The sequence below is a fragment of a genome, unplaced genomic scaffold, assembly GCF_019419815.1.
Source record: "Pyrus x bretschneideri cultivar Hongxiangsu unplaced genomic scaffold, Pyrus_bretschneideri_v1 Contig61, whole genome shotgun sequence".
NCBI lineage: Eukaryota > Viridiplantae > Streptophyta > Magnoliopsida > Rosales > Rosaceae > Pyrus > Pyrus x bretschneideri.
In genome coordinates this window covers 1,145,886-1,290,064 of record NW_025999800.1, presented here as the reverse complement: position 1 = coordinate 1,290,064, position 144,179 = coordinate 1,145,886, and the positions used below count along the sequence as shown (strand labels likewise).

General features: G+C 37.0%; 8 protein-coding genes and 1 long non-coding RNA gene across 12 annotated transcripts; 3 read left to right on the top strand and 6 right to left on the bottom strand.

Moving 5' to 3' along the window:
* The first annotated feature begins 18,435 nt into the window (after positions 1-18,435).
* Positions 18,436-21,739, top strand: LOC103936853. Its single transcript, XM_009346730.2, is given in 4 exon segments — positions 18,436-18,698; positions 19,230-20,309; positions 20,312-20,987; positions 21,151-21,739. Coding segments are annotated over 3 exon segments (2,094 nt in total). The 5' UTR covers positions 18,436-18,698; positions 19,230-19,283; the 3' UTR covers positions 21,543-21,739.
* Positions 21,740-32,882: 11,143 nt separating this feature from the next.
* On the top strand, positions 32,883-38,324 carry LOC103936840. The gene is given in 13 exon segments (XM_009346716.3): positions 32,883-33,291; positions 33,393-33,495; positions 34,094-34,183; positions 34,668-34,781; positions 35,136-35,321; positions 35,686-35,820; positions 35,968-36,325; positions 36,328-36,472; positions 36,786-36,885; positions 36,987-37,046; positions 37,184-37,276; positions 37,374-37,493; positions 37,596-38,324. Coding segments are annotated over 13 exon segments (1,902 nt in total). The 5' UTR covers positions 32,883-33,211; the 3' UTR covers positions 37,914-38,324.
* Positions 38,325-42,848: 4,524 nt separating this feature from the next.
* On the bottom strand, positions 42,849-46,402 carry LOC103936844 (coniferyl alcohol acyltransferase). Its single transcript, XM_018644908.2, has 2 exons — positions 45,941-46,402; positions 42,849-44,551 (listed from the first exon to the last, which is right to left on the bottom strand). The coding sequence occupies exons 1-2, from the start codon at positions 46,346-46,348 to the stop codon at positions 43,583-43,585; spliced, it is 1,377 nt and encodes a 458-aa protein (XP_018500424.2). The 5' UTR covers positions 46,349-46,402; the 3' UTR covers positions 42,849-43,582.
* Positions 46,403-63,848: 17,446 nt separating this feature from the next.
* Positions 63,849-67,845, top strand: LOC103936845. The gene is given in 5 exon segments (XM_009346721.3): positions 63,849-64,070; positions 65,245-65,355; positions 66,666-66,974; positions 66,976-67,158; positions 67,687-67,845. Coding segments are annotated over 5 exon segments (984 nt in total).
* A 45-nt stretch (positions 67,846-67,890) lies between these two features.
* Positions 67,891-69,195, bottom strand: LOC103936846. Of its 2 annotated transcripts, XM_009346722.3 has the most exons (3): positions 68,587-69,183; positions 68,244-68,288; positions 67,891-68,023 (listed from the first exon to the last, which is right to left on the bottom strand). In XM_009346722.3, exons 1-3 carry the CDS (start codon positions 69,060-69,062, stop codon positions 67,966-67,968), a joined length of 579 nt encoding a protein of 192 aa, XP_009344997.2. In that variant the 5' UTR covers positions 69,063-69,183; the 3' UTR covers positions 67,891-67,965. The 2 variants fall into 2 exon arrangements, with proteins under 2 accessions (XP_009344997.2, XP_048428510.1); XM_048572553.1 differs by lacking the exon at positions 67,891-68,023 and having other exon boundaries at positions 68,287-68,426; positions 68,587-69,195.
* Positions 69,196-69,732: 537 nt separating this feature from the next.
* Positions 69,733-74,205, bottom strand: LOC103936847 (protein HIGH CHLOROPHYLL FLUORESCENCE PHENOTYPE 173, chloroplastic). Its single transcript, XM_009346724.3, has 13 exons — positions 73,373-74,205; positions 72,935-73,147; positions 72,569-72,773; positions 72,406-72,481; positions 72,142-72,277; positions 71,950-72,054; positions 71,708-71,791; positions 70,775-70,864; positions 70,613-70,678; positions 70,470-70,526; positions 70,237-70,314; positions 70,112-70,159; positions 69,733-70,005 (listed from the first exon to the last, which is right to left on the bottom strand). Exons 1-13 carry the CDS (start codon positions 73,994-73,996, stop codon positions 69,934-69,936), a joined length of 1,854 nt encoding a protein of 617 aa, XP_009344999.2. The 5' UTR covers positions 73,997-74,205; the 3' UTR covers positions 69,733-69,933.
* A 559-nt stretch (positions 74,206-74,764) lies between these two features.
* Positions 74,765-85,413, bottom strand: LOC103936848 (histone acetyltransferase HAC1). Of its 2 annotated transcripts, none has more exons than XM_009346725.3 (17): positions 85,170-85,413; positions 84,177-84,488; positions 83,679-83,787; positions 83,070-83,364; positions 82,505-82,987; positions 80,495-82,350; positions 80,111-80,407; positions 79,741-80,019; positions 78,315-78,443; positions 78,008-78,208; positions 77,757-77,899; positions 77,350-77,662; positions 76,925-77,064; positions 76,450-76,528; positions 75,949-76,341; positions 75,617-75,834; positions 74,765-75,490 (listed from the first exon to the last, which is right to left on the bottom strand). In XM_009346725.3, exons 2-17 carry the CDS (start codon positions 84,371-84,373, stop codon positions 75,376-75,378), a joined length of 5,247 nt encoding a protein of 1,748 aa, XP_009345000.2. In that variant the 5' UTR covers positions 84,374-84,488; positions 85,170-85,413; the 3' UTR covers positions 74,765-75,375. The 2 variants fall into 2 exon arrangements, with proteins under 2 accessions (XP_009345000.2, XP_009345001.2); XM_009346726.3 differs by having other exon boundaries at positions 84,177-84,397.
* A 10,586-nt stretch (positions 85,414-95,999) lies between these two features.
* LOC125471790 lies at positions 96,000-100,035 on the bottom strand. 2 transcript variants are annotated; one of them, XM_048572551.1, is made up of 12 exons: positions 99,637-100,035; positions 99,451-99,553; positions 99,024-99,147; positions 98,865-98,885; positions 98,595-98,660; positions 98,305-98,343; positions 98,106-98,186; positions 97,935-97,982; positions 97,779-97,829; positions 97,604-97,672; positions 96,811-97,056; positions 96,000-96,603 (listed from the first exon to the last, which is right to left on the bottom strand). In XM_048572551.1, exons 1-12 carry the CDS (start codon positions 99,926-99,928, stop codon positions 96,370-96,372), a joined length of 1,374 nt encoding a protein of 457 aa, XP_048428508.1. In that variant the 5' UTR covers positions 99,929-100,035; the 3' UTR covers positions 96,000-96,369. The 2 variants fall into 2 exon arrangements, with proteins under 2 accessions (XP_048428508.1, XP_048428509.1); XM_048572552.1 differs by lacking the exon at positions 98,865-98,885.
* Positions 100,036-103,960: 3,925 nt separating this feature from the next.
* LOC103936850 lies at positions 103,961-104,504 on the bottom strand. The gene is made up of 3 exons (XR_007253840.1): positions 104,423-104,504; positions 104,196-104,298; positions 103,961-104,110 (listed from the first exon to the last, which is right to left on the bottom strand). It is a non-coding gene; the product is annotated as an uncharacterized LOC103936850 (long non-coding RNA).
* Between the last annotated feature and the right edge of the window lie 39,675 nt (positions 104,505-144,179).

Genomic DNA, 144,179 nt, shown 5'->3' with positions numbered 1-144,179 from the left:
CCTAGAAAATGAACAAGCTTTGCGCGACGAAGACTTTGTCGCGCAAAGATACAGCGGGAAAATCTTCGTCGCGCGTCAGTTTTCCCGCCTTCTTGTTGGCTTTGCACGACGAACATGTTTTTTCCGTCGCGCAAAAGGTTTTTTCCGCGACCAAGTTCCCCGTCGCGCAACATTCACTACCCTTGAACGACGAAGGTATGTTCATCGTTGCGTGAGGAGTCATTGTGCAACGGAATTTGCTTTGTCGCGCAATTGTCATGCAAGTAGTTTTTCTACTAGTGTTAGTTTGGAGATAAAACTGCATCAATCTGACAATCATTAGCATACAAGAGCATCGTCACAGCAGTACATGTGCTAATACTTGAACTATGATTTATGTTTTCTAAAATGCTGTCTAGCAATAACTCATGAAGCCTTTGCATTGGTCTACCGCCTCTTCCTCACGATTGTCCCTAACATGCCAATAATATAATACTGAGAAAATGGAAATAAAATCATTTTTCCCACAAATCATAGAAATGTTACAGAATAAAATCTTTTCATTTCGATGAATTAAAATACATTTTATATCTTATTAGAGCAGTTGCACTTGAAAATATGTATCTCCTTCTTAAAAACGCATCACTTACCAATACTATCATTGGCCTCATTACTTCTCTAACGGTTAGAATTACAAATAAATCACATTGAAATCCTCAAATAAATATGTAAATAAATGTTCATCACAATGATTCCGATCTGATTCAATGTACAATAGGCTTGCATTGTATATAAATAGACATTCTCCAAGTATCATTCGATCATTCGTTACACAAGACTAGAGCAAACGAAGGACAAAATCTTTAAAAGAATGGCTTCCATCAACGTTGTAGGTCTAGCAAGACTCCTTGTCGTGGGACTTTTCTGCACTGCTTTGATTCTTCTGATGAGTTCAGGTATTTTATCCTTTGTTTGAATTGTGTACCTGCCATAATAAATATGTTCTAGTGATGGCATATAAATAAACTTTGCAATACAAATTCTACATGTACCCCATTTACTTATCACATAAGAGTAATGTTGTGAAAATAATATATATTTCGTATTTGCAGGATATGAGTCTGCACAATCATATCCCCACTATTCTATATGGGGACCATGCGCAACCTATAAAGATTGCAATGCGATGTGCATCAATACTGTAGGCCGAAAACAGGGTGGATTTTGTGGCATTGATCCTTCAGATAAGAACTGCGATTGTATATGCAGAGATGACGGACCGCCGACAGAGATCCCACTACCCGCACCTTGTAAACCCTAATGTCTAAATAAAACTCACAACTTTTTGTTGAGTTATTCTAAATAAAACTCACAACTTTTTGTTGAGTTAGCTTCAATAAAATATTCGCAATTAATTGTCATTGCATCTTTTATTTATGAAAGTTATATAAAATGGGTATATTGTTTTTTTTTTTTTTCGCATCATTATTGTCTGGAATGGTAGGAATAAAATTTCTTTTGGAATAAAACACAGAAATCTATCAACGGGACGTTGATGCACAAGGGCGTTTCGCTACGTTGACTCACAGCCACAATACTGACTATGAGCAACGGACCAAAATGTCCCGTCTTGAAGAAAATTTACTGATTATAGTGATTCTTAGTTTGACTTGTCATTTCCTCTCCATTTCACTGAAACATAAAGCTATTGACTGTAGTGACTCTCAGCCGCCAGCGTGCACCAAAAATCCTTGTCTCAGAGAGAAACCGGATGACGGTACAGCCTCAAGTCCATTGTTTGTATCAAGTATAGAACTTCCCAGTTTTTTGTAGCTGAACTAGCAATTGAATTAATATTTGTTATTTTGTGTTTCTTGACAGAAAAGTTGTTCTTATATGGAGGGTCAACTTTTTAGTTCTATCATTTTGTCAATCAACTATTTGGTTAATAATCCATACGTTGCATAAAATGTTTAATTAGACCGTGCTAATGAATTTGCTTTAAATTGTTGGAGAAATAATACGTGGTGGATGCTCCTTAAGTGTAGGATTTGTCAATCGGAGATGACATCTTGTGTAGCAGTTTATGCTAAAATTCAACCCTTGCAAGTCTACCTTCGCAATACTCAATTGCGTCTGATGAAATACGAAACAATTCCTGCAACATAAAATAATGAAATGGCATCTGATCACATTCAGTGTTCAACACTGTCGTCATACTATTTGTGCTAAGAACTACAACGATTGTTTTCCTACTTTCAGTTATACAACAAATTTATCAATTAATCCAATGTAATCAATTTATTTCTAAATTCACATAGTTTCCCATTATTACTAATGAGACAGATGCATAATGAACTAACGAACAAACAGATTACGAATTAGAAATATTATTGAAAGTGAAGAAACATTACAAATTCATTGAGATGAATACATAACCTAAAAAGACTACGTTGTGACTGATTTATTTTTCATACTAACTTACAACCTATATTTATAGCAGCATAAACCTAAAAACCCTACAAAAAACAGTCTAATACAAAATCAAATCCAATCAAATCTCTAATTAATTCCCTAAATAAACTAATAAATCCCCCTCCCCTCGGATCAAACTCATCGTGGTACATGATATGAGATTGCCAAGCAGATGTAGGCCCTGTTCAGCAAACAAGCATGCAGGCAGGCTCCGACAAGCGAACAGACATGTATACAAATGGCAAATGAATATAACAGAACATCAAATATCTTCGACAACAATCACTTGAGTGGTCACTAGCCCAAGCACCCGAACAATCATTGCGGGCCTAAAACAAAACCATCTTTTCTTTTTCTTTTTTCTTCTTTTTGTGTTTTTTTTTCCCATTGCTGGGCTGGGGTTTTGTACTTTCAATGGAGGTGTCTAGATAGTGGAGAAATTGAGGATTCACTATAAAATCAATTAGTAATATAAGGAGTAGCCAACTATTTATAAGCTTATGCAAGATCCCTTCTCTATCAATGTGAGATTTATTCTTAACACATCTCCTCGCGTATGACGAATTTTCAAACAAAAATGTGGACAACACAAATCGAGTGACGTGAAGCACATGTGGCTGTTGAACTTCACACGCGAGACAACTTGTTCTGATACCATGAAGAAAGTTGAGGCATGATTGCTATTGATGTTTATTTAAAACTGACAAAGGCCAGCCTAATTTCAAAACTTAGCCAGCGTAAAATAACATCATCTAGGTACCGTACTAGAGGTGTCAAACGGACGGGCCGACACGAGCGCGAGAATTGAACTAGCCAGATCCGAATATGAATAGTAGTATTGTTTTGAAACCTTCGTTCTTGAAGGGCACAGTTTTAGGTTTACCTTGGCTTAAGCGAGTTAGAAGTGATCTTGGTTGATAGTTTTAGTTTGGGATGTCAATTGACTATTCATGTATATAAAATGTCAACAGGTAGTTCGACATGATGGGTTTTCAGCTAAACAGAAGATTGGATATGTTTTTCGATTATATACGTAGTTGAATGTTCTGACAAATTGTTTTCCTGCACTTTTCTCTCACTCTTTAGATAAGAAGGTCTCTAACTCTGAAGAAAAGAAAGCAGCTTCGACCATTAACTAAAGGGGTGGACTAGAAGAAATGGGTCAGTATTGCTTCTTTTGTATCTTTTGTTTGTCAACATATGTTGTTTGAATACTGTTTTGTTATCTGAAAAACTCTATTTCTCGTCTTACTAGCATTAACATCAACGAGGCTCTGCGCATGCAATTGTAAGTCCAGAAGCAACTGCTATGATCAGCTTGAGGTTAAATTGTGATTAATAGCTCCACATGAACTAGACTCATGGTTCCTATTTAAATTGTGATTAATTGTGATTATAAGCACATATGCAAGGTCCTCCTCTCATCAATGTGGGATTTACTCTCAACACGATTTCTCATGTGACGAATTTTCAAGCCTAACATGTGGGCAAGTCGAGCGACATGGAGCACGTGTGGCCCTTGAGCTGCTCTGATACCATGAAAAAGGTTGAAGATCCACCGTAAAACCAATTGAGAATATGACGAGTAACCCAACTACTTCTAAGCACATGTTTTTACATTAAAGAATAAAATGTTGTCTAGCTATAACTCATGAGGCCCTATATATGCATTGGTCCGTCCCATACGCTTCTCCCTCAAATTGTCCCTAACATGCCAATAATATAATAATGACAAAATGGGAATAAAATCAATTTTCATTTCTATTTCAAGAATTAATATTTTTAATTCCTATTGTTCGTACGGAAAGAGATGCTCTCCAGATCTCTTTCTTCAAAATCTAAGAATCAAGTGATTCGGTCCTTTAAAATTTGATTCAACGGCTAAAAACAGAGAAGTTAGTAAAAACTTTTAAAAGCTATAAGAATTTTTTGCCATTGAATCATCACTTAATCTCTGGACTTTAAAGGGAAAGATCCAAAGATGATCTCTTTCCTTTCCACACTTCATAGAAATGATGGAGAATAATGACTCTTTTCCTATTTTCTATAACTATTATCACAACAAAGTTATCAATTAGTAGAGTTTCCTTATATTCCCTAACCCTGTAAAAAATGCCACATTGAAAGTACGTATTGGTCCGTCCCATACGCCTCTCCCTCAAATTGTCCCTAACATGCCAATAATATAATACTGAGAAAATGGAAATAAAATCATTTTTCCTTTCTATTTCTAGAATTAATCTCTTAATTCCTATTTTCCACAAATCATAGAAATGTTACTTCTCTAACGGTTAAATACAAAATTACAAATAAATCACATTGAAATCCTCAAATAAATAATATCTTTATTTAGTGGAAACCACCAAATAATTGGTCCGATATGATTCAATGTACAATAAGCTTGCAATGTATATAAATATATATTCTCCAATTATCATTCAATCATTCGTCTCACAAAACTAGATCAAACGAAGAACAACATCCTTGAAAGAATGGCTTCCATCAACTTTGTAGGTCTAGCAAGACTTCCTTTCGTTGGGCTTTTCTGCATTGCTTTGATTCTTCTGATGAGCTCAGGTATTTAATCCTTTGTTTGAATTGTGCTTGCCATGATATGATAAGTATGTTCTATGATGGTATATAAACGATGCAACATTAATTCTTTATGTATTACATAACGGCGTAAGTTCGAACCCCGTCAATAGCTAATCTAACATTTAACTTACTAAAGCTAGTAATGCTGCATAAATAATATATATTTCGTATTTGCAGGCTATGAATCTGCACAATATCCACGTTATTCTAAATGGGGGCCATGCGCAACCTATAAAGATTGCAATGCGATGTGCATCAATACTGTAGGTCGCAAACAGGGTGGATTTTGTGGAATTGATCCTGCAGACAAACGGTGCGATTGTATCTGTATAGATGACGGACCACCAACAGAGGTCCCACTACCAACATCTTGTAAACCCTAATGTCTAAATAAAACTCACAACTTTTTGTTGAGTTAGCTTCAATAAAATATTCGCAACTGATTGTCGTTGCAGCTATATAAAAATGGGTATATTGCTCAGTTTGCATGATTATTTTGTTGAATGATAGGACTAAGATTATTGTGTCGTCCGGTGACTTACATTCACAATACTGATTATGAGCAACGGATCAAAAATCCCCTTCTTGACGAAATTTAATTTGCTGAGGTGCGATTGAAAATCTTTCTCAGCTATAAATACCAACATGTACTCCTAGTTAATCCAATTCCTTAAATTTGGTTATTCCATTACGGCTTTTAGGTAATCCATTACACATTTTAATTTCTTGAATGCAAGTAAACGCGAGAAATTTCACAAAGTGAGCTCATTTCCCTTCTGTTCATTCTATAAATAAACGCCCTAAAGTCTGCAGTCCATTATATATATATATATATATATATATATATTCTTCACACACTCGTCATGCTTTCATTGTAATCGAATTGAGAGAATCCTAGAAAGACTCATTGAGAGAAGTCTTCGATTTGCTTGCTTCTTTCTTCCCCATTCTACTCTCTTCAACGTAGAGATCAAATTCTCTTCGATTTCCAGCAGCTAATTACTATCCAAATGCAAACTATAAAGCTATAAAACACCAACATGGCCTTAGAGCTTAGTTCGAATTGAATCAAGGGGCGTGAATCTGAGTTGTTCCTTGAGTTTCCAATGAAGAACTCAGGTGAATCAAGAATCAAGATGGTTTAATCGGGAGCTAACCTTCGTGTTCCGGTCTCCAATGGTCTCAGCAACGAGTTTTGATGCATTAGAATGAAAACTATCTTCAGATCTCACAATCTGTGGAGTTTTGTTGAAAATGGCTATGAACTTCCTTCAGCTGAGAAGCAAACAGACGAGAAGCAACAGATCGTTGCTCAGGATCTCATTGCTCGAGAAGCTAGAGCTCTGGGTTTGATTCAGAGTGTTGTGAGTTATAAGATTTGTCCCAAAACTACAAATTAGAAGACGGCTAAGGATGCTTAATTGTGATGTACTGAAGCAGGAATACAAGGGCGATTCTCAAGTTATGGTGGTGAAACTTCAAGGTATTTTCGTCGTGATTTTGAGTATGCTAGAATGAGAAATGGTGAATCTCTATCTAATTACTAGACTAGATTGTTTGACTTCGTGAATCAAAATGAAAATGTATGGTGAAGAATTGTCGAATAAGAGGATTGTAGCAACTTTCAAAGGTTTTGAGCAAAGATTGATGAGTCATGCTGAAGAAGCAAATAGAGGGTATTTAGTAGTCAGCATTCAATTGAAGGGTAGCTCACAGGCTGGTGGTTTCAAAGGCAAGAAGCCTTGGAAGAATATGGAGAAGAAGTCATTTGTGAGATCCAATGCGAAGCCAAACGTAGCTGTGAAGAACACTGACAGTAAACAAGACTGTAAAACTTGTGGAAATTTACATTTTGGTGAATGCTGGTTTAAGGGAAAACAAAAAAATGCCACAAATGTGACAAATTTGGTCACATAGCCAAACATTGCAGAAGTAAAATGGTGCAGCAAATTCATTATGCCAAGGAGGTTGGGGAAAATTCGGCTGAACGGGTGTGGGACCGGTCTGAAGGCTAGAGCGGTTCGAGCTCCTGGGCATGAATTTGGGTTCGAACGTGAGTCGACTTGTGCGGGTTTCTGTAGCGCGCGCTGGGCTGGGGTGATCTTGGCCTTATTCGGCTTAGGCCAGCTCGCCTTGGGCTCGTGTTGGCTGTGGGTTCGAGAGTCGAGGACGTGGGCTTGCTTTCTAGGTTGCTAAAATTTCAGGTGATGTTGTTGTTTGGACATGGTAGTGGCAGATGGAGGACTCTAGAGGAGATTGTTCGTCCCGTAGTCGTTGACACAAGAAATTCCCCAACCCTTCCTTGTGTCGAATTAATAATGATGGTGGCAGGCGCCCTGCTTCATGGTCCGCCATGGATTCCATCCTTCGGTCCAAATCAGGCACGTGTGTCGTTGATTGTGATTTCAGAATTTCCAATCATGTTTTCTTTTCTCGAGGCACATGAATCAAGGAATTAGAAACTTTGGAGTTTAGATATGTTAGAAAGATTCAAAGAGGGTAGAAGTTCATAAAAGATTCTCAAGAGCTTCTTTGAGAAATGAATCAAGCTCTCAACGAAAACACCAAGTTGTGGTAGCAAAAATTCGCCGTCTTCAGAACGTTCAAGCTTGCACGTCATATATTTATGAAAAATTATATGTCATTCACTCTTGATTAAATGTGTTGTATGAATAATATATATTTTTCTTTCTTATCTAATATGTATCTGGAGGCTAAAGTCAAACCAACTATGTTAACAGAACAAGTTGCTACACCAAGAACACTAAACATACTGCAAAAAATTATATGTTGATGAATATATTACGCAAGAAGTTTGTTTGAAACGAAAATTATATGTTGGAAGTTTTCTTTGAAGCATTAATGCTTGACAATCTTTTGTTTCATATTTTTAAGACGTTATGTCCAACCGTCTTCTTTTGCTTCTAAAGAAACTATAAACGTGATGGTCTGGCCTTTCACATGCTTTTGATCATAAAGAAAAGAAACGTTTACGTTTCTTATGCGTTTTTTATGCTTATGTATTCTATTATTGACATGCACTGCCAAGTTCACGCAACTTTTTAGACAATCAAACCAACTATTACAACAAATAGTTCGAAACAGCTTGAACTCAGTATCAGGCTTGAACTTTTTAAGCTTGCTCAATCTTAGCTCATATAAGAAGCAAACCAAGCCTAACTCGAGCTCAAAAAATATTAAACAAACCAAAGTTAAATACAATAATATTATGTTTGGCTCAACTTGTTTATAGCCCTAGTTGTAAGTCATCACAAAAAGTTTTCGGCAAAAAAAAAAAAAAAAAAACAATTCATACTACAGATTGGTTACGGTTGCCCAACAACTTTGATCAAAATTTCCTTCCCCGCGACACTAAGCAGTTTGCCCTTCTTTCCCTTAAGTTCTTTCCAAAGCATGTCCTTTATATAAGCAAATGTAGCGGATTTATTTCAGATTAAGTTAATAGGGAGACCCAAATAACGGCGTTGCACATCCACGCGGGATACACCAAGGAAGGCAGCAAACTGCAGATCCATACAATACACCCTTTGTTTTATCGGAATGTGAAATAGAATACTTTTCATTTCTATTTTATTTTATTTTAGGGAAAATTAGAATGTCCTACATCTTTTCTATAGTTGTTAGATTAAACATTTATCTCTTTTAAAGATTTGATTAAGGTGCTTTGATCAATTGCCACATCAATATTTTTCTATTTATTTAATTTCCATGTCATTAATTTAAATGCATTCATATAGAGGCATAAGGTAGCTTAACAACCAATTGTGACACACCCCAATCCGGAATGTCCACAAGGACTCCGAATCGAGCCATGCTGGCCGACACCTGGAAGGTGACGAGACCATAAAGTGTGATAATGTGTAAAATGTGAATACTAGGAATTTAATTTCATCAATCCCCTTCTACACATTAAATGACATTTTTTTAATAAAAGAAAATAAAAAAGTAATTAACTAATTCCTCATTACCTCATTATCAGTATTTAAAAAAAAAAAATTCTCTTTCTATTAAAAATGTCTCAATAAAAAGTCTTCAATACATATTTTTTTTCATGTATAGATATATAAAAAAATATACTTAAAACTTATGGTACATTTGAGAACAAAAGTATCGACTTTTGGTACATTTAAATTTCAAATGTACCGAGAAACCAAATGTACCAAAAATTCAAATTTATCATAAAACCAAATGTGCCCATTGTTATGTAACCCTATTGGTACGTTTAGATTTCAAATGTACAGAGAAACCAAATGTACCATAAAACCAAATGTCCCCATTGTGCATTCAGGTAGCCCTTTTGGCACATTTAGATTTCAAATGTACCAAAAGACCAAATGAACAAAAAATCACAAATGTACCACAAAACCAAATGTCTCTATCAGATAATCCTTTTGGTACATTTACATTCTAAATGTACTGAGAAATACAAAAAATCAAATCCATTATAAAACTAAACGTGTCCATATTAGAGGTAACTAGACGTAGCTATATAATCAAATAAATCTTTATTATGTGTTGGGTCTTCTAAATAATAAAATCTGACAATTTTTTTTTTATAAATATTCTACTATATTCAAAAAAAAAAAATTACAACAAACAATAAAAAAATGCATAAAGATGGATAATAAATGCATAAATATAGGGATAAGAGGAAAAGGAAAAAAAAAAAAACAAATGTCCAAGAAAAGTCATCAAAAACTAAAATTCTAAACAAAATTGAACTTATGTGCAAAACTGAAATTAATAACCAAAATTTTAGGAAAATGTTTGATCAAATTTTCAAAATGAGTGTATGTTTAGTCTAAAAAATTAAAAAACGAGACGCCTATATCAAAATGCCCCTTTATTTTATTAACTATGTGAAATAGAATACTTCTCATTTCTATTTTATTTTATTTTATTAACTATGCTTTAATTTACAATAGCTAAATTTGTTGGCAAATATAAATGGAAGGTAATAGAAAACATTCTCTTGCTTGCTAAATTTGTTGCCAAAAATAAGCAAGTGGTGGATATAAAGGCATTCCTTTTCAACTTAGTGTTTTCCAATTTTTATTATGACAACAAATTTATAGATTAATTGAATGTAATCTATTTATTTGAATTTTACATAGTTTTCCTTTATTACTAATATAAATGTAAGGAAACAATGTTAAAAGACCACATTTTTGTACCTCGTTCGTATACTATTTGGGGACACATTTATGTCAATTGATGGGATATGCTATCCTTTTAAATATTGTGCTGACATGTTTTATAAAATGAATGTTCATATCCACCTGTGTTATTAATACGAGGATATTGATTTTCTCACTAATAGCTGTTTCATTTATTTATTTTTTTTAAAAGAAAAGAAAAGAAAGAAAGTTCGACATATATGGGGGCAAATACATTAACAAAGAGAGAAGGTAAGAAAATTAATTTTAATTCCTATTGTTCACTTTCTAGAATTGAATATGAAAAAATGATTGTATTCCTATATGTTTTCTGTTGAGGAATTTTCTAAATTGATCTAATTCAATTCTTTTCCCTTTAAAATTTCTTTTCTTACTAATGGCAGCTTCTTCTATATATATATATATATATATATTTTTTTTGAAGTTTAGTGCAAGTAACAAACGCAATTTAATTCCTACTTTTCCACACTTTTATCACTTTCGAAAAGTGGAATGAAAAATAATTGAATTCCTGTTGTAGCCTATTTTATCTGACAAAAGGAATAGGGTCGGTGGCAAGGGTAGAGAAATAGAGAGAGATGTGTTTGTAGAATTGTAGAGGAATGTGTGTGTTATCTCTTCTACATTGTGCCTTTATTTATAGTAGTAAAAGGAGAGAAGATATTCCTTCATCCCCAAGGAATACAAGTTGTAATAGGAAAGGATAACTAGAATCAAATCTAATCTAGGATTTACACAATCATACTCAAACTAGGAATATTTTCAACAATTCCTATATTTTTTTTTATATTTGTTACTATAGGCAAAAAATATATGAATTAATACAATATTTTTTTTTATTTGTTTTCCTTTTTCATGTAGTTTTTATATTTTTTAAATGTTTTTTTTTATTAATGACATAAATACAGATGAAGGATAATATAAATAGACAAGGCTAGCAAGGCTAGCAAAAGGGAAGAACCAATATCAAACAAATATCCTTGGCATGGCTTCCATCAACTTTGGTGGTCTGGCAAGGGTCTATTTCGTGAGCCTTTTTTTCACTGCTTTGCTTCTTTTGATGATCTCAGGTATTGTAGTCATTTTTTCAAATATATATTATGCAGTACCATATAATTTATTAATTACGTCGATAAAATCTATTTCTGTATACGGGTAATATTTTTGTAAAACACGTGAACTGTACAATATAGTCAATAACCATGGTAGAAATAATGTTAGTGATAGTGTGTATAATTCACACCTTATTTGCACTTGAAAAGAAGGAATTAATGAAGAATTATTTTTAAATTTTATTATCTTAAATATATATATATATATATATATTTTTTTTTTTTTGTGTTGAATTTGCAGGGCATGCATCTGCAGAAACTTTGAAAGATTTGGGGATATGCTCCTCGTACCCGGACTGCAATGTTTTCTGCATCGAACATGTGGGTCCACTTGGTGGATTTTGTAAAGTGATTCCTCCAACTGAAGGCAACCATTGTTGGTGCAGAACCAATGGCTAGAGCTGTGAGCCTGATCGAGCTGGGACAATCCAAATTTCAACGATCCACAGCCGCATTAATTGAGTTTTAGCCAGATGTATGAATAAAAATCCAACTTCAGCTGAGTTTAAATTTAATAAAATTTCCACATCTGATAGTGGTTGCATCTTTCTTTCTTGTTACCATCACTGTTTTAAAAATCTTCGTCTAGCGCCGTTTAGGTCTTGCCTACGCGTTAGACGGCTGGTCACCATCCTGATTAATACCTAGACATTTGAAAATTAAGAAATGACGTCTAGACCAGCTGAGGCACCTGCCTAAACCGTCTAGGAACCCGCCTAGCCGCCCAAACCCTCCTAGGCACCCGTTTAGGTTGCAACTCACTTAGTACTGATTTGGTATCAAGATGCTTTTATAAAAAGTGGATATCAAAAAAAGTTGAGCTCAAAAAGGTGTTTGGTAAACACTTAAAAACAGCTTATTTTCACAGTTTTTGGTGAAAAAAAGCTGAAAAAGTGAAACAGCAAAAATGAAGTTATTCTTAAAGCACGTCATTAGCAGTTTTTTTTCAAAGCCCAGTAAACCAAACCAACCTTAGAAGAAAATAGATAATTTTCATTTGCATTTTTTTTTAATAAATTGTAAGAGACTTATTGAATACTTACATAAACACACATTATATGCTTGTTTCCCATGTTTTCATTATATTCCAATATTTCATAATATATATGTCATTCTATTTTATAGTTTTTTATGAAATTACATATATTTTAAGTATAAACAGACACTATTTACATGAAATATAGTAGATTTACTTAAGTCCACCTAGACTCTGCCTAAGCGCTAAGCCACAGCTCACCGCTCGACTAATGTCTTTTAGAACCTTGGTTACCATTATGAAATGGGAATTACGTACGGTATTTCAGTCTCATATATATGATCTTTTAAAATGTTGTGACTTGTGAGGAAGGAATAAGTCTAAAACAAAGTAGAATAATTCATATTCTACAAAATAAATAAATATACTCCCATATTACGCACAAAAGCACACATTATTTCCTGAGACTGTTGTTATACTCGTCCACTCACCATCAAATTTTATACACCAAAAATATTATTTTCCCACCACAACCACCCCTACTAATTAAAAAATAAATAAAGATGTTGGCAATAATTTATTTTAAGAAAACTTTTATTTGCACTTTAAAAATCTCATTTTGCACTTTTCACAAATGTATTTTTATTTTTAAATCTTAAAATTTAAAATGCAAAATAAAAATTTTAGAATGCCAATAATCTTATTTTAATAACATATTTTTCTCAACTTCTCTCTCAACGCAAGATGCGCATTAAAAGAAAGTCACTTATATGATACAGTGATTCAAAATATTTCACTCTTTCACTACTTTACAGTAGCGTGCTAGTCACGAGAAATTTTTCAATGTGATCGAAATACGAGGTGGTATATTACATATTATTATACAAATAGTAGGATATGTGAGCTAAAAAGTTAATAACTTAAAAAAAATAAAATTTTTTATTACTTATATAAAAACACATGGTGTACCACTTGTGTTCCAATCACAATAAAAATTTCTCGCTAGTCACCCGGTCTCATAAAAGCCAAACAAGCGGTTAAGTACTTTCTGATTGAAAAAAAATTTGGTTCTATTATGATGTATGAAATGAGATAAGAAAATGAAACTGACTTTTCTCTTGAGCATATTTTTGCAAGAATTAGATGTGTCCCTCACACTTCATTAGTTCTTATTTTTTTTTAACAAACAATATTATCTAAATTAAGGGGATGGAGGAGTGGGCTAAGCCTCACAATAAGCTAACAATAATGTAGTTCAAATTCGCCTTTGGCAAAAATTGAATCTAAAACCTCACTTACAAATAAAAAGAAGGGTAAATTACACTTTCATACCTCAGGTTTGAGTTTTATTTCAATTCCTTACAACATCTTTAAAACATTTCAATTTCATAACTTAAGTACTATTTTATTTCAAAACAATACCTCCGTTACATTTTCCATTCATTGATCCGTTAAATGCTGACGTAGCTGCCACATATATGCCATGTGGCTGCCAAATGTCTGCCATGTGGCAAAAATAATAATTTTTAAATTAAAAAAAAAAACCTGAATTTTTACCAAAAAAAATTGAACGACCCACATCTGCAAGAAGAAGAAGAAGAAGAAGAAGAAGAGGGAGGAAGAAAGAAAAAAAAAATTGAAACTATGTGACCTACATCTGCAAGAAGAAGAAGAAGAGGGAGGAAGGAAGGAAAAAAAAAAAAGAAAATTGAAACTATCCCTCCCCCCCCCCCAGCGACCACATCTGAAAGAAGAAGAAGAAGAGGGAGGAAGAAGGGGAAAAAAATTGAGCAACCTGCACCTGCAGCAGGAAGAAGAAAAGGAAGAGGAAGGAGGAAGAAAAGGAACTCCGATGCCCTCCTCGCGCGACCCTTCCCCCGTCTCCCCCCCCCACCCCCCCTCGGGCGTCCCCTCCTGCGTCACCCCCCCCAACCCTCCGCAACCCTCCTCCAGCCCTCTTCCCGCGTGACCTTCCTCCCTCCGCAATCTGGTGATTTTCAGTGGGATTTTGGGGTTTATTTCTTTCTTTCTTCCTCCCTCCTCTTCTTCTTCTTCTTGCAGATGTGGGTCATTGGGTTTTTTTGGGTAAAAATTTAGGTTTTTTTAAAAAAAATTAAAAATTATTATTTTTGCCACATGGCAGACATTTGGCAGCGACGTCAGCATTTAACGGATCAATGGATGGAAAATGTAACGGAGGTATTATTTTGAAATAAAATAGTACTTAAGGTATAAACGTGAAATGTTTTAAAAATGGTGTAAGGAATTGAAATAGAGCCCAAACCTGAAGTATGAAATTGTAATTTACTCTAAAAAGAAATACCACTAAACCGTAGTACTTCTTTTAAATTAATAGAATTAACCTTCTAATTTAATGACAACACAAATTTGATGCCACCTGCCTAAAAATATTACACGCAGCTTACATGCATCATTTATAACCTCAAGTCACGCCCTACTCCCTCATTATTTTTCCTAATGAAATCACCCATTTTGATTTTCTTTCAACCCAAATATGATCACCCCTGGAAAATGAAAAGGTATGCCCAACTGTCTCACTTCCGGAATACGTTGTCGTTGTAATGGACAATTCTCTATGACAAGTTTATTTGGAGTAAGTGTATACCATTTCATTCATATACAAGTGATACCATACTTCTTCAAGGGTCCTCCAAACAATGTTGTCACATTTCACGCAAGGATGCCTCATATGATTATGACCATTGATATGGTTGCTTGCAAATTAAATATAATTGTCAATCCCATCCAAATATTAGTCACAACTTCTATCTTGCAACTTGGTCCACCTTTTGTCCATTGTGCCCCTTTTTAGAGAATTTTGTCATCATAATGATTTGGTATACGCTTCATCGCGCCCTTATGCCTCCGATATAATCCTATTCCATTCGAAAGTGCACTTGCGGTTTGTGATTCACACGATTATTGTCGATCGTAAAAAATTCGACAACATCTCCCTAGGATCCCCAAGTACACAACATAGATATTACAAACAAATATCTAATATGCACTCAAAGAACATTAGGGCAATACAACTGAATCTTCCACGACCGAAACTTAGCCACGTTCACCGTAAATCCTAAACACATACTAGTGCACACCCAACTATCCAAACTAGACAATTCAAGATTTAGTTTGATCGCATGGCCGCATACTGCGTCTACTTGCGAATCCAACAGAATCTCAAACAGGTGTAAGGGTTTTTTGAATTTATTATACGAAGTTAATCAACATAGTTAACTTCATATAAATAGTTATGAATTTTTAACAAATTTCACACCACAATTTCTTAGACAATGCTGCACAGATTAAATTCTTCTAGTTTACATAAATTTCAATAGCACACAAACTCAAAATTTCATATATTACACAATTTCAACATATATATATATATATCACAATTAAATAAATTCAAGCTTATTATTTATGTTGAAGAGATAAAGTACATACATTTCTTTTGATTTACTTCCAATCCAATCACAAACATACATGAATAAAAAAATAACTAATCACACATTCAAATAAAAAATTGTCCAACAAATAAAAACAAAGGAAAATAGTTAGGAGAGGAAGAGATGAAGGAGAGGGTGCATGAGAGAGAGTGTGTGTGTGTTACACAAGTAGGGGGAAGAAGAGAAGGAAGAAATGGGGGAGAAAGAAGAAGGTACGGACCTAATTCATGACTTACGATTTGGCCAACAGAAAAGTTCGTCGGGCAACCACGAGGATGCCGACGAGTAAAGGCTCTACCGCTAATTTTTTAACACTATCATTGACGTCCTTTGCCAACAAATAGTAACTATAAGCTGACAAAAGTGAGCGTCGGGCAAAGGTTACTTAGCCAACGAGAAGCAAGTGTTCGTCCCGCAAACCTCAATGCACTGCGTCATTTTTATTTTCTCTTGGCGCCAAAATCTTGCCCAACAAATATTTTCTTGAATGTTGTCTGTCTTAAAGGTTTTTAGTAAACCTTACTTGTTGACCAGATTTGTCACATTGATCCAGGCTCCATCATATTTCGGGTTTAACTCTACCGTAATACGATATTGTCCGTTTTGGACCTTGACCACGTCCTCACGGTTTTGTTTCTGGAAACTCAAATGAGGACTTCCCAATGGGTCACCCATCTTGAGATTGCTCTTGCGCAAACTTGCTTAACTTCAGAGTTCTGATAAACTCCGAAGCCAGTAAACATCCAAAATGCCTCGTGCTATTTAGAGGTGGGAATGTACATATAAGGCATAGAGGATCGTCTCTCCTGGGCGATATGGGATCTAACAATCCACCACCCTTAAGGGCCCGACCTCCTCATCGGCACACTTCCGGCCAAGGATTGGATCTGAAACCAAATTGTCACATCACGACCCAGGCCACACCACATCCCTGGCTTAACTCCGTCGTAGCACGATATTGTTCGTTTTAGGCCCAGACCACGTCCTCACGGTTTTGTTTTTGGGAACTCATACGAGAACTTCCCAGTGGGTCACCCATCTTGAGATTGCTTTCGCGCGAACTCGATTAACTTCGGAGTTCCAATGAACTCCGAAGCTAGTGAGCACCCAAAAGATCTCGTGCCATTTGAAGATGAGAATGTACATATAAAACATAGAGGATCATCGCTCCTGAACGATGTAGGATCTAACATATTAGCCCTTATGCAATGAATATTTCATCGAGTAAAATTGTTTTAGCCAACGAAAACATGTTCGTCGGCCAAATTTTTATAGGGCAAGCACTATTTTCTGGCAGTGTGATACCACTAGCTTGACAAAATCACACACACAGCTATCATGATGTAGACATGTCAATTGATCAAATTTAATGCGGATGTGATTCGAATCCAGTGTAATTCTAGTATAAACAGATCTGATCTAGATAATTATACGATCTATATAACATATTATTTGATTTTTATACTATTTCATATTAATTATATGTGAGTGCAATAATAATTTTAGTTTTATGTGCATTCCAGGTACACTTATACCCTTTTTTTTAATTATTATATACAACATATATTTCTAATAATTAAAAACATACATATAAATAGAGAATAAAGTAATCAATAGTATTTTAATATTTTTAGGTCTTAAATTAAATTCGATAAGAATTTGATCCGATTTAAATTCGATGCTAAGGATTACAAGTCAGATTTTGAAGATTCAAATATAATCAGGACTTGATAATATGATTATAAACGAATATGAATATGGTTCAAGATTGTTCCAAACCGACCCGTTTATATATCTACTAATATGTGTTAGTTGCGAGCCCTAGACTTTACAAGCTTAATCTTCTTTTGAACTGTGGACTCAAAATTAAAATTTTAGTTTCAACACAGATCTGACGTCACTCGCCTGACAAAGCCGCACACGTGACCTCCATGCATTAACGACAGCCCCACACTCGACGACATTTTCTTTTCCCTTGATTAATAGATTCAACAACCCTTGTCTACTTTCAACAAAAATGTGACGACAATCACTTGACAAAACCATGCACGCGGCTTGCATGCGTTGCGGGCCCCGCACTCCACTCGCTTCTGTTTTATAACGTATGAACTCAACAATTTGACTTGACTTCAACGCTAAACTGACAGCATTAATTTGTTTCAACACATTTTTTTTTTTTTTCCAGAAATTCATTTCTCTTCCAGTCGTATTACCTGCACCTAATGTGCCAAATAACTTGGGTATACTTGGCATGAAAATTTAATTAAAAATGTAGAATAAATGGAAATAATTATATCTACCAAAAGTAAAGGAAGAAAATTTATGATTTTTTACTCTGAATGATATTATACTTTATAAGACACACTTATAAGAGAATGAATAGTTCAAAACTAAGACATAATGAGTTGAAAAGAAAAACGGAACGATCAGGATAATTTACCACTTGCTAGGAACAAAACACCACGCCAACATCAGTGTGGGATGTTGTTGTTTGCTTGATAAATTATCTCCTTGGTAATTAAATAATTCATTGTTCATAAAAGAAAAGGAAAAAGAAAACAAGTAGAAAGCAATGTTTAAAAGTCAAGTTCTCTTTTGAAAAAAAGCCTAAGTTGTAAACATTTCCCAATCCTAGGTGGCGCGCGGTGCAGAACACATGCACAAAGCGACTGCTAGTCTGAGACAGAAGAAACCCAAAGGAAAGTTTAAGCTTTTCACCGAATGAGCTACTGCTGCAGAGCTCTCGTACACTGTTTGTGTTGTGTACCACCCGTTATCCAAGTTTCCTTTGATTTTGTCCCATTTCGTTCTCCCTAACCCACCCCCGATCAACTCTCTCTCTCTCTCTCTCATCAGAGCTCATCCACCTTCAATCTTGCTTGATCAGCTCAAGGTATGTCTACCATGGTGTTTTTTTTATTAATTTAATTAATATCTTCCTCTGTGTTTCTGCATTTTTATTTAAATTTTTTCCTTTAAAACTACATATATGTGTTGCATGTATGTATTTGTGAATGCTATTTTCGGTCCTGCTTAGTTATGGCTTTACCATGATATATACCATTTTACTGGCATTTTAGCTAAAGATATTTAACTTTTTGTTCCTAATCTTTGAGTTTTGGTATGAGAGAATAATTTACAGAAGGGTTCTTTTTTTCCCCTCTTTTTGTAGTGCCTAGCAAGATTTAAAATATCTTTTTTCTCTCTACCTTGGTGGCTAAGAGGTGTACATAAAGGAGTTATTTTTCTGTTTTGATCCTTTTATTTTTGTTAGTTTGGTTATTTAAATCGATTGCATGTATATTGGGTTATATGCATTTTCACTATAGTTTATGATTCATTGATGTTTGAGGAACATTAGGGCCTAATTCTTTTAAGTCCAACAAATAGGTCATAAATTAAAGATCTTGAGGTGATTTTGCAGGCCTAGATTTCCGAAATCCTAGGTGTGGGCATTGGACAATTTTTTTTGAATAAAATGGATGCTGGGGGTAGTGGAACCATCAATGTTCATGATCATGGAACAGTTTTTTATAGTAAAAATAAATTCCAATGCAACTATTGTGGTAAGGTGGTGAGCGGTTCCACCCGTTTGAAGTACCATATCGGAGGAATCCGTGGCGACGTGTTACCATGTAATAGTGCTCCGGCTGATGTGAGGGAGCTGGTGAAAAACAATGTGATTGAAAGAAAAAGAGAAACTTTTGGAAAGGAATTCGGGGAGCTGAATAGCTCAGATCTTTCACGGAAGAGGAATTGTAAGCGTGGAGCTTCTCAAAATGCCGGTTTTCAGAATCGAAGCCAAGAGGTATTGGAGTTGGAGTGTGAAGATAGTGCAGCAGTACATGTCTCTGTTACTAAACGAGGCAGAGGCGCACAACGAGGTGACAATGGGGAAACAAAAAGGGATATCATTTCGAGGCAAGTGCAAAAATGCATTGGTCGATTCTTCTATGAAACGGGGTTAGAATTTGTTGGTGTGAATTCGTCTTCCTTTGAGAGAATGATACGTTCCGCTCTTGGGACTGGTCAGCTGGGGTACAAGATACCGACCTGTGATGAGCTCAGAGGTTGGATACTTGACGAAGAAGTGAAAGAGATGGAAGAGTATGTGACAAAGATTAGAGATTCATGGGCTACCACTGGATGTAGCATTTTGTTGGACGGATGGACTGATGAGAAGGGTCGAAGCCTTGTTAACTTTTTGGTCAATTGCCCTCAAGGCCCGATTTATCTTTGCACCCATGATATTTCCTCTATCGTTGGTGACATCGATGCCATATATATGGTACTTGAGGGAGTTATTAAGGATGTCGGGATTGAAAACGTGATTCAGGTTGTGGCGGATACTACAACTGGCTGGGCGGGTACAATGCAGAAGGAGTTCAGTAGTAGGTGCAAAGATGTGTTTTGGACCGTCAGTGCATCTCATTGCATTGCATTGATATTGGAGAACATTGGGATGATTGGCTCTACTAGGATATATTTGACAAGGCCAAGGTTATGACAAAGTTCATTCATGGACACGAAGCAGTTTTGAAGCTTTTGAAGAAACATACGCTTGGCCACGACCTCATTAAGCCCTCGAAGATAAGGTCAGCAATGCCTTTTATGACTTTGGAGAACATTGTATCAAAAAAGCAAAACTTGAAAGACATGTTTTCCTCAGCTGAGTGGAATATGTCAACCTGGGCTTCGCGAGTGGAGGGAAAAAGGGTAGCGGATTTAGTTGAGAGTCGCTCTTTCTGGACTGGAGCTGAGATGGTCCTGAACGCAGCTATGCCTCTTATTGGCATTCTAAACTGGATCTTTGAGGCTGACGAGCCGCTTATTGGGTACATATATGAAACAATGGATCAAGTAAAGGAGACAATTAAGGAAGAGTTCAACAAAAAGAAACCAGATTACATGCCAATCTGGGAAGTTGTTGATGAGATCTGGAACAATGTTCTCCACAGTCCTCTCCACGCGGCTGGCTATTATCTCAACCCAAGTCTCTTCTATTCAAGTGACTTTTATCCTGACTTCGAGGTTTCTTCTGGTCTTCTGAGCTGTCTTGGACAACTGGTCCAGAGTCAGCCAATCAAAGACTTAATTATCCGTCAATTGGAGGAGTATGCACACGGCAAAGGTAGTTATCAGGAGGGGAGTTCCAGAACTCGAAGAAGAAACGTTCCACCAGGTAAAATAAGATATCGTTATAAAGTTGTAAACAAATGAATCAAGATTCAAGAAACTATCGAATGTTTTCTTAAATAGTCTATTAATTTTAGGCATTACGTTAGTAGTTTTGAGGTCCGTAAAAAACCAATATTTGAAACTAGTTTATGTTAAATTGACTGCAGCTATGTGGTGGTCTAGTTATGGAGAAAATCATCCTGAACTGCAGAGGTTTGCGGTTCGAATTTTGAGTCAGAACTGCGATGGCGCCTTAAGGTATGGGCTCAAACGGACTATGGCGGAGAAACTGCTAACAAATGGAAGGAATCCTGTTGAGCAACAGCGGCTTAAATATCTTACATCTGTTCATTATAACTTGCAGTTACAGCAGTTTCATGCAGGTATGAAGAGTGGAGTTGAGGCTGAGGAGATTGATCCAATGGATGATTGGATCGTTGATGAAGCACCAGATGTTGTGTCCCAAAATCTTGAATCGTCGTGGATGAACTTGGACTGTGCTAGAGCTCTCAGCGAGGAAGGTTATTCCAGGTTTGCTGCAAAGACGGAAGCCATGTGAGTTGCTGAAAGAAGAGTAAGATTCAGACAGGATCCGTTCTGTTTGTCAGAAAAATCAGAACATCTTGTAGGCGACATTTTGTCTTCTGAAGTTTAAATGTTAGAAGTTTGTTTTGAGTTATAACTAGAACAAGATGGTGTTGGTGAATATTTGCTTCATGGTTGTTTAAATTAGGAAATGAACTGTTTGAACTTGGATATCGTTTATGTGTTTCTCAGTACTTAAATTTGCAATACCCAACTTTTGTTTTTTGTTTTATACAAGCGATGGTAAGAGAATCAAACATAAGTAATAAGAAAATTACTCTTTCATTTCATCAACTCAATAAAGTTACACATTGACGTATATATATACTAGTGACTCACCAGTATTAGCTAACTACCTAATTACATCTATATCCAATTAATCACTCACTAATTACAAACTACCATAACCTCCTTATAACAACCTCTAACAAACTTAATTGTTTACAGTTTTACCCTTATTATCCCCCCTCAAACCTAACTGAGGTAACCGAAGGGACAATTTGTCCCTAAGAAGATGAAATATGTGCTTGGACAGTGCCTTGGTGCAGATATCTACAACCTGATCTTGAGTGCACATAAACAGAACTTAAACTTGATTAGCAAGCACCTTTTCCCTAATGTAATGATAATCAATCTCCACATGCTTAGTTCTAGCATGGAAGATTGGATTTCTAGCCAATGAAATGGCAGAAATGTTGTCACACCAAATCTGAGGGGAAGAAGGAAGAACAAGACCAACATCAACTAAGAGCTTGCATATCAATATCAGTTCAGCTGCAGTGTTAGCCAATGATCGATATTCAGCTTATCGATGACCGAGCCACAGTAGGTTGTTTCTTAGCACTCTAGCTTATAAGTGAGTCTCCCAAATAGACACAAAACCCCCTAGTAGAGTGTCGATCAAGACTAAAACCTGCCCAATCAGCATCAGAGAAAGCAGCGAGAGTAAGAGATTTAGTACATTTTGGAAACCACAATCCAAGAGATAAAGTGCCCTTTAGATATCTAAGAATGCGTTTGATTGCCTGAAAGTGAGCTTCTCTCGGGCTTTGCATAAATTGACAAACCAAATTTACGGCATAAGACAAATTTGGGCATGTCCATGTTAAGTATTGCAAACCACTAACCTAAGATCTATATTCCTCAGGTTTATCAAGCAGAGAAGATTCATGATCCAATTTAGTTGTACTAAGTGGAGTGACACAAGGTTTTGAACCTTCCATATGCGCCTTGGAGAGGAGATCGAGAATATACTTGGTCTGAGAGAGGAGTATACCAGATGATGACCTTTTAACTTCAATACCAAGGAAGTAATGAAGAGGACCAAGATCTTTGACAGGGAATAAAGAACTGAGCCGAGAAATAATTGCTTCACAAAGTTAAGCATTTGGTCCAGTAACAATAATATCATCAACATAGACTAAAACGAAAACCAATGCAGGATCTTTCTTGACAAATAAGAAATGATCATTTGATGAACTTGAGAAACCCAGAGACTTCAATGCAGTGGTTAACTTGTCATACCAGGCCCTAGGGGCTTGCTTTAGCCCATACAAAGACTTATGGAGATGACAAATATGATTTAACTTGGTAGGGCCTTCAAATCCTGGTGGTTGGATCATGAACACATATTCTGTCAAGGTACCATGCAGAAAGGCATTGCTAACATCAAGTTGATTGAGAAACCAATCAAACTTAAGAGCCAAAGTGAGAAGAAGCCTAATGGTGACAGGCTTGGCAACTGGACTAAATGTCTCAGTATAATCAATGCCTAGTTGTTGATGGTAGCCTTTGGCAACAAGCCTAGCTTTGTACCTATCAATGTACCATCTGGTTTTCTTTTGATTCTAAACACCCATTTTGCACTAACTAAGTTCTGAGTGAGATTAGGAGGAACTAGAGACCAAGTGCCAGTTTGAATGAGAGCATTGAACTCTTCCTGCATTGCTTGCCTCCAATGAGAGTGGTTTGAGGCTTGAAGATAGGTAGATGGTGTATAATCTGGAGATAAATCAGAAGAGATAGGATGCTTGCTTGTATGAGTGCTTTGGGTTTAACAATACCAGATTTGGATCTGGTTTGCATGTGATGAGTATTAAGAGGTATTGAGGGTTCAAAAAGTGTATAAGGGACAAAAGGAAGATGAAATGTAGGTAAGGTAGTAGAACATGGTACATGAGGAGATGATGATGTAGAGGGTGAAGATAGAGTTGTAGGTAAGGTAGGAGATGGAGATTGAAAGGGCTGAGATATAAGAGGAAAAGTCAATGTAGTTGGAATAAGATTGGATTTCTGCAATTGAGAAGAACTAGAGCTGGAACTTGATTACTGAAGATGATCATTTTGAGCAAAGGGAAATGTATCTTCATAAAAAATCACATGCCTCGAAAGATACACTCTGCCTAGTGTAATGATCAAGACATTTATAGCATTTGTGATTCAAACTGTACCCTAAAAAGACACATTCTTTCTTTTGGGATCAAGCTTGGAAGTTGCATAAGGTTTCAACCATGGGAAACATCTACATCCAGAGATTTTTAGAGATATGTAATCTGGAGTTCTATGAAACAATAATTCCTAAGGTGATAATCTGGTGGTTGTTGGCATCCTATTGATGAGATAGATAGTTGTGGCAAACGCTTCAACCCAATATGAATGAGGAACCTTAGATGCAGCTAGGAGAGTTCTAGCAAGTTTCAACTAAATGCCTGTGTTTGCGCTCAACACAACCATTTTGCTCAGGTGTGTGAGGGTAGTTTAACTAATGGGAAATGTCATGTTCTTGAAGAAACTGGATAAACTTGAGACTAAGAAATTCTCCACTAGAATCAGATCTCAAGATAACAATTTTAACACTGAGTAAATTTTCCACCAACACTTTGAATTGCATAAATGTATCAAAGACATCAGATTTGGATTTAAGAGGAAAGAACCAAGTATACTTGGTGTAGTCATCAACAAAAATGAGATAATATCGATATCCATTAACAGAAATGAGTGGTGCAGGACCCTATACATCAGTGTGCAGAAGCTCTAGAGGCTTACTTGATGTACAAGAAACAGAAGCAAAAGACACTTTGGAATTCTTGCCTAGAGCACAACTAGTGCACACAAATTTATTTACAGCACTTGAAACTGAAATACAAGACTTAGAAGCTAGTTGATTTAGTATTTTGAGTGCAGGGTGACCCAATCTTTGATGCCAAGTTTGCTGTGAGGCTTTAGCATAAGTTGCAAATGCCTTTTGATTACTAGCAATAGAGGATGCATGAGAGGGATAGAAATCAACTCTCATAGGACCTTTAAAAAGCGTTTTCTCTCGAAGAAAGATACTTCACAATGAAGTGAAAATGATACAAATGAATATAACACCAATTATCAAGTATAAAGTGATTAGACATAAATCAAATCTTGCTTAAGATAAGGAACATGCAAGACATTTTTCAGATCAAAGCAATGAGAACCAATATTAAGTGTAGAAGAACCAGAATTGAGTATGGGCAAACCTTTGCCATCACCAATATACACTTGCACAGGTCCTAGTGTATGCCTCAGGGTTCTGCAAATTCGTATAGGAATGAGTCATGTGAAGCTAGCACCAGAATTAAGAAGCCAAGTAGGAGTTGTGAAGGCATGATAGGTAGCTGGAGAATTCTTGGTACCAAAATTAGGATTCATGCACTAAGGGCACTCAACAGCTTCATGATTCAATTGACAACAAATTTGACAAGAGATCTTTCTGTTAAAATTGTTGTACTGAGAACAAGAACCATGGTTGTAATGATGATTACCCTGACTACCATGATTGAATCTTTGATTGCCCTGAAAACCTTGATTATTCCTTTGTGGTCCACGATTGTTGTAATTGCAAGATTGAGAGAAGTTGGCACTGATTTGGAGTACCATAGGATTGCGATGGAGATCCATTCTGAGTAATGAATGCTTGAGCACCAAATTGCCATGTGGTGTTGGAAGAAGACCAACATAAGAATTAAAAGCTTGAATTGGGGCAGATGGTGAGGTTTTCGTGTGAGCAGTCAATTGAAGCTCCTTGCTAAAAAACAACCCATGAAGTTTATCAATGGTGGTTAAACCGAGGCGAAATTGGATTGTGTCAATGAAAGACTCATACTCAGAAGGCAAACCATGTAAAATTACAGAAATCAACTCAGAATCTTCGATTGGGGCTCCAGCATTTGCAAGAGCATCTGCGATTTCTTCAATTTGTTGAAGATAGAGTGTAGCCGTATAATCACCCATCGTGATGCTACGAAGATGAGAACGAAGCTCGTAAATGTGCGATTGCGATGCAGTTGCAAGTCGCGATTCCAATTTGGACCAGAGTTCACGAGCGGAATTGACTCTAACAGTGTACAGAATTAAGGCATTTGATAATGTAGAATTGATCCAAATGAAGATATTCTGATCATTTTCAAACCAAGTAACAGACTGAGGATTGAGAATAGAGGTTCAATTACCAAAAGAGTCAAGAAGGTATTTGGCGAAGCAGACATCGTGCCGTCAATGATTTCGGTGAGATTGTACCGGCGAAAGATTGGAGCGAACAGAGCATTCCAGGTGAGATAGTTCGTCGGTGTGAGCTTCATTGGCACCATAGATCCAATATTCTAGATTGTAATTGACGATGTTGCCGAGGAGAGAGAGGAATTAGGGCAAGAATTCGTCGGAATTGGATGAACAAGGGAAGCGGATTCAAAAGAAGGAGAGCCAGCCGTGGCGATTTCTAGGGTTTGAAGAATCAAAGAGGAAGAAAGGGGAAGTAGAATGAGAGGATCAAATGTCGTAGGACTGAGGCGAGTGATACCATAATAAGAAAATAACTCTTTCATTTCATCAACTCAATAAAGTCACACATTGATGTATATATATATATACTAGTGACTCACTAGTATTAGCTAACTATCTAATTACATCTTTATCCAACTAATCACTCACTAATTACAAACTACCATAACCTCCTTATAACAACCTTTAACAAACTTAATTGTTTATAGTTTTACCCTTATTAATAAGATATCGGGTTTAAGAGTAAATGTTCTTAACTAACTAAGAAATGCTCTTTACACCTAGCTTGTGTTTCTTACCAAAACTGCCAAGTTTCTTGTATGGTATTAAGTGAAAAACTTTAACAATGAGGGAATTTTCATGAAAGGGTTTGGGTTAAATTTATTTTAACAAAAAATCATGCTATAACTTTATTTAATGAAAAAAACGTAAAAAAAAAAAAATGATGCTCGAGACCCGCACGTCATCACACATGCTGTTTGTGAAACTTGCTACACTGTTTATGAAACTTACTACATTTTTTATGAAAGTTAACAATACTACACTATTTATGAAACTTAACGGTACTACATTGTTTATGAAATTTATTACATTGTTTATGAAACTTACTACATTATTTATGAAACTTAACGGTACTACATTGTTTATGAAACTTAACGGTACTATACTGTTTATGAAACTTAATGCGCGTTGGGCACACATATTTATATATTTATTTATTTATTCTTTTTGTCTTTATCCTGGAGAAGAAGCAATGACAGTATCTAGGGAATAAGCATCGGCTAACTTTGTGTCAGCAACCGCTGTAATACAGAGGATGCAAGCTCTGTTTATACACCTTATTTTGCTTATTCGGATGGACCAACTAGACTAGTTACGACATCGCATTGATAGCCTCTACTTGTGTCCTACTAAATTTATTAGATAGTTTTTTGTTAAAATATAAAGTTTGAAGCCTTTTTCATTTATAATTACAATGTCAATCGTAGTAAATATGTTCGAACGTCAAACATGAACACTTCTATAACAACTTAACATAATTGCATGCACAACTACTCAAGTGTTCGGCTAGACACTAGTGTGTTATAATGCATGGCCCTTGTTGGAGTAACTATTATGCCATTTTTAGTAGTAGTGAAACATACGAAATATAAGCCCGGATAGGTAAGTGGTGGATTGCCAAATTTATGGTTTTTTATTTTAATCATTGTGTTTTGAGTTTAAATTCATTTTTCTATAGTATTGAGTATAGTAACAATATCACTTGTAAAGAAAACACGCATACATAATTGATAAAAATTATATGATGAAGTTGAGATTCCACCGTAAAATCAATTGCAATATGAAGAGTAACTCAACTACTTATAAGCACATGCAATGTCCATCCTCTCATCAATATGAGATTCAACACGCTTCGTCATGTGTGACAATTTTCAAACCTAATACGTGGACAACACAACTCGAGTGAAATGGAGCATGTGCGGCCGTTGAGCTACACACATTGGACAACCTGCTCTGATATCATGAAGAAGTTGATGTTCTACTATAAGACCAATTAGTAATATGGAGATTAGCCCAACTACTTATAAGCACATGCATAAAACCAATTAACAATATGAGAAATAGTTCAACTACAAGCCTACAAGACCACAACATACAAGAAAAATGAAAATTCTATTTTATTGAAATTAAAATTCGTTATATCTTAAAAAAAAATTTAATGGTAGTATATCCCAAAATATAGAATATTTAGAATATTCTAAAAAATCCGGCCAGAGTGTTCATCATTGTTTGCATTTGAAGACTAGTTAGTCATTATCTCAAGGCTGCAGGTATGTGAAAAGCATTTGAAAGAGAAAGGAGGCAGAACGCAGCAGGTGTAGCTGGAGTTAACAAGTTCTCAAAGTAACCTGGATTGGTCAAGGTTCAGCAAATTGATCTTATTGTAAGTTGTCCTTTCTTAAAGATGAGGTTAAAAAGTACAGAACGGACCTGGTTTCTTTGGGCTTTGACCTATTTTCCTATCACTGGTCTTGATCCAAGTGATTTTCAGAACAAGAAGAAAGAAAAAGGCTCAATGGAGGAAGGGACATGTAATATGTTAGGTCCTTTACTAGTCCAAGATTTAAGGGGTGATTGTCACGCTTTGGATTCGGGATCGGTGTTCCGACGGTGAAGTTAGTAAGCAATATTATGAGATTTAAGTAGTAGGCAAAAGAATAAGTATGCGATAATTGTGTTACCAAAATTAATCATGTAGGGGTATTTATACTCTTTTTAGGATATAGAATCCGTATTAAACGGTGATAATTCTAGAGAATATCTAGGAGTAGATACCGCATCATCTCAGAAGTGTGATTACTTGCAACTCATGCTAATTTCTAGATTGTAGGAACTCTAGGAAACCTAGTTGATTCCATACTGGATCAGGTCTCCGTATTTTACGAAACAAGTATGGTCAATCTCAACGAAGTCGGTAGACTTGGCCCACTGAGTTGGAACATGGTGAAGGTGGTATTACTTGATTTGTCTCTGCAGCCCGTGATGGAAGTTGTTGAGTCCATGATATGACTTCTGAAGTATTCGTATTTAGATCTGCCTAACTCCAACATTGAAAAATCATGGTCCACAAGTCATAATAGATTGACTTAAAATAGACTAAGCTGGACTAACTTAGTGAAGCGTTTAGTGTAGTCTCAGACTTAAAGTAATAATAAAAATTAAATTTCTGTTTCTTTTTTATTTTTCCCAAAAACATGGCAGCTCTCTCTCTCTTTCCCTTTTCTTGGTCAAACTATCTCTCATCCTTTTTCTCCATCTCCTCCATTTTCCTTTCCCGTCCAATTTTTTCTCCCCTACTCTCTCACCCTCTTCACTTCCTCTCACAACTTCATAATCAACTGCACATCTTCAAAATTAAATCCACAAAGCAAAAATAGAGTGAAAATTAAGGAGTTGGGGTGGGGTGCATGTGTAATTAGCTCGAAGGTGAAAGATAGGGAAGGTCTGAGATTAGGAATTTTATGTTCTTTGGGTTTGGTTTGCGCTCAACATCAATCCCATCAGTTGATTCAAGCTCATCCCACAATTTTTTTGGGTTTTCTGAGTTTTTTTTTGTTCAATGTTTTTTTTTTTGGGTTTTTTGGTTGGGGGAAGTGGGGAAGAAGGAGATGGGAGCGGCAAAGCAGAGCAGAGGTTGCAAAAGATCCCAAATCACCAACCCAGATGCCAAAAGGGCACTGGGTTTGCAGGATAATGGAGATCGACGACAACTGTTTCTGGTTTGATCACATGAAGAAGGGGGGCTGATGCTGCTCATGTGGGTTGCACGGATGCTGCTGGCAGATGATGGAGACGGGACTAGCAATCCCGTTGTTTTTTGGGGGCCTTAAGACCTCCTAGTGAGGGATTTAGTCGAGGCGAGTCCTCCTTTGTCCCATTAAACTTAGTCGCGCCAGTGAACAAACACGGATTGCACTAACTTTTAATCTAAGCCAGTCCAGTGAGAGCTAAAGAAGGCAAACAAACACCCCTAATAGGTTTTTACTTTTCAGAATTCACAACAACTTGAATCAAAGATGACAATAGTTAAACTAACTTCAGTATTTGTCCACTACATCACTTAAAACTCGTGACATCATCACGTAACATTGATAACATCATCACTTAACATCAAGGTTCTAAAAAACGCTAGGTGCTAGTCGGGAGGCGAGTTGGGGCCTAGCACCTAGCGCCTAGGCGGAGCCTAGATATATTTAAGTAAATCTATTGTATTTCGTGTATATAAGTGTTTGTTTGTACTTAAAAGTATATATAATTTCATCATAAACTAGAAAAAAGAATGACATATATATTATGAAGTATTGAAACATAATGAAACATGGGAGCAAACATATAATGTATGTTTATTCAAGTGTTTAATAAGTCTCTTACAATTTATTGGAAACAATAAAATGCAAAAGGAAAATGATCTATTTTCTATTTAATTGAGTTGCAACCTAGGCAGGTGTCTAGACGGGCGCCTCAATAGGTCTCGGCGTCTTTTCTTAATTTTCAAACGCTTAGGTATTAATCGGGACGATGACTAGCTGCTTAGCTCCTAGGGGGTTAGACGGCGCTAGACGGGAATTTTTAGAACAGTGCTTAACATTAGTAATTTAATAGATGTTGTAATTTTAAAAACGTTAGGAAGTTTAAAATATATTTAAAAAGTTGAGGTCAATTTGAAATCATCACTCCCAAAAAGTTAAATATTTATATATACTAAACCCTAGAAGGGAACAATGAAAGCTTTACCCTCTTTGAATTACAAAGAGTGGAACTGAAAGTTAGTATTTTGGTTCTGATACCAAACCGAATGCCCTAAACAAACACAAATGCCAAATTGTGGCCAACACAGATTTGAAGCCAGTTTTTTGACTTTTCGTTAACTGATTTATCGGTTTCTCAAATGTGGGCCAATTCAGTCAGATTAACAGTTTCAAGAAATTGTAAATTAATCCGACAAACAATTAGACCGATTCGATTAAAAACCTAGTTGATTTTAGTAATGGTAAAGATCAAAGGAAATGATAAACGTACATTTTATTTTTAAATAAACGATATGTTTACAAGGCTTGAAAGAGTGAGCTAAAACTTTACAATAGACTAACAATAATATAATTCAAATTCGTCTGATAAAAATTAAACATAAAACTTTTTACTTTACAAATAAATAAAAAATATTACTAAATTGTCGTACTAAGTGACAATGCACATACATTTTTTTCTAAATTTTATTAACCGGGCGGTGAAGTCATAATTAATAATTTTTTGGGGCTATTAGTTAAAAGTCAGAATAACCCCAAGTCGAATAAATGCTTATTATGAATTACCCATAATGCCCATGCCTTTCCTTTATTATATTCTTGGTGCCGTGGAAACTGTGACTCTCTGAGTCTGTTACTGCAATTAAGTATCAAATAAATGCTTTTACTTCACACATCTCCAGATACATGGAGGATGCGATTTCACTCAACACAAACAGCCCACGTACCCATATAACATAATCAGCATGGTTTTCTGGCAACTGGGTTTCTCCTCGTAATTTCAAATTTCAAAAGCACTTATGAGAAAAGCAATTTTTCGCAAGATGAAATTTAAACACAGTATCAATCTTTGGCCTCACTAAGCTCTGTGCATAAGCAGACAGAAGAACAATAACAAACAAGAGACAAGAAGCCCATTTCCCCATTTATTTAATTGAAGTATTGTCACCGTTTAGTCAAAGGGCAGGTACTATTTTAGTGTTTTGCTGTTTGGAAGTATTGTTCTGTGTTCTCCAAACATTTTGTATTTATACTTGCACAAAATCCTTGTTACTTATCAAGTCTTAATCTGCCCAGCCGCATCTTTGTCACTTTTGAGGTGGACAAAGATTTGAATTCAGGAGGGAGAATTGATTAAAGTTCGAGAGAGAGAGAGAGAGAACAAGGAGAAGAATTTTGAGTTGAAAGTTGGGGTCTTTTCAGCAGCAGGAAATTTGGGTCAACTGTTGACATCTTGCTCTAGCTAATATGTATGCATCTTTCTGCTTTTCTACTTATTTGTTGAGCTAACAAGTAACAACCAACAACCCCCTTTAATTTCTGGTTCTATTTTTTGGTTTTTGATTTCAATTTTGTACCTGCATGTTCTTATTTTGTTGTGCTTATAATCTTTCTGAGCACTCAGAAAAGTAGGGATCTTTTAATTTTTTATGGGTCGGATTGTGATCAGTGTGAAAAATTGAAAGGAAGGGTCTTTTGGGCAAATGGGGGACCACTGAGATCCGTCCTCTGGAATTGTATCTTCCGCTACCTGTTTCTTTGAGTAATTTAGTTCATCATGTCGCTTAGATTGGAAGCTTTTTCAGTGCAAAGCAAACCCCTTTGCCTTCTTTTGACCTGCACTTTTGAATCTCAGTCGGATTATTGTTTAAGTGGAGTCTCATTGAGGCTCTCGCGTTATTGGTTTGAGATATCACAGTGAAATTTATTCTCCCATTAGGGGCATCTATCAAAAATAAGTTTTTTTGTTTAATTTTATGGAAAGGAATGTAATATGGGGTAAAAAGCAACCATTTTCTCTCTCCAAAAGACCTTTGGAAGACTTTCAGAGGGTAGGTTTGATGATTGCTGTCCTATTAACTCACAATGTAACTACTTTTGACTCCCACTACCACGAGGGTTTAGGAAGTGCCCCCACTTTTGTTCTTTAGCATTTTAGTGTCCTACCTCCTTGTGTGCAAAAAACCCTTTACTCTAATGATCGAACCGAATCATTCTGCCTTTTGCTTTTTGTAGAATATCATATCCTCATGATTTTCCAAATTTACTGCTTTTTTTGGAAGCCCTGAATTTCGTGGGATGTGAACTGTAAATTTGTAATTGATTGCTGTAATGGAAGTGCACAAGGTGGTTTGCCAGATTTCCCTTTTTATTATTACAATGATTTGAGGTTGTCGTGTCTTAATTCGAAACCGAATTTCGGGTTAACGATTCTGGTCATGATAATGTTTGTATGGTTGTGTTGAAAATGACTGGTAGCTGTAGCATTCATGAGTTTATTTGTCCCCATATGGCTCACAGGTGCACAGTACCATGTGTTTCTAGTTATACATCTCACTTAGGCTTGGTTCTGAGATATACTAAGATTGTCTTCTCGAAAACATCCAACAACTGTTCATTGAAAATTGGAAAAAAAGACAGGTGTTTTACATTTTAAGTGGGATTTGCAGGATGTTGTGATGCTTGTTTGTAGGTGTGGGAAGGCGTAGCTTCTAGTACCGGAAGCTGAGCTGTTTTGGGTGATCGCTGGATGTGTGTTTATGCGGTGAAAGCCAAACTCCATGATCGCAAGATGTGTGACTCACCGTTTCTGCAAACTGCCTTGAGCCAGTGAGTGTGCATTCATGTTCTTTGATATTTCATTGTGGAGTGGATATTATAAGATATTTCATTGATAATGATTTCTTGTTTTGTTCGATTGCAAATTACAGAAACGTTTCACCTTGTAAGTATTCGCATTCTGGCATCACTAGTCATTCGGAAATTCAGTCGTATGCTGCAAAACAACTTCAGAGTGAGAGCTCATTTTCACAGGTAAGAGCTTGTGGGCATAAACTTGATTTGTGTTTCAGCAAATTCAGGCCTTCTCGAAAACGAATTTGTTCTGTTAGATTAGATTCCCCCTCCTTCTTCCATTCTCTCCTTCTGCTCCATGGTCGATGTCAGTTGCTTCATAATCATGGTCGAAATCTGTGAATTGAAAGTTAAAAATTATGTTAGTAACGAAAGGACATGGGAACCATTTCGAAGCGAGTTTAATTACAAATTCCTTCAGATCTTTTGCATTTTGGAACCACATGGATTATGATGTTAGGTACAAAGTTCATTATTTCCTACATGACAGTTCCCATTCTTTAAGATTGATAACGGTCCCGGGTTAGCTTTGTAATATTTCAAATCCTGACTTTTAGGATTTTGGTATAATCGCAATCTTTACAATTTAGGAATTCATTCGGGTCAAAGATCAGTCTAGGTGTTCGTTGTTTGGAATTCTGGTTAATGTGGTTCAAATTAATAACTACATAGCATTTTATTGGACATTATTTGTTATAGAGATTACTGTCTGTTGCTTATGTGGTTTTAAGTCACACTTCCTACTGATGCTAATTTTGATAATTTGTTTAACGTTTAGGTGACCAATCTCGATGAAGGTATTGGAAGATTTGGGTCGTGCACTAAAAGCAGTGATACTTACCCTTACAGATTCCAGCTTGAACAGGATGTAAGTTTCCTTCCTACCTGAAAGCAACAAGCAACTATAAAAGTTCTGGGCTGATTTTGGAGTGGTGGGGATTCGCCACTTAAAGTTATATATTGTACTAATAAATTTGCTTTTCACTTTCAATATGATTTGTGACTTGGCAGCCAATTGTATAACATTATCAACCAGACAGCGTGCTGTAAATTTGCTCGTCATTTCATGGATGCTACGTCATCCCTTCTCAATGTGTGTTTTGGTCTCGAGGGATTTTTAATTTTACTGCAGTAGATAGCATCTGTTCAAATCTTGCTAAATTCCTAGTTTGGGTTAAGCTAGATAACATGTTATAGTTCCAGTAAATTTCTGAACGCATTACACCCGGGACATGCTAGGCGGCATCTCATTGTTCGATTCTCTTCCAACAGTGTCATATGTATGCTTATTTAACGATATCTTTGTTATAGTCACAAATTATAATTAACCTATGGAAGTGCTTCTACTATAGGTACAACAGTTGCAACTGCAGCTGCGAGAAGAACTAGAGCTACATGCTATTCTGCAAAATGCGATTGAGAAAAACACTGTTAAATTTTCCAGTGCGTTGTGCCTCCCTAACTATGTATGTTTCCTTTATCCTACATACTATAGATTTGTCTGCTGCCTAGACATGGCTCTGAAACGTTATATAAGGTCCCCAAGCTTGTCCCAAAAGTACAGTGTATTGGAAAGAGGCAACATCAAACTCATATTCCATACAATGGCACAGATTTTGAGCATGTATGATTTTACACCAAATCTTTGAAAGATTTTAATCCATTAAGTTGAACCTTGTGTTTGTTTTACCTTGAGTTTGAACACTTTCCTTAACTATTCTTTTCCATATTCCATCCCTGCTACCATATTGACGGATCATCCGGGTTTCAGATTGGGATTTTAGGTAGTGAACTAGTCTTCTTCTGTCCCATTTGAACAGGCTCAAGAGCTGCTAAGCAATATTTCTGCACTGGAGGTTACAGTGTCAAAACTCGAACAGGAGTTGGTTGCTTTGCAATTCCAACTTAGTCAAGAAAGAAATGAACGAAGGCTTGCAGAATATCGTCTGAGACATCCATCTCCTCAGTCAATGTCTCCTAACTCCTCTGACATTGTGAAACTACCGGTATGTTGTCTATTATCATTCTTCCATGCCTTCGTTTTCTTTTGATGTCTTCTAAATTGTTCTAGTATTTTTTTAGTGTCTTGAAAGAAGTAGAGTGAAAACTGAAAATGTTGCTGATGTCAATGCATTGAAAGAGTTTTTATTTTATAGATTTTGTTCTAAATGATATCAAATAGTAAAAGGTAGAGTTATTTTAAGCATCAGAAATTTTTTTTCATCTATAAAATATTTCTGGGTGATCGAAGACCCGTTAGCAGCTCTTTGTTTCAGGCAGCTGATAACCAGCAGTAAGAAGTGATGTCATAACATATCGTCTTTACCAAATTCCTTGTAGTGTATTTTAACTTATTTTAACTTCAACCAGATTTCATCTTCTTTGAGGACTTCAGAGCAGTCCAATTGTAAAATACATCATTCCTCTGAAGACGACTCATGTGAGGAGCCGAAGGATCAACAATCAGAACCTAGTGGCAAAACATCTTTACAGTCGGTAACTGAGGTATCTGTTAGTTTTTCATGCTTGGATATTGCTCTCTTTCTCTCTCTCTCTCTCTCTCTCTCTCGATTGATTATGTGTTGAGTAATGTTCAGCAAGTTTAAGTGGTAACCCATGGGATAACATTCTTTTTGTGATTCTTATTATCAGAATGCAGTGGACTCCATTGCAAATTGCCATGATATGAAAATGTTGAGGAAGATGGATTCTGAATCTTTTCAACCTGCTGAGCTCAGGAGGCTTCCTAAGGGGATGCGCCCCAAGGGCCTCTGGGATCATCCAAATCAACTGTCAGAGGAGATGGTGAGATGCATGAAAAATATATTCATATCTTTGGCTGATTCAGCTACAACGTCAAAATCTTCAGTGCAAGAGAGCCAATGCTCATCTATGTCACCACGCGGACATCTTTCCAATTCCTCTTGGTGGTCATCATCGGAACGGTCGGTGATTTCATCATGGGTGCAGAGCCCACAGGTTGACATACATAGTAACTCTGAAGTATTAGCTCAGAGAATGCCTGTGATCCCTACAAAGTTCGAGGAAAACTGAGTTGGGCGGAGATTGGGAACTATGGATTAGCGACTGAAGTTTCTTGGATGTCAGTTGGGAAGAAGCAATTAGAATATGCTGCAGGTGCGTTGAGGAGATTCAGGTAATACTTTTGTTTTGAATTCTTCTTGTCTTGTTTAGGCAAACATTAATTGATGTTATGCATCAAGAAATTATAGTGTGGAAAAACATGAAATATACTTCAAATGGTCCTGAATTAAAAATACTTCCAGGAAAGTTGCTGGTTCTACCTTTAACTCATCATGCCTTTTACTTTATTGTTTCCCTTCGATTGGGTCAAGTCTTAATGAGGAAACTTTATGAATTCTTAACGTTATCTTGGAATGGCTAAATTTGTTGTTTGAATATAAAGCTAATCAGAAAGGTTTATGCTTTTCTTTCCAAACTTATAACAGAGTACTTGTGGAGCAACTGGCGAAAGTAAACCCTATCCATTTGAGTTACAATGAGAAGCTTGCTTTCTGGATTAACTTGTACAATGCACTGATCATGCATGTAAGTTTCCTTCATTTACCGTGTATTATATGTCGCATTGGTGAACTTTGCAGAGCATGCATATAGAAGTTATGGAGTTTAATATCTCTTACTGTGAACAGGCTTACTTGGCTTATGGAGTCCCTAGAAGTGACTTGAAGCTCTTCTCTTTGATGCAAAAGGTCTGATTTCTCTGATAATTCTCTCTATAATATGCATTTCTAATGACATTGGAAAAACAATGCCAATTTGGCGATGCCACTGGATTTGCTACTCAACAAAGAATTATTATGTATTGATTGGTGTTGTACTTTCGCAGGCGGCTTACACAGTTGGCGAACATTCTTTCAGTGCAGCTGCCATTGAGTATGTAATTCTGAAGATGAAACCGCCACTCCATAGACCACAAATTGTATGAACTTTGCCTAATGTTTGCTATCAATTAATTTTAACTCTAGTCCTTTAATATACTTCATTCCCTGACTGACAATTGTAGTGAAAAATATCAGGCTTTGCTTCTTGCACTTCACAAACTGAAGGTCTCAGATGAGCAACGGAAGTCTGCAATTGATACATATGAACCACTTGCAACCTTTGCTTTAAGCTGTGGAATGTACTCTTCGCCAGCGGTAATCCCTACAGTTCTTCTATGTGCTCAAGGACAGCTTAATTTTTATTTCCTTTTAGAAGTTGAGCTATATTTTTTTTTGACATGAAGTACATAAATGCAGGTAAGAACCTACACTGCTAAAAATGTGAGGGAAGAGCTTCAGGAAGCCCAGCGTGATTTCATTCGAGCTTCAGTTGGGGTGAGCAGCAAGGGGAGGTTGTTGGTGCCAAAAATGCTGCACTGCTTTGCCAAGGGCCTTGTGGATGATTCAAATTTGGCTGTGTGGATATCACATTACCTTCCACCCCACCAAGCTGCCTTTGTTGAACAATGCATGTCACAGAGGCGACAAAGTCTTCTTGGTTCGCGCAACTGTGGGATTCTGCCATTTGACTCACGCTTCCGGTACCTCTTCCTGCCTGACAACATTCCTTTATGAATGATACCTGGTTATACTACACTGCCAAATACCTCAGATTAGTCTCTGACATCTAGCTAAAGTTAGCTTGCCCTAAATAACGTGGTGATACAAAAGATCGGACTAGTTGACAATGCAAGTGTAAGCATGCGTGAAGAAAAACCATTCGGTGGCAGTTAGGGTCTTTCACCTCGTAGACCTCATACCCCTCACGGGGGTGTTCTACATGTTCATGGATAAGTTAACAGGAGTTGACGGGGTGTGCTTGAAGGTGACTGATGTGTATTTGCTTGTATTCTAGAACCGTAAAATAAGAGTTGGCAATAATCGCGGCCGTAAGATTGTTCATTGCTTAAGTTAAACGTAATACGCCTGGTAACTTCACAAATTAATTACTCAGGTCGCACAAGGGCAGGTTAATTACTCTCTTAATGATCATATTTTTATTTGTCGAAGTAACGTGGTTCGTTTGCATAGGAAAAACCAATTAAGGGCGACGTTGTCACCGAGTTGATAAGTTGCATCAGTGATGGTTTTAGTAGTTAACCAGAGTGCTGAAGAGTTGAGTAAAATGTAGTCTTCATTTTTTAGACCAAACTGAAGTAGTGAAGTTAGTCTAAGCCTTCGATAAAACTATGATACATTATCAAGGAACGGGGAAAACTTGTTTAATTCCTAACAAATAAAATAGTAGAAAACCATACACAAACTACATGAAATTGGGTAAGATGGTCCACTTCTGTGTGTGACCAAACCAGCATGATTATTTATTTATTTGAAATTATTAGTCTATAGTCATAGTGTAGTTGTTCCATCACCACCATAATTTTTAAGAGCATATTATTAAGTGAAAGTTTCTTCTATTTGGCATCACACAACCATTAGCAAATCATGATCAGCATGCATGGACTAGTACCAGTGAAACCTACTTAATTTCTTCTCCAAATATTCTAATCAAAATATAAGTTTCGTTTAGTTATTAAGTTCAATCCTCACTAGTTAGTTATTCACCTAATTCAGTAACACTAACTTTTTTATTAGTACTTTCAAAGAATAATGCATCAGTTTCAGTTAAACTGTGAAGTATATAAATATAGTGAACGGTCAGGAGTTGTTAACCAGATTATATATATTTATTTTACCCTTCTGTTGGCCTCCCTCAACCACATTAGCAACCAAACCCTCAATCACCACCTTACAAAACTTTAGGGTTTTATTTTATTTTATTTTATTTTATAAATTTTTTTACCCTAGCTGGAAATGTTGCTTCATCTTCCGAGACAAATTGGGAGAGATGGTGTTTTAAGTGTAGGGTTTTTTGGGTGATTTAGTTTCTAATGTCACAGATGTCATACCAACTGTGATAGGTGAACTACTTCAGTAGACCCTCCACAAAGTCCCATTTATCTTATTTGGTTTTAGTACTTAAATTAGTTAAACTCGATCGGTACTTATTTCTTGAATGATTTCTTAATGATAAGGTAAAGGTTGAACTACTTTTATGTCATACCAAATCCCATAAATTAATCAATAAAAAAAAGGGGGTATGTTGATATGATGCTATTCTAATAACCTTTCTTGAGTGCATGAATAATATACCCTAAGTTACACTAACGTACAGCTTCGGGCACCTTCGTGTAGCTCAGATTCCTCTTTCAATCAATCCATATAGGTTGTGATGGCCAAACTAAAACCTATAAAATGAAATAAGAATCTCACTTTTCCAAGATTTTCGTATCCTTCAACTTTCTTGATAAACCATATATTTAGACACGCTTGCATGATATTATCTGGTAAGTGTGTTTATGACAACTTCGCTCGTCATACCGCCCTGACTACTGAACGATAACATGAACAAAACTATATATATAATAAGGTGATGCCGTGATGGTATTGGTATAAAAGTGTATGACGGCAAGTTTTGCCTTGAAAGTGATAGGATAAGTAGTACAAGTCATAACCATTTATCTCATTTGCTGCTAATTTTACGTACAAACTCTCCATGCAGTTGCTAAAAACTAGTAAGACGTACGAAAGTGGCTCACCCGATCCCTCCCAACAGATTTCCTCACTAGCTTATTCTGTGTAGAAGCTGGTTTCTCTTTAGATTTTCTGTCTAGTTACCCCTCTATATTTTTTTTCCCCAATAAAGCAATTGTTTGTGCTTGTAGTAAAAGAAAAAAAAAATCATATTAACTTTGAGAGAAATTATGACAAAGATCACTTGGAACCAAAAAAACATAGTTGTATAATTTATAATTTGGCAACATACCTGATTGATTTTTGCATGAAACAGTGTGGTAAGAATTAGGAGCACAATATAAACATTTATTTGACAAATATGTAAGTTCAAACTAAGATTTATTTATTTATTTTTAATATAGTGATTTATTTACACTAAGAATAACAAAATAAATTGGTATCATGTCATCGATCAATAGAATCTACGACATCTCATTTACAAATAAAAAAAAAAAAAAGGGAGACTTTGGATGCAGTCCCTATCTATCAATATTCTTTTACTGAAGCCTTGTTGGTTTTCAATTTTTGATTGAAGTCCCTGAAATTAATGTAATAAATTATTTCTATGTATGTTACTATATTTTTTAAATTAAAAATTGAAATTTATAGTTGTTTATATTAATGAGATTTTAAATAAAAATCCATAAGTTGTGGGGTTAAAAATATTAAAATATAAAATTATACTATTGTGTGTATATGTATGTATGTATGTATGTATATGTATATATATACACACACACATATAAACATGGGTACATTCATCAAAATCAACAAAAAAATATTGTACCAAAACCTGGGTACATTCTTCAAAACCACACAACAAAAGTAACAGATATTAAGCTTAATAACATTAGTAAATTTCTTCGATTGAACTTGATATGGGTACATTTTATGTCACGCCCCGATCCTGACATACGGTCAGGATCGATACGTAACGTCAACAAGTATCTATATATATCTAACATACCTCACCTCCGGAATATGTACCAAGCGCAACTTAAGATTCAGATTGCATAGAAATCTTTGTAAACTTTATGGCTGCATCTACCCTCCTCGTTAGACTGCCTACGTACCCTGAAAAGGGATCAAGCCATTTATAGTTCACCATTCACCACAATTGTCATATATCACAATCCGTTTAAACTGAAAGGCATAACATTTTCTCATTCAATCATTAGAACTTGACAAGCATGAAATTACTAGACTCAGGGCTACAAAACAAACCCACATGAAAATCATGATTTCCCAACATGATACCACAATTCACAGCATATATCATATCAAAGAACCAACGAAGCACAATACCATTCTCTACTAATTTGACCACTTTTAAATTCATACGTTATGAAATCATAATCGAATCGTTGAAAATCCCGAAGGAGTCACCCAGACGTCCACTAGCTTATACAACAGATAATTACTTATACAAAACAACAACAAAGCCTTTTTTCATTAAGTGGGGTCGGCTATATGAATCCTAGAATGATGGATAATTGCTTATACTCTTCTATAATTTAGAAGTAATATTTTTACCTTGATTAAATAGAGGGGATCTTTAATGTAGGTAGACAAATTAATTAACAATGTGATGGAAAATTGGACTGCAAAGAGAAGTGGAATGAGATTAATATCAACCATAGATGACTAATATTGATATTAACCATATATATCTGTTTGGACTCAAAATTACACTATCGGCTCAAATAATCGAGGTCGTTGGATGATTAGAGATTTTTCTTAACATTACTATTGTTTTTTTTATCATAGTAATTATCTTGAAAATATCCTTAAAGTGTACAGAGTTGTGATACACTTAAAGCTCAATGCAAAAGAGGTTATGTGAAATGCCGTGCAGCATTAAAGTCATATCTTACATGCAAAACCATGTGGAACAATACCACAAGGATGCAATTAATATTGGATGATCAACATGTGGATATGCCTTTTGCATTAGTTAAAATGAGGTGATGTGATGAGATCAGGGTGGTTTTGCAGATAATGCAAAACTATCAACCATGGTATTTTAATTATCATGCATGCATGGTTACACTTGGACCAATATAGTGGAGAAACAGAAGTTTCGGTTGGAATATGATGCATTCATTTGGTCAGGCCACGTATGTGGGAAGATATATTTAATTTTTTCAAGGAAAATTAAGAGATAGCCTTTATCATATCTTGGAGATATTGGACGGCTAAGGTGATGGGACACAAGTTTGAGTTAAGTGATGTTCTACAAAGTTAGAGCGACAATTGGACTCTACAAAGCTATCAAGCTGTGCCAAGCAAAAGATAGCTACTATAAATATAGAGTTGCAGACAACATTTGGGGGCCCCTTCAATTCAACACAGAAATTGGCCTGCGTAAACCTCTCAAACATCTTGAGATTTTTATTTTCTTTTTTCGCTAACACACCTTCAGTTTGGATAAACAGCACTGTGAAGGCAACCGGTGACATCTTCAGTTTGGATAAACAACACTGTTGCTGTAGAATCAGCCGTTCCCGGAGCACCTTTAGTTTGGATAAACAGGACTGCATCAAGGCTGACTGGTTATCTATCCAAGTCTCGGTCGAGAAGGATTTTCGAATCTTTATTGGTAGAGGTTATCTCATTAACCATCTCGGCGAAGTGAGGTGTTACAGGTTACTACATTCGGCACATTGAAAGCCGAATTTGATATTGAACTTCGTAGAACTAGCAGCCTTGTATTTAGGGTCAAGAACCCGAAGGTCGAGACGTGTTTTTTCCTTGGCTGCAGTTGCAAGATCTAGAAGTCAGTAGCGCGTTCAACGCAGCATCAACAAATTTTACTCCTCGGCTGAGCTTGGCTGACGAGTTGGCACGCCCCGCATCAATCGAAGGACATAGTTAACTCATTAGTTACTTGGCCTGCACGCCACTTAGGCTTAGTAGTTTTTAGGATCAACAACATCCAAGCAAACTAAAAGTCTTTTGCATGATTTTGATAAAAAGAAGATACAATATATTGCAGCAAGAGCTAGATTACTGGTAAGGAATAATGAAATAGCTAGGCAACACTACTTGATTATATCTAAATTTACCTAATTAAGATAATCAAAAGTCAAGGGCCTTAACACATGAGCAGCCTCTTTCTCCATCAACTCCACCTGCCCCTTCATCATGTGCATGTACACAATCCAGTCACCATTACCAACTGGACTTGGCATTGGCATGACATACCCAGCATTGCCTCCCCACGGTGAAGTGAGGTGTTACAGGTTACTACATTCGGCACATTGAAAGCCAAATTTGATATTGAACTTCGTAGAACTAGCAGCCTTGTATTTAGGCTCGAGAACCCGAAGGCCGAGACGTGTTTCTTCCTTGGCCGCAGTTGCAAATTCTAGAAGTCAGTAGCGCGTTCAACGTAGCATCAACAAATTTTACTCCTTGGCTGAGCTTGGCCGACGAGTTGGCACGCCCCGCATCAACCGAAGGACATAGTTAACTCATTAGTTACTCGACCTACGCGCCACTGTAGCTTAGTAGTTTTTAGATTTAGGATCAACAATATCCAAGCAAACCAAAAGTCTCTTGCATCATTTTGATAAAAAGAAGATACAATATATTGCAGCAAGAGCTAGATTACTGATAAGGAATAATGAAATAGCTAGGCAACACTACTTGATTATATCTAAATTTACCTAATTAAGATAATCAAAAGTCAAGGGCCTTAACACATGAGCAGCCTCTTTCTCCATCAACTCCACCTGCCCCTTCATCATGTGCATGTACACAATCCAGTCACCATTACCAACTGGACTTGGCATTGCCATAACATACCCAGCACTGCCTCCCCACGGGAAATGGTACGACCCGAAAACAGGCGAGCCCCACCCGAAATCCACCTTGGAGCTGGGGAACCGTTGGCCGGACGACACAACAAATGCTGGCCCCTCATTGCTCCCACTGTCGTATATTTTGGTCAAGTATGGCACTGGTCTATGAGCCTCAACCCAATCTATCAACCCCAAAAAATGTTCCTTGGTCACAGCACATTCCAAAAAATCATGGACTTCCTTAGCTACCCAACTCAGTGGCTTCTCTGTTAGGTCTTCAATATTTTCCCCACCAAATGGAATAGACAGCACATTTCCAAAGTATGCAGCCATTAGAGTTGCATGGTCGTTTTGGTAATTTCCCTCACTTAATCTTGTCCGTCCATCAACAACAATGCCCATTTTACATAGTTTTTGGGCACGATCATTACTAGTGTCACATTTTGCTACCATTTTCCACAAGAATGCACAGAAGGACTCGAGCTTGGTCCTTTTATAGCCATTGGAGGTAGCTAGGGCTTGGAGATTTTCAAGCTGCTCGGATGTGATATAGTATATGCGGCTGATGAGATGGTCATGATCATCAGTAGTACGGCCTTTACTGGGAAGCGGCAACGCCGTGATGGGCACGTACATGTCGTTTAGGGAGGGGTCGATGTGACCAGGACGACGAGGGTTAAGCAAGGAACGACGAAAAGTTGGTTGGATGGTGAGGGATTTGGACTGAGCCATCTCAGCCCATGAGACCAGAAACATGTTGGTTGAGTAGGCATCTGCGATGCGATGATCAAATGTGCATGCCACCACCACACCACCACAGTTGAGCTCAGTTACCTGTAATTTAACAATAATGCTATTCTTACCATCTTATTATACCACATTTAGAATACCACATGATGTGGAAGCTTAGGTGTCAAACTAGGTGGAATTTCTATTTATTTAATTTTTATTTATTTTTGCTTAAACCCTACCCGTTCAACTTCCCTGTTAGATACGTTTCATCTCTCCACCTGATTTGAGTCCACCAGATGATAATATAACATGGAATGAAATTTTCATTCCTATAGAGGATTAGGAAAAGATTTTGGTGCTAACCAAAGGTCCATGAAGAAAGAGTAAAAGAGGTTGTCTTCCAAATCTTCTTCCATTCGGAAGATCCTCAACAGTAGAACAGAAAGGAAAATATCGTATCCAATCCTTTTCAAATTTTTGTTCAATGTTGCTGGAATTAAAAACCTATGAAATCCAATGTTTGGCTAGAAGGCATAAACCATTAAAATTGCAAACTTGATTTGGTGGCAGAGCAAAACAATCACTGGGCGCACCATTAGGATATTCGGTCAATTGGCAGTGATGAAGGGGGTCGAGCACCATCAATCAGTCAGGTGAAGGAAGGTGAAATTAGAGAGCGAAGAGGGAGGAGGCCCCATCGGTGAGGCTTGAAAACGGGAGCAAGTAGGTTTCATTATTATTTTTTAATTATTTTATTAATAAAAATCATTGAGTAAAATCGTAAATATCCACCTTAGTTGACATGAGATTTTTTTAACTGATGTGGATGTTCATCTCAATTGCCACATAAGATGGTATAAAATTATGGTATATTTAGATGGTAAGAATAACATTACTCGTAATTTAATTTGTTTCCATAATGTTAGAAATTTCTTTTTTAAATAAAAAAAATATAATTATTTTTAACTGAAAAATGTTTTTTTTTTTTTTTGTTGTTTTGTGTTGGGGGGGGGGGGGGTTCAATTCTCGGAGTATTTTATAACCCAAAGCACCATAGAGTTTTTTACGGTAAGTAATTAGAAAAAGAAGTCGTAGTATTCACATACATTTTTTATTTTCCATACACTTTTGTTAATTTTTGTCTATTGGTATCTTCAATTCATTCGATCCAATAGTTGAAAACTGAAAGAGGTGTGTAAAGGTAAAAATAGGTGTGTTGATTGCACTACTCTTAAAAAAATTGTCCTTCTCGCGTGGTGTTGGAAATATTTTGTCAAAGCGAATCATCCGTACTTAGGAAAAGAAAATTGGTGAGTTAAAAACTTGGTGAGTGCATTGTAGATCAATGTGACAGGTACTGTTCCTTTAAAATATTTTACGTGTTACAAGTTCATATTCATAATTACATTCCATAATACATGCACATTTCAACTACACAGTAGAAACGTTCGAAACATGTAACAGGAAATGACATGATAGTTAGGTATAAACCTGGACAGCCAAGACGCCATGCTTCTTCTTGGGCACCAGCTTGCCCTCAATGCTCTGATCAGGGTCATAAAAGTTGAGCTCCTTAAGCTCAATATCTGCAAACGCTTCGGTGAAATCAACGCCGCGGTTGTTGCATAGAATCTCAGGCTCCCCGTCAGAGTTCGGTACCACCTCACCGGATAAGGCGTAGAAAGTCACAAGAGCTTGAGCCATGGCCTTCTTCAGAACCCCAACCATGGACCCAAAGCTCATGCTTTGCTTATTTTTGTAGCAAAAGAAAACTCCCACGTCCAAAGGTGGCAAAAGCAAGTCAAGGTTGGAGAGTGGTAGCCAATACTCTTGCAGTGGCAAGGCACCTGCCACCACTTCTTGGTTGCTCATCGTCACCTTGAACTCTCCTCTCCCCATGTTTTTAAGTGATTATTTAACTGCTATATGGTTAATTTAGTTTTTGTGAGCAAAAGACTAGAAGAGAAGGACTGAATTTATAAGGAGGAATTGGAGAGTGAAGTGACGTTATAGCCAATAGGATATTAAGGGGACGTTTGCAAGGGGCAAAGGGAAGAGCTAGCTAGCTAGGTAGCCAAGCCGACAACCCTCCACATTTTTTCTTTCTTTTCTTAAGGGTAGTATAAAAATAAAAATAAAAACCCTGAAATACGTAAAATATTTTGGAGTAATGTATGTGGCGTAAATGGTTCAAGTCTCAGATATGAGTCAACATCTACTACTAGAAAATATCATTTTGCCGACAAAAATCGATGGTAAGGTTTATAATCCTACGTAACTCGTTCTGGAAGATCTGCACTTCGGATTTCGGATCCGTAACTTTTAAAGATCCACATTATACTTCTAGAATAACATACTAAAATCTTACCACAATCCGACGGTCGAATTTCGTCATTCACAAATTCATGTGGCAGTCAATTAGCCGATTAACTATGAAACTACATTAAAACATTAGAATTTCACTAAACGGACGTCAAAAATGGTTTTAGAACGTTGAATTATCCTAAGTTAGATCCTGGGTCAAAACCCGAAAAGAATCAACAAAAATCAACTGTCAACGCAAGGAATATTCTGAATATTCCTCTTCTTCAACCTCTCCGGTCGTCGGATTTTGCAGATTTTGCAGATTTTCTAGCAATCTTTAGAACTCCATATCTCACTTATTTCTCAACCAAATTCGACCCATAATATACCAAAATGAAGTTAGAGAAGTGTAGAACAATATTATATCTACTTGGAGTCCAAAAGGTGGCCGAAAAATGGTGTGAAAGACGGCTGCCCGCAGAAAAAAACTAGGTTCTCGCCAGAATTTCTGGTCAACCTTTAAAGATCCATAACTTTGTCAATACTCAATGAAATTGAGTGATTCAAAAATGAAAATCATAGTGTGGAACGAGACGAACAGATTGGCACCTTTTTCAACGCTAAATCGCCGTATTTTGGCCAGAAAATAGTCTGGAAGGTCACGGGTTCACCAAAAATTGGGCAAACCTTAAATCGTTATAACTTTCTCATTTTTCAATCAAATCACACGATCCAAACATGAAAATTTATATAATCAATGACAGGAATCGATTTATACCTGTTTTAAGTTCAAAAGATGGCTGAAAATTGTCTGAATCATGCCCAGAAGTCTAGGCCCAAAACCTTGTTCTTCGAACTCGTGTTTCGGGTTCGTTTTCAATGAAACAAAAATCACAACGGAGTTTATGGTGGTGAGGACATGCAGATAATGGTGGTTTTGGTGTTCAACAAGCCCAAATTTTGGTGGTGGCGGTGGTTTGTTCCACGGGAAGAAAGGGAGAGCCGAGAAAGAGTGAGAGAATTTTCTAGAGAAAGAGAACGGGAGGGAAGAGGAAGGAGGCAGAGAGTTCCAGAATTTTTGGGTGCCCACGTGGCACTCACCCAATAGTTAGACAAAAATATCACATGTCTAATTAATTATCAACTTACCAAAATATCCTAAATGTTCAAAACCTCATAAAATCTTTGTTATAATTCCGAATTACATTCTGCTTGTGCCCACGCGTTCGTAGCGACGAATACTACAAGGATACGCTAAGAAAATAGATCTTACATGACATGACAAGGTGGTCAAACAAAGTCAACGCATTTGCCTCAAAGGGTATTTTCATAAATTCACTTATTAAAATTATAAAGACAGTAAAATTGGGAACGGACCGTTACATTTTACATCACATGTTTAACATTTTTACTTTGTTTTAAATTTAAAATAAATTCATAAGATTTTAAAAAATATTTTGTAAAGTACTATGGAGTTGCAATTATTTAATCATTCATCTCATTCTATAAAAATTGCATGTGTCATCAGAGCATTGCAGTGACCTGCCATAGAACCCAAGAGCTTTGAGCTCTAACTCTCAATCTTAGGTGTGATGGAAATAAACGTTATGTTGAGTTTAAACTTGAATCCAGTGTGTTTTTAGCCCTGTTGTCCTCTGCAAATGCATGCATGTCTTCCTCGACGACAAACTCTGGCGACCTCTGTGGCTTTCCTTGACCAAACCACGGCGAGTTAGCCATAAAAAAAGGTATCATTCTCTTCTTCTCGTTGAGAAGTATGATTTTTGTTTTTGAATCACTCAATTTCGTTTGAATATGGAAGAAGTTATGAACGTCTAAAGTTTACCCAGTTTCGAGCGACCTCCGAGGCTTTCGAGCCATTTTTCGAACAAATAACAGTGAGTTAGCCATCAAGCAGGTACCATTCTCTTCAGCCTCGTTGAGAAGTACAATTTTCATTTTTGAATCACTCAATTTCGTTGAGTATTGACAAAGTTATGGACGTTTAAAGTTTGTCCAGTTTTCCGGCTAGTTACCCAGTTTCCGACGGACCAGTCGCATTTCAGGCCATTTTCCGGCCATCTTCGGCACTTTTTGAACTCCAAATATGTACAATCTTGTTCTACATTTTCCTAGCTTCGTTTTGATATATTATGGGCAAAATTTGGTTAAGAAATGAACCCGTTATGACAATTTGAAGTCCCAGCCATCACTTTCCAAATTCCGGTGGTTTACATTCAGAAATAGTGTGCATTATTACATTGTAGTTCCAGAAATAATGTGAGTTATTTGGTTCACTTTTATAAATAGTGTGGGTTATTTTGTTGTAGTTCAGGAAATAGTGGTTCACTTCATAAATAGTACTGGTTATTTTGTTGTAGTTGAATAAATAATATTTGTTTTTGGCCAAATTTTTTTTGTGGTCCCGTGGTGACACACCACTTTCAATGTTATCCTTGTGATGAAAAGGTTGTTAATTAAACTCCCGTGGTGAGCCCTGTTAGCAATTGATGTCCAAATCCAAACTTCCATTAGTCTTTCGTTAAAAACACTCATGTGACTCTCACATGGATTGGTCAAATACAGTCATTTCAATCCAAATTATATCTTATTCTATAGACATCTAGTATGACTTAGGTATACGCTTGTTCTTTTTGGGTGAGTTATGACATACACTTGTTTTTCTTGTGAGTTAGAAAGTTGGCATCTGATTCCAGTGCACAAAGCAAATTGAAACAAGTGAAAATGAGAGATAATTTATAAGAATAACTTAAAGAATTAAAGACAACAGGTGAACGACATTGCAGTTATGCATTCAGATGAGTGAAAGGCATTGCAGAATTAAAGAATTGAAGACAATGGGTGAAAGGCAATGCAGAAAATTCAATTTTCATGTCTGCCCTCTGCAATATGAACTTCAAGAGCATAAGAAACTTAAATAATTAAAATTCAAAGAAGATTAAGAAAAAAATTGAAAGGTTGTGTACTAGCCAACTATAACGTGCATCAAACCACTCTACTAATTAAAGACAAAATTGAAAGGCATATATGATACAAGAATGAAAATTCAACTAAGACTAAGACTAAGACTCTAACTCATGATCAAAGACGTGTTGGCATTGAAAAAAAACCAATGGTTTATTAGAAGTATTATGATTTCCAAACGAAATTAAATCATACCTAAGAAATTATAAACGGCTTCACTTTCACCTCTTCTCCTAGCCATTGACGTGGTTTTACAAGTTTAGTTTCACTCTTTACATTCAAGCTTTTTTCTATGAAATCTAATTTCCGTTAAACCCTAACTCATACTAGATGTCCATAGAATATGATGTAATTTGAATTGAAATGGTGAATTTAACCCTCCATTGATACTCATGTGAGTTTATTTAACGGAAGACTAATGAAAGTTTAGATTTGGACCGTCAATTGCTAATAAGGCTCACCACTGAGGGCTTAATTAAAAGCTTTTTCACCACAAGGGGCACATTAAAAATGTCGTGTAACCACAAGGACCATGAAAAAAATTTGGCCTTTGTTTTTCTCTCATCCATAAACATTATGGGTTATTTTGATTTGGTTTCATAAATATTTTTTATATTGATTACATAGTATTCTACCATCATTGTTAATCACACTCCATATTATCATTAATCATAATTTGCTCACATAAATTGTTAAGGACTTGTAGCGTAAGTGGTTCGATTCTCAACATTCCCTCTATGTAAACCTCTTGCATTTGTTATACAAAGGTAAAATATGGTTGCTTCTTTTAAAATTGAATGAATAAGTTTAAAATAAAGGAAAAGAAGAAACAACAAAATTGGACATTGCTGATGACAAAAAAGTTATGGATCTATTGAATTTACAATTAGAACATATTGTTTCAAGAAAATAAAACAATAATAATAATTAAGCATCTTGATCTTAATCAACAAGCACATTGTGATAATAATTGATCATATTGTAAGGTCTGGTTTGGTACTGAGGTGATTCTGAAAAAAGCTAGGAGCTGTTATTGTATTTGGTAAACATTCAGCTTCAGTTTTTTTTCATAGTTTTGGATGAAAAAAAGTCAAAAACAAAAAGCTGCAAAACTCAGCTTTGAAAATTCGGTTTTTTTTCACATATGTTTTATATAAAAGTTTACCAAACACTATAATACTGTTTTTTTTTTCAAAAGCACTTTTACAAAAAAAGTTTACCAAACACTCTGCTGCTTTATTTCACAGTTGTTTATTCTCACAGCACAACAGAAGTAATTTTTTTTTTTCATAGCACAGCAATACCAAACCAACCCTAAGTAGGGTCAACATAATCAAGAAATGACTTTACAGGGACCCTCGTTCCATTCAGCTCTACCTTCATTGTCTTTCCAAGGCAACGTTTTCGCATCGACCTGATTTCAATCCGGCTGAAAGTACTCCCGGTGCTGTTGAATTGGCAACTGCATCATAGTGGGTTGTAGCACCTCTAATCTACTGACACAGTCGATAAATTAGCTTTCATGGAGACAATGTATTATTTTATGAGGATAAACAAAATGCATGAAAGTTCCACATGATAAAAAGTGCCAGTGGGAAACGAAGGCCCTGAGTTTTGGTGACGGAACTTAATAAAAAATGCATACATTTCTAACCTCGTCCAAAAGTCCAAAAACAAAACTTAATAACAAAATAATTAACCAACTATATATGACGTTATTCTTTATTATGAATTTATAAATGGAGAATGTTTGTAGGAAACACTTAATGCATCAATATAATGGGAAGCCTAAGCCTGAGCCTTCGGTATCTACAAAAATATGCGGCAATGTCCAAATCTTGGTAATCCGTGAAATTTCAAGATTGTGCTTTAGTCTCCTTCATCCTCCTTATATGCTTGTAAACTTTACGATTGTGTTCAAGAGGTCTAAGGTAATCAATTAAATGGTTAAGATGATATGATGGGAGTATAGACGAACCTAATTCGGAGTGCGTGAGGTTACATCTTGGGTTGTTGAGCACTTTGACCATTAGCCCCATCAAATTCACCAATCTTTTGTGCCTAACCTTCGCAACCATAGCCACCTGGGCCTACTTCCAGAAACAATACAAACACCTCCATCAGCTCAGGAACTCACAATTGCCCCTAATTATAAAACCAAGAATTGAAACGAAAAGAAAGGAAAAAAAAAAAAAAAAAAAAAGGAAGAAGAAGCAGAACACTCAGTACCCGCAAATCACAATGTAATATAAAACCAAAATGCACATCAATATTCTAATTTTCTTAGCAAAGATTGTGACCTTCACCAAAATTTCCAAGTTAACCTTACAAATGAATGTCGGCAACATTAACAAAGTAATGAGGTTCTCCATCTTCTCCACCAATAACACCAACATCAATCAGTGATCTTTGCCCTGCAGAGGGCAATAATATAAATGACAAATTAAATGCAAAACCGAAAGAGAAAAAAATATATAAAATAAATAAATTATATCTATATGTGTCAATTGATTTCTCAGTAAGTGAATTTATACATATGTATCTGTATATATTTGAACGTGAGCAAGCTGGTTTTCGTCGTGTCAAAATATACACACCCACAATTAGAGCTATTAGCTTAGATAGAGTTTTGCTTGGTCGGCTATTGTTAAATGTTAAAAAGCAAGACATGATATTAGTTTGGCTACTAATTGATTAGTTTCAAATGGAAGAAAGGATTAAGGAACAAACTACTTGACTTTTGATTAACCTGTAGCTTGCATATACGAGTAAACATCCAGATTTCTTTATTCTTCTAATGACTGCTTATAGGTTTTAATTATAGAATTAATATGGTTTATGGTTCAGAAAAGTAGGAAGGAGAAATTTTAAGCATCATTGTAAGTAGAGGTCAACATAATCAAGAAATGACTTACAAGGACCCTCGTTCTATTCAAGATCAACCCAACATTCTTTGAGCCTCACCCAAACCTCTGCATCATTAAAATGAAATCTCAAAATTCTCTTCTGTTGGCTTTCAATGCCATTTCCATGTTCATCATCTTCTTCCCCTGCTTTTTTACTATGGCGCATGTTGAGGCCTCAAGACCTCTTATAAGGTGCACAAGATAAACATACTTTTTAAGTCCATAAAATGAACAATCACAAATTACTCAAATATTGAAACCCTAATTCTGCAATTCCCCAATAAATAACAGATCACAAAACGAAATTACATCAAATTTCACATGAACAATCACAAATAGAAGACCAAATCCTAATTTTGCGATTCCACCAAACATTGAAACCCCAAAATACACAATTTTATACGCACCAAACCCTAAAATAGAAGGTTTCGACCAAAAAAAAAAAAAAAAAAAAAAAAACCCTAAAATAGAACACCAAATCCTAATTCCTAAATTCCACAAAACAGTACAACCCTAAAATACAAATTAAACATCACGTAAATTAGAGAATCCACAATCTTGTACCTGCTTATACTTCTTCTATCGCATTCCGTCTGCCATCTCGATGATGAACTCGGTGGAGAAGATGTTTGTAAGCTAACCTGTAGTGATATCCCCAACGGTTTTAGCATATACTAGTAATTGTGCCCGTGCGTTGTTGCAAGTTTTAAAAGTGTATAAAATTTGTAAAACAGTTTTACAAATATGTATATGTATTCATCATATTTATAGCAAGGAACAAACATAGAGGCATAACAGATGGTTGGGCAATTCACACAGATAGAAAAAACCCTACTCGCATTGAGACGGAGATCTTTCGGAAACCGCACAAAGTTGTCTTGTGGAAGATCAAAGTTGTTCTGTAAAAGAAATAACAAAACTGAAAAAAAAAAAAATAGGACTTTAAATTACAACTAAATTAAGCAATGTCAATAATTAAAGGTTCAAAATTTCACCTAAATGATTAAAATTCGAAATGGATATGGATGCTTACGGCTAATTGTTGTAGGAAAGATAGATAATTTGGACCATTGGGTTGCATGTAAATTCCTTTCACAGAGTTTAAAAAATATAGCAGTTTATGACATTAGTTGAATGATATGGTTAAAAATTAAAAACTGATGTGGACATTCAATTTTTATGTCTAAAACTATAAAATTAACTTTAAATAGAACAACAAATCAACTTGGTTGCCTACTAGTGTGTCCACTAAAGAGTAAATGTGTGAAAAAAATATGCTGGAAAAGAACAGTAAATCAAGACTAAGTCGAAATACAAGTTACATTCAGATAGTGAACAATTTGGGAAACACATGAGCAAGAATAAAGTTTTATGCATCTAACTGTTCTCAGAACCGGAAAAGTTAAGAACACTGCTAAACACTTGCTAGAATAATTTTTTTGGTGTTTTTGTTTAAAAGTGACTCCAATGATGTAAAAATATAATTTAAGTGTGTTTTCATGTGTAGTATGGTCCTGTATAATTGGAAATAAAAATAATCTAATTTCTAACTGATTAATCATCTATGGAAGCAAGAATGTGTCTGATCACATTCTATATTCCTAGTTAAACAAAACTACACAACCCAAAACCCAAACAAAACCCCAAATTAATTTGAAAAAAAAATTAGTCCAAATGAGCTCAGCTCATATCTCTCTCACATTCTTCTTTCCTTCCTCCGTTTTCGTACCCCTTAATCCTAAATTTTTCTTCCATCCCTTCTCTACTATTTTTCTCTGACCATCCGCGAAACCTGAACACCCCTCCTTTCCCCTCCTAGTTTATTTCAAACGGCCTCCAACCTGATATATTACTTTGCAATATCCACCCTCCAACTCAATGTACTTCCAGATCTTCCAGTTTTCTCCAACAAGAAAAACCGATCTGGGTAATTCGTGACGAAAAGATGATTGGAGAGTGACAAAAACCAGGGTTTCATACAGAAAGAAACCTAGGTCACAAAATACTGAGAATGCCGACACAGCGAAAAAAAAAAAGCAGAATAAACGAAGAAAAAAATCGAGTCAGAAGCCAGGGCAATGAGGTCGCATGGGCAATCAGGGCAAAACAGTCATTTTCCTGTGAAAAAACTCAAAAAATGGCACAGAAAGAAGCATTTGGAGGGCATTTTTATCCGTGCACTGTCCGTCCAGGAATAATTCATTAATTTGTTTAAAAGTTTCAATCCAAATTCATGAAGCTCCGACTTATCTGAACTCCGACCCAATTGCTAGGTTGGTGTTTAATAAACGATAACATACTTACAAAATGTTATTACTAATTGATAATGTACTTACATGAAGTTGCATACTTTAATCGATCAAATGGCAGTGCACTACATGACAATAATACTTTAACCAATCAAATGGCAGTTTCAAGGTAACTAATAGACTTGGCATTTTTTACACGATATGTTAACCTGATCCGAAACAACACAAAAATAACAAATTTCGAGTTAACACGTTAACTAATCGAGTTGTTCTCGGGTCACATGTTAAGACCTAGTTAATAACGGATACTTAACAGGTTTACCCACAGGTTTTCAACCAAGAAGAAAAAAGTTAGTTTGATAATTTTAAACTACTAGAAGACTTTAATATTATAGCCATAGTATTTAATCTCACATGAGTGAGATTAAAAAATCCTAAAGCACATCAAAAATACCAAAGCACATAAAAAAAAATCATAATAATTAATTTACACATGTGAAAAATATGCAAACGCTCGTGATTGCAGCCTCTACACTTTGACGATGGATACATCGTCATTTGGATTTTAAAACCTTACAAACCCTCGTGAACAATTTTTTTAAGAGAGTTCAAAATAAATAAAAAATTCACAATAATTAATGTTTAAAAGTGTGAAAAATGTAAAAAAGAAAAAAAAAGAAAGAGAAGTAAAATATACAAATGCTCCTGATTGCATCTTTTATGCTTAGAGTTAGACGATGGTTACGTCGTAGTTTAGATTGTTAAAAATGTCCAAACACCCATGAATAGTGTTTATTGTTTGAGTGCAAAATTAACAAAAATTCATAATAATTAATGTAAAAGTGTGAAAAATGTAAAAAGAAATATATAATCACTCGTAATAACAAGATTTACAACTTTCACCGAATTTTGTTTTTCTGACTTTCTTTTTTGAAACCATGATCTTTTAGCGGATGTAAAAAAATGAATGATTCGGATTGTCTATATCACGTTCCAGTATTTATGGTTAACTAAAAATAAGCCATTGTTATATAGTTTCTAGAGGCTTTATAAATTCCAAGAAATATTCTTACTAACCATAAAATCCAAAGGTGAAATCAACAATATGAACTGTTCATCTTTTTGCATCCACTAAAAGATCATGTTTTCAAAAAAGAAAATGTGAAAGGACAAAAAACAAAATTTGTTGAGAAAAATGAAGTGTAAATATGAACAACAATTAACAGTCAAATTTAAATTTATGGTTTATAGGATTATGGTTGCAAATTTCAGAGTTGACCGCTTCACAAAAGTTGTAGAGCTTGTCATTACGAGCCTTTGTATATATTTTGTTTATTTATTTTCCACACACTCTCCATTAATTAAAAAACTAATAAAAAACCTTACTACAACAATAGCCATAGGATTTATTCTCACTTATGTGAGATTAAACATTACCGTTGGATTCTTTGATCTCACTTACGTTTTTAGCATTAGGTTTTTCAATTAATTATTTATTGAAAGATCAATATATTTTTCTTTAATGGGTAATGGGTCAGATCATATTACTTGCTAATATTAACGAGTCAAGTTTAGGATGGGTCATATTTACCCGTTCATTTTAACAGGTGTTATACGACATGACCCGTTAAGATATTGAATGTGTCATGAAAACGACATGAACTCTCGAAAAATACAACATGAATGCCAAATCTAGTAACAACAAGCAATGAAATGTAAAACCCAAAAAAGCAATAAGATTCGTTTTACTAGCTTTTACAACTAATTAATTGGCTTCTTGCTTTAAGTTGAATACCTACTGAATGACTGGATACCGATGACTAACAGCATGTTCAATAGAGATTGAATACCGACTAATTAGCTAATTAAACAACTTTCCTCTTTTTCTGTTTTTTTTTTTTATTTTTCCCTCGAACATAGCTTATTAAACAATTTAAATTGGAGTTGACGCATCTTTACGAAAGCTGAACTTCAAGAAGCATGTTCGAACATAGTAAATTGGGTCCATGTATCGAAGAATAACTTGCTCTAAGACTATGATAATCTTTACAGGCCCATAAAAGTCTATCCTAAATATCACCGACATTGTCCATAACTTAACAATTTATTGCTAGGTGTAAAGTTTTATCATAAAAAATCTTGGTTAACTTTAGAATTAAAATATCTCATATATAAATTGTAGACTTTTTATATTAGCACCTCACAAAATGTTGAATGCACCCCACATTAAAATTAATATTAAATGATTTATTTACCTACTATGCAATGACAATTTTGACCTTATTAGTTTAAAAAAAATTAAATACACCCCAAATCTAACACATCCTAACCCGGAATGTCCACCTGGATACTCGAATCACGATGTGCTGATCGACACCTGGAAGGTGATGAAGCCATAAAGTATAGTGATGTGGAAAACGTGAATAAATTAAAACCTAAAAGTGACTAATTTAGAGTGTGCATGTGAGCAAGATTGAACCCATATCACACAAGTAATGTCAAAGCATAGATAAATTGCAGTAAAAGAAGAGAAAGTATTTACTACCGAAATGAGAAGTCTCCTACGTAACAGCTTTTACCAATAATCCTCGTCGTCACAAAACCTCTCTCTTTCCACTCATTTCCCTCACACTTTTACTCTCCCTCTCTCTTTACCCACTCAACACCATCAGACACCACTTCTTTACATTTTTATTAAAATAGATTTTTATTCTTTCTCTATCTCTCTATTCTTTCTCTGTAGTCTCGAACTCACATTCTCTCTAGCACCGAGAGAAAGAACCCACACTATCACCCTAATCCTTGACAAATTGAACTCCAAAACCATGAAACATTAATCTCTAGGACGAGAGGAACTTAGCCATACCATTGCATGTGGCATCGGAGCACTGAGGAGTGACCTTCCATAGAACCTGAGAGCTTTGAGCTCTAACTCTCAATCTCAGGTGAGATTCTCTCATTCTCTTCAATTTCTGGGCTTCCGTTTGTGATGGAAATGAACTTTATGTTGAGTTTAAACTTGAATCTGTGTGTTTTTAGTCATGTTATCCTCTGCATATGCATGCATGTCTTCCTCGACGACGAACTCTGGCGACATCTGTGGCTTTCAAGCCATTTTTCTACCAAATCATAGCAAGTTAGCCATCAAGAAAGGTATCATTCTCTTCGTCTCGTTGAGAAGTATGATTTTCGTTTTGAATCACTCGATTTCGTTGAGTATGGAAGAAGTTATGAACGTCTAAAGTTTACCTAGTTTCGGGTGACCTCCGAGGCTTTCGAGCCATTTTCTGAACAAATCACGGTGAGTTAGCCATCAATAAGGTACCATTCTCTTCAGCCTCGTTGAGAAGTACAATTTTTATTTTTGAATCACTCAATTTTGTTGAGTATTGACAAAGTTATGGATGTTTAAAGTTTGTCCAGTTTTTCAGCGAGTTACCCAGCTTTCCGACGGACTAGTCACCTTTCAGGCTATTTTCCATCCATCACCGGCCACTTTTTGAACTCCAAATATGTATAATCTTGTTCTAGACTTTCCTAACTTCATTTTGATATATTATGAGCAAAATTTGATTGAGAAATGAACCCGTTATGACCATTTAAAGTCCCGACCATCACTTTCCAGATTCTGGTGGTTGCAACGGCAATCGGCTGAAGAAGAAATAAAAAAATAAAAAAAATAAAAAAAACAAGATCCAAACCCAAGACCCGGCCGACCCAATTCCAAAATGAATATGAAATATTCTTTGGAATATGGGACCAACCCTACAAATCCATCCCCTCACCCTGCTTCCCCACTCGTCTCCTCTACCACCGTTCCTTGGGCGAGCTTCCCAGGTGAGTTAACACGAACTCCAGCAACAAGCATCGTCGCCACCACCGACATTCCACTGCTCTCGGTGCCACGAACAAGACCCACCCAGAGTTCATGCTGTTTGGCCGCCGTTCATGGCGGATTGAACCGGGGAATTCTTGGGATTTTGATGCCAGCAATCTTGTCTTTGGAGAGGACAGTAAGGGTGCAGCATTAAGGATTGGGGATAAATTGTTTTGGGTATTTAATTAGGGTTTTTTAGTGAGCGAGAGTGACACTAGGGATTGGAAACAATTTTGCAATTTGTAAAAGAATCCAAGTGTTGGAGGACATTGACATAGGTGGTAAAGCTTTATTCCTTTTGATGGCATAATAGAATACCAAAAGCAATTTATGTCTATTTCCTACGGAATCCTAAGTGCCCCCAATCCCCAATAGAATGGTGGTAAGATTTGTAAAGCTTTAACGTCCTCCTGCCTTCTATGCAATATGACCCACCGAAAAAAAAAAAAAAAAAAAAAAAAAAGACAAAGAGGAGGAGAAAAAGGAGGAAGAAGATGAGCAAGATCTGGAGGAGGAACTCTGACGAAGATGGGTGGAGAGAGATGGACGGGAAAGATGGGTTGGATGGACTGGGAAGATTTAAGCAGCAACGAGCGAATCGAGAGACCCGCGACCGAGATGGTGGACGGGGGAAGAAGGGTGAGGGGATGGGTTTGTAAAGGGGTGGGTCCCTCTTCTTTAATAAAATATTTAAATAATTTTAGTTTTAGTTTTTGAATATTTAATTAATTTTTAATCCAAATGGACTTGGAAGTAGACCCGCATCAAGCCACGTTAGCATTTACAGAGAAATTAACAGAAAAACTGACGGAGGTCTGACATTGCAACAAATTTGTAAGATAAGGTATGACATTGTAATTTTTAAAACATGAGGTATGAAATTGTGGTTCAACCAATAGTTGAGGTAGTTTTGTGTAATTTACCCTATTATTTATCTTCTTCAACTATCGAAACCCCTTACATTGTTGAATAAAACCCTAACCAATGAAACTACTAACACGTTGATTGAGAAAAATTATTTTTGACAAATGGAACATGAAATCGATGTTTCGGAAGCTTCACATGAGGTAAGACTTCATATTTTCCATTGTTTTACTGATTTCGACAACATCAATAATTATTAATCCTGGTTTTGCTATGTTATTTAAGCTTCTATGTTCATATTCATCTTTTAAAGATCACATGGATTACATGAAGAATTAAACACCTAAAATTACCACCAAATATTAAAAACAGACGACATGGGTTTTAATGGTGGAATTGAAAACAAATCCACATATGCTTTAAATCCTAGGCAGCATCTTTTATCAAAATTTTAGTCGGCATTTTTTGTCCAAATTAGAAGCTTTATTGATTATTTGCATATGACTACGCCCCCTTACCAATTAAAGTATAAGGCTAATATTGATATTGAGTTGTATGATTGTTAGCAAATAATTGAGGTGTATGATTCTTAATAAATAAGCGAGGATTTGATACGAATTTTTGGTGTATTTAAACAGGATAGCACACAAGGCAATACCTCTACAGGGGACACTGAGGTTGCAACAACAAGCGTCGTCGATTACACAAACGCATTTAAAACTGACGAGGTAACTATTTTTAGTATATTATTAAACCCTTACAAATGGTCATACTTTGTTTCTTGTATTCTATACTTCAATTGGTTCTTCAATTATGGTTAGATTTCCAAAGACTTTAATCCATCAAGGATTCTGTAACAAGATTCATTACTGAATATGCATGTGTGAATTTCATGGAAACTTTGGCATTCTTTTATGCATCATAGTGCATTAGGTTCATAATAGGGAATAGCACATGGGTTGGAATCATAGCATGTCTACAAACATTTTGTTAGTGGCAAATGGCAATGATCTTGTATGGACACATGTGTTCAAAAGTAAAAATGATTTGCTTGATTGGACTCCCACACAAGGAAAAAAGAAGAATATGGTTATTGTCATCAAGAGGTCTAATGAAGAAGGAGTTGACCGAAGGAGGAAGAGAGCTAAAATAACATTTGCTTGTGAGAGACGTGGCAAGTACTGATCCATATGGAGGAAGTCTGATATTAATGACCAAAATTCTGATGCAAATAATAATAAGAAGAAAAAACCCAGGAATACTGGTACTGAAAAATGCGAATGTCCATTTATGTTGAAATAAGTCAACATTGGAGAAGGAGATGATTGGAAATTGGAGGTTGAGTGTGGGGTACAAAACCATACTTATTCACAGTATCTTGAAGGCATTCTTTTGTCGGACGATTAACTAAAGAGCAGAATGAACTTGTAGTTGACATGTCTACAAGTTTAGTGAGACCCAAAGTTATTTTGAACACCATAAAGAAAAAAGATTTACTTAATGTACAACAAGGACATTATACAACGCAAGACACTATTAGCGAACAAACGAAAGAGCAAGAAGATAAAAAATGCAACAGTTGTTAGGTAAGTTAGCTGAGTACAACTATATTGAGCATCATCGAAGTACTAGTGTTCATAATGTTGTTAGTGACTTGTTTTGGACTCACCCAATTAATGTTGATATCTTACATTGTTTCCCACATTTGCTTATCATGGATTGCACTGTACAAGACTAATAGGCATCGTTTTCCACAACTAGAGATTGTATGGAGTAACTTCAACTGATATTACATTTTTTTGTTGCATTTGCTTTCATTGACCATGAGAAGGAAGACAATTACACATCGGTATTGACAAGATCATGTGGAACAAGTTAAGCTATTACCAGGTCTAAATAATGTAGCCACCATCAAAACAATGTCTTAATTGTGACTGAGTTATGTTTTAGAAACTGAACTAAAATATATAGTGCCAGGAGAGAGTACATTTTTAAAAAGAAGGTTTTTTTTTAATGGTGATTTTCAACTAGGCAGTGGTTGCAGTGAATATAGCGTGGTCATGTCCTTCTGGGAGATCATGAACTGATTGTAGAATTAATGAGGGCAAAAGCCATGGCCACTGAAGTCCTACTCAATCTCATAATTCAAGACTTAGTATTTATGACTCTCATAATTCAAAAGCCATGGCCCTCGAACTAATTGCAAAGTGAGTCAATGGCATTCATAAGGTGCTTTCTTGCACTATTCTAAGATGCTTTCTTGCAGGTTGACTTGGTTCAACCAAAATATGCACAAGAAAATGGAAACAACATGGTAGCTTTGAAATCATTATTATTATTATTATTATTATTGAAAAATGTTCAAATGAACCTAAACATTTTTCAAATCATTCAATTTGAAATCATTCGGCAAACTAAACGTTTAGATGATTTGAAATCACTTGACAAGCTAAACGTTCAAATGTTTAGATTCAGTTCCTGAAAATTAAAAATGAGTGTTATAAGATTTGAAAAATGTGGAGTGTATAGGGTGTATATAGAAAATGTAAGGTGTATATTGAGAATGTGGGGTGTGAGGGTATTATGGAGAAGTATGTGTTAAGATAATTTTTAATTGAAAAAGCAAATATGAAGTGTATTAAGTAGGTAGAGTTTATTCAACAATTTATGGAGTGTTAATATAATAAGCTAAAATATTTTGTTTACGCTGGATATAAGACTTTATTTTCCAACATATAAAATCTCATCTCTACATTAATACACGTACGTGTGTCATATCTATGTAAAAGCAGCTCTAGCGAGAGCTGGAGCCCAATGGACCAGCGACTTTGATGACCCAAAAGCCCCAGCTTCTTGCTCCAACCCATGCGGACGATTGGGCAGGGGGGCCCAAGTGAGAGGCTTGGCTCGAATTGGTGGCCGAAGGGCCAGGTGATGCCACGCTGACATCAGCCACAATTTAATTCATTTCGTGTCAGGCGTGTGCATAACACGCGCTTGTGGGGGCACATCCTCGATAATTTTTCAAGCGCTGGGGCCAACAGTGCAGAAGGCAGAAAAGTTACCGTTGGTGGCCAAGTGGCACGTTCTTGTCCATTGGATTTCAACGGTTACTTTTTCTAGACCGTTGGATTTCCAACGGTAAAAAAAAATTTGAAACCTTCCGCAATATCAGCTGTTGGATTTGAGATCAACGATCCACATTATTCACCTTTAAAAATTCTGAAATGTTATCGTTGTGCCATATGGCACAATCTGGAGGGTTGGATTTCAAATTTTTTTTAATCCAACGGCAGAAATTAATTAAGTTAATAAAAAAATGTTAACAATTAAAAAAAAATCAGAAAAAAAATTAAAAAAAAAATTGATTTTACTTTTCTATAAATACCTTCTCATGAAATTCTACATTACACCACAATTTCATATTTTCTCAAATACTTTCAACCACATTCCAATCTTTCTCTCAAAGTTTCAATCCAATTGGTTTCCAACAAAATGACTAATGATGCAGGTATGAATTGGATGCTTATTGAAGATGTTACGTTGTGTTCTAGCTAGGTTGAAGTTACTCATGATTCGATTACGGGTAATGAAATGCAGTTGCAAGAAATGTGGAGTCTTATTCATACCAATTATCTTGAGAAAATTGGTGGGAAAAGAACCAAAGAATCAATGTCCAGTCGTTGGAGAATACTCAGCCAATCGTTTAGTCTTTGGAGAGACGCCTTGGCACAAGCTAGCGCTAATCTTCGAAGTGGGGAAAATTCAGCGAATCAAGTAACAATATATTATTTGTTTGTTTGTACTATACTCAAATTTGCATTAGCTCTTCAATTATAATTATTTCTTCTCCCGCATTGTGTAGACACTTCAAGCACAAGCTTGGTTTAATGATAAAACCAAAAACAAAAACAAATCATTCACCCGGTGGGAATGTTGGAATATTGTCAAAGATTATCCTAAATTCAAAGTTATGCATGTCGGTCCAAAAGTTGTCCTAAATCATTCACCCGGTGGGAATGTCGTATGTTCATGAAACCGACACAGAAGAAGTGCCAAAAACGCCCCCTGAACAAGCATTAGGGTCGACCCGTTATCCAATTAGGCCTCAAGGTAAGAAGGCTTCAAAGAGAAAGGGGAGTGCTTCCAAGAATGATAATGCAAAATATATGGAAGAACTTGTTTGCCAAGGTGAATTGATTTTGGCGCGGGAAATGGCTAAATTTGAGGCTAATAAGGTTAGAGATGAGGCAAAAGATGCAGCTGCTGAGAGATTATTTCAAGGTAATGAAAGAGAAAGAGAGCTACTTAGGCAAGAAAGGAAAGAGCTTAAAGGAGAAAGAAGGGCTCAACAAGATCGCGACATTATGAAAGAGCTTGTAGAGGCGATGTCTCCGAAGTCTAAATATTTTTGGAATTTGGAGAAAGCGGACGTGGTGCGAATGAGGCTTGCAAGGGAAGCAAGAGCAAGAGGAGATGGTCCTAGCACCACAAGATGAGATGATCCTAGCACCACAAATTGGTTAGATGATGATTTTCCATTCACGAGGGACTAGGGAATTTGTTTTTAATCGAAGCCCATAATTTTCCAATCACTTTGGGTTGTAATTTCTTATTTATTGAATAAAGTACTTTATGTTGTTTCCAATTTATTGAAGTTATTACTTTATTTAAACTAAGAGTATATTTATTTAATTTGGTAATTTATTTAAACTAAGAGAAACTTTATTCAAAGGACATAAACACACCAAATAAAATTACATAAACATACCAAATAAAATTACAAACACACCAAATAAAATAAAAAAACTCACTAAATGAACTTAAAAAACACACCAAATAAAATTAAATAAACACACCAAATAAAAACAAACACACTAAATGAATTTAAGTTTCTTGAGCTTGTTTCAATTCCCACTAGTGCTCTATCAAGTCAATTTGCGAGGCATTGTACATATATGGGTCCTGAAGTGTAGTATATCGTTGAATGAGCCTTTCATTGTAACGTTCATCCCTTTGTAATGGCTCGTGTTGCACGGGTTCTTTGGTGGCGTCATGAGCACAATATATTTGTGTTCTGGAATTGTTCATCATGTCTGGCTCATATTCATCAGCGGCATAATAATTGTACTCATCTCCCACAATCATATTGTGAAGAATGATGCATGTCATCATGATGGATCGAAGCGACTCTATATCAAACATTATGGCAACACCCCTGACAATCGCCCAACAACCTTAGATGATACCAAAACAATGCTCCACATCCTTCCTACACCGCTCTTGATAGCTTGCAAAGTGTTTTTCCTTTGCACTTTGCAGACGTGGCATTATTTTGACAAACGATGACCACTTTGAGTAAATGCCATATGCTAGGTAGTATGGCCCATGGTACTTATGTCCGTTGACCCATTACGTGACTCTTGGTGCTTTTCCTTGTAGGACATCGTTGAACACTGGGGATTGGGTAAGGACATTGAGGTCATTTTGAGCTCCTAGAACACCGAAAAAAAGTGCCAAATTCATGTATCAAATGATGCCACCGCCTGCAAAACAATACTTTTTGCTCTTTTTCTGTCCCCATAAGCTCATTACCATGCATTTGGACAGTTTTTTCCAGGTCCAGTGCATACAGTCGATGCTTCCAATCATCCCAAGGAAACCTTACATCTCGCTCTTCTTCAGAAGCCTTTGCAAGTCCCTCTCAGTAGGTCTCCGGAGGTACTCTGTGGTATAGAGAAATTCGATTGTGGAGCAAAACCTCATCAGGGACTCAAGAATAGTTGATTTTTTCCATTCTCACTATCTCATCCACTTGGTCTGCAAATGCTCTATATGCAAGCACCCGCAAAGGCAGCAGTAATTTTTTGCTCAGGAAGGAGACCCATAACACCAAAAGCATCATTCTTTTGCACAAAGTAAGAATCATGGTTGCAAACAGCAATCATGATTTTGTTGAACAAATGTCGTTCCATTCTAAAACAACGTCTAAAGTACGTATCAGAGAATGCACTGTTACGAACAAAATAATCGTCCAAGAGATCCGTACCTCGTCATTGCCTGCTTCTATCAATGTTTGCGGAATGGCTTGGGCTTGGAGATCTGAGTCACAACTTGGATGACTCAATGGGAATGTGAGACTCTTTGGCTTCTTGCTTCGTCATCTCTCATTCTATGCTCTTCATCCTCTTCCTCTTCCATCTCGTTTTCGCCCCACCTGGAGATTGAACATTTCTTCCCCTTACTTAAACAATTATTTCTCTTGCTCATCGATTTCCCACAACTTCCTTGAAGAAGACATTGTAAGAAGGAAGCAGAAACTATGAATAATGGATTTTGATTTTGGTGTGTGATTTTTTAGGATGGATGGTGGGTTATATGGAGGAAAAAGAAAGGATTAGGTTGTAGATAATGCCACATGGCATGTCGTCATTCATTAAAAATTTGATCGAAATCTATCCTCAAAGATTGTGAACAGATTGTGACACGTGTTAGAAATCTATCCTTAACGATTTTGAAAAGGTAACAACACATGGCACGACGACATTGGATAAAATCTTATCGAAATCCATAACCAAAAATTGTCTTTTCGAATAATGAAACGTGGAGCAACAAAACGATTAAAAATCTTATCTGAAATTACAAATAAAATTATTTTGTATTATTTTATAAAATAAAAAATATTAACATTTTATTGCCCATTGCCATGGCTATTCAGTTTAGAAGTGGAGATGCAAAAGGCAGTTACTGTTCATTAAAGGTAATTACTGTTCACTAAGGGAATTCAATACTAAATTATTTTAGGGGACCTTATCAACGCTGGAATTGCTCTAATGCCACAAGCCAGACTATTATAGGAGTTAAGGGACAGGTTTTAAGCATCAAGGGAAAGCAAACATGCAACCTCATCATCTTAGAATCTCTCAGCCTCTGTTCTCTCTAAACACACACAGTATAATAAGGTGGCACTTTTGCAAAGACAACTCAATCGCCACCAACACTCAAACCCATAAAAGTAAATATTGACATAGAAAAAACCTAAACCTAATTCATGGAAGAGAGTAGAAAAAAGCAAAGATGGGTCAAAGGGATTAAGTGACGATGATGATGTGGGTCAAGGAGAACTGTACTCTCCTGCTTATTCCATCAACGAGAGAAACAACAAAGCAAACCTTGATGCTAATGTGGGTCAAGGAGAATTGTACTCTCCTTCCCATGCCATCGAAGTGAACAATAGCATAGCAAACCAAGAACCATCGTCGCTGCTGCCGTCGTCACTGGGATTGGGTGTGGCTGCAGACCATATAAGGTGGAACTTGGAGGCAATCAAGGACAGACTAGTTGGAGAAGCTGGCAGCTGCTGCTGTTCCTGCTGATGCTTTGGACAGTGCACGCCACTTCTTAGAGAGTGTCGTCAAAGATGTCACTGGGGCTGCGCATGGAATCACCAAGGATGCCTTGCACCGGATCAGAACTCATCTTGTTGACATTCTACCCTCCCTGTCTCCTGAAACCACTAACAAGGTCTCTCTATCTCTCATCTCTTTGATACTTAATTACTTACGAGTGTTTTGTCATACCAGCGATGGTGGGAGGGTGAATGAAATCGAAACTAGGACCTCTCTCGAGTTAGAATCATGCTTTGTGAATGTTATGGTTACTCTTCATAACAAGAGACTCACGACTTCAAACAAATGTTCTCTTGCAAAGAACAAATACACATATCGTCGACGGTAATAAATATGAACTGAACTACATATTCAGATAAAAATAATATAATCTTAACCCATAGTCTAGATTTACAGTCTAGTAATACATCATATATATTGCTAAAGAAAACATTTTTTTTCTTTCAAATGAGTAGTACTCTTATTTGAACCGTAACACCATCAAGCTATATAATTGAGATCTAATTTGTGCTAATTTGTTTAAACTGTTTGCATGATAATGTTGAGGAGAAAGATCAGAGAAATATGTGTGTGTGTGTGTGTGTGTGTGTGTGTGTATTGCAAGTATAATAAAGATAATCTCATTTACTTTAAATGATGACAGATGGTGGATGAGGCAGAAAGGGAAGCTAATAATATTGGTGGAGGTCGTGGGAGAGAAGATGAGAGGAAGAACGAGGAAGGACGCCATAGAAGTAGATGCCTCGCCCACTTCCTCTGTGTTTTCTACATCATGGCTTTGATGCCTCTTGTATCTAAATAATACAATGTCTGAGTAAACATGCATAAACTCTCATCCCCAAAAATAAAGAATTTTTCCTTTCTTCCTTGACAAGGAATGAAACTGAAAGCTATACAGTTTTCTGGTTTTCGAAAACTAAATTTAAGGCCCGTCGTCACCATCTTTAATTAAATTGCAAATATCTGAGCACTCCACCAAACTGCAAAATATCAAATTTTACAGAAAAGAACATTAGAATGGGGTATTATTTACAGATACAGATGTTAGATCGAATACATGAAACATATATATGGTTGTTGATGAGGATATGATAAAGCTTTAATGCCTTTTGTACAAATGTTTAAAGAACATAAAAATAAAATAAAAATGGTGACCGTTAATTCTCAGTTGCAGAATTTAAATTGAAGAGGAAAATGTACCAATATTGCCGGCTTCTAAATCCTTGCTTGAAAACAACTATAGGCCTGCGGCATGACAAGAACATCAAACACCAAACGTAACGGCATACGATCTAAGAAAGGCAGGGAAAAAAACACATATCTAGCTGATCAAGCAAGAAAGCAAAATACTCGAATTCTGAGTCATTCCTCTTTGCAGACAAACTGCAGTTGAATACGAGGAAGAAAAAAAATTGTTTTTGTGATTTTAGTGTTAAGCGCGCATAAATTGTTAGATTGCAATTTTCATGTGGAATGACTCTTTACAGTTACGGCCGAGCATGCCTACTAAGAAACATAATTTAAAAAAGAAAAATATTTGTACCTCCTGACATTGAAGGGGCCTTCACCAGGTGAGCCCTCACCACCTCTAATGCAGGTGGTGACGCACTTAATTGTGCAAGACTCTGCCTTTCTCGACTTTGGTCTTTGAATCCTCGGTTTCTTGCAATCCTTGGGCAAAGCACACTCTCCAGACAGTGTCTGGGGAATATTTTCTAGAGTCTCAGATTGCTCAGGAGACTCAACTGCACCGGCGGAAGCTAAAACTGCAGCAGCTGCAAGAAACCCTGCAGTTGCTAAGAGAAAGCTTCTGCTTCTGCTTCTGCTTCTTCTGCTGCTGCTGCTGGTGGCTTGGGAAGTGCTTCTGCTGCTGCTGCTGCTGCTGGTGGTGGCTTGGGAAGTGCTTCTGATGCTAATACCATTGGCATTGTTAATCTTGTTGGCGATGTTGATTTTTTCAAGTTGTGGTGGGATTTTATTGAGAAGGAATGGAGAAGTTGGGACATAATAAATTAGCATGTTCTTGTACAATTCTGGAAGCAGTATTTCTTTGAGGTAGCAGGTTCATTTCAAGCCAAAAGAGACCAACTGCATGCGATGAAAGGATTCTCAGATTTTTCTTATCCATTCAACTTGTGTGTGTGAATCTGTGATATGGGGTCCTTGGCCAAGAGTTGCTTTCCTCTGCTGGCTATACGTGTCAACTATTCTAACCTCAAGATATGTGTTTAGGTGGGTAATCTTGTGTGTGACCAGAATATAACTTTATACTCGTAATTCGTTCACGTGATCAGACAGATGAAGAGATTTATATTTTTGATTGTATAGCAGAATCTCTTGTTTACCATGTGAGAAAGTTGCAGAGACTCACTGCCGCATTGGGATGTTGTGCTTTTGGGATTATATTGCGGTTGAAATTTAAACTCTTCCACCTAAACCCTAACCTTGTTTTTCCAGTTTTCACGTATAAAGGCATTGTTTTTTTTAAGTTTTAACAAAAAGCTCACGGTACTGTTCACTTTAACGAAAAATCATATTTTTACACTAAAAAATCAATTATAGTATTATTCACTTTACTCTTTATTTTGTCCTTATCATTAAAACTCAAAGTTTTCAAACCTTTTTCATTAGTTTTCCTTTATTTTTTTACCTTCCATTGAAAGGAGGGTATCAAGAAATTCCTCCTGTGTTAATCAGAAACTGAGCTTTGTAATTAAGCATGTAATTGTAGTGCTTGTTATATACACGTTCGACCCGATTCATGACAACGAACAATTCAAACCCATCTGGGCATCTACACATGAATTTCAGCACGAAAATGTTGGCATGTATGCAGCTTTACAAATGTACTCTTATCTTAGGAACATTAGATCATCCTTGCTCCCCGCGATCAGGTATTCTTCTCTAGAGCGGACAACGCCGGTGTCAGATAGTTATTGGCTTTGTCAGGCAAATGCGCCACCTGCAGAGGGAGTTCGTAGAAACGAAGTGGTTACAAGCTTATATTTGTCATACATATTTGTTTTCAATATACAGAATCTAATGAATCGATTTTACTTGGTCCTTACCAGCTCGTAAAGTTCCTTTCCTTGATCGGCAACGTATTCATAACATACCTGGAAAAGTTTCAACATCTGCTTAGCATTATGTCAGTTGAGAGTAATATAGTAACAGCAAAAAGATTTTCACCCACATCAAAGCTTTTGTTCCTTGCAGTCGAATCATGCAACGCCTTCACGCAGATATCAGCTACATCGGCACAGCTGATCCCCTGATTCACAGATGCTAGTTTAGGTTAGATGTTCAATGATGTCATATAGAAACCAAAAGATAATCTCTGTTTTAATCTAGTGAAAAGTGATCGAGGTGATTTCAATTAGTACTTAGTAGATGTAGCAAAACTTTTAATACATCGATCATTCTAACCTGAGAAATTCTGTTTCCTTGATCGAATATGAGAGCGCGTTGTCCACCTGGTTCTTCCTGTATAAACCAAACCGATTCTCATCAGATAGGGGGAAGACCAAAATGTAGCGGGGGAGTCGAGAATTGTAGAGTAAGAACTCCACCTTCAGGGGACCAGGACGAATGATTGTGTATCCAAGCCCTGATTTTCGCAATGACTCTTCCCCAGCCTGGAGAAATTTCAACAGTAAAAGAATTAGCAAAGTTACAAACAAAAAGAAGGTAACCTGTTCACTGAGTGACAAAGAGAAAGATAAAGAGCTAACCCTCTTGGCTTTAAGAACCTGCTCCCTTCTATTAGGTTCTATTCCTGATCCGGTACAAGAAACTAAAACGAAGTCCGTTTCTTGCCCAGTCTGCAAAACGCGTCCCATTATCACATTCGGTTTAAGACTGTAAAATATTATGCAAACCTAGTCTCTGTATACAACTCATACAAATAATCATGCATGACCATTACTCTACATATGTCATCACTAACTAAACCGTCCATTCCATCTCATTAACCACACTTAATGGATAGTTACATAGCTTCTCATTGCGAAAATCCAGAAGAAAACATCAGTATTATTTTTAAGCAAACCATTGATGAAAAAGGATTTATAAAAACGGTTATTTAACTTCAAGGTCAGAGTGGTAGTTGTTAATTAAACGATTCACCGAAAAATTTCTTCAAACTCGGACCGTCAGAAAATGGGTTCATTCGTAGAATGATCAGTTTTGAAAGGGTTTGACTTTTGGTTTATAACTCATTGATGAAAACATTGGCTCTCATGGTAGAAATGTGAAAACGGGGAACCATTAGCAAGAATCGCAAGCATACTCAAGGGACTATGAGTTCTATGTAGATATTCACTCTGTTATGGTTAAAGCCTGAAAGCGTCGAGCAAATTTTTCAGCATTGAGATTTTCAAGTGGTGTTGTAGGAGCTCACAGAAGACTTGGCACAAAACTGAGCGTAGCGGCGTTCTAAGATTCATACAGCCGACCCTACTTAGTGGGATAAGGCTTTGTTCTTGTTTTTTGAGATTTTCGAGTGAAAATGCATAAACGTTTAGAAAATACATGCATGGGAGGGAGTCTATCTGGTCACCAAGAGTGAGAGAGAAATTCTTGGTAACAGAACGTGACCTAAAATAACCAGAAATATAGAACATAAACTGATATAACAATCAGCACAACTCAAATTAAAGACTTACTGGCAAAGCTTTTATGTATTCTAGTATAAGCGTAAAACTTCTTGGGTCTTGCTGCTGCACTCCTGTACGTCCTTCAACAGCTTTCTGTGCGAAGAAATATTAAGTAGATTCAGCAAAGATGCAAAGAAATGTATTCATCAAACAGACAGAAAAAATAATTTACGTTGTTTTTGGATTTGAGGAAAACATATGAAACAGATTCGTCGACTTATCTCACACACAGAAAGCAGAAACGTACAAACCTGTCTTCTGGGCTCAAAACGCAGGGTTAATGTATGTACAAGGAATGGGTCTAGTGGTGGATCATCTGGTTTCACAGGGCGGAATGATGAAAACGGTACTCTGACCTGCCAATTACAGAGTAATAGAATTAGTGACAGCATATATTGCAACCATTCCACAAAAGAAACAGAGATGAGAAGAGAGATCCTTACCCTACAAAATCCTGCTTTTGTGTTGAATCTAGAAAAGTATAATTTACTTTGAGATGTATCCGCCGAAGGACCAGCTTCAAGAATTAATATGTAAGATCTTCCATTCCCACCAACAGAAAGAACTAGACCTTCATACCTGTACATTGAAAATATAGATTACATAAGCAAATAAGCCTTCACAGTTTAGGCAATGGATGTTCCGATAAAGAATCTATCATAACCAGGTCTTAAGAAACTCTATTTGAGAATGCAACTATTGCTTACCTGTCAAGGGTTCGACCCAAAGGAAGCGAAAGCTTTTTAGAAAGTTCAACATACCCTCCTCTGGTGAAAACATATCCTACATACAGCAAGAAATAGAGTGAAAAAGGACTAATTAATGCTTCCCATTTAGAATCTCAAAACCCCACTATAGTAGTTTCTTTACCGGAGAAAACAGCATCTCCGGTGAAAGTGAATTCGAACTTGGCGTCCATTCCTCCATCATACTTAGACGCAACCACATCCTGAAAGTAAGTCCCCTGACGAACTTCCCATCCATCCACTGACTCTGGAGTCTTGAACTTTACAAGGGTAAGTTTGCTCTTGCTACTCTTTCCTGCTCGTAACTGTGCCATTTTGTTGTTATAGTCCTGCAACGCAAACAGTCAAAAGATTCACACAAGCAACTCTCGGAGGGCTAAATTCAAATCCAACATTGAACCAACACAAGAACTTAAAGGCATCAAAACCGAAACAGATTACTAAATGTCAAAAAGGAGCATTTCAAAGATATGGACAATAAGGATCACACCTGGAATGCTTTGGTGAGGTTGTAGACCCCTCTTTGATCAACTCTGTAGAGGTCTCCACTGATAGTAGAGCGTGCAGTAGCACAATAGATAATCTTGTTACAGTCCTGTACCGCTGCGTATAGGGTAGCAGGATCACCCACATCCCCGGTCACAATCTCAACCGATCTTGGCAACATCTCCACCACTTCCTGATCAGCATTCCTCACCAGCGCCTAATTCACCATCACACAACACATTAAATACAACAAAACCTAAATCGCTCGTAGCTAAGTTTGTTAAGAGTATTAAACCCATTAACAGAAGTTCCGAGTTTGATTCCCCCTTCCCCAATATCGCTTGTATCAAAACAACAACACAAAACAAAACCAAACCCGAAAACCAAATGAAAAAACACACAAAAAGGTCGAGAATGTAAAAAATTGGACAGAAAGAAGCACCTTAACAGTGTACCCTCGGAGCATGAGCTTGCGGACCACTATCCGGCCGATACTCGAGGTGGCGCCAACGACCAAGACGGTGGTGTTCTGGGCGCCGGGGATGACGAACTCGCACATGGGTCCTTCCCTGATGAGCAGAGCGTCAAGCGCGTCTCTTTCGTCGGGAAGACTGGTTCTTGAGATCTGCCCGAGGCCAGAAAACTTGCGCCACACTTCATCGAACAGCTGGCGCGACCTCCTACCGAGCCCGACCGGGTTCACGTCCTCCAAATCCAATCCCAGCTGCTTCTGATTCTGCTTCTGCTCCTGCTGTTCTTGGATTTGATTAATTGGGGAATCACTTTTCTCCTCAGTAGAAGCAGGATCAACTGTTTTGTTCTTGGTTTTGGTTTTGGTTTTTCTTCCGCCGCCATTGTTGGTGGGCTCGGAGGAAGGTCCGGCGGCCCTGGGAATTAACAACGAGCGGTTTCCGGCGGCGATTGTGAAGTTTTGGGAGTTGGGTTTTGGGATTGGGAGAGAAATGGGCCTCCGCCATTGGTAATAGTGAGTGATGTTATTTTTACCGCCACTGCCGCCGCCGCCATTGATCAAGCTGGTGCTGCTGATGGCTTTAGTGACGGCCATGGTGGTTTTAGCGCCAACGAACAGAGCCTTTCGCGAATATTCAGATTCTGGTTTTTGCTGTTAATTTCATTCTATTTTGTTGTTGGATAATTGCTTTTATTTTTCTAATTTGGTGAGAAAATCATGGAATAAAATTAAATAGTTGGAAAATGGGAAAATGAATGGTGGGAGTTTTGAGTTGGACATATCGGAAGAAGGTGTGACAACTGACAAGGATTGAGATTTCCAGCACATACCACATATCCACACACACACACACATAATTTGAGGTTTGAAAGAGAGAGCTGCTCATGAGACAAAACGTGCCACGTTGAGGACCCTTTTCCCTTTCATTTGGGTACTGCACACTTGCCCTTGGGTTCATCGGAGTAAACGCACTGTCTCACGTTTTAATTTTTTGATCCGATGTCGATTTTGTGTTTTAATTGTCACGCAATTTAACTTTTTCATTCAACACTATCTCACCGTGTTTATGTTTCTCACATATCAATGTGTGATTAACTTGAAACACAATGATATTTGTAGCACACAGCATAATAGGCTTTAAGAAATTCTTGAGAAGCCAAAACGCCAAAGCAAACCCTGTTTACTGCAAATCTTCTTGTTTATGTCCATTGATTCACCGTTGGGTTGCTCAATCATTTGGCTGAAAATATATCGTTGATTAATTCAATCATCTAGCGGAAAACAGGAGAGAGTGCAGGAGAAGGGGGAGAGAACCAACTGAATTCCGGTTTTTGGAGAGAGAGAGACAGAGGGCAATGTGAGTATATCGTATGAGTACGACTAAAGAGATCAAATTTATAAACTAAATTATAAAAAGAGAGTATTATTCCTTCCATGGATAAGAACACAATCTACAAACAGAAGACCAACATAACAAAGGGAGAGACGGGGCAAAAAACCAAGGATCTGAAACTATCTTCCCTCCCACATTTCTTCCTAACAAACCATTTTAGATAAGATTATACTACACTAGCCACTTAAATAATTGCATTCCACAGTTTTACACCAGGATAAAATCAAAGAATCACCAAATCGAGCCGCACTGAGACACGCATCACTATCTGCTTCACTCGCACGGGGACCATAGTTGGCAGCTGTCGAATGGAGCGCGGGCACTGGTTGACAAACTCCAACTTTCTTCCTCTTAGGGAGACTTAAGTTGTGAAGATCAGAGCCAAAAAATTGTTCCCTAAAAAGAGAAAACAAACAACATGCTGTACTGCAAAATGCTTATTCCCTTCTAACCATCTAGCCCCACTTTTGCTGTCACCGCCTGGTTCCCACTAGTGTGTTAGCTGAGCAGAAGAAAACTATTGTCCCCGTCGGTATTTTCTTTGTTCTCCAAAACATCTGTTTCTATATGTACAATTTGGTCACCCAGAACTGTTGTGTAGCTCAGCAGCTCTCTGTCTCATCATCTCCATCACAGCGGCTCTTCTTCTTGAATCAGACTGCTGCTGCAGTCTCCTCAAATGCTCCTTCAAATCTCTGAAAACATACATTTATATAATAGAATCAACGATATTACCCTTAAGAGGGAGGGAGGGAGGAGAGGAAATTAAGAGAGAGGAGAGAGAGTCGAATGTCATAATAGAAGACAATTAAATCACGAACCTGCAACGCGGCACATGGCACTCGGATACTTTGCAAGCTCGAGCATGAAGTTGAAGAAGATACCACATTTTCTTACAGAGAACACATCCTCCAGATGCACGGACTTTGCATTGAATTCCATGGCGGAAAAGTCCCTTGACCTTACGGCAATTGGGGTACTGACATTGTGCAGAACGACACTGTGATGCATGCACCAAAAGATCAAGCATTTTCCGAAGCTGCCAAATTGAAAACAGTGTTATAAGAACCACATTGGCATCCTAGCCTTTCCTCCAGTAATACATCCATGTTCAACACAAATCTTCAATTATGTAAACACAAATATAAAGCACCTGTACAACTCGCATTTGCCTAGCTTCTTTGTTTTGTGCATCGCGATCAGCGATGGATGGATGATTTGTCAATTTATGATGATGATCTACACCGCCTTCCTTCTGATAACAGTTATTGCATACATCGTACTCAGGGCAAACTTCACAACGCCAGCCTTGACCTGTTTCAATGTCGAGATGACATATATTGCATGTTGTCACAAACGCAGGAGCAGTCGGGTTATGAAGATGGTAAAGGACCATCATAGAGGAATGTTTAGCCCGCCGTAAAGTATCATACTGATAGTGATTCCCTTGACAAAGACTGAGAAATGCCTGTCTGGTGTCAAAGAATTCACTCTCAAGAATTTCGTCTTTGTCCTTTGTATCCACAGGTACATCAGTAATTTGAAACTGCAACATATAAATGATGTCAGTACTAAGTAGAGTTTTTCTGAAAAAAGTACAAAGATCTTGCAGAGCCATGAGAACTGAAGCTAGAACTAAGGACAATTCACATACAGGACGCAATTCATGCTTTTCCCTCTGATTGATAGGGTGCCTCTCTCTTTCTTCCCGTTTTTGCTCTGCTTCATAACACCTGCGGTTCCATGTAAAGTAATTAGAACAAAATCAATTGGCAAACCTTATTCCAAAAAAAGCTAAACTTTGATGTTAAATATTCAGTGAGAAGTATAAAACAATATATTCAGTAAGAAACTTCTAGTGTAGACAAATGCAGAAAAAATTCAACTTTCTGAACTGAGAAGGTATAACGGTCAAACTGTCTGCAAATTCTAACAAAACCCTGAGCAACAATACCAGAACCTTCACCCATTCTTCTCTAAACAAACCATAAGCACAATTTAGTCACATACGAACAAGCAATAAAGCATTATACATGGTAAAATAGGTAATAAAAACAAAATTTAATACAGTATTAGGAAGCTCTGCAGGGGAGGGAAGTAACAGCAGAATGAGGAGTTCAGAATCTTACTTATCACAAAGCTGAAAATTTCTGCATTGAGTGCAGGACCAACGGTTTCCTGATACCATTAGTATACAACAGTGAGAGCATGCGTATTGCAAATGAACCATGATGAAATCCTCCTTCATTGGCGAAATGGTTTCACCAAGCTGAGGGAACATAAATATAAAAGTCAGCAAAAAAGATAAAAAATTATCTCGAATTCTTTTTTATCAGTTGTACAAAGTGCAATTAATCTAATAAAAATCTCATCCTATTGAACAGCTTTCATATATTAATTTACAAGAAGACTTCAAACATTATTCTTTTACGAAGACTGATAAATACTAAAATAAATTGAAAACCCTGAACTTAATAGTGCAAAAAACTCTGAATATCTAGCCGAAAATCCACCAAGGGTGAAAACAATAATGCAGTTGAAAGACTAAAATTACTTTGTGCATTAGTAGCAGATCCTTTGACGCATTAGCAGAAAGATCAGTTTGACCAGATGCTTTTAGAGCCCTTTTTGTTATAGTCTTTTTGGTCGATCCTTTCTTATTCTGTTTTCTCCCATCCTCTTCTTGACGCATCTGATAAATCAGATCCTCGGCTGCACCAGGCCAGTAGTCACCATCAAAATAGGGCAGCCTAGCTGCAGTGACTTTGGCCTTGCATTCAGCTGTGGTTACAAAGAAATGGTCATATAGATTAGTGAGTTCAGCAACAATGCCTTCCTTGGCAGCTTTCCTAAGCATTGCCAAATACCTGAAACAAAACAGAGAGATAATAAAACGTAAGAAACAGGATAATTGATTCTAGAAATAACTGCAACACAATTCACAAAATTCTATAAGCTCACCATTCACGAAGCTTATCAGATTTTGGTGTTTTCTGAATCTCCGGATGACAATATAGAATATAATCTTCACCCTTCAACGGAGGGCAAGCCCATATATAGCAGCTTGTAAACCCTCGTAGCTTGCAATATTCAAGGTATCCAATCTGAAAAAGGGAATGCTAAACTAAGGCCAATAGTTCCAAGAGAACATATCAAACAAAAGAAAACACAGATAACATGAAGAACAAGATCACTGAAAGCCTAAGCCTCACCAGAATTTCATGATAAACATAAGTGCGGAGAGCCTCTCCCGTCACCGCTTTAACCTCGGGCCTGAAATACTTAACAGAATCCAAGTATGAAAGATATACACGCCGCTGATTCGGAAACTGGCTTTCAGCTCCAAATTCTTGAACATACATGCCAAATAGGCATACTTCTACACCTTCAATTTTCTGAAACAACAATACAACCTAGAGGAAAATATGTAATTAGCATATTGGAACCTTTCCCTGTTACTCTAAAGCAATACAGTTTTAACCATTTTCATTATCAGTTAAACATTGACCATCTTCCTACCTTAGATTTATATGGGAACTCTGTTGGATAATTTTCTTCCTGAAAAATTTCAAGAAACCGCTGCTTTACTTCCAATTTTTTGTCAACCGATGAAACAACCCTGATTACAAGAGATTCTGCCCCAGGAACCTTGTAGCACAAAGGAAAGAAAAAAAAAATCAGCCAATCACATTAAAAGGAAAAACCTTTCCAGTTTTCCACTTTCGAAAGTCACAATACTTGTTTCAAAAAACCATAAACAAACATTAATTCATAAATCAAAGTTTCTTTCAATTCTATGGTAACTTTTCCTAGAAGTACATTATCAAATATATGTTTCTATTTTTTTTGGTAAGAAACATAAGTTTATTAGAAGTAACAGAAAAAGACAGGGACAAGGTGTCCACTGCTCTAGCTAGAGAAAGTTAGCCAAAGATTTTAACAAAGACTGAAAAGCTAAGCAACCGAGATACATGGTAGCATAGTAGCATACCAACAAAAGCTAATGAGCAGCTAAATTTCAATCATACAATATACAATAGGCTGAAAAGAACTATCCCTAAATTATGGAGCCACCGATGCCCAAAAATGAAACACTGTCCTATAGAAGATAAAACTCAAGACCACAAACAATGCAATTATATACTTCTATTAGGATTAGACGTTGTAACTGGTCCTGCCTCCAAGTCCTTAAGGGGAGCGGCCTCCTGTAAAAGTTTACGAAAGGCATGGAAACAAGGCTTCAAACGCAAGCCCTAATTTGGCATATGGATCATGTTTGGTCTACTTGGAATCTTGGGTAATTGGGTTCAGTCTCAGTCGGCCGTTACAGAGGCCCTTGTTTCTGTTCAATATATTATGACAGAAACTAATTTTGGTTGGTTAATCCAATCAGTTCATCATTGGTCGGCAAGTATGATGGTCCAAATGATGATCCTTCACTAATAATGAAAGGCAGTTCGTGGCAGCAGCTAAGACGCTTATGTCCGGGATTCATGTATTGGGAAAATACAGCCATATAGTGAATTATGTTGGTAAAAGATAATTTGATACTGGCGATTCCTGCATGGATAAATCCATGGTCACTAAAGAAAGATTTATGTAGGTTCATGTAATTGCGTTCTCCAAAAAACATGTTCTTTTCCGTAGCATTGTGTGATGCACCTCAACTCTAGGTGTGATATGGTGATACCTAAGGCCGCCAGAAATGATTCTTAGAAGCTTCGTAGTTATACTGGTAGTTTCTATGCTCTTCCTTTAGTTTTCCCCTTCACTTACCTTCTACAATCTAGACCAATCAAAAGACAAAACTAAACAGTAGACTTTCTATCTATTATTCCTTCATCTCCTGAACCAGAATACTAACAGCATAAGAGAAAAAAGCAAAAGCATCATGCAGTACTCTATCCCTCATAGCACTTCAAATACATAGTACTATATAAATCACCTCATCATAACTTTTTCCTTGTTGCCTCGCCCTCTCTTGTCTTTCCACCTTCAGTTTCTTAAATAACCGTTGCTCTATGTGGTCACTTAGTATTGTCTTCGGCAAATCTTTGGCCCCGAGAACAGCACTCTGTGGTAAAGGTTTACGCTCTCCCCTTTCAACCTCTTGTATATAACAATTAGGGCAAGTGTATTCAGCTTGCCCACCATCATTCCTTCGGCCATTAAACAAAGCACAAATTTGATGTTGCCAAGCTTCGCATTTGTCACATTGGACCCACTGCATATAAGGAGGTGAACAGCATAAGATTCACTATCTAGAACAATCAAACTATCTAACAAAAAAAATTGTTCCAGCAAAAAGAACGTACCCATTCTTCAGTCTCCTCGTCATTTTTCTTCTTCTCTAGCCTTGCCTTTGGAATGTTAGTCCCATCAACAACTATCATGTCTCCACGAGCCTCGTTATAGCATGGAATACAGAAATAATGTCGTGTGTCACCAGCCCCCATTGTATAGTACGTTGCATTGCGCTTGATACGAGCACCACAAGGTGTGCAATATATTGGCGGTGGCTCAAATGTAAGCTTCTCAACTGCACACAACTGACAGGAGTTCTCACTCATGGCATGCTCCATTGCTTGATTCTTCTCTGCCTTTGCTTTGCTCTGTGAAAATAAATAAATTAAATATAATAGTGAAACCAATAGAACAATGAGAGAAAGGTGGGAAGGATTGCCAATCCATTGACTAACCTGGCCAACCCACTGCCTGAGACCTGTAATGTGGGCCCTAACTTGCTCCGGAGTGAACAGTTCAGTCATTGATACCCCCTTTATTTTAGGCTTCCCAGACTTGGTTCCAGCTGCATTTTCCACAGTATGCGTAGCATTTTCATGTTTAGCTGGATCAGTTTCTTTCTCATGTTTGATGTTTTCTTGCTTAGCTAAACCAGCGGACTCATTATATGAGACAGATTCACCATCATGCCTTGGATTGCCTTTATCCTCAACACTATCCTTCATCTCATCAACACTCCCTTGTCCAGAACTTGAAGGAAGTTCCATTTTCACTTCTGCAATCTCAGACTTGAGTGGCATAGAAATCTCTCCATGTTGGTAATCCTGGATCTGTAAATCCTGGGGTACATGGGGTTCAATAACCACAGAAGCTTTTACTGCAGAACTAACACTATCAGGATGAACAGGTTGAGAGGACTGCTCTATCTTCATGCGTTTTATAGAAGGTTGCCTGTCTTCAGAAGTTTCAACAGCCGTATTTGTCTTCAAAACCAATCTAGCTGAAGTGTCTTCTCTATCATAGGCTTTACACGATCCGTTTGTTGAATTCTGCAAACCAGAATCAGAAACTTGACGATTCTGTGCCTTATTCGGATGCGTCAGCAGAAAATTCCTAACAGGAGGGCAAACAGGGCAAGCTGGGTCCTTGCATTTCTTGTTATGATCAACCAATTTCTTGGTAACATGACAACGAGGATGTGGGCATTGAGGTAAATTGCATGTTACCATGTGCTTCAACAGTTTTTGAACAGTTACACAATTAAGTTCGCGACATTTCCCTTCACGGGCTGAACAACAACGAGCATGGCGCAAGAACAAAAGCCATCTCTGTTGATTTTTGAACTGTTTCTCCCGATTGCCATTAGAAGATCCAAAAACAGCACTCGATGAATTGGGGGGACGAGATGTGCTTCTAGATGAAATTGTTTGAACAGCATTTGGTCCTTCTGAAGACAAATTATTACATTGGGCTTCATCTTTCCCAGATATCCTCTGATGGAAATCTTCCTGGAGATGCTGCTCATGGGAAATGTTGACCTGTCTGTGAGTCCCATCTTGTGACTGAGGATGCCATTGATCCTGCAGTACTGGTTCTGATTGAGCTCCAGCAGAAAGAGAGCTGAAATCATTTTGAGACTCTGCAACCAATTGGTGAGGATGCAATATCTGTTGCATTTGCTGGGAAGTTTGAGACAACGAAGAGGAGATACCATGTTGACCGGATGGGACATGCTGAGCATTCCTCAACCGATCATCAGCAGGGTGCTGATGGAATTGGTTATGCATCTCTGATAATTGGAACTGCTCTGTACCTTGTTGGTGCATAACTTCACTATGGTGGTCCACACCATGGTTTGCTTGACTACTTACATCAGGTGTGATCTGAGAATGACCAAAAGCATCATTGTTTAACATATGCTGGGACTGCTGATTTTGCTGCTTCTGTTGACGTTGTTGGTGACCTAATTGCTGCTGCTGTTGATACTGGTTAGGTTGCTGTTGATACTGATTAGGTTGCTGTTGAAATTGTTGCTGTTGATGAGACTGGAACATACTATCTCTTGAAGATAGTGTAGTTTGGAAATTCATCTTTTCCAATTGATCAAGTTGTTGAGGCTTTGCATGGACATTTTGCTGGGCACCATGTATATTTGACTGACTATTTATAAGGGGAGAGATGGCCTTGGACATGGGTGTCGAGCTGACTGAATTCAAATTCTGAGGATTCAGCATTGACCCAACAGAGGTCGCAGCACCATAGTAGTTTCCAGGCCCAAAAGAATCTGCATTACTCACTCCATAGCTATCACCTGGTAAATACATGATTCATTGGTCAAACATTTACCTATTTTATGATAGACTACTCAAATAAAGTCATAACCTGCAAGTGTATAGACAAACAGTCGACTCATATATGCATCTATACTGTACATGCATGTATGTGCATGCACACAAAGAAAGTACCTTGCATTACTGGCCGCTGATGTTGATCAAAGTGCTGTTGTAATGGTTTGGAAGAGTTAGCAAAGGGTGTTGAGGTTAGATAGCCCTCAGAAGTGCCAGGCTCATTAACAACTGGTACACTGTTCGCAAATCCCAACCCACCACTTAGAGCCCCATTTGGCAACCCATATGATTTCTGCTGCATGCCAGACCTTATTCCACTATTCATTTGGCTGCCAAGGCTATGAAGTATACGGCTATTTTGACCACCAATATGCTGCTTTTGCTGTTGTGGTTGTGTTACCATTGAAGAATCAACAGTAGAGAACCCACCTCCATTATTAGAAGAATCCAAATTCATGAAAGACTGATTATTACTGCTACTAAACCCAGGGGTAGGAATCATTTGGCTAGCCATTCTTTGCACACCCATTGATGACATGTTCCCTCCAGTACCAATGGAGAAACTGGCAGGAGACTGCTGATAGCCATTAGACATAGAACCTACAAAAACAAATTTTGTAAGAGTAGTTTGAAGCAGCAGTTTGAGTAATTTGGGGAAAAGATGATACAACTCAGTTTTTACCATCAGATCTATTGAATGAACCGCCATGTATGGCACCAGTGGGCACCAGGTTTCCTGTGTTGACTGTAGTAGGCGCTATGCCAGTACTACCTCTAGCGGTGTTCATAGAAGCATCCATGGAAGAAGTAACCATCATATTTGAATTCCCATTGTGTGACATACCGGGTGTTGGTATCATCGTACCAGCAGGAGAGGAAGAATTAACAGCCTGTTGATACTGTTGGCTTTGATTTGGGGGTCGCTTACTAAAATGCTGCAAACGACTCCATAACGTTTCTGGGTTCATATAGTCGTCCTGAAATAGGATTTGCAAACAACAGAATCATAAGCGTACTAAGATGATATCCATTTCATACAGAATAAGAATAAGATCAAGTAAGAACATTATCACTATATACATGTATAGTGAGTTTCAATAGCTGTCAAGAAATCAAAAGGTTAACCAGCATATTTGACTTCAAATTAATATCAAAATAATAATGCTTTAAAAACAAAATATAAAAAATTTAGCTGTTTCAATAACATTGAGAAAAGAGAGGTAAAAATATCTGTCTAAATAGGCTAAAGGAGAAGTGAATAGAGAAACAAATAAAAAATAAAATGAGAAACCTTGTCCCGAGCACTTTTCAATAAACACTCATCCAATTTTTTAACAATCTCCCTTAACTTCATGTCATTCATTGGCTGGTGAAGTGATCGCTGCTGTATCATTTGGCATCTGAAAAGCACAATGGTAACATCAGTATTTAGGTAAACAATTGCTCTAACATAAAGAGACGAATGTTATATATGAATTAACAAAAGTGCATGCTAGCACAACTATATCCTGTTAAAAAAATATATATGAAAAAAGAAAACTAAAAAACAAAAAGCAAAAGAATACTTTCTTCATAAAAATAAAAAAAAATTATGTCTTTTGATTTTATAACATGTCTTTTGATTTCATACGGAGGTAAGCAATATCAATTATACATGTTAACAATTAATAAGGAATAACATGCTTCGCAAAAAAAGAACAAAGAACAAACAAGTCAGCTGAGACATGCTAACAAGCAACTTGCTGCCCATATAAATAATGGTAGAACACCAAAAGGAAATGCATCTTACATTCTCTCCTGCACAATTTGGCGTGCCTTGATAAGTTCAGGATCCATGTTGGACATAGCACGAGCAGGCCCACCTAAATTTTGCATTTGGGGAGCAAGGGCATTTCCATTATGCTGGGAGAGCACAGGCATCTGAGATCCTGCCTGATTGGGCACTTGCCCCGATATCTGTCCTGACATGTGTGTCTGCACATTCATCTCCTTTATCCTTTACCACGCTGACTGTAACTAGCAAGTAACGCATAACTTAAAAACAAAACCTTTAGAACTGCACCGCCAACTCATGCTTTAACCACAACAAACTCCCTCCATACTGTACATACAGTGACAAAACAATGAATCATGTAATTTGGTCAACTAAAGCACATAATCATGAGTCTACTTAAGTAGGAGAAATAGCACAGACAAAAAACTAGTAGCGGGGAGGAAAAAACAAAATTACCAACACGATGACCACATTTTGTATCAATATAAAACCATTCAAAAATGCAAGTGAATTTAAGGAGAATCGCTTGCATTTTTCACTCAAAGTTTTACCACTTGGGGGTTTTAGTAGCAGAAAACCAAGTAAAATAATTAGGATAGCACAACTATGAATACAATGCAAAACAATTCTGCAAAATGTGAATCAAATTAGTATACCAAATAACAAATCTTTGAAAATGATAAATGACTTTAAGCAAAATCGACCACCATTTTCACATAAACTTTGTAAATTTCGCTTACTACAATTAAACACCATAAAGCAGTCAGATACTGAACTTGTAAGAAATGAATAAGACAATCAATCAGCAAAGGGGCAAAGGGGCAAAGGGGCAAAATTGGGGCCAGGGAAGATCGCAACCTAAACCTATGCAATCAAATGGGCAATTGAGTAATTCAGCAGTCAACAAATACAAGCTGAATTCCCAATTTCACAATAATCAACCCAAGCATACTCAAATCAAATCGAATCGAATCAAAAATCGAAGCAAACCCTAGGTGGCACACGAACCTGATAGATAAGCGATCGGAGCTCAAAATTGATAGAGGGCTTTGATAAAGCACGACCAGTTCAGTCGACGACGATCGGCGATTGCGAGATACAGAGAGAGAGCGAGCGAGAATAGAGATTGGGATTCAGAGAGAGGGAAAGTCGGTTCGCACCGCCGTCCCCAAATGATACACCGCACGTGCGAATTGACACGGAGCAGAAAAGGGGGTCGAAACCGAACACGAAATTACGACGAAAGAGGGAGAAGGAGGGAGGTGGAGTAGGAGAAGAAGAAGAAGAAAAGCGAGAGGAAGTCGAAATTTTGAGGCTTTTGGGTTTTTGGGGCTCAAACGAGTCAAATCTCAATTGCTCAATTGAGGGTTAATTTGCTGAGAAATTATACTAATTTAAAATTTGGGAAATTTTTTTTTATATGTTTATGATTTAATTTACCAAAATAATTGAGTTAATGACACAAACAGGACGACATAAGAGACGCAGATGGAGATAGATAGATAAAGAGAGAGAGAAGCAGATGGGTGTTTCCGAGTCCACTCCATTGAACCAAGCTATGATTTTACACAAGTGCCCCTGTTTTCATACACATTTTCATCAAAAATGATATGTTATCCTTTCATTTTTTTTTTCTCTTTTTATGGTCTTTCGAGGTACAGACCGTATAATGATATTTTTCTTCTCAATATTGGATTATGCGTCTTGTTCTTCGTGCTCCTATAACCATAAGCCTAAGAATTTGTCTTTTTATTAGGAAAAAAAACATAAATTCAAAAGCAACAAATAATTTAAAAGATGGTTACGAGCTTAAGTGCATGCTTATGCGCGTGTAACTACGCACTTAAACATGGTTATGCATGCGTAGGCGCGCATGGTTCATATATATAACAATAAATAATAAGATTGTATACTTGGAAAGATTTGGATTCATTCACAATAATAGTTCAATCTCACATTCCATCCTCATAAAGAGAAACTTATTTTAACTGTAACAACGGTATGTTTACCTATACAAGAATGAGTATTGATATTATTATTTTTTGAACGAAATCTATCATCTACGCTAAGGGAGAGGAGGTGGATTTGCCTCACAATGGGTTAGTAATAATGTGGTTCAAATTCGCCTTCGACGAGAATCGAACCTAAAACCTCTTACTTACAAATGAAGATGAATATTATTAGACTGTAGTACTAAGTGACAGTATTAATATTATTATGAATCCTTACTTTCATTGTGCTTAATTAATATTATTTATATAATTATTATGATTTCTCACTTTTTGACTTGGGTCACATTATAATACGCAAATCTACAAGTAAAAAATTTAAATTTGATTGATTATTGCGAGCTAAATACAAAGGTAGTCATCTTCACTTGTGAGTGAGAAGTTTTAAGTTTGATTCTTATTAAGGGTAAATTTGAACCATATTATTGGTAATCCATTGTGAGGCTTAGTCCACTCCCCCTCGTTTAAATAGTATTATTTGTTAAAAAAAATACATAGGTAGAGAGAGAAAATGGGTGTTTCCTTATTCTAGTCCATTAAAACCAAGCACAGAAATAACAGAACGTTCTTGATTTATCCACAATTTCAAAAAAAAAATTTATATTATCCTTTGATCTTATAGTTTTTTAAACTCTTCCAAGCTTGGTTTAGTGATCTTTTTTTTCTTAAAAATTAAAGATATTTTAAAGTCTAATTTTTATTTTAACTGGGGTAAAGAAATTCAAGTCACATAATAAAATTGACGTAAGGATATAGATCTAATGGTAATTGACATACCTCGACCTAGAATGTCAACTAGGACTCTGAATCGAGCTGTGTTGGCTAGTCGACTCCACCATTGCACGATATTGTCCACTTTGGGAGCTCACTAGCTTCGTGTTTAGTAGGAACTCTGAAGTTAAGCGAGTAGCGTGCTAGAGCAATCTCAGGATGGGTGACTCATTGGGAAGTTCTCGTATGAGTTCCTAGAAACAAAACTGTGAGGGCGTGGTCAGGGGCCCATAGCAGACAATATTGTGCTACTGGTGGAGTCAAGCCTGAGATGTGGTGGGGGCCCAGGCCGGGATGTGACAGTAATCAACAAGAGATTGTAAGTACGTATGTTGCACTTGAGGACTTACGTTTGATTCCCTCTCCCTCTCTCTTTCTCTCTCAATATTTCTTGTATGAAGAAGAAAATAATTCTACTACCACTACCACTAGAGTCCTAAGCTCCACAATATTTGACATATTTTGTATTTTTCCAGTATTTAAAATTCTAACCATCTCACTTCTATCAAATATTCTTATAACTCTTTAGGTAGTTATGACTATTTGAGTGGAAAGACTAAGGTGATTTAGAGTAATTTCACACATGTTAAATTGACATGGCTAGATCCCAAATTCAACTCAAAACACTCATCCACCCATTTTTGGGTCAGCATGGCTCACTAACCATGCCACCAGCCATATTGATGAAGAGTTCATGTCTAAATGCTTGATGCTACGTTAGCGAAGTCTTTTACTTTTTTTTTTTTTTTTGGCGCTAGGCATGTGCGCCACGCATACCTAGCTAGGAGAGTGATGCGACAAATTTAGTCGCATGGCCCCACCACAACGACTACTTACAATGTACTCAAGGAAAGGATCCTCTCCAGATCCTTCCTCCTAATTCACCAAATTAGAGAATCCAGGCCATTAATATTTAATCCAACGGTTACAAACAGGGCCTGCTTTAAAAGTTATAATAATTTTAGTCGTTAGATTAAATTTCAATGGTCTATATCCCTTGATATGGTGGATTAGAAGGAAGGAATCCAAAGATGATCCATTTCCTATACTTAACATATGGCCAAATCTAAAACGTCCATTTCAAATTCCTGCTCAATTCATGGTTCTTATTATTTTTCATAATAATAATTTTTTTTAAATCCAGAAAAGTTCAGAAAAAATTAAGGAAAAAATCACTTAAAAAATAAAAAAAATTACAACGGTTACATGTAATTATTATGTTATCTTATTAGGCTTTTAAGATGTACCAAAATTCATTTATCACAAGCTAAACAATATTTGAGATAGACATGGTGTGACAACCCATCCCTAATTTTACGATTTTATAAAATTTAAAATAGTGATTTGACAAAAATGTCCCTAGAGACAAGATCGTTGACTTTCGTTGACTATCATTTCGTGACGCATATGGGCTCTTATTTTATCGTCTTCTCGAAGTACTTGATAGTACAAACACATAGGCGCAAGCGAAATTGAATTTGGATTTACGACAAACGTTTTGATAAATTCACGTTGCAGGAAATATTTTTCTGTATTTTCATTGGTGACTTTGAGCTGTGTCAAGTGGAACCCACACCACTCCTCCCCTCACTCTCATGTCTCCTCTCAGTTCCTCTTCAACTGTATCGGACCTCTATCTCTCTAACTCTCACATTTCTTCACTATTTCTTTCACCTAACATTCTCTTTTCACTTTATCTCACTCAAACTCTCTCTTTTTCTCTACACACCCCGAGGGACCGTGCACCACACGGCACACTCACCTCCCTTCTAGCGAACTCCACTTGAACCACCGCCGACATCTCACTGCCTGGACGAGTTCCACGAAACCAAGAAGTATGAAGAAAAACCCAAGCTTTCTCGTCCCTCTCTTCTGTGCAAACCGTGACCACCATCACCATTCTCGTGACTAGACACAATCACCACCATTCTACTATGATAGACCATCATCTCCTCTCTCCTGCCGTTTTACTCAGGACACCCTAGTTCGAGATAGGGTTGCACAATGGCTTTGGCCACTGTTCATCGTCTCCTTCGACGAAACTTCATTTTTCTGACAAAGGTGAACCTTGAAAACCCCTAAGATCTTCGTAAATCGTATTTAGGAGTACATTTAGGATGTTTTTGAGATGTTTTAATGTTGTTTGGATGCAGAAATACCCCGAGAATTACAAACCCAGTTCTCCGACAGAGATCTGACGACTTTCAAGCCATTTTCTGGCCAACTCCGGCCACGGCTGAGGAAACTAAAGGTATATTATGATTCCTTGTCTTCTAAGCTTCGATTTGATATATTGGAAGGCTAGGTTTAGTGAAGATTTTTTATGGTCGGAGCTGGGATTATCCCAACGGTTATAGTGGCAACCGGCCTGAGAAAAAGAAGGAAAAAAAAAAAAAAAAAAAAAAAAAAAGGGCCCAAGCCCAAACCCAGATCCACTTAGAGGTTGAAGAGGAATATTATGTTAACCGTTAGTTGACTTTTTGGAATTTTCTCGGAAACCCTCTTAGGTTAATTTTGAAGTTGACTTTTTGGAATTTTCTCGGAAACCCTCCTAATTTCGAAGTTGACTTTTTGGAATTTTCTCGGAAACCCTCTTAGGTTAATTTCGACGTCCCGAGTCCCTTTTGTTGACTTTTTAGGGTTGATTGTTGACTTTTTCATTGACTTTTTAACAAAATTTGCCGGTGACCCTCCTTAGCGTATTTTGACGTCCTGATTTCAAATCTGCACTTCATTCCTCAAAATTTAATCGTCTTAGCTGAGTTTTACTAATGGTTCCCAATATTATGCTTAGGTGCGATTACTATTGGAGACTCCGACTTCTCACGTCCAAACAACTACGACTTCGCAAGTATGTGTTAGTGGGTCTTTTCTTTTATATAGTGTGTGTGTGTGTATATATATATGTATATAATTGTTAGTTTCTATTTATACATTTCATAAAGAGTTTTCTACAATACGCCTAGATTAACGTGATGGTTAAAAGATTTAGCACATTAATAGAAATTATGAAGTTATGTTACGTCTTATGAGATGCACATGTATGCATATTATTATTGATGCCATAATTATATTTACGGTTATGAATGATATTATGTTGACTAGAATTATCAAATCACTGTGGCATGACTATATTTATGTTATCTGCTCATCGTTTGCTGCACCGATGTTAGTACTTGCCCGGGTTAGGGCTAGTCTTTGACGTGTATGAGCACATCGCACCGTACGTGCACTTTGGATCCATTGTAGGTGCCAGTCATGTTCTAGATTGCTATAGGCAATTAGGACTCATATGTGTTGCGTATAATGACAGTCTTCACGTGATTGTAGTACTATAGCGTATATCATTTTTACACCTAATCCTGTTCATGTCATAATATCTCTGCATGAACTCGTGTGTCAGCATCTGTCGATGAGTACTCGATATGATATGTTTGCTTATGCGAGATTATGTGATTATGGACGTCACGTACTTATTTATGAAATATAGTACCGTATTGAATTCTTGAGATATTGTAGGTTGCGGTATGTCATGCGTAATATGTATATTTTGGAAACTATACTTGTTTTACGGCGAGAGGTTATAATGTTTTCAAAAAAGTTTTTATAAAACTTTATTTTGAGGCCCACTCACCATTGTTTTTTGCTCCTCCAGATTTTAGCAGCTGAGCTTTCGTATTAACAAGGATTCTTGGCAAATCTCGGTATGGGTGATTACCTTCGATGGTATAATTCTCAATCTACTCTACAGTAATTTACTTATGCTCTGACATCACGTGTGAAATGGGTTCATTCTCGCTCACTAGCGCACTCTTATACTTAGGCACTTTTAGGTTTAAATTTATTCACATTTTTGACATTACTATACTTTATGGCTATGTCACCTTCTTGGTGTCGGCTAGCACAGATCGATTCGGAGTCCAGGTTGACATTCTGGGTTGGGATGTGTCACATGGACATATGGTAAACATTAAAAATAAATAAATCTTTGTGAATAGTAAAGATCATGTTAGTTATTATTCACAATAGGTGGAGAGTGATTAGTAACAGTCATGATAGTTCTTTATTTAAGTAAATAATAACTGTCATAAGTCTAGTCCTAGATCCAAATCAACCAAAATCGGTGGAAATGCTCATAAATGATTGGTGGTGGCAACGATGAGTGATGGTGAGGGTAATGATGTCAAAGATGAAGGTTAGAGTGGTGATATTAGTAGTAGGGACACTACTTGGCAGCTGAAAGTTCAGCAACAACTTATGCTGATACCCAATCACAAATAAACATGTGTCCAATCAGTGTTTATAATTTCAATTATTTGAATCGTGTCCAAATATGATTGGGTATGAGCAGGAATTGTTGCTAAACTTTTAGCAGCCAAGTATTGTCCTAGTAGTAATGGAAATGTTCTTGTAATTGAAATTGTGGTGATAACCAATACACAATGATAATGGCCACAATTAAGTCATGGTATTAGAGATGAAAACAATGGTGGTTTGACTAGATGATTACTTCTAATGATTAAAAAAATTAAAATTTCACTTCAATCCTTGAAGAAAATTACTTTTTTACTAAACCTTATCGAAAATTAAAAACTAGTTCTAGTTTTTTTTTTTTTTGTTTCTTCTTCTTTTGGTTGACAACGGGGTATAAATCCGAAAGAAAAAGAAGATTGCATAAGAATATCACAAGGCTACGAAACTTAATTATATCTGCAATTAGCAATAGACAACAAGAACGAGGAATTTGCTTAAAAAAGACTAGACCCAAACTACATGACAAACTCAAACGAAGTAAATCATCAACAACAAAATAATTACACTATAAATACTTCACATATCCAAGCCAGCATATAGATACTTCATATATCCAAGCCAGCATAGATATTTCACACATGTTAATGCATTTTATCTTTTATTTATTTATTAGGCTATAGTAATTATTGCCACTTCTTTTGTGTTGGTTTTATAAAGAATCCCACAAACATTTCTTCTTCTAGACTAATATTTATAATATCTTATCTAAGATAAAAAATAAAATAAAAACTAACGCCATGTCCAAGTCAAAATACATATTCCACATATGTTAATGCGTTCATGTGACATCCCACATCGCCCAGGGAAGTGATCCTTGAATGTATATTCCCATCCCTACCTAGCACGAGGCCTTTTGGGAGCTCACTGGCTTCGGGTTCCGTTGGAACTCTGAAGTTAAGCGAGAAGGGGGCTAGAGCAATCCCATGATGGGTGACCCACTGGGAAGTTGCTCGTGAGTTCCCAAAAACAAAACCGTGAGGGAATGGTAAGCCCAAAGCGGACAATATCATGCTACGGTGGTGAAACAGGCCCGGGAAGTCGTCCCACCCGGGCTGGGATGTGACATTGGTATCAGAGCCTATCCCTGGCCGGAAATGTGCCCCTTGAATGTATATTCTCATCCCTACCTAGCACGAGGCCTTTTGGGAGCTCACTGGCTTCGGGTTCCGTTGGAACTCCGAAGTTAAGCGAGAAGGGGGCTAGAGCAATCCCATGATGGGTGACCCACTGGGAAGTTGCTCGTGAGTTCCCAAAAACAAAACCGTGAGGGAATGGTAAGCCCAAAGCGGACAATATCACGCTACGATGGTGAAGCAGGCCCGGGAAGTCGTCCCACCCGGGCCGGGATGTGACATTGGTATCAGAGCCTATCCCTGGCCGGAAATGTGCCGACGAGGACGTCGGGCCCCTAAGGGGGGTGGATTGTGACATCCCACATCGCCCAGGGAAGTGATCCTTGAATGTATATTCTCATCCTTACCTAGCACGAGGCCTTTTGGGAGCTCACTGGCTTCGGGTTCCGTAGGAACTCCGAAGTTAAGCGAGTAGGGGGCTAGAGCAATCCCATGATGGGTGACCCACTGGGAAGTTGCTCGTGAGTTCCCAAAAACAAAACCGTGAGGGAATGGTAAGCCCAAAGCGGACAATATCGTGCCACGGTGGTGGAACGGGCCCGGGAAGTCGTCCCACCCGGGCCGGGATGTGACAGTTCAGACGAGTAAAAGGCATTGCAGGATTGCAGATAATGGGTGAAAGACAGTACAAAAAATTCAATTTTCAAGTATGCGCATATGAATTTCAAAAGCGTAAGAAACTTAAATAATTAAAATTCAAAGAAGTTAAGAAAAAAATTGAAAGGTTGTGTACTGGCCAACTACGACATGCATTAAACCACACTACCAATTAAAGACAAAATTGAAAGGCATATATGCATTCGAACTGGCACAAATTAATACAAGAATGAAAATTCAAGTAAGACTAAGACTCTAACTCATGATCAAAGACGTGTTGACATTGAAAAAAACAATGATTTATTAGAAGTATTACGATTTCTAATGAAATTAAATCATACTAAGAAATTATACGTGACTTCACTTTTGCCTCTTCTTCTAGCCATTGACGTGGTTTTACAGGTTTAGTTTCACTCTTTACATTCAAGCTTTTTTCTGTGAACTTTAATTTCCGTTATAAACCCTAACTCATAATAGATGTCCATGGAATAGGATGTAATTTGAATTGAAATGATGATTGACCCTCCATGTGATAGTCATGTGAGTTTATTTAATGGAAGACTAACAAAAGTTAGGATTTGGATCTCAATTGCTAATAAGGCTTAGCACGAGAGTTTAATTAAAAGCATTTTCACCACAAGGTCACATTGAAAATGTTGTGTCCCCACAAGGACCACGAAAAAATTTTGCCTAAATTTTTTATTATTAGTTAGGCTAGAGTAATTATTGGTTTATTTTTTGTGTTGGTTTTATGAAGAATCCTATAAACACTTTTATTTTTTGAACAAACGATATTATCTACATTAAAAATGAGGGGTGGACTAAGCCTCACAATGAGCTAGCAATAATATGGTTCAAATTCGTCTTTAGCGAGAGTCGAACCTAAAACATCTCACTTACAAGTAAAGAGAAATACCACTAGACTGTTTTAGGCTAATCGTAGTTATTTAATGCCATATCCAAGTTATCTACATATTCTACATACTAGCCTTTCTGCACACGCTAATGAGCGTACAAAAGACTCTTTTTACGTCACGGCGTGCTACGTGCAACTGGTGGAACATTTTTTAATTATAAAGACATTTTTATATTTATAGCATATTATGCATGACGTACAATGTTTAATGTTATTTTTTACATTTATACTCGTGAAGAGACATATTTTATTTATTTTTTTAGTTAACAAATAGTATGAACTTTTGCACCGGTAATGTTTTAAAAGAAAACTAACGAAAAGTTCAAAAAAATTTCCTTTTTAATGAAAAGCTATTTTTAAAGGTATATTGAATAGTACCATAGAAAGATATAAATGTGGTTTTTGGTTAAAAGTGAACAGTATTGAGAGTGTTTTGTTAAACTCTCATATTTTAAAGGATGCTAAAAGAAACCACAAATGTTATTAACTTATTGTTCAATTGTCGTTCTTCCTTTGTTGATAATCCGAAAGGTCTCGTTTGAAGTTTTTCTCAATGAAACCATCTATCATTATTCTTTCGTGGTGTATAGAATTTTTTCATTATATAAAGATGTCTATACCATATATTAAGAAAACCCTCCTTGTCAAATTTTTTCCACTTTTTTTTCAATTTTGCCCTCACTTTTGATACACACTTTTGACAAAAAGGAGGGCAAAATAGTAATTTTGTACATTTTGACCCCATTTTCCTATTTTACCCTAACTTTTGATACACAATATTTACATAAAAAGGGCAAAAAGGTAATTATGTAATATTAAGAATATCCCCTTTTTTCCTATTTTACCCTCACTTTTGATACATAATATTTACATAAAGAGGGCAAAATGGTAATAATGTAATATTAAGAAAAATATGCCCTTATTAAGAGATCTCATCATCATTGTCTCATACATAAAGAGGGCAAAATGGTAATAATGTAATATTAAGAAAAATATGCCCTTATTAAGAGATCCCATCATCATTGTCTCATACTGTTCTTAAAAATTTTAAGAACTAATCACACCCCTTAATAAAAATAAAAATAAAAATAAAAAAATTGTTCACACACAAAGTGTGTGCTCATCTTCTAGTTTTTATAATTATAGCCTACCATGCAGAACGTACAATGTTTACATTTGTACTTTACCAAGTATTTCGGAGCAAACTCAAATAATATAGTATGGCATGGTAAGCAACAATATTAAGCAACCCCAACTTGAAATTCAAAGGAAATATTAAGTCCACTAACCATCCAATACAAAATCGAAAATAAAATGGATGGCATTGCAAATTTGCAATGGAATAGGCAAGCACGACATACCGTCCAATTATGAGTATTGTAAGTGAAAAGTTTTAGGTCGATACTACGTTATTATGATAGTCTCATTATATGAACAAACCCAAATCTCTCGCCTTAATGTAATAAATATTTGGTTGCATTCAAAGAAGTGCAACCATTCATTAATTTCCCGTTTTTAATAAAACCATAAGATTTGCTAGCATATTCTCCATCGGAGAGAATTGTTCCTTGAAAACTTCAATCTACACAAAAGAATGTTGAGAATAACTAAAATAAACTGTTATTGGCACTTCAAAATTTCATTCTATACTTTTCACAAACGTATTTTTCTTTCTAAATATAAAAAATTTAGAGTGCAAAATGAGAATTTTAGAATACCAATAACAATGCCCTAACTAAACCATGTCAACAATTACAACATTTCCAAATTTGTCAATTTTTTCTTTTTTCCTTTCCCAAAATAGAAAACCAAGATATTTCTATTATTTTATTTCATCTTTTCCTGAAAAAACCAAACCAGTCAGCCACAAGGGCAAAGGGGAAAGAAAAAAGCAAAGAAAACTACAACCAAAGGTGGGGAAACCAAAAGCCAAATAGAGACTACTTTCACAAAAGGGTCAAAGAAACTAAGCTAAGATCCAAGTACAGACAACAACTTCCATGACACGAGTACAATGTCATCACGGCGTAACCTGCCATGTGTAAGTTTTGCTCCGCTCGAGCATCAAGGAGCAGAATACCACAGTGAGTCTACACGATTTTGAGACGGTAACTAAATGGCTGTATTAATAGAGAAGTTGCCGTCATTTGGTGATTGCCAAATGACTTTGGTCATTTTATTTACATAGGAAGGGGATGGGCAGATGAATACAATTGTAACAAACATGAACACAAGGAAAATACATTACAACCCCTCCCCCCAACCTTAATCGCGAGTCAAGATTCCAAGAATGGCATGCTCCCATAGATATCCAATATCCGGGCATGACAGAAGGTTAATGCAACCATACTTTTACCAAATCTCCCGTCTTGTGATCTGAATTGTTTACTGCACCTCTTTCCAATGAGTTGTCTGCCACAACTGTAAGACGAAACAAGAGGAGCAAGAAATCAATTGTATATTGCAGGTCAGGGTTTAGGCGGTATATAAAAAGAATTCCCACAGTCGATTGGCGTATGCATCAATGGATTCCATCTATCAAATATCAATCGTCCTCCTCGGCCAATTCTTCCTCGGAATTTAATAGGTGGTGTGGATGCTCCATTTGTTACTGAAGAATCTGATGGGGGTACAATGCCTGCTGCTGCCAACTTTTCTGGAACTAGAGGTCTTGTAAATAACAAAACTGGCTCAAGGGGATCCTACACGAAGCCCAGCCAACAGTTCAAATTCACTTCTGAATCTCGTATTCAAATTAAATTCAAATGAATTTTGTTGAAACTCCCTAACAGATTACATGGTAGCTTACCAGATATTGAATTAATGACAATGACAAACTTCTGCAATTACTTATTGATAGGGTAGGGTAGGGTAGGGTAGTCTGATTCACAAGAACACAAACAACGTACCATTTTATGAAGCCACCCTTGTGGTGCATGCCGCCGCCTGAACTCTTGCTTCATGGTTCCTGTAGGAACCATAACTAAATTTGAATCTGTTAAAGGCGGATTAGGTATTGCAGGAGGTCGCATACGGGGCTGGCTGTTTGAAACATCATCCGAATCAACAAATTCGTCCTCACTTGAACCAAATTTGCAAGATACAGGTTGAAATCCAGGAAGGGCCAAACTATCTTCCAGGAGCTCAGTTTCATGCTGAAAAAACCATAAGTCATGCAACAATCAGCAACACATTAAATTAAACCATTATGAATTACATAGCCCAGAAGGTTTACTGAATTATATGCCTGACGGAAGGCATAATTAAAGGTAAACAGCAACAAAACTTTCCTTTTCCTTCACCTTTTTCTACCTTCTTTTCTTTCACCAATTTTTTTCTTTTGAGAAGAAATAATATTTGATAAGGAAAAATAAAACGGAAAAACTTTGAGTTTCAGAGTACCAAGTTACTCTTTCCAGTATCAACTACTAATTACGTCGTCCTCACTTACAAGAAAAGAAAAAGGTACAAGGTATTGACAGACAAATGTCCAGAATAGGACAAAAACAAAAAAAAAAAAAAAAAATTCTAACAGCATAAACCAACAATTGAAACATCAATCACCCCCAAAAGATAGACCAATCCCACCAATCCCAACTAAAGATTGAGATAAAAAGTCAAACAGAATGAAGAGATTGTCAAGGCCAATACTAAAAAGAAATAGTTAAAGCAAAAAAAGAGAGGAATATGCACTATACATACCTTGTATTTCATTTGGATTATTTGAAGACTAACTTCATTCTCCATGACTTCCCTCTTTTTCTCTTCTCTCTACATACAAATTATACGGAAGCAATGCAGCAGCAGTGAGGACAAATTCTTCGCAAGATGAATACAACGTCACTCAAGGGAAGTTTAAACACTTCAATAAAAGCACCTTGATTAAAGCCTCTATTATGGTCTTGGCTTGCTCCAGGTTGCGCCTAACCTGAGAATAGTCAATTCCAAAAGAAAAGCTTGCGACTGTTATTGTCAAATACAATATGTACTGACTGAAAAAAGATGAAGAAATTATTGAAAAAGTAATACAAACCTGGCGAAGCTTTTCAAATGACTGCACATTATTTTCCCTTCTTTGCATCTAATAAAAAAGACAAACAATAAGAAAGAGATATTTAAGAAATGTGTATAGGCAAAAACATTTAACTAACTAAAAGGCTTCGCCTTGAGGAAAAAGGAAAAGACAATTAAGTTTGTAATGTACCCTTCTTGTGTGCAGTCTGTGGGTTTTCTCCCTTGGTCTAAAGACATTGTACGGGTTGGTGTCATTAACTGGTGGAGGAGGCTGTAACATAAATGTAGATGAGAATCAAGATGTTAAAGTTTATCAATGATGAATAAATGATATGCAAGCGCATATAGACAGTGACAACATAAGCACAAAATCAAGTTATTAAACTAACCTGCAAACGCCGCAAAACAGGCTTCTGCCAACGTTCACGCTGCCAAAATTGAGTGAAAAGAATAAATATCATCAGAAATATTTAAAAAGAACAATAATTAGACTGCACTGCAAATTATTGTGTATATCATGAAAATCAGTGAGTTAGAGTTGTTTGTTCAATAATTTTAATTATTCTCCAACCCACAAGGAACGCAACTTACCGGATATTCAACAGTTCTAGTTGACTAATTCATTTCCAAACAATGTCATATATCCTTTAGCCTCTAAAGCTTGTAAGATAATACACACCTTCTCTTTCCAATAATTGTAAACAGACTGGATAACAGCATATCTGAGAGACTGAGCTTGTAAAGCCTACAGCAAAAGGAAACAAAATTCTATTAACTTCGAGAAATGATTCAACATGGCCCAAAATTAGAAAAAATATGCATCAAAATGCAACCATAAAAGATCTCTTGTAAACAGAGAAATGATTCAAGACGACCAAATACTATTTTTTAGCATCTTCATAAATAGAGAACGGCAACCTTTTCTGTTAAGGAACATGATACTATGTACCTCAGTCTCATTTAGTAAGACCTAACAAGAACCAAATTAACAAATATAAATAAACGATGCCACCATTTGTATATAGCCAATGAATGAAAAAATAACTTTTAACAACAAGCATTGATATTGGTCAATTCATCAGGAAAAAGAAATCAAAACGCACATCACCTCACTAGCAACATCAAGTTGTAGAAGTACAGGGATTGGTGAAGCAAGAGTAGGAGTTATAACTCCTGCTCTTTCTCGTGCCTTATGATCCAAAACCTCCAACTTAAAAAGAAGACTCTCAAGCCTGTATGTGTGAGAATACCTTACTGATTAGAATACCAAATTCGACTGAAGAATAGAGAAAATTAGATTAAAGCATCAGGCAGCTACTATTTTTGAAAACCGGACACGACAAAATTCAAACTTGAATGCTTGATTGTCTACATATTGCTCAAAATCAAATTCTTCTGCATTTATCAAATTACATTCTAATTAGAAATGAAAACTTAGATTGTGATTATATTGCTGCTGCTTTCGTACAAGCTATTTCTATTGTCATTAATTACTTGATAAAAATGTGGACGTAAAGGGTAGGCAAAATGATTACTTTTCAGGTGCAAGAATCTTCCTCTCTTTGTTGAACTCATACAGCCAGTCCTCATCCTCATTGTCTAGGTCATACTCCACAAATTCTCCGAGCTCGGCCCGAGCTGCAAAACGATAAAAAAAAGTGTCAGCAACACAATACGAACACGAAAATGGCGGTAACAAACGAGTGTGAATTCAACAAAACCTCCTCTAGCGCGAAGGTACGAATTGGGCTGGCCAAAAGTGCGAGAATAGTCCCTCTCATAAGTGTCCACAACAACAAACTGCGGAGTGGGTATTTCAGGAACATATTTCTTGGGCGTGGCGGGAGTCGGGGGTGCCTCCAGTTCAACGGTGGCGTCGGAGGCGAGGCGGATGAGCTGAGAATTGCGGGTGGAAGTTGGGGTATCATCGTCTTCGAAGTCCTTGACGGATTTGACAATGGGGAGCTTCTTGTGGATATCAACAGGGCGAGGCCTGAATGAAAGTCTACTCATTTCGACCTCTGTTCATATCTCTTCAACCCCTTTAAGGTTCAAGGAAAGAGGGAACCAGACAGTGGGGGTTATTAGGGCAAAATTAGGGTTTCGAATTGGGCATGGAATTGGTTGTGATAATTGGAGTTTCGAATTGGGGATGAAGGTTTATGTTCTGGTTGCTAGAGAATGAAGAATTGGGATCGATCAAAACCCTAATTGTGTGCCCTAAAAGAGGAGACGGAGACGGAGACGAAGCCGGAGAGAGGGAAAAAGGTGGTTTGTTCTCGTGTGGGAGACGAACACCTCTGCAGAGAAACCAGCTCGGATTGGATTGGATTGGGTTCAAATGTTTTGGGCCCACTTTTGACTTGAAACTCCCTACATAAAGGCCCAATCATAGCTTGTAGATTAGTAAAATCTTTTGTGGGCCCATTATTGGCCCCTCATATTATTTTCAATATTTTTTATGCAACGATATAAATACACTAAGGGGTTGAAAAATAAATGGGTTGCAAAATCAAAATTCTTGAGATTAGAACGTAAGACTTGTTGGAACATATTTTCCATCTCTCTAGAATAATGGTTCAATTTGGTCCTCATCTCTGCATGAGTCCTACTTATTTCAACGATCATTCCATAATGAGTAAGGCAACCCAGACTATAAAACAATCCACTCCAACTATGGATCGTTACCGAAAGAGGTCCTAAACGAACGCAATGACCGGAGTCCTAAGAGTATGTGGTATGTCACCCTATAAGGTCCAACTAGAGTCCTAAGGAGAGAATGGGTCTACTACCCCATGGACTCTAACCAGAGTGCATATTGTATATTCTCCACTTCATATGCAACCACTCTTCACTCAAATCCCATTAGGTCCTAGTCAGATGCCAACTACTGATCTAATTGGTTATACTGTAGCACTGCAACTGATTTGAGCCATACATCTAACTCCAAAGCTCTAACACTTCAGATAGTTGACTAAAGGCTCTGAAGAAAGTTCTAGACATGCGTATGGTCAGACTGCTCTGAGCCATGCTTCTGACTCTAACTGCTTTGACACTTTAGATAGCTGGCGGTGGGCTTTAGAGATAGGTTCTCACATGTTCCATTTGCTCTGAGCCATGCTTCTGACTCCAACTGCTTTAACCTGTATGACAGTTGGTAGAGTGGCATAGTGTGCACACTAGATAGACTTTGGGCGTCTATAAATAGGCAACTTAACGCTTCATAAAGTGTTGGACACTTCTTTCTCACTTAGAGCATTATGCTCATCTACTCACTCAAATATTGATTTGATCGGACATTTGATTTCACGACCATTTCATTGTCTTTGCTCTTGTAGATTCACCCGACTACTGGAATCATTCACTCCGCCCAAAGAAATAGACAAGAACACAACTTACAAATAACTAACTCAACAGGTGAACAGGTGAAAGACAAATAACTGTTTTCTGAACTCATTTGGTTTTAACTGCTGACTAACATTTATATACATTAAATGGTTCGGTAACAACAAATCTACAAGTAAAAATATGAAGAGGACTTTCCCAAATCAGCAAGTGGAAAACTAACCTATATCTCTATATTGTACAATTTTTTTCTGTGGAAGTTGCCTATCTGCCACAAGAAAGGAAATTCCATCTTTTCATTGTGTAACACATCACTATAAGGAGAAGCGTATGCTACGGGTTTCGGGCATTTTTAATGCTGTTTTTCCTGTTGGGATAGTTCAAAAGCAATATGCATCGAACAAGTGACTCGTTTCTCACTCCATTCGAAATTCAATCCATTCAAAACTATGGTAAAGAAGCTCGACTCTGTACCTATTGGCCCTACTCCATCGTAAAACATCTTCTGATCTGTAACAAGTCTTCTGTCTCCATACAAGTTCAAAAGCAATTTCTCAAAATTTGTGGGGAATGTTGCACGGCTTCAAGGTCAAGTACCAATAACTTGTAAGTGGTTCATCTTTTCAGTCTTCATAGGTAGATGTAACATGTACAAATATTTTCAACAGTATATGAACAAGCCCATAATTAGTTCCCTTCCAATGTGAGCATTTAGTAGTGCAATTAATGGAAATGTGATTTACATTCAAGGTATATGAACCAAACAGGTGCTCTGTTCAGGTTCCTCAACAACACCCAATGTTTTAAAAGGGGAAGGTGAAGCCAAGGTATTTCATGGATAGCCCCGCCTAGGTGAAAGCCTTGAGGTATCGCATCATGGGACCTAAAATTATTAATACATAGTCTAGTTGGAGGGTATCGATTTTAAGCTTAATCCGCTGACTAGAGGCGTTTTCATCACTGCCCCGCCTCCAAAGCCGCCCATGGGCAAGGCTTGTTTTTTAAAACTTTGATAACACCCTTGATAAGATTCATGAGACTTTTAGTTGAGATAAACTGAAATTTAAAGATCTAAAAGTCAAAGGAATTGAGTGGGAAAATTGGAGACATTTGGGAGGGGAATGGGAGAGGAAGATTGAGAAGCCATGGGAGGAGAGAAAAAAACAATTTTGTCGTTAGACTTTAGCTCAGAGATACCATGAAAAAATTTAAGCTAGGGTTGTAAACGTTGATTGCATAAACTCAACTCAATTAATTATGAGTGAGGTATGGACTTCATTATATAGAGATTACAAGATGAGGTTGGTTACAGTATAAACATATCATCTGATTACATTTGAAATTCAAAACTAAGTTACATATGAGTTTTAGATAAGGAAGGATTGTGATTCCTTTCTATTTGTTGAAGAGGTTGAAGAGTATCCAACTTGTGTAGTTGACTTGGAGAGTCCTTTACCATGCATTGCTGACGTGGAGAGAGATCTTGAATATTTGGTTTATCAAGACCAACACGTCAAATTTAACTTAAAATGGGGGTTGAAGAACGGGGATGCAAAAGCTTAAATTGTTAGAAGGTGGAGCTCAGAATTATTTTACATTCTACCAAAAATGCCAATGCTTATGCCAACTGTTGTCCAATTGAGAAAACTTCTATGGCATGAGCATGAGCATGGCATAACAGATGGCATAAGCAAGCTGATTCTATTCAATATTTATATAAACCAGAAGTTCAAGCTCGTACTGCAACAGATTCCAATGTTAAAGCACTATAAGGTTCGTGGCAGTTCAGCTATATCTTAATCAAGACAGAATAACTATGATCAATTATTAGAAAAGCATCTGTTTACAACTATACATGCCTCCAACGATTCATCTTGGATCAAGCAACGTTCCAAAGAGATAGAAGTGCTAAGTTTCTCCAAAATAGAGATTGGAGAAGAATGAGAAGGCATAATCATCTTCATCTGCACAATATCAGTGTTATCACTAATATGATCCTCAAAAATATGTTAGAGAAACAAACAAGTACAGAGTATCTGACTAGAACCTTACCTCGAGATCATTTACCTTGACCTCGAAGTGATCGTATAGATCTTTAAGTTCAAAGCTCGAAGGAATAGACTTGAAAGCTGAAGATAAGTTTATGTGCTTGTCCATAATCTGATGGATGAGATCCCATATCACATCTAGTCATAAGAATTAGGGAGCCTGCTTCAATTGCCTGTCAAAAATTGCATTTAGTTAATTCAATCCTGCATTAAGCGATGAATTTACTTTTTTCTCAACTTAGTTAAATTAATAGCATCAACCGCGGAACATTCTTTCCACAAAGCACATACGCCAAACGAACCAGTTGCCAAAAACTTGAATGATTACTTTGTGGTGAAAGACAGGGTATTGTGACCAATTATGGTTATTATCCTTTGGCAGTCATGTGCATGATGCACGTGGAATGCTGAGTGATCTCGCTTGTTTAAAGTTTATTATAGTTCATTTATGAATTTTTCAGCTGGGTTCCCTCAGCAGGGTTCTCATTTTGAAATGAAAATTTATCTGGCGTTTGAAGAAAGGATGAAGACCAAAGTCCTATGGGGGGTGCACTGTTTTTTCTGTGGTATATGTCGACTGGATGGAAAGGAATCTTCAAAGATCATAAGGGGGGGGGGGGGGGTGGTTTAGAAAAGACTTGGGGCTAGAGTAAGGTTTTGGGCTTCGTCGTGGGCATCAATATCAGAAGAATTGAAAGGCTGCTTCAAGAGATGTTTTTGCTATGAATGTAGATCTCTTTTGTAATTCTAATGTCCTCTGCATCTAGTGTACTTTTTGAGTTGACCAATTGAAATTGTTTGTCTTCAAAAAACAGATATAAGAAGCATTAATATAGTCAAAAGGCGAAAACAAAAATTTTCTGTGGCACATTGATCAGTGGAATTACCGAGTTACGCTGCTCTGATATGGCATCTCTCCACGGAACATTTATGATAATATTGAAGATACTAAAATCCCACACCAGTTTCCTAAGATGAGATAAAATGTATCTGCAAGTAATAACATTGATAACTGATCAATCTATATATGGACAAGAACATGGGATGGGCGTCAAAAATCTGTAAAGGGTAGAGGTTAGCAATGGAACATAATAGTGGCAACAAGAAGACTTACTCAGCTTTTGATAACAATCAACCATTTACATTTTCTATCCCATTTAGTGACAACAGAACCTGCGGCACGTCACATTTGGGGCATCATGGGTCAAAATCCATTGGTTATCCAATCATGAGGCATGACCAGCCGATTCATTGTAGAGAGTCACGTTGCTTGCTGCTACCATCTAGTCGTTATAGCAGAGGTTGTGAGCCAGAGGAGAGGTGCTGAGGTGGTCGTAAATTCATCACAACTACAAGAGATTGATGAAACTTCAAGCCATTACCAAAAGTCTACCCTTTTCAGATGAAGAAGGTGTCCATTCTTTGATATATACACTATATATATTGTTCTTTATCTAATCTCATTGTGAGATCAGTATGATGTGATCGCGAAAATCTGATGATATGTATTTCATCTCTTTGAATCCTGTCTGATTATCACCATTGTCCTCTAGTTATCTTAATTGTTCCAAATATCAAATGGCCATGTCCAACACATTTACCCCTTGCGTCGTTGCTCACTTGTTGTGCTCTGTTTGCATTGAAATGACGAATGAAAAAATTCTTAAATATCTGCCCATGGATCACGACCAGGCATTTCGTTGCAAGGGGTGACGATGCATGCTTCATCATTGAACTCATATACAATGATTGTGAGGGGGAGAATAGGTGCGTAGTTGGTCTTCAATTAGAATAAGTCTTCCGAAACATAAGAGATAATGATCTTCAAGACATTACCATTATGTACATATTTACTATATAGTTCTTCATCTAACTATTTTGTAAATATGATGTGATTATAACACATAATCTTTCTTCTTCATTCATCAAATGACGATATTTCTTTGAAAACTAATTCTTTGTTGACCAAGTGGTCAGCGATTTTGTAAACAAATGTGGTAAACATATCACTCTAATTCATAAAAAATGATCATGAACACATAATCGTATCAAAAATTCAAGGGACAAATTGACTTTTGAACCAGCAGATATGTGAAATCTACAAATATACGCTAACATAGCTGCCATAAGAACTTGTCTATTACAATAACGGGCTAACTTGTTTATACATGAGTAGAAAACTAAGTTGCAAACAGTTCAAACAAGAAAATCTTAACATTGCCCTTTTAACTTGTAAATTTGCTACATCAGTGCAAACAAACCTCTCCATCTGAAACTAGTAGAATGGAAATATGTGGTCATCTGCTACGATTGTGGAAAACCCGCAAATCAATGTCCTCGTTAGTTTTTTGCCATTTAAAGTTTTAACAGTGCTGAAATGATCAACTTGATATTGGCCAACAATATATCTGCTACAGGCAGCTTAAGCTTAACATAGCTACCATCAGAACTTGTCTATTACAATAACGGGCTAACTAGTTTTTACATGAGCACATAAAAAGGTTGCAAACATCAAAATAGAAAATCTTAACATTGCCTTTTTAACATGTAACTTTGCTACATTAGTTGAGACAAACCTCTTCATCTGAAGCTATCAGAATGTAAATATGTGGACATCTGCTACGATCTTGGAAAACCTACAAATCAGTGTCCTCGTTAGTTTGTCACCATTTAAGGTTTTAACAGTGCTGAAATGATCAACTGGATATCAGCCAACAATATATCTGCTATAGGAAGCTTAAGCTTAACTAGTTTAGCTGCTTATCCAAACAACTTTATGACACTAGTAGAACTTTAAGGAAAAAAAACAGACAAACTTGTAAGGTTTAGTTCAATGTTCTTTTTTTAGAACAATTTCAATTCTAAGCTGAAGGTCAAAATTTAACTGGTTCCCGGGCTTTGAGATTTTCAAATTTTACGGGTAACTGTAGATTGAGCTCACTAGTTTTAAACAATGCAACAAAGATACCCATACATACCACGTTGTCTGAATGAGGATCCATGACATTTCTTAAAACATGTTACCAATTTGCGTGTTGTTTCATCCACCTGATGATGTGTGTATTTCTCTTTTGAGAAACGGAAAGACTGTGGTGCAGAGCAAGTTTTGAACATAGTGGATTTTCCTAACCCTTAATTGTGATTCACTAATACTAGCTTCAAAATTTTGTATGATCAAGCTACGAAGTAATGAAATTCTATGGTAGAAGATAAACATCATAAGATATGTTCTGGTGTACTATGACCTTAAGTTTGCAGCTGCAAAGATATGGAAAATTGGTAATTAATGTAGTGACATGGAAACTTTATTTCTTTAATATCTTCTTACCATCCCTTAATTTCACTTTGGTTGCCCATTTGTTCATTTTTGTTTTAAATTTCTTAAATTAAAAAAAAAAAAAGAAAAGAAAAAGAAAAAGTGTTTCGACAACTGTATATTTTTTACAAAACCAAGACCCCGGTTCAAAGTCCAAACAAATTTCTAGCTTCACCCTTCAATCCAAAGTTGTCGTGTTGTTGAAAACCATATATAGAAATTTAAAGTTACAAAACAAGATGTCATAAAGACATTAAACCAACAATGAATAAACAAAATTACAACAAATATTGCCTAAAATTCCCAAATGCCTTCACATTAAGAGTTGGTTTGGTATTACTATGCTTTGAAAAAAAGCTGATTCTGCTGTGTTGTGAGAATAAGCAGCTGTGAAATAAAGCAGCATAGTATTTGGAAAACTTTTTTGTAAAAGTGCTTTTGAAAAAAAAACGCAGCATTACAGTGTTTGGTAAACTTTATGTAAAACAGATGTGAAAAAATGCCGGTTTTTCAAAGCTGGGTTTTGCAGCTTCTTGTTTTTGGCTTTTTTTCACCCAAAAATGTGAAAAAAAGCTGAAGCTAAATGTTTACCAAACACAAAAACACCTCCCAGCTTTTTTTGATACCAGCTTTTTTCAGAATCACCTTAGTACCAAACCAAGCCTAAATAGGGAATTTCTCAAATCCATGACATCATCACCTCCTCCAAATCCCATCTGATCTCCCACAATCCTCATTATCTAACTAGTCTCTATAGAGACCAAGTTGAACCTTTTAAATTTTTTTTTGAAGAAATGGCCATGTCCAAAACGATTACACTTTGCATCCTTGCTGTCTTGGTGTGCTCCGTTTTCATCGAAACAGTGAGTGCAAAATCCATTAGTTATCCAGTCATGAGGCACGACCAGCCCATTCATTGTAGGGAGTCAAGTTGCTTGCCACCGCCATCTAGTCGTTATCGCAGAGGTTGTGAGCCGGAGGAGTGGTGCCGAGGTGGTTATAAATTAAAATAAATCTTCACAACCACAAAAGAATGATGAAACTTCAAGCCATTACCAAAAGTCTACCCTTTTCAGCTGAAGAGGGTGCCCATTCTTTTATATATATATATATATATATATATATATATATTGTTCTTTATCTAATCTCATTATGAGATTAGTATGATGTAACCACGAAAATCCCCTTATTCATTACTAATTAATTCATAATTGTTCCTAAATACAATCAAGTTCAGCTTTCCTTTTTTATTATCCGCATCAATGACTGTTACACGAATCTAGCAAATATTGAATTCAATACAAGACGTGTAGCGAAAAGCTATTCAGTTTCGTTGTTTCTAAACAGGCAATATATTTGGAAGAGCAATATATGACTCTAGACTAAGAACTAGTTGATTCTTATTAACCAAGTTTACATGTCAACTCGATCTCGTATTCAGGTAACTAGGTCGCCAGAAGAGATATAACTCTAGACAAGAACTAGGTTATTGTTGGTAACTAAGTAATGACATCTGCCCATGGATCACAACCAGGCGTTTCATTGCAAGGGGTGACGATACATGCTTCATCATCGAACTCATATGATTGTGAGGGGGAGAACAGGTGCGTAGCTTGCCTTAAATTAGAATAAGTCTTCCGAAACAAAAGACATAATGATCTTCAAGACATTACCATTATTTACATATTTACTATATAGTTTTCATCTAACAATTTTGTACATATGATGTGATTATAACGCACAATCCTTTTCTTCATTCATCAAATGACGATAGTTCTTTGAAAACTAATTCTTCGTTGACTAAGCGGTCAGCAATTTTGTAAACAAATGCAGTAAACACATCACCCTAATTTGTAAAAAGTGAGCATGAACACGTACTCGTATCAGAAATTCTAGGGACGGATTGATCTTTGTAACAGGTGGATATGTGAAAGCTACAAATATACGCTAACATAGCTACCATGACACACCCCGACCGAAATCAAGGCATGCGGACACTAGAAAATTCTCATGTGAGTTCTCAGAAACAAAATTGTGAGGGCATGGTTGGGGCCCAAAATGAACAATATCGTGCTACGGTGGAGTCGAGCCCGGGATGTGACATACCATCAGAACTTGTCTATTACAATAACAAGGTAACTAGTTTATACATGAGCACAGAAATAGGTTGCAAACAGTTCAAAATAAAAAATCTTAACATTGCTTTTTTAACATGTAACTTTGCTACATCAGTGGAGACAAACCTCTCCCTCTGAAACTATCAGAATGTAAATATGTGGTCATCTGCTACGATCTTGGAAAACTCGCAAATCAGTGTCCTCATTAGTTTGTCGCCATTTAAGGTTTTAACAGTGCTGAAGTGATCAACTGGATATCAGCCAACAATATATTTGCTACAAGCAGCTTAGTTTAACTAGTTTAGCTGCTTATCCAAAAAACTTTATGACACTAGTAGAACTTTAAGGAAAAAAAGCACACAAACTTGTAAGGTTTAGTTCAACGTTCTTGTTTTAGAACAATTATACTTCTAAGCTGAAGGTCAAAATTTAATTGGTTCCCGGGCTTGAGATTTTCAAATTTTACGGGTAACTGCTGATTGAGCTCACTAGTTTTAAACAATGCAACAAATATACCAATACATACCACGTTGTCTGAATGAGGATCCAGGACATTTCTTAAAACATGTTACCAATTTGCATGTTTCTTGTTTCAGCCACCTGATGATGTGTGTATTTCTCTTTTCAGAAACGGAAGGACTATGGCGATGGAGGAAGCATTGAACATAGTGGATTTTCCTAACCCTTAGTTGTGCTTCACTAATACTAGCTTAAATATTTCGTATGATCAAGCTACGAAGTAATTAAATTTTGTGGTAGAAGATATACATCATAAGATATGTTTTGGTGTACTATGACCTTAAGTTGCAACTACAAAGATATGGAAGGTAGGTAATTAATGTAGTGCCATGGAAACATTGTTTCTTTAATATTTTCTTACTATCCCTTAATTTCACTTTGGTTGCCCATTTGTTCATTTTTGTTTTAAATTTCTTAAATTTAAAAAATAAAAAATAAAAAAGCATTTCGACAACTGTATATTTTTTACAAAACCAAGACCTCGGTTCAAAGTCCAAACAAATTTCTAGCTTCACCATTCAATCCAAAGCTGTTGTGTTGTTGAAAACCATTTATAGAAATTTAAAGTTATAAAACAAGATATCGCATTAAACCAACAATGAATAAACAAAATTACAACAAATATTGCCTAAAATTACCAAATGCCATTACATTAAATAGGGAATTTCTCAAATCCATGACATCATCACCTCCTCCAAATCCCATATGATCTCCCACAATCCTCATTATCTGACTAGTCTCTATAGAGACCAAGTTGAGCCATTTAAAATTTGTTCTGAAGAAATGGCCATGTCCAAAACGTTTACACTTTGCATCGTTGCTGTCTTGGTGTTCTCCGTTTGCATCGAAACAGTGAGTGCAAAATCCATTAGTTATCCAGTCATGAGGCACGACCAACCATTTCATTGTAGGTTGTCACGTTGCTTGCCACCACCATCTAGTCATTATAGCAGAGGTTGTGAGCGGGAGGAGTGGTGCCGAGGTGGTCGTAAATTAAAAAAAATCTTCACAACCACAAGAGAATGATGAAACTTCAAGCTATTACCAAAAGTCTACCCTTTTCAGCTGAAGAGGGTGCCCATTCTTTTACATATATATATATATATATATATATATATAGTTCTTTATCTAATCTCATTGTGAGATTAGTATGATGTAACCACGAAAATCCCCTTATTCATTACTAATTGATTAATAATTGTTTCTAAATACAATCAAGCTCAGCTTTCTTTTTTTATTATCCGCATCAATGACTGTTACATGAATCTAGCAAATATTGAATTCAATACAACACGTGTAGCAAAAAGCTATTGAGTTTCATTATTTTTGAACCGACGATATATTTGGAAGAGCAATAACTCTAGACTAAGAACTAGCTGATTCTTATTAACCAAGTTTATATGTCAACTCAATCTCGTATTCAGGTCACTAGGTCGCCAGAAGAGATAAAACTCTAGACAAGAACTAGGTTATAGTTGGTAAACAAGTAATGATATCTGCCTATGGATCAGGACCAGGCGTTTCATTGCAAGGGGTGACGATGCATGCTTCATCATCGAACTCATATACAATGATTGTGAGGGGGAGAATAGGTGCGTAGCTTGTCTTAAATTAGAATAAGTCTTCCGAAACATAAGACATACTGATCTTCAAGACATTACCATTATGTACATATTTACGATATAGTTCTTCATCTAACTATTTTGTAAATATGATGTGGTTTCATCCACGTTGTCTGAATGAGGATCCATGACATTTCTTAAAACATGTTACCAATTTGCGTGTTGTTTCATCCACTTGATGATGTGTGTATTTCTCTTTTGAGAAACGGAAAGACTGTGGTGCAGAGCAAGTTTTGAACATAGTGGATTTTCCTAACCCTTAATTGTGATTCACTAATACTAGCTTCAAAATTTTGTATGATCAAGCTACGAAGTAATGAAATTCTATGGTAGAAGATAAACATCATAAGATATGTTCTGGTGTACTATATATGACCTTAAGTTTGCAGCTGCAAAGATATGGAAAATTGGTAATTAATGTAGTGACATGGAAACGTTATTTCTTTAATATCTTCTTACCATCCCTTAATTTCACTTTGGTTGCCCATTTGTTCATTTTTGTTTTAAATTTATTAAATTAAAAAAAAAGAAAAAGAAAAAGAAAAAGTGTTTCGACAACTGTATATTTTTTACAAAACCAAGACCCCGGTTCAAAGTCCAAACAAATTTCTAGCTTCACCCTTCAATCCAAAGTTGTCGTGTTGTTGAAAACCATATATAGAAATTTAAAGTTACAAAACAAGATGTCATAAAGACATTAAACCAACAATGAATAAACAAAATTACAACAAATATTGCCTAAAATTCCCAAATGCCTTCACATTAAGAGTTGGTTTGGTATTGCTATGCTTTGAAAAAAAGCTGCTTCTGCTGTGTTGTGAGAATAATTAAGCAGCTGTGAAATAAAGCAGCATAGTGTTTGGTAAACTTTTTTGTAAAAGTGCTTTTGAAAAAAAAACGCAGCATTACAGTGTTTGGTAAACTTTATGTAAAACAGATGTGAAAAAATGCCGGTTTTTCAAAGCTGGGTTTTGCAGCTTCTTGTTTTTGGCTTTTTTTCACCCAAAAATGTGAAAAAAAGCTGAAGCTAAATGTTTACCAAACACAAAAACACCTCCCAGCTTTTTTTGATACCAGCTTTTTTCAGAATCACCTTATTACCAAACCAAGCCTAAATAGGGAATTTCTCAAATCCATGACATCATCACCTCCTCCAAATCCCATCTGATCTCCCACAATCCTCATTATCTAACTAGTCTCTATAGAGACCAAGTTGAACCTTTTAAAATTTTTTTTGAAGAAATGGCCATGTCCAAAACGATTACACTTTGCATCCTTGCTGTCTTGGTGTGCTCCGTTTGCATCGAAACAGTGAGTGCAAAATCCATTAGTTATCCAGTCATGAGGCACGACCAGCCCATTCATTGTAGGGAGTCAAGTTGCTTGCCACCGCCATCTAGTCGTTATCGCAGAGGTTGTGAGCCGGAGGAGTGGTGCCGAGGTGGTTATAAATTAAAATAAATCTTCACAACCACAAAAGAATGATGAAACTTCAAGCCATTACCAAAAGTCTACCCTTTTCAGCTGAAGAGGGTGCCCATTCTTTTACATATATATATATATATATATATTGTTCTTTATCTAATCTCATTATGAGATTAGTATGATGTAACCACGAAAATCCCCTTATTCATTACTAATTAATTCATAATTGTTCCTAAATACAATCAAGTTCAGCTTTCCTTTTTTATTATCCGCATCAATGACTGTTACACGAATCTAGCAAATATTGAATTCAATACAAGACGTGTAGCGAAAAGCTATTCAGTTTCGTTGTTTCTAAACAGGCAATATATTTGGAAGAGCAATGACTCTAGACTAAGAACTAGTTGATTCTTATTAACCAAGTTTATATGTCAACTCGATCTCGTATTCAGGTAACTAGGTTGCCAGAAGAGATATAACTCTAGACACTACTACAAATTTTTACATACATGACGCATTTTATGGGTCATGTTAAAAGTTTAATGACACAAGGGTTTAGCGTCACCTTTGTGGGTGTCATTAAAGATATTTTTTATGACGTTGAAAGAGTGTCATGTATTACTTTTAAGGATGCCCAATAAGTGTCATTAAATTAAGAACTTGTGTCATCTATTACCATTTAAGACACAGAATAAGTGTCATAAACATAGGAATGAGCGTCATGGTATACTAATCATGACATACGCACAATGTCATGTATAGCGTTTAGAGACACCTAACAAGGATCATTGAATTAAAAAAGTGTGTCATCTATTTCAATTGGAGACCAAAATATGTGTCATAAACAGAGGAATAAGTGTCATGGTACAGTAAACATGACATCTGTATAGCGTCATGTACTATAGCACTCCAACGTCATCCAGTACCGAAGTATTACAAAAGACAATATAATGTGTAGAGTTTCCTACTAAAATAAAACTATAAGTTCACTTAATTTAAAATTTCTCAAACTAGCTAATCTAGTGTTTCATCAATTGGGATGAAGTCATCAACATACTCAGCCCACTCTATTCTTAATGCATCAATTTCATGTTGAGTGTATGTAGCTTTTTCTTTGAACTGCAACAAATCACAACCAAAGAGAACATGTTACAACAAAAACTAATTTCAATCATTAACTAATAAGGAAGTGGTCAATTAGCATCAACTAGCCCAAAAAGAACAAGGGCTCTGTACTCGTATTTTTCACTGATGTGTTCTTTTTTTTTTTTTTCACTCGATATAGAGATAATAAAATGTCAAGCGAATACACCCGCTTAAGTGCTCTTTGTAACAGTAGTACTAACCTTGGTAATAATTGAGCAGTTCGGATCATCAACGATTTCCTTCATGTATTTCATCACATAATATCCACATTCTACAGTTCCTTCTTGCAAAGGGCACTGCATATCATGACCATAGCAATTCAAATAATCATTTCCACATATCGTTTGGCGTAACTTTAAAAACCATTCAGTATTCCAGAACACCACCAAAATATTATCAAGAATAATGAGAAGCTTACAGGCATGCTGATCCCGTGAGACAAAGATTCCTTACCTGTACTACTTTCCAATTAATATTTTTTCGACCCTTTATTCCCTTTTGAGCTTTAAACATCTTCAATGCTCTGCACGTAAAGGATAATAACACATGAAATATATACAAATCTTGAAATGCATTAAATAAAGACAAACGTATATCCAAATACTTACAATTCAACAATGTTCTTCATTCCAGGATCTGCAATGTAAAATATCTGCTTCACTTGAGTAGCTAAAACAAAACTATCTAACTTATGTCCAATTTTGTTGAGGTCAATTAATTTGATCCCAAACTCTTCTAATCTGATGCCACTTTTATTTTCAACCCAATCACATTTAAATACTACACGCATGAATGCGTTATAATTAAGTTCCCATATCTCTTGAATCACCCCATAAAAAGTCATATCTGAGATAATAGGGTTCTTATCCTTAGCGCTTGAAATTTGCATCGTATTGGCCACTAAGCTTACTCCACTGTTTTGAGTGACTTGTGAATCATCACGAGACTTGGTGTGAAAATTACAACCATTAACAGAATATCCAGAATATTTTGTTACTTCATATCGAGGGCCATGTGCTATCCATCTCAAGGTTTCTGATATGTCATTATTAGGGACATTAAGCTCATCCTCAACCTGCATATGTTGGCATAATTATTTTGAGTTCATAAACAAAAATGTTAGTGCATAAGTACAATGCTAGTTTAATACCTTTTTTTGCAGCCAATAAATGAAAGTTCGATTATGTTCATCCTGAAGCCACTTCAAATTTTTTGATTTTTTGGGGTGCTCCTTAATCAAGGATTTCTTATGCTCCCTGTAACATTGAGTTGGTCAAAAGGATAGGAAATGTTGTAAGTAAATGACAAAACAATGAGTTAAACTATATAAATGAGTATGAATGGTTAAACTTACTTGATATAAGGTTCCACTTCAGGTGTGTTATCCAAAACATAGTGATGTGCTTGCTGCCAATGCTTTTTATCCGCCTTCAAAAATTTTCCAGCCGATAATGGATAGCCAACATCTTTATGATGTGAACGAATCTTCAATGGAATTCCAATTGGGTCTACCCCTGATAAATACTCGCTACAAACCTCTATAGCTTCTTCTGCAATATAACATTCAACCATACAACCCTCTGGACGATATGTATTTCTCACATAACCCTTTAATATTTTCATGTACCTTTCAAAAGCGTACATCCAACGAAAATAAACCGGTCCACATAAGCGAACTTCCCTAACCAAGTGCACTGTGAGATGGACCATTATATCAAAAAAGGAAGGTGGAAAAATCTTTTCAAGCAAGCACAAAGTAATCACCAACTCACTTTGTATTTCATCTAACCTTAAAACATCCACTGTTTTGCTGCATAAGTGGCTAAAGAATAGACAAAATCTGGTGATAGCATATGTAGTTAATATCAGTAGCGTGATGCATAGCATAATTCAAAAAGTTTTCAACCCCTTCAGAATACATTTGTGACCTTCTATCCGTAGACATCCAAGATTTATCCATTCTAAAATAGTTATATTGATTGATATTAGAATAACACATATAATGAGATTGCACAATATATAAACTATTGCAAGCTAAAGATAAAAAACAGAAGCAGAGCTTATGAGGAGTTTTATCAAACACGTGGTGTGCTATAAACAGAAGCAGAGCTTATGAGGAGTTTTATCGAACCCTCGGATCCCCATTTTTCAAGTGGATTAATTATAGCATGTGCATGCACAATATACTACAATTGCTTAACTGGATTAATTAGGGTCTCTTTATTCTATATAAATAGCGTTCTACACACACATACACATACACACACATGCGCACACAGCTCAGAGTAATCAATTTGTTCAAAAACTACTTTAGCAAATGACAAGGCTAAACTAAAATCTATCCAGCCACATAGCTCAGAGTAATCAATATAACTTCACAAAACAGATTAATATAGAAATTATTTGCTAGAAAACCCATAACCATTCCAACAAACTTACCTTACACAATTAGCTTTTGAGGGAAATTTGAGGAAAACAATCAATCTGGTTGATGAAAACTGTGGGCGTCCTAGAGAGACAGAGAGAGCGAGACAGAACCCTACATTCCCTGTTGTTCTTCTAGAAAAATCCAGAAACCCTACATTCCCAAACTGAAATTAAAAACCAGAACAAAACTGAAATCACACTAGAAACAAAGGCGAGAAGCAGAGAAATCAAAAGCGGGGCAGAGAAATTACCAGAAGTGGAGGACGCGACGGGAGGAGGGCGAGGAAGAGCGGAGGGAATCGGGGTTGGAACTGCGGAGCGAGAGAGAAAGAGAGGAGAATGAGAGCTTTGATCTTGCATTCTGGGAGTTGGCTGAAGGGGGGGTTGGGTAGTGGAGTGAATGAGTCGTGAGGAAGTTGTGAGTTGCGGGATCTTCGCTCTCTTCTGAAATTTTAAATGCTTCCGTGGATTTTTTTTAAGTTGCGTCATCCATTTATTTTAATAACATTTTTAATAAATAAATGTCATTAAAAATTTTAATAAGTGTCATGAAAGCTCTATTTTGTAGTAGTGAGACAAGAACTAGCTAGGTTATTGTTGGTAACTAAGTAATGACATCTGCCCATGGATCACAACCAGGCGTTTCATTGCAAGGGGTGACGATACATGCTTCATCATCGAACTCATATGATTGTGAGGGGGAGAACAGGTGCGTAGCTTGCCTTAAATTAGAATAAGTCTTCCGAAACAACAGACATAATGATCTTCAAGACATTACCATTATTTACATATTTACTATATAGTTTTCATCTAACAATTTTGTACATATGATGTGATTATAACGCACAATCCTTTTCTTCATTCATCAAATGACGATAGTTCTTTGAAAACTAATTCTTCGTTGACTAAGCGGTCAGCAATTTTGTAAACAAATGCAGTAAACACATCACCCTAATTTGTAAAAAGTGAGCATGAACACGTACTCGTATCAGAAATTCTAGGGACGGATTGATCTTTGTAACAGGTGGATATGTGAAAGCTACAAATATACGCTAACATAGCTACCATGACACACCCCGACAGAAATCAAGGCATGCGGACACTAGAAAATTCTCATGTGAGTTCTCAGAAAGAAAACTGTGAGGGCATGGTCGGGGTCCAAAGTGAACAATATCGTGCTACGATGGAGTCGAGCCCGGGATGTGACATACCATCAGAACTTGTCTATTACAATAACAAGGTAACTAGTTTATACATGAGCACAGAAATAGGTTGCAAACAGTTCAAAATAAAAAATCTTAACATTGCTTTTTTAACATGTAACTTTGCTACATCAGTGGAGACAAACCTCTCCCTCTGAAACTATCAGAATGTAAATATGTGGTCATCTGCTACGATCTTGGAAAACTCGCAAATCAGTGTCCTCATTAGTTTGTCGCCATTTAAGGTTTTAACAGTGCTGAAGTGATCAACTGGATATCAGCCAACAATATATTTGCTACAAGCAGCTTAAGTTTAACTGGTTTAGCTGCTTATCCAAAAAACTTTATGACACTAGTAGAACTTTAAGGAAAAAAAGCACACAAACTTGTAAGGTTTAGTTCAACGTTCTTGTTTTAGAACAATTATACTTCTAAGCTGAAGGTCAAAATTTAATTGGCTCCCGGGCTTGAGATTTTCAAATTTTACGGGTAACTGTTGATTGAGCTCACTAGTTTTAAACAATGCAACAAATATACCAATACATACCACGTTGTCTGAATGAGGATCCATGACATTTCTTAAAACATGTTACCAATTTGCATGTTTTTTGTTTCAGCCACCTGATGATGTGTGTATTTCTCTTTTCAGAAACGGAAGGACTATGGCGATGGAGGAAGCATTGAACATAGTGGATTTTCCTAACCCTTAGTTGTGCTTCACTAATACTAGCTTAAATATTTCGTATGATCAAGCTACGAAGATATGTTCTGGTGTACTATGACCTTAAGTTGCAACTACAAAGATATGGAAGGTAGGTAATTAATGTAGTGCCATGGAAACATTGTTTCTTTAATATTTTCTTACTATCCCTTAATTTCACTTTGGTTGCCCATTTGTTCATTTTTATTTTAAATTTCTTAAATTTAAAAAATAAAAAATAAAAAAGCATTTCGACAACTGTATATTTTTTACAAAACCAAGACCTCGGTTCAAAGTCCAAACAAATTTCTAGCTTCACCATTCAATCCAAAGCTGTTGTGTTGTTGAAAACTATTTATAGAAATTTAAAGTTATAAAACAAGATATCGCATTAAACCAACAATGAATAAACAAAATTACAACAAATATTGCCTAAAATTACCAAATGCCATTACATTAAATAGGGAATTTCTCAAATCCATGACATCATCACCTCCTCCAAATCCCATATGATCTCCCACAATCCTCATTATCTGACTAGTCTCTATAGAGACCAAGTTGAGCCATTTAAAATTTGTTCTGAAGAAATGGCCATGTCCAAAACGTTTACACTTTGCATCGTTGCTGTCTTGGTGTGCTCCGTTTGCATCGAAACAGTGAGTGCAAAATCCATTAGTTATCCAGTCATGAGGCACGACCAACCATTTCATTGTAGGTTGTCACGTTGCTTGCCACCACCATCTAGTCATTATAGCAGAGGTTGTGAGCGGGAGGAGTGGTGCCGAGGTGGTCGTAAATTAAAAAAAATCTTCACAACCACAAGAGAATGATGAAACTTCAAGCTATTACCAAAAGTCTACCCTTTTCAGCTGAAGAGGGTGCCCATTCTTTTACATACATATATATATATATATATATATGTATATATATATATATATATATATATATAGTTCTTTATCTAATCTCATTGTGAGATTAGTATGATGTAACCACGAAAATCCCCTTATTCATTACTAATTGATTAATAATTGTTTCTAAATACAATCAAGCTCAGCTTTCTTTTTTTATTATCCGCATCAATGACTGTTACATGAATCTAGCAAATATTGAATTCAATACAACACGTGTAGCAAAAAGCTATTGAGTTTCATTATTTTTGAACCGACGATATATTTGGAAGAGCAATAACTCTAGACTAAGAACTAGCTGATTCTTATTAACCAAGTTTATATGTCAACTCAATCTCGTATTCAGGTCACTAGGTTGCCAGAAGAGATAAAACTCTAGACAAGGACTAGGTTATAGTTGGTAAACAAGTAATGATATCTGCCTATGGATCAGGACCAGGCGTTTCATTGCAAGGGGTGACGATGCATGCTTCATCATCGAACTCATATACAATGATTGTGAGGGGGAGAATAGGTGCGTAGCTTGTCTTAAATTAGAATAAGTCTTCCGAAACATAAGACATAATGATCTTCAAGACATTACCATTATGTACATATTTACGATATAGTTCTTCATCTAACTATTTTGTAAATATGATGTGGTTATAACACATAATCCTTTTTCTTCATTCATCAAATGGCTATAGTTCTTTGAAAATTAATTCTTCGTTGACCAAGCGGTCATCGATTTTGTAAACAAATGCAATTAACACATCAGTCTAATTCCTAAAAAATTATCATGAACACATACTCATATCTGAAATTCAAGGGACGGATTAATCTTTTGTAACAGGTAGATATGTGAAAGCTACAAATATACACTAACATAGCTACCATCTGAACTTGTTTATTGCAATAAAGGGCTAACTAGTTTACACATGAGGACAAAAATTGGTTGCACACATTTCAAAATAGAAAATATTAACATTTTGCCTTTTTAACATGTAACTTTGCATCATTAGTGGAGACAAACCTCTCCATCTCAAACTATCAGAATGTAAATATGTGGTCATTTGCTACGATCTTGGAAAACCCGCAAATCAGTATCCTCGTTAGTTTGTCGCCATTTAAGGTTTTAACAGTGCTGAAATGATTAACTGGATATCGGCCAACAATATTGTAGACATTGAAATTTCGGTGAAATGAATGTTGATCAATAATTAAAATTTCAACACTCACATGTCACATAAATTTTACATGTAGCGTGTAACTTAACGAAAAATCGAAATAAATTGGAAAAGTCATCAAATAGGACACGTGTCAATACCTGGCAGAAATGATTTATTTCATCTGATTATTTAAATCCAAAAATCAAGTTTTGGAATTCTATAAATAGAAAGCGAATGCATTCATGAATGAGAGGAATGGATATCACACCAAAACCTTGAAGCTTCGAAACTCTAAAGCTCTCAAGCAAATCCCGAAGGATCAAGAAAGCTCTCTTCATTCTTCGTCAAATCCTCCTTTAAGATCAAGCCCCAACGGCCCTTGAAGAAAGTGTTCATCGTTCATCATCCGTTCATCCAAAGATCAAGCCCCAACGGCCCTTTGGATCAACAACATCAACAAATCCACACATCCAACCGTTCTTCAAGATCAAGTTCAAAAGCCCTTGAAGATCCGCTCATCCATCAACCTTCAAGATCAAGCCCGACTGCCCTTGAAGAAATCCGCACAACCATTATTCAAAGATCAAGCCTCGATGGCCCTTGAAGAAGCTCCCACCTGTTCATCCTAAGATCAAGCCCAAAAGCCCTCGACGATCTGTTCATCCCTTTTCTTCTAGATCAAGCCTCGATTAAGCCTCGACAGCCCTTGGATCAACTGTTCATCCAAGATTAAGCCTCGATAGCCCTTGGATCAACAACACGTCAACAAACCAACATATTATGGAGATCGAATCAAAGGACCAAATTACAAAGAGATTGTAACCCCAAAATCATTAATAAAAATATTATTTTGTACACTTGTTCTTGTCTCGTTCGTCGTCAGGAATTTTCATGTTTACCAATTTGGCACGCCCAGTGGGACAATCTCTACCTCTCATCTCTTTCTCTGTTCAAGAAAACCAAAGCACACATCCAAAATCAATGGCATCAAGCAAGGGACAAACCGTTCTTGCAACCACCAAGGGAAGAAGCCTGAGCACTTTCACCACGAATGGAGCATCCATTGGCGCCACAACCACTCCTCAACATATCGTTCTTGTCCACTGCTCAAGTGTAGGACTTTCGGTGCTACTCAAGGGTAATTTTGTCCTTTTTGCCCAAAAATCCACGTGTCGCCTCTTGATTATTTTTGGCTCCACAAATGCCCCCACACTTGTTGGGCTGCTCGCAGGAAAGGGCAACAGATGTAGAGATTTTCTTGCTTTAGGAAACGTATGATTGCTTCCTATTTTGATGTAGATTTCCTCTTTAATTGGAAATTAGATCCTTCTAGGAAAGGGAAATAAATTTCTCTCAAAGCTTATTTAAGTTCACCTTAAGTGGATTATTAAATCAACTTTAGAGAGTGATTTATTCTACCCTGCAAAAGAGAGAAAACTAGAGAATATTTGTTCCCCTTCCCCTAGCAATCTTCTACACTTGCCCGTGCAAAGGTGTGACATCCCACATCGCCTAGGGGAGTGGATTGTGTAAGCCTTATATGTATATTCTCATCTCTACCTAGCACGAGGCCTTTTGGGAACTCACTAGCTTCGGGTTCCGTAGGAACTCCGAAGTTAAGCGAGTTTGCGCGAGAGCAATCCCAGGATGGGTGACTCACTAGGAAGTTCTCGTGTGAGTTCCCAGAAACAAAACTGTAAGGGTGTGGTAGGGGCCCAAAGCCAACAATATCGTGCTACAGTCAAGTCGAGCCCAGGATGTGGTGGGGGCCTGGGCCGGGCCGTGACAAAAGGATTGTCTTTGGTTGCTTTCTTTGTCTTCTCTGCATCGTACTGAGGTAAGAAAAAAAAAATTAATTTATCTTCTCGAATAGTGCTGCTGCGGGGCAACGGTTGGAGTGGTACAGCATGTCGGCTGGCAGGGGCCAGGAGTTTGGTTGACATAGGCTGAGGAAGTGTTGTGGTTAAGCTGCTTGGTTTGGCCTAAAGCCAAAGGTAGCTATGCGGTCGTGGATTGAGGTGCTAGGCCGCGATGCTAGGCGAGCCGTATGAATCATGTCCTTTGAGAAAAACGAGGAGGTTGTGGGCCTTATAGGCTGTTGAAATGCTGGGCATGCAGACCTCGTGTCTGCTGGTTCGAGAAAAAAATGAGGAAAAAGCCGGTATGGGTTGAGCTCCCCTGCTAAGTATTATGAATGGCGTTGGCTGTTTTATCCACTTTGTCGAGAGAAAGATAGGCTGTGGTCGTGGAGCCTACTATGAATAAAGGTGGAAATAAGAGATATTCCCGCCTGCTCAAGAGATGTTGGTTTAGAAAAAGTGAAGACTTCATCCGCTGCTTATAAGGGTTCACCTACTGCAGACGAATCCTTGGCCATTCATGCAGTGGGCAATCGACCTAGTAGGACCTATGCCGCCTGCTACTGGGGGCAGAGGCATGATGATCGTGGCAACCGATTATTTCACCAAATTGGTAAAAGCAAAGCCCAAGACGACCATGACTCAGATAGACATAGAACACTGCATATGGAGGAACATCATTTGCCAATTTGCCATCCCTCAGTCTATCGTCACTACAACAACCTACAATTCATGGGCAAAGATGTGGCGAAATTCTTCCAAAAGTATGGCATCAAGCAGCATATGTCCACGCCTAGATATCCTCAAGGAAATAGGCGGGCCGAAGCATCCAACAAGATGATTGTTGACTACCTCAAGAAATTTCTCTCCAACAAGAAGGGGAAATGGTTAGACAAACTCCCTGGATGTCTATGGGCATAACGTACCACCAAAAGACGAGCAACTAGTAAGACTCTTTTCTCTTTGGCATTTAGCTCAGAAGCAATCATTCATCCATTGTCATTAAGCCAAGTATCATCACTCTACTACCAAGCATTGAGCAAAACAGTAAGGAGATGGCCACAAGCTTAGATCTAGCAGAGGAGAAGGGCGAGCAGAGCATCACCCGCATTGCAGCCTACCAGTAGCAGCTCATTTCCAACTACAACAAAAGGGCCAAGATCCGTCCATCCCAAAGATCTAGTCTTAAGAAAAGCTTTCATCACTACCCGCAGAGAAGGCACCAAAAAGATGGATCCCATATGGGAAGGTCAGTACAAGATTAGCAAAGTAGGCGGTAAGACTAATTACACCCTCACTACCAAGAAACCACAAAAAGATAAAAAAAGCAGTAGAACGCCTACAATATGAGGAAGTACTATGTGTGACCTCCCATTACATCATAGCCTGAAGACTCAAGCAACTCAACAGGCATCACCTCACAAGCCGAGGATTATCCAATTATTATGCAATTCCTACCTTACAACTAAGTTCTTGTTTGTTTTACTTGTTTTTCAATGAGGAATTGAGATGTAATCACAACTTGGCTTGGCTGCATGCTTACAACAACTGATCACTCCTACACTTCAAAAGAAGATCGCGCCTTTCTTAGGGACTCATCGCAGGAATTTTGCCCTCCGAAGGACCAACCATGTTCTCTAGTGCGAGAGGGTAAACTAATTGCTCTTTAATGTGAAAGGGTAAACCAATTCACGGACACCTACATGGGTCAGCTTTCCAAGACGGAAGGATAAACTATACACTCCGAATATCCAGACGTGGATGAGTCTGGTTGCCCTAGTAGAACTAGATGCACAATGGCTTATGCCGGGATTCCTAGAAGTAGCCACAGTGGTTTTTTTCAAGGCTTAGCTAACTCTGTGGGGAACCAATCCCTAAAGACGAAAGGGGCACATTATGCAGTATGCCCTATAAACGGCTGCTCTAGAAGCCTAAAACTGTTACCGAGTGCACTAAGGTAACCTACAGTTTTCAGAAGACTGCCTACGACTTGCCTTTCGAGTAGTAAACCACACTAAACTTGTACAATTGCACATTCTTATGAAAAGTTAAACATGCTAACGTGCATATACAAAGCTTTATCCACTGCCGATATGCTACGTAGTCGATAAGCTTCACTTCTACCAAGTGCAGAACAACCTACACCAAGTCCTAAAGTGTTGTGATACTTGCTTCACAACCTACGGGATTGGAGAAAGACAAGGTTAACAACCTAGTGGTTACACGGACATGTCTGCTTCTGCAAGTAAGACATTCGGTTGCCAACCCTATGGTTAACAACTTTACAAAGTTCTACACCAACACCTACGGCTGCATAGGCTACGCGGGTCTGTCTGCTTATAGAAAAGTAGCACGCCTGCCACTGGTCTATAAAGTCTAAAGGTTAAGGCATAAACAAAAGAAGTGAAGATGAAGAAAGGCGAAGGAAATATGTTTATAAACAACTAGCAAAGGCCGAAGGAGTTCAAGCAAAACAAGAGCTACAAGGAAAAATAAAGACAATCCTAAAGGCTACCTAAAAGACTACACTTTAGCAACTTGGACATCCCACGACTACTCGATCGCCACACCTTCAGCAGCCGCAATATTCTTAACAGCGACATCATCCAATGCTTCACCCCCGGCTGCCCTAGCCTGGGCACCAACTTGTCCAACTACTTCACCAATGAAAGCCTCAAAAGTAAAAGCAAGCATGTCTTCTGGAGAAATAGAGAAGGTCTCGAAACCTCAAGCCCATCCTTCTCACCCTTTAGCTGCTCATTTTCCTCGAGTAGACCAACACGAACGCGCTGCAACTCATCCACTTCATTCTTCATACTTTCACTGATCTTCAGTATACCTTGAAGTTCCAACACTTAGGGTTTAAGCTTATCAACGATTCTCTTGAAGTGGATCACTTGATTATAAACAGCAATCAACTCTTCATCCTTTGCATAAGCAACGAAACAAAGCTCAGAAACTGCAAACTCAAGATCTTGAATCGGAGGTATGTAACATCCAATCTCTTTCTCTGCACTTTTATACTTAACTTGGATCGCATCAAGCCTAGTCTTCCAATCAACAATCTCTTGGCAAGTGGTCTCAAGCTCCAAAGAAGTGGGGCTAGAAATATTACCTTCAAAGCAAGGAGCTCAGAATTCAACCTCTTGATCCTCTCAGCCAAGGAATAAGTTTCAGCTGCCATAGTATTCGCCACCTCCTTGGCAGCCTTGCTATATCTACATCATAGCAAGCAGAGCATTCCTTTTATATTGGGTTGTATACTTCGCAAAGGAACTTGGGCAAACAACATTTCTAACGCCATCAACAAACTTAGCACAAGCGTCCATGTCTTCAAGCAGATCTGGTTACAAAAGCACACAGATCTCAACAGCCTCCCCAAAAGCAGGCATGGTGGATTTTTCACAGTTGACCACGCAAACAGTCTCCTCCTTCCCAGCGGGCGAATCAGTCTCAGCAACAGAAGGAATAGGCCTTAGCACCACTTTAGCAGTAGAGTCCACCTTATCGCTATTCATAATAGCAAGCCTTTCCAAAGGAGAACCGGACTTAGCTCCCTAACAGACGTCATGGAACAGACTTCGGAACTAAGGGCATGACAAGAACTCCACAATGAGCATTACTATCAATAATCGTACTAGCCATTCTCAACATGGTAAACACCATATGCTCAGATCTAGCAGCCTTATTTTTCTTCCTATTGGAATAAGTCATGTCAATCACAAGCCTCTTGGCAGCAGGCGGACCCTCACAAGCAGCGAATAAAGTCTTTAGCTTTTCTAAACCAACATCTCTTGAGCAAGCGGGGAATATCTCTTATTTCCACCTTTATTCATAGTAGGCTCCACGATAGCAGCCCACCTTTCTCCCGGCGAAGAGGATTAAGCAGTCAATGCCATTCATAGTAGTCAGCAGGGGAGCTCAACCCATACCGGGTGTTCCCTTATTTTTCTCTAAGGCCAGCAAGCAGGAGGCCTACATGCCCAGCATTTCAGCAGCCCATAAAGCCCACGACCTCCTCATTTCTCTCAAAAGACATAAGTCATACGACTCACCTAGCGCCTCAATCCGCAGCCCTAGCCACATTACTACCCTTGGCTTTAAGCCAAACCAAGCAGCTTTAAGCAATGGTCTCTGCCACAACACTTGCTCAGCCCATGCCGAGTCGATTCCTGGTCCCTGCCAGCTGGCGTGCTGCACCACCCTGACGGCTGCCTCGCGGCAGCACTATCCAAGAAGAAGATAAAGAAAATTAATTTTTTCTTACCTTGGTGCGGTGCGGAGAAGACAAAGACAGCAGCGAAAAAACGGTTATTTGCACTGGCAAGTGTAGAAGACTGCTAGGGGTGAGGGAACAAATATCCTCTAGTTTTCTCTCTCTTGTAGGGTAGAATAAATCGTTCTCCAAAGTTGATTTAATAATCCACTTAAGGTGGACTTAAATAGGCTTTGAGAGAAATTTATTTCCCTTTCCTAGAAGGATCTAATTTCCAATAAGCAATCCTACGTTTCCTAAAGCAGGAATATCTCTATACCTGCTGCCCTTTCTTGCGAGCAGCCCAACAGGTGTGAGGGGCATTTGTGGAGCAAAAATAATCAAGAGACGACACATGGATTTTTGGGCAAAAAGGACAAAATTACCCTTAAGAAGCACCAGAATTCCTACGCACGAGCAGTGGACAAATATCCCACAATCAAGTCAAAAGTGCCCAAACAAGTATTTATTTTTGAACCAATTTCATCCATCCTCATCAAATCCTCTCCACAAGGTAACCCCCAAAACATTTCTTTTAAATTATGGTAATTGGCTAATTAATGGATTTATTACCTAATTAATCTATTAATGGCCAATTAAACCACCAATTACACCCAAAAAATACACAAAAGGCCGGTCACCTTCTCTCCCAAAGGACCGGCCATGCATTATATATTTAACTTCATTTCCTCTAAAAACCTGGGTCTTGACTCTTGCTAAACACTCAAAAATTCCCCAAACACTTTTCTCTCAATAACCTTGGCATCGGAGGTTCTTCAGCCAAAGCCCTTCCCCCAATTCATCGTGGGCACGTGAGGCTCTTGGCCCTCACCAAAGGTGTTATTTGTTTTGTAGGTCTTGAGTTCAACTCTCAATGAAAGCACCAATTTGTGGTTGCAAATTTCTTCCTCCTTGATCTTGGACAAAATTGCACCAACAAAACAAATAACACATTTGGTCAAGACCAAGAGCCTCACACGCCCATGATGATTTTTGGGGGGGGGGGGGGGAGGGGGTTTGGCTGAAGAACCTCTGATGCCAAAGTTAGAATTTTGAGAGAAAAGTGTTTGGGGAATTTTTGAGTGTTTAGTAAGAGTCAAGATCTAGGTTTTTAGAGGAAATGAGGTTGAATATATAGTGCATGGCCGGTCCCTTTGGGAGAGAAGGTGACCGGCCCTTTGTGTATTTTTTGGGTGTAATTGGTGGTTTAATTGGCCATTAATAGATTAATTAGGTAATAAATCCATTAATTAGCCAATTAACATAATTTAAAAAGAAATGTTTTGGGGTTTACCTTATGGAGAGGATTTGATGAAGATGGATGAAATAGGTTTAAATATAAATACCTACTTGGGCACTTTTGATTTGATTATGGGATGTTTGTCCACTGCTTGCACGTAGGAATTCCGGTGCTTCTCAAGGGTAATTTTGTCTTTTTTGTCCAAAAATCCACACCTGTGGAGACCCCTCACTGCCAGTCTCCTCCGCTTTAGAAAAAATAAGAGCTCACTTATTACGGACACTGCACTCATCCCCGCCCTGCACTTCCACATCTTCCTCCACTTCTGCGATCCTTCTTTTCCATCTCCTACTCTCCCTACTCACTGCAGCCATAATGGGACCCAAATCAAAAGGGTCCAGGTCCTGAGTGCCAACTTGTACATTCGCCATCATAACCTCCTCAACCTCGTCCCCTACCTATGGCCCCCTATATTCAACTGCCTCTGCTGCTCAACACCCGGGCGGGTTTCGTCCTCCATACTAGCTGGAGTGTTTAAATCCACCTATAAACCCCGCCTACTCCACTCTTCGTCCTCGACTATTTCCCTTGCCTTACGAGCCAACTCCTCCGCTGTTCAACGTTGAGCCATGATATCCTTTATATTCCCACTTCCATCTCCAGCCCTACTAAAATATCTTTTTTGTTTTAATGGTGATGACGCTGTATCCTCCACGTCCCCTCCCCTCCCTCCCCCCCCCCCCCAAACAAAACACAGATGATCTCGCTGATCTTTTACCCTCCTAACCAGCCTTACCCCCTTGTCACGAAACCCCATATCCCCCATCGGCCACTCCTAACTCCAAGCACTATCTCTTCTTGTCTCCTTGGTTTTCCAGCTTCCTTCCCCCGTACTCTGGCTCTTCGATCTTAGTGACGGCGAGTTTAGTGCATTACCCCGCAGGTCAATGTGAGCCTCTAATCCATCATATGACAATCGGTCCCCTTATGCATTTTAGCCTCCCTCCTCATCCATGCATTGCTGCCCAAGTACCCCATGTGCTTTACACTCCTTACTCACATGTCCAAGCTTTCCACAGTAGAAACAATAGTTAGGCAAGCCTTCATATTGAAATTACAACCCACACTCGTCCTTCATCCAGAAATGTAACCATCATACCACGCATCAATGGTTCCTGTGAATTAAAGCGAACACGTACTAGCAAAAATCTCCCAATGTATTCACGACTCGCCGATTTGTCGACCATAATCACATTACCAATCTTCCCTCCAATCCTAGTAGCAACCGCAGCTGTCATACTAAGTGGTGGCACTTTGTGAATCTGTACCCATAGACCTCCCAGCGACAAAGAATTCCATCGCTCATCTCTCCTATATATTAGTGCAGTCATCCACCATAACAAAGTCATCACAGAAAGTCCAGGAGAATTCCGGGTCCAAAACCCGCTGCATATCGCACTTAGCCACAAACCTAACCAAAAACCTATGATCACCAATATCACGAATAGATACTCCTTCCTTCCCCTGCCACAATGACGTGAAGCGATCAATAAACGCCTCACCATGTACCACCCTCTCCGTTGGCACCTCTACCATTAGCATAAAGTGGAAGCCAATCAGCGCCTCTTCCACGTCCTTCCTATCAATCACAACCCCATCTTTCTCCTTATCTGTAAGATGAAGCTTTTCTCCCAAACTCTGCCCTAACTCTTCCATTACCCCTTCCGTATCAGAATCCTCCATAGTACCCCGTGCCCCTCACGAACCCTTTGCTAGAAGTCCCTACAGTTCAAGAAAAACCCCAGGCAACCACTGTCACAATCCCCAATAATAGCCACCGTCACAACCCTAGGCATCAGTGTGCAAATCGCCCAAAAACCAACTCCGACTTTCTCGAACAAAAACCTCCCTTCGAAGACCCGACCCCTTAAGCTATTAAAATTGTACCTCACTAATGCATTTCAATGTCCAATAGTTTTTCAATGTAAATTATATTATATAAGTAGACATGCTCCAATTATCATTACATCACAAGACTTGCAATGTAATATAACTTGAAAGAATGGCTTTCATCAGCTTTTGTTTGTCGAACAAGACTCCTTCTACTAGGGGTTTTCTGCACTGCTTTGCTTCTTCTGAGAATGGTGTAGTGTGGACGCAGAACAGCATTCCATTAATAAGTCAATCCTTATTGAAGACTATGCATGAACCAGAACTCAGGATGGACGGAATTAATACTAAATATTAACTTGAACCAGACTTTATATATGAGGAGCATACAATGTGGTTATTAAATGAGACCATTTTACAACATGAAATATTGAAATAATTCCTACGACATGAAATATTGAACCCTGCTCATCAGTTTGGTTGGAAGATAAAACTGCATCAGTCTGACAATTATTAGCATACAAGAGCATCGTCACAGCAGTACATGTGCTAATACTTGAACTTTGATTTATGTTTTCTAAAATGTTGTCAAGCAATAACTCATGAAGCCCTTTGCATTGGTCCGTCCCATACGCCTCTTCCTCATGATTGTCCCTAACATGCCAATAATACAATACTGAGAAAATGGAAATAAAATCATTTTCCCTTTCTATTTCTAGAATTAATCTTTTAATTCCTATTTTCCACAAATCATAGAAATGTTACAGAATAATAACATTTCATTTCGATGAATTAAAATGCATTTTAAATCTTATTAGAGTGGTTGCACTTGAAAATATGCATCTTGTTAAAAACGCATCATTTACCAATACTATCATTGGCCTCATTACTTCTCTAACAGTTAGAATTACAAATAAATCACTTTGAAATCCTCAAATAAATATGTAAATAAATTTTCATCACAAAGATTCCGATCTGATTCAATGTACAATAGGCTTGCAGTGTATATAAATAGACATTCTCCAAGTATCATTCGATCATTCGTCACACATGACTAGAGCAAACGAAGAACAAAATCCTTGAAAGAATGGCTTCCATCAACTTTGTAGGTCTAGCAAGACTCCTTTTCGTGGGACTTTTCTGCACTGCTTTGATTCTTCTGATGAGTTCAGGTATTTAATCCTTTCCTTGAATTGTGTACTTGCCATAATAAGTATGTTCTAGTGATGGCATATAAATAGACTACGCAATACAAATTTTGCATGTACCACATTTACATATCACATAATGGTAATACTCTGTAAATAATATATATTTCATATTTGCAGGATACGAATCTGCACAATTATATCCGCACTATTCTATATGGGGACCATGCGCAACCTATAAAGATTGCAATGCGATGTGCATCAGTACTATAGGTCGAAAAAAGGGTGGATTTTGTGGCATTGATCCTTCAGATAAGTAGTGCGATTGTATATGCAGAGATGACGAACCACCGACAAAGTTCCCACTACCAGCACCTTGTAAACCCTAATGTCTAAATAAAACTCACTTTTTATTGAGTTATTCTACATAAAACTCACAACTTTTTGTCGAGTTAGCTTCAATAAAATATTCGCAATTGATTGTCGTTGCATCTTTTATTTATGAAAGTTATATAAAATGGGTATATTGTTCTTTTTGCATCATTATTGTGTGGAATGGTAGGAATAAGATTTCTTTTGGAATAAAATACAGATATCTATCAACGGAACGTTGATGCATGAGGGCGTTTTGCTACGTTGACTCACAGCCACAATACTGACCATGAGCAACGGACCAAAATGTCCTGTCTTGAAGAAAATTTACTGATTGTAGTGACTCTTAGTGTAACTCGTCATTCCCTCTATCACTAAAACATAAAGTTATTGACTGTAGTGACTCTCAGCCGCCGACCGTGCGCCAAAAATCCCCGTCTCAGAGAGAAACTGGATGACGGTGCAGTCAGAAATCCTTAATTATAATTGCTTACACAACACCCACCCCTCTAAAGTCTCAAGTCCATTGTTTGTATCAGAACTTCCCATCTTTTTGTAGCTGAAACTAGCAATTGAATTAATATTTGTTATTTTGTGTTTCTTGTTATATGGAGAGTCAATGATAAGGATTTTACCATCTGCAAAAGTAGGGATAAAAATACTTTAAATACTTACAAGAGTACAAGATAATTGTAGTATAATTGGCTCTAGTAAGGTCGTTCTCCACAAGAATTGAATGAATAATTTGTATCAAACCACATATTGATTAATTACTTAAAACAAAGTTTTGGAAAAAAGTGATTTTGTGAATTAAAAAAGTAAAACCGAATTTAATAAAAAATAATTAAATAAAGTGACAAAATAAAATAAACTAAAAGAAAACGGTTTTTCAAAATTAAAATATAAAATTTTGAGAGTGGATTTCTGGTTCGATAATGTCGAGAAGGTGGAGCTGAATTAGGTTTTTTCGGTGTTCTCGTTGAAACACGCGGGCATACTCCTTGCTTCTGGGGACATTGATCCGAAGCGTATTTTATCGTTGTTGCTTGTAACATTATTAACGAGAAAAAGTGGTTGGCTCTATTTTCATGCTTCATGTTGTCGCCCAGGGTTTCCCTGTCACCTTAACAATCCTATGTAGTTATTCTAATTACTTATGAATTACACATGCATATTTGAAGGTTTTCCTAATATATGCCTACTTGGACCCCAACATAGAGTGTATATCAAACATACAACCTGTCTATGATATTCATATCAAATCTAAACATGCATGACTCATTAAGTTTTGTGAAATTTTTTGAAAAACCATACAACCCTTAAGAAATGGTATTCATCTTAAGTGAACTTGCACATATTAACCATAAGAAGCCTTTGTCAATTTTAGGGACCGACCTCCGACCAAAATTGCATCAAATTACTTTTGTAAAGATCTTAATGGTAGCTAAGCATTAAGACAATTAGACAGTATAAACCAGTGATTAATAATTCAAACCTGCATGCATATATAATATCATAAGCAAATTGAAAATAAACTACATATTCCTGCTAAGGCTAGTGGCCTCGCCCTAGCAAACGGAAATTAGTTACTAACAATCATAAAACAAAATATTATTAAAAACAATGATAGAAAACACCTTGATATACAAATCGTCAAAGCCTAGCAAAGTTCTCCAAAATATTATGTGTTATTCTCCTCTCTTTATGTCTTCCATGAAAAATTTAATGGCTAAAAAACCTTATTTATACTACAACATAATTAAAATCCTTACTAGAAAATGTCTTTTAAAAACTAGGAAACATAATAGAATAAAATAACTAGGAAACACATTCATATTCTAACTTTGGGAAATCTGCCTAGCCACAAATCAGCCACGTTTTTTTACTTCCAGAGCTCCAAAATAGGCCCAAAATGACTTGAATTAAAGCTTGAAATGTCCCGAACATAATTGTAGAAAGCTTTGAACTCAAAAGACATCATCTTGGACGCCAAAAAGCCTAAATAAAGCCAAAACGTCACTTTAACAGCACTGCACGCTACTCCTTTATTTCATTGACATAAATAAACCACTCGGTAGAAAAATATGAAACTTTGACACAAACAAGTCAATAAACTCACTAACATCCTCCAATTGAAATCACTCCAAAATTCATCCGTTTGACTACTTTTTTCTCCAAAGGAATTCGAATGTCTTACATTGAAAATACATAACAAAGTATCAAAGTTCATACAAAATAACCAATAAATTAATACTAAGATAAAAGTAAAATATATAGTATGATATCGACTCATTAGTCAACTTTTTAGTTCAATCATTCTATCAATCAACTATTTGGTTAATATTCCATACGTTGCATAAAATGTTTAATTAGACCGTGCTCATGAATTTACTTAAAAGTGTTGCAGAATAAGTAGTTGGTTGATGCTCGTGTAGGATTTGTTAATCGGAGATGACATCTCGTGTAGCAGTTTATGCAAAAATTTAACCCTTGTAAGTCTACCTTCGAAATACTCAATTGCGTCTGATGAAATATGAAACAATTCCTGCAACATAAAATATTGAAATGGCATCTGACCACATTCAGCGTTCAACACTATCGTCATATTGTTTGTGCAAAACACTACAATGATTGTTTTCCTACTTCTATTATGGCAACAAATTTATCAATAATCCCATGTAATCAATTTATTTCTAATTCACATAGTTTCCCATTATTACTAATGAGACAAATACACATAATGAACTAATGAACAAACAAATTACAAATTAGAAATATTATTGAAAACGAAGAAACACTACAAATTCATCGAGACGGCTACATAATCCAAAGAGACTACATTGTAATTGTTAAACCTAAGAAACCTACCAAAAACAACCTAATACAAAATCAAATCAAATCTCTAATTAATCTCCTAAACAAACTAATAAATCTCCTCCCCCGGGTCAAACTCATGGTGGTACACAACATGAGTTTACCAACAAGCGGATCCAAATGCAGGCCCCGTTAAGCAAACAAGCATGCAGGTAGGTAACAAATGGCAGATGAATATAATAGAACATCAAATATCTTCAATAACAATCACTTGAGGAGTCACTAAGTCCGAGCACTCGAGTAATGTTGGAAATGACAACAACAGACAAGCCAAACAACATCAACAAACTCATTGTGCACCTAAAACAAAACCATCTTTTCTTTTTCCTTTTCCTTCTTTTTATATTTTTTTCCTTTCTGGGCAGGGGTTTTTTACTTTCGACAGAGGTGTCTAGACAGTGGAGAAAGTTAAGGATCCACCATAAAACCAATTGGTAATACGAGTAGTCAACTACTTATAAGCTCATGCAAGGTCCATTCTTCCATCAATGTGCGATTCATTCTCAATACGTTCCCTCGCGTGTGACAAATTAATAGAATTTTACGGGTTAATTTTCATGTATTCCATAATTCTCAATATAAGTACATACAATCCTTGTTAGATAAGGAAAACAATAAAGGACACAAATAACCTTCCTAGAACATGACTCTAATAATTACACATATTTACATTCCCTTTTTACATACTAACTCATGCAATACTCCCCCTCAAGTTGGTGCATAGATATAAGACATACCCAACTTGATAAGTGAGTCATCAAAACTTCTACTACACACAACATGAGTAAGAACATCCACAAGTTGCTCTTCTGAATTCACAAACAGAATTGATACAATCTTCTTTTCGAGCTTCTCTTTAATGAAATGTCGACCAACCTCCACATGCTTTGTCATATCATGCTGCACTGGATTCTTAACTATCTCTCTTGTTGACTTATTATCACTATACAAATTCATTGCTTCCTCCTATTTACAACCAAGACCCCAAAGCAACTTTCATAGCCAAAGGATCTCTCACACACCATGTGCCATACCCCTATACTCGGCCTCGACAAAAGACTGTGACGCCACTTTCTATTTCTTGCTTCGCCAAGTAACTAAATTACCTCCAACGAATGTAAAATACCCGGACATAGACTATCTATCAGTCACATCACCTGCCCAATCAGCATCAATAAATCCCTCAATCCTCATATGCCCATGGTGCTTATACAAAATCCCCTTTCCTGGGGAAAACTTTAAATATGCCAAAATTCTCATCACTGCCGCCATATGATCCACACTCGGTGAGTGCATAAACTGACTAACCACACTCACTGCATAAGCAATATCCGGACGAGTGTGAGACAAATAAATTAGTCTCCCTACCAGTCTTTGATATCTACCTTTGACAACCGGTTTCTGCTCGGGATAAATTCCCAAATAATGCTTCTCTATAATAGGAGTATCCACATATTTACATCCAAGCATTCGTTGAGACAAGATGATACCTCTAGACGAACGAGCTACTTCTAGTCCAGTGAAATATTTTAAATCTCTCAAATTCTTCATCTCAAATTCGACGGCAAGGCTCTGTTCTAGTTTCATCATCTCTTCTGAATCATCACCTGTTATTATCATGTCATCCACATAAATAATTAAGGTTGTCACCTTACCACTCCTCCGTTTTACAAACAACGTATGGTCGGAGTGACTTTGGTAATATCCAATCATCTTCATAACTTGAGTAAATCTACCAAACCATGCATGCGATGATTACTTCAACCCATAAAGTGACTTTCGCAACCTACATACTCCAGTTTTCCCTCTAGCATTATACCCTGGAGGAAAATCCATATATACTTCTTCTTCCAAATGCCCATGAAGAAAAGCATTTGTTTAAATCAAACTATTTCAGTGGCAAATTCAAATTTGCAGCTAAAGAAATAAGAACACGTACCGTATTCATCTTTGCTAGGGGTGAAAAAGTTTCCTGGTAATCAACACAATACGTTTGAGTATAACCTTTTGCTACTAACCTTACTTTATACTTGTTTATTGATCCATCGGCCTTGTACTTAATTGTAAAGACCCATCTACACCCAACCAGTTTTTTTCCCCTTGGCAATTCCATTACCTCCCACATATCATTTTTATGTAATGCCATCCATTGCAGCAACCCATTTAGGATCCTTCAAGGCCTCCTCAACTCGGGTTGGTACTTAGATTGCTTCCACATTATTCACCCATACTTGACCTTCCGATGCAAGATTCTTGCATGAGACATAATTCGCTATTGGATACCTCACTTTTCCTTTGGGAGAAAACCTGTCAGGAGGAACACCACGATTTTGCCTTGGTGGCAACTTATATGTACCCACGTCATTATTGAGATTAGTTACATGAGCATTAGTGGTACTTACCTCAAGGATATTTAGAGAAGACACGTTGGGTGGCACTATCGAGCTCGAGAGAGAGGGGGTTGTAGGTTTGACAGTAGCTAGTGGCTGGACTGTTCCAGATTTCTCAGCAAATCATTGTCAATCTGCTGTGCTTATCTCAGCAGGTAGTGGCTGAAGCTTTATCACATACTCGGCAATATCTTGTCGAGACCCATTAATCTCATTTTCGGCAATTTCTTGGCAAGACCATTTATCTCATTCTCGGCAGTTTCTTGCCAAGACCCATTGTCTAATATTTCCAACCATCCAAGATCACCCTGATCCCCACTAGTGTTCTACCCCTAGGGATCTGAAGGTGATGGGAGTGAAGAATAAAAATACTCGAATTCAGAAAAAGTAACATCCATAGTCACATACATATGACGAGTGTTAGAGTGATAACACTTATACCCTTTCTATTGGGATGCAAATCCAATAAAGACACACCGAAGAGCACACAGATCCAATTTGCTATGATGAATCTTCTGAATATGAACATACGCTAGACACCCAAACACACGAGGAGTGAAGGTGGATACTACAAGAACATGTTCTGTCAATACTTGAAGAGGTGTACGGAAGTCCACAACCCAAGATGACATGTAGTTAATCACATACACAGCATAGATAATAGCTTCAAGCCAAAAACGTTTAGGCATGGACGCACCAATAAGCAAGGCACGAGCAGTTTCCAAGATATGACGATTCTTTCTCTCAGCAACCCCATTTGATTGCGAAGTATGTAGACAAGTAGTTTGATGAATAATTCCACGATCTTGTAGAAACAAAGATAACTCAGAATTTATGTACTCTCCACCATTGTCAGAATGCAAAACTTTAATATCAAAGGAATACTGAGTTTTAATCATCTGTTGAAACAGACGAAACACATCACAAACTTCACTTTTATTTTTCAACATATACAACCATGTCATACGAGTGCAATCATCCACGAAAGTAACAAACCACCTTATTCCCGAAGTAGTACTAATAGGGAAAGGCCCACACACATCAGAGTGTACTAGTGCAAATGGAAAAGATCTTTTATTCATACTTGGAGGGAATGAAGCACTTTGACTAAAATACATACTTCACATTAAAATTCCGAGTCTTCAATACCACTGAACAAATCACGTAATATATGATTCAAATAACCAAATGATGCATGCCCCAAATGACGATGCAATACCAATACCTTCTGTATATTACTATTACGTGACGCACGAACCGAATTAGCTCTTCCAGGTACCAAGTCATCCACATAATATAGCCCCTCTCTCTTAGTGCCATGCCCAATGATCTCCTTTGTCTGAATATCCTAAAGCAAGCAAAATGAATGATACATTAATACAACATAATCCAATTGTTCAGTGACCTGAGATACAAACACTAAGTGATGGGACAATGACGGAACCAATAAACAATTATGTAAGGAAAAAGAAGGTGTAAGAAACACTGCTCCCGCTCCAACAATAACAGCAGTAGTACCATTGGCAATTGCCACACAAACAATATATAGTGCTGAATAGCACAATTAACCACGCTGCAATACGCAGCAGAGCACGACTTTCCACGCTGCACAGATTTCACACAGTGCAACAAGGTATCGTTTGGTATGCATACGGGACGGGACAGAACGGAATGGGACGGGACGGGACAGGACGGAACGGAACGGAACGGAACGGAGCGGGAGCAAAGATGCCCTCGGATGGAAACAAGGAGGAAGAAGAAGGAGACGGAGAGGTTATAATTTTGTGTTCCACGGATGTGGAACGAGTCGTTCCAGGGGGTGAGTGATAGGAGCATATTTATGCGACTTAATTGGCTTGTTCTCATGCATTTACGTTGTGTTTCTTTAGTTATTTTAGTCCTTTATGCCATTTTCGTGTGTTTCTAGGTTCATATGGCTAAGGAAGCAAAAAGGTGCATTTTGGAGCAAAATTGGGCTTGGAATGGATAGCATATGCTTGGAGCAAAAGGAATGGACGAAATTGAAGACCTAAAGATCTTATGTTTGAGCAATATCAAGGACTCCTACCTATTCTAGGTCACAAAACAATGTCCCTTGCAACATTAAAGCCCTTGCCGTGTGTCCCTTGGTGTTTCCCTTCCTTGCCGTGCAAGGAAGGGCCTTGTTTCCTGTTTTAAACCACTTAAACACCTTCCTTTTTCATATCAAGCTCAGCCATAACTCACATACCCTTTTATATTCCAAAGTTCTTGCATAATTTCAGAAATAAATAACACCCCCCTTACACACAAACCCCTAGTCGTGCATAACATTGGATTTCCAGCAACTTCCCTTGTTTGCCGTGGCTCCCCCTTCCACTTTCCAGCCTTCCCACTTCATCATTGCAGCCACATTCTTCCATTCCCACTTCAATCATTCACCCTAGTTGGCAGCCACATGCTTTCCCATTTCAATATCATTCTTCAAAAATCATTGCAGCCACATTCTCCCTTCATTGCCGTGGCTTTAACACTCCATTCCAGCTTTCCACCAACCTAGCTGCACCCTACATGCATTAAGTAGTCATTCTTTTCATATTGCAGCCACCATCATGCATATATTCCCCCCTTAAGCTGTCACACATTCCCATTCATCACCCAAAAACCATCCCTTTGCCGTGCATCTCCACATTCCAGCTTTCCCCCTTCATTATTGCAGCCACCAACCAACCTAGCTGTCATTCCACATGCATTCCCTCCTTAATCATTCAGCCACATTCTCTCACATTCTCTCCCATTCTCTCCCTATAAAACCATGCAATCCCATCATACATCCACACCATTCCACACCTTCATTCACCACAGAAATTCTTCCATAATCTCCAACACACAAACCATTGCCGTGCATCCCCTTCATTTCTAGCATCTACCCTTCCATTTCCACCACTCCCCATCCCTCCAAAACACTACCCAACCATTCCCCACTCTATTCCACATACAAACACCACCCCAAAACCTATCCTTAGACCCTGTGCCGCAACAAAGAGAAGGAGAAGAGGGCCTAAACGTTCATACAATTCAAGTTTGAGTTGTTGGAATTTTTAGGTGTTTTCTCTCCTTGATTTCAATGGTTAAAATTACTTATCTTTGTTTTGTACGTATGAGGAACTAAACCCCCCCTTGGCTAGGGGGGGATTCGAAATACATGTTTATGCTTGCGATATGATTTGATTACTTCTAATTGCGTTTCATAAGTTGTGAATTCAATTTACTTATCTATGTGAATTACATTGAATTGTGTGTGTTGGTTGAGAGTGCACGCTTAATTATCATGCATAAATTGGATGCTAGGATATAAGGAAATTTCACCTAATCGTTATGGAATTATATTCACAAGTAGTAAAGGTTGATGATGTCAATCGCGATAAGTAAATTCTTGGCATAAGTTTCATGCAATCATAGTAACAAGTGCTTCGTCAATGCTTATGGTTTTCAAAGAACTTAATGATTCTTGCTTGTATCTCTATTATGCAATCATGTAGGGACTTGTGGGGAATGTTTTGCGTTGTCGTACTGCAATCATCCAATTCACTACTGTTAGGAAAATCTGAGGGTTAATTAGTGCAATTCACGGTAATCTGGGGCGTTGAGAATCATGGTTTATTAAAAAGCCAATTAGAAAACGTTTTGTGGGCAAGTATAACATGTGTGGAGATGAACCCCTTAGCTAGCTTCCCATCCATTAAATTCCATCAAATTCGTTTTTAAAATCTGTTCGTTTTACAAAGTATTAAGTTTTGTTTCCAAATTCGTCAAAATCAAAATCCCCCTTTACTTGGAGTGTCAAATTAGTTAGAAATCAATTAGTTTGTGTTTTTACGTTTTGAGTCAAATCCAAGTGATTAACAATCCCTCCTAATCCCTGGTCCAGAACGATCCCTACTTACATACTTCACTACAACTGATAAAAAGAGGGTTAATTTGTGTGCTTATAATTCTCACATCAGTGAGGTGGAACGAAAATTCACCCAAAACTCGTCCCGTGGAACAGCTCGTTCCACCCGTTTTAGGCGTACCAAACGTGGGACGGAACGCCTTGTCCCACTCTGTTCCGTCCCGTCCCACGTACCAAACGGTACCCAAGGGAACAATTCACACGCTACAATCGGACAGCAAGCAGCGCCAAATTCCCTCCTTTTTTTTGTCAATAGCAGCAGCAAATCCCTCCTTTTTTACGTAAGGAAAACAATAAAGGACACAAAAGGACACAAATAACCTTCCTAAAACATGACCTTAATAATTACACATATTTACATTCCCTTTCCACATGCTAATTCATGCAATAGAATTTTCAAACAAAAAATGTGAACAACACAAATCGGGTAACATGGAGCACATGTGACTGTTGGACTTCACACACGGAACAACCTGAATTTCATCTAAGTACCGTACTAGAGGTGTCAAATGGACGGGCCGACATGAGCACGAGAATTGAACTAGCCAGATCTGAATATGAATAGTAGTATTGTTTTGAAACCTTCGTTCTTGAAGGGCACAGTTTTAGGTTTACCTTGGCTTAAGCGAGTTAGAAGTGATCTTGGTTGATAGTTTAAGTCTGCGATGTCAACTGACTATTCATGTATACAAAATGTCACTAGGTAGTTCGACATGATGGTTTTTCAGCTAAACAGAAGATTAGATATGTTTTTCGATTATATACATAGTTGAATGTTCTGATAAATTGTTTTCCTGCACTGTTCTCTCACTCTTTAGAGAAGAAGGCCTCTAGCTCTGAAGCAAAGAAAGCAGCTTCAACCATAACGAAAGGGGTAGACTAGAAGAAATGGGTCAGTATTGCTTCTTTTGAATCTATTTTTTGTCAACATATGTTGTTTGAATACTGTTTTGTTTTATGAAAACTCTATATTTCTCGTCTTACTAGCATTAACATCAACGTGGCTCTGCGCTTGCAATTGTAAGTCCAGATGCAATTGCATGAGCAGCTTGAGGTTAAATTGTGAATAATAGCTCCACATGAACTAGACTCATGGTTCCTATTTTCTTTTTTTCTTTTTTCTCCCTTAATTTGGCTGCATTTTCGGTTTCATGGTAATTCAAATTTTAAGTCATTTAAGAAAATATAGTCCTGTATCGATACATAGGTTCAAAGGACCAATCAGCTACGCATATAGAGGATCGCCCGAAATATTTGCAGAAGATATTGGGGTAACCACCAAGATACTTCAATGTACAATAGTCTTACAATGTAAATTATGTAATATAAATAGACATGCTCCAATTATCATTACATCACAAGACGTGAAATGTAATATAATTAGAAAGAATAGCTTTCATCTTTGTTTGGCAAGACTCCTCCTACTGGGGCTTTTGAGCACTACTTTGCTTCTTCTAAGAAGGGGTGTAATTAGTGTGGACATGTAACAACTTTCCATGAGTAACTCTTATTAAAGACCATACATGAACTAGGACTTAGGACTATGCATGAACGAAATTAACACTAAATATTAACTTGAGCCAGGCTTTAAGTATCTGATGAAAAGACAATGTGGTTATTAAGTGAGACCAAATTCGATGTCAAATTATTAACCCTTGAACAAAACGATTGAAACCATTTTACAACATGAAATATCGAAACCTTGCTCATAAATTTGGTTGGTAGATAAAACTGCATTGATCTGACAATTATTAGCGTACAAGAACATCGTCATAGAACATGTGCTAACACTTAAAATATGTCTTCTATTTTCTAAAGTGATGTCTAGCTATAACTCATGAAGCTCTAGGCATTGCTTCGTCCCATACGTCTCTTCCTCAGATTGTCCCTAACATGCCAATAATAAAATATATATTGAGAAAATGGAAATAAAATCAGTTTTCATGGTTAAATATCATTGACCTCATTGCTTCTCTAACGGTTAAGTTAATCCTTATAAAAGGCAATGCATGAACCAGAACTTAGGACTACGCATGAACGGAATTAATACTAAATACCAATGTAGAAGCAAACTTTAAATATATGATATTATTAATAAACCTTGAACTAAACGGTTGAAACCATTTTACAAAATGAAATATTGAAACCTTGCTCATCGATTTGGTTGGGGGGATAAAATTGCATCAATCTGATAATCATTATCATACAAGAGCATCGTCACAGCACATATGCTAATACTTAAACTTTTTTTTTTTTAGTACAACGATACATTTCACATTAAGAAGACGGAAAATTGGGCCAAGCCACACATTAAACAATCTAATTTGGTATCTAAATTGTTGTTTAGCTAGCTATACTTCATGACGTCCTATGCTTTGGTCCATTCCATACGCCTCTCCCTCAAATCGTCCCTAACATGCCAAAAATATAATAATGAGAAAATGGGAATAAAATCATTTTTCATTTCTATTTTTCTAGAATTAATATTTTAATTCCTATTTTTCACACTTCATCGAAATGATACAGAATAATGACTCTTTTCCTATTTTCTATAACTGTTATCACAACAAAATTATCAATTTAGAAGAGTTTCTTTTTATTCCCTAAGCCTGTAAAAAATGCTAATAACTTTTCATTTCGATGAACTAAAATACATTTTAATTCTTATTAGAGTGGTTGTACTTGAAAATACGTATCTCCTTCTCAAAAAAGCATCACTTGCCAATACTATTATTGACCTCATTACCTTTGTAACAGTTAAAAACAGAATTACAAATAAATCACATTGAAATCCTCAAATAAATATGTAAATAAATAACATCTTAATTTAGTGCAAACCACCAAATAATTAGTCCGATATGATTCAACGTACAATAGGCTTGCAGTGTATATAAATAGACATTCTCTAATTATCATTTGATCATTCGTCACACAAGACTAGCTAGATCAAACAAAGAACAAAATACTTGAAAGAAAGGCTTCCATCAACTTTGTAGGTCTGGCAAGACTCCTATTCGTTGGGCTTTTCTGCACTGCTTTGATTCTTCTCATGATGAATTCAGATATTTAATCCTATGTTTGAATTGTACTTGCCCTGATATGAGAAGTACGTTCTAGTGATGGCATATAAACAACGCAACATTAATTCTTTATTTCTTAATGTATCACATTTATTTATCACATAATAGTAATTTTCGCATAAATAATATATATTTCGTTTTTGCAGGCTATGAATCTGCACAATATCCACGTTATTCTAAATGGGGGCCATGCGCAACATATAAAGATTGCAATGCGATGTGCATTAATACTGTAGGTCGCACACAGGGTGGATTTTGTGGAATTGATCCTGCAGACAAACGGTGCGATTGTATTTGCATAGATGACGGACCACCAACAGAGGTCCCACTACCAACACCTTGTAAACCCTAATGTCCAAATAAAACTCACAACTTTTTGTTGAGTTAGTTTCAATAAAATATTGGCAACTGATTGTCGTTGCGGCTATATAAAAATGGGTATATTGTTCATTTTTGCATGATTATTGTGTTGAATGATAGGAATAAGATTACTGCATGGTCCGGTGACTCACATTCACAATACTGATTATGAGCAACGGACCAAAAATTCCCGTCTTGGAGAAATTTAATTTGCTGATGACCCGATTGAAAATCTTTCTCACCTATAAATACTACCAACATCTACTCCTAGTTAATCCAATTCCCTGAATTTGGTTATTCCATTATGGCTTTTAGGTAATCCATTGCGCATTGTAATTTCTTATATTCAAATAAACGCGAGAAATTTTACAAAGTGAGCTCATTTCCTTTCTTTTCATCCTATAAATGACACCCTAAAATCTGAAGTTTATTATATTCTTCACACAGTCATCATGCTTTCATTGTAATCGAATTGAGAGAATCCTAAAATGACTCATTGAGAGAAGTCTTCGATTTGCTTGCTTCTTTCTTCCCCATTCTACTCTCTTCAATGTAGAGATCAAATTCTCTTCGATTTCTAGCAGCTAATCACTATCCAAATGCAAACTATATAGCTACAAAACGCTAACATGGCCTCAGAGCTTAGTTCTAATGGAATCAAGGGGCGTAAATTTGTGAGTTGTTCTCTAAGTTTTCAACGAAGAACTCAGGTCATTGAGAATCAAGATGGTTTAATCGGGAGCTAAGCTTCGTGTTTCAGTCTCCAATGGTCTCAACTACGAGTTTTGATGCATTAGAATGCAAACTATCTTCAGATCTCATGATCTGTGGAGATTTGTTGAAAATGGCTATGAACTTCCTTTAGCTGAGAAGCAAACAGACGAGAAGCAATAGATCATTGCTCATGATCTCATTGCTCAAGATGCTAGAGCTATGGAT

Bases quoted from the DNA above. Each gene is read 5' to 3' on its own strand.
- LOC103936844 (XM_018644908.2), bottom strand. From the start codon at position 46,348: ATGGGGAGAGGAGAGTTCAAGGTGACGATGAGCAACCAAGAAGTGGTG. The intron at 44,552-45,940 runs GTTTATACCTAA...GTTAAATTACAG, and splicing joins ATGGCGTCTTGGCTGTCCAG to GTAACTGAGCTCAACTGTGG.
- LOC103936846 (XM_009346722.3), bottom strand. From the start codon at position 69,062: ATGCTAATTTATTATGTCCCAACTTCTCCATTCCTTCTCAATAAAATC. The intron at 68,289-68,586 runs GTACAAATATTT...GTCATGCCGCAG, and splicing joins GGCCCCTTCAATGTCAGGAG to GCCTATAGTTGTTTTCAAGC. The intron at 68,024-68,243 runs GTACATTTTCCT...GATATTTTGCAG, and splicing joins TTTAGAAGCCGGCAATATTG to TTTGGTGGAGTGCTCAGATA.
- LOC103936847 (XM_009346724.3), bottom strand. From the start codon at position 73,996: ATGGCCGTCACTAAAGCCATCAGCAGCACCAGCTTGATCAATGGCGGC. The intron at 72,482-72,568 runs GTAAAGAAACTA...TGCTGTATGTAG, and splicing joins CGGAGATGCTGTTTTCTCCG to GATATGTTTTCACCAGAGGA. The intron at 70,679-70,774 runs GTTAGCTCTTTA...AAATTTCTCCAG, and splicing joins AGGTTCTTAAAGCCAAGAGG to GCTGGGGAAGAGTCATTGCG.
- LOC103936848 (XM_009346725.3), bottom strand. From the start codon at position 84,373: ATGAATGTGCAGACACACATGTCAGGACAGATATCGGGGCAAGTGCCC. The intron at 77,900-78,007 runs GTGAGGCTTAGG...TCCCTTTTTCAG, and splicing joins ATGTTTATCATGAAATTCTG to ATTGGATACCTTGAATATTG. The intron at 77,065-77,349 runs GTAATTTTAGTC...ATGTTCCCTCAG, and splicing joins ATCTGCTACTAATGCACAAA to CTTGGTGAAACCATTTCGCC.
- LOC125471790 (XM_048572551.1), bottom strand. From the start codon at position 99,928: ATGAGTAGACTTTCATTCAGGCCTCGCCCTGTTGATATCCACAAGAAG. The intron at 97,983-98,105 runs GTACATTACAAA...CTTTTTTATTAG, and splicing joins ACAGACTGCACACAAGAAGG to ATGCAAAGAAGGGAAAATAA. The intron at 97,830-97,934 runs GTTTGTATTACT...GACTATTCTCAG, and splicing joins CATTTGAAAAGCTTCGCCAG to GTTAGGCGCAACCTGGAGCA.